Here is a 144,179-nt window from a genome sequence, read left to right on the forward strand (position 1 = left end):
GTTTCCATTCCAAACTAGAACCTCAAAATTTTGAATGGGCTTAATAGGGCTTCAAACTAAGTGAGGCCGTGAAAAATTATCAAAAATTTTACTTTCAAACAAAATTTGCATAGTGAGATCATTCATAACACCTTGGAATCTCATAATCCCCTCACTAAAGGAACCTTTCAAGGCATTAAGAGAAAAATGATCCTCAATGGTGGCATCAGTACAAACAAAACTATGTTGAATCAGGTGGTTCTACTTCAATTGGTGGATGATCAATGTAAAATCCTAGAAAATGGCATTTTAAAGGTGATAGTGCATTAAAAATAAGTGAAAATTGATTATTTTAATATAAATAGTTTTGTTATAAATAAGTTTTATTATTTTAAATTACATAATCTCTCTAAAAACCACTTTTCTAGAGTTATCTTACCACTTTTAGGAGTTCTCCTCCTATGTTTGCCTGATTGAAGATCTAAGCCATATTAGTGATCCTTGCGGCGAGCTCTTTAATTTGGACTAATCAGTTTCTTCACTGTGTAAGTTTTTTTCTACTCATTTTTTATGTGTCTTTCTGTAAGACCCAAAAAAAATATATTTTTAAGGGATAATTGAACGTGAGGAATATTAATTGAATTAATATGTAAGGTCACAAACAAAGGTGAAGAGTAGCTTATCATGGGTTATTGGTCATCGGTTTGATTCCTTATGTGTGCATTTGGAACAAATATTATTTTTTTATTGGGCATAACTTGTAATAGGTTAAAATTTTATTTGTCGTGTTTAGAATTTATTTGGTAGTTTTCCTGAATGCATTGAATGTGTAGGTACATTGAAATGTTGTTATGCGTGTGGATTGATAAGAAAAATGTGATGGTTAACATGGTTTGGAGTGTTGGTTGAGTATTGGTGGTTGTGTGTTCAAATCCTAGCTAGAGCAAAAAAAAAGTTGAAATTGTGTATATTTTTAAGTGAAATTAAGGAAAGTTAGTAAGATGGAAATATCTTAGGAGGGCCGAAACTGTGTGTATATTTGTGTATATATTTTTAACTAAAATTAAGGAGAGTTATTGGGATTGTGGGTGTGTGTATTTGTGTAAATATTTTTAATTGAAATTAAGGAGAGTTAGTGGGATTATGTGTATATTTTTAATTGAAATTAAGGAGAGTTAGTTAGATGGAAAAATTATAAGGTTGAGTGGGAGAGGAAAAGTTGTGAGTTGAAGAAAATTTGTGATGTCAAAGAAAAAAAATTTTATTATTTTTTATTTATTGCTTGTTAAGAGAAAATAGAGAGTGAGAGCATAATTCTTGGTCTGAACGTGAAGAGCAAGGAAAGGGTAGAACAAAGTTAAGGTGATCTCATTGCAGGAATTCCAAGTAAGGGATGTTAAGCCTTGTTCTCTTTGATTCTGGTGTGAACGTGTGTTTGGGGTTTAGGTTCTCTCCATGGAATTGTAAGGGAAGATACTATATTCTAATTTTTTCTGCATTGTTTTGTGATGGAGTATTGCGTAATGTTATATTTCATTCCCTTGAGAATGGTCAACCTTGATGAATTGAATGGAAATTTTAATATGACAAATTTTCACTACTATGCATATGTGTTCATGGTGTCAATGGGGTTATGCGTTTGTCGTCTTGTAGAATTGTGATATCGTGGTGGAGGTAATAGTTATGTTATATTTCTTTTCGTTTTATTGAATTAATTTTTGGTGGAGAAAAAGTCCATTAGATGGTAATTTGAACAAGTTCCCTTGTAGCTTGGTTGTGTTGAATTTGTGTACAAATGAGATGAAAAAAAAAATCACTACATGTGGCATGTTGATTTTCACGGTTGATGATAGTAAGTGGATGGCTATGAATTGGGCATATGGTAGTGGGGATAATTTTTAATTTCTGATATTCAGAATTAGAGGAATGATGCAAGAGAGAAATATAGGTTAAGTTTTTTTAAAATTGAATTAGAGTATAGAATTTGTTTGGAGTAAAAATTGGGCAAATCGGGTTAAAATTTTATGAAAATAAAATTAGATGGCTCATGGTGTGCAAATGTTAAATTAAATGTTTTGGTGCAGTAAAAATTCAGTAGATATTCATGATGTTATACCAATGAGTTATTGGGTTAGCAATTGGTTGAATTGATGTGTTGTAATGGTGAGTTAGGTTCATGAAGTGGAAGGTTTGGAAGCCAGGAATGGAATTATGTGAAGTTTAGTGTATGATGAATGATTTTTTATGTTCCTTGATGGTTGTGTGCCTTTAAAATGACCAAAGTGTAATTACGCGGTTTCCCATATTTTTTCGCACAGTAGGGACCACTAGGTGCTGGCTTCTTTCCACCCAGCCTTCAGTCTTGGGTTTGGGTTCCGTTGGGCGGTGGTTTCCTACCATTGAGCGTCAAGTCTTGGGTTTTGGATCCGCTGGGCGCCAAGTTCTGGGCACCGTGGGCTACTAATTTTTTTCTTGTCTATGTAATTTTCATAACATTACATTTTCCGGTTCGTTAACCTTCTGATTGAGCTTAAATTTTGACAGTTAGTTCATAACATGTTGTTCTTTAGTTTGAACAAGTTGATCTTAGTTTGGAGGTCTGTAGTTGGAGACATATGTTACACATGATTTCTGGTTTTTAATGGTTGTATTGTGTCGATATTTTGTTGTGATAATTTGTGATAGGCTTTGTTTGCAGTATATTGGATGTTGGGCCTGATGGTTGATGTACATTAAATACAATGATAAGGATTGTATGATGTCAATGTGTTGTGATACATGTGATGATGAGGCCTTGATGTGCATTTGTGTTATCTATCATAAATGCGTATAATCGTGTGTTTGTTAATTTATGTGTCATGATGACAATTATATGGTCATATGTATGGAAGGGTATAATGTGGCATGATGTGATGAGATGTTGCATGAATGAGTATATATATGTGGTGGGATAGTATGAATTTCTTATAGTTGTAAAGTCGGGATGGTTCTTTTCACCGAAGGGCTTTGTCGAGTCAAGGTAAGAGGGTTTCGTTCCTCTATAACTCTTTAGCATGAGCTTAACAAGAATGGTATCACTAAGGCTTTGTCAAACGGGTGGAGTTGTTGCTAGTAAGTCTTTGGAAACCAAGGAAGGGATTTTTCCAAGAGGCGTTAGTGCACAAGAAAGGTATAATGGTTGGCTATGAGAGAATATCATATTGTTTGGTATCACTTAGTCGTAATATGTTGATGGGTTCATGTTGTGATGTTGAGAACATGTAATGATGGATATTATGAATGAGTTTATGTTACATTATGATAATGCTAGGTGAGTGTATGTTGATATGCATGTTATGTGATGAGATACATGGTTAGCTAACCTTTGTATTTTATGGTTGTGGTTTCCACCTGCAATGATCGTATGACCTGTGTTATATGAGAGTAGATGTTGATGCAGATACTGTTGGAGAAGCTTAGCGGTGAGGAGCTCGCAAGGAAACTTTTGGTTGTTTTAAGACATTTGAAAATGTCCTTTTGAATAAAATGTAATAGTTTAGTGGTTTTTGTGTTACATTTGACTTGAAGGATTTTGTGGCATTTTCGGTTTGATGATATAAACAAGTTGGTTTGTGAAAGATGTTTTATTTTAATGAACAAAGTTGTTTCAGATAACTAATCTTACAAATGTCATTTTGAGAATAAAAAATTGTGAAGTTTTTATTTAATAAGATGGTACCAAAGGGTGTGTTTTAAGTTTTGGAAAAAAAAATACATGTGGCATCTTTAAGGGTGTTACACTTTCTATTTTGGCTTTCATGTGAGCCTTCTTTTGGTTGCATGTGAGGTTTCAATCATCAATATGAGTCTTTGTTGCTCATTGACCATAATGATAGGTATAGATCATTCTTGTGATGTTTCTATGTGTAAATAGATCATCATGTATGTTTGAATGTAGTTTGCAATTCTTAGAGTTGTTTGGGTATGTTGAGCCGCTTTGTCAAGTAAGGGAAGCTAGAATGTACGTTTTGAGTTGATTTTGATATCTTTGAATTTTTTTTACATGTCCCTGTTGTGTTCAAATTTGATGATATTGATTTTCTTTGATGAAAATTGGTTTAGTGTTAATTGTTGATATGATATGATATGGCTGAATTGAATGCTTGATTCCATGTTTGTTTTGTTGTTTGAATTTGGGTTGACTTGAGAAAATTTATGACCTGTGTATTTTTACCCATTGGTACGATCTCTAAAGTTTCAAAATTGTTTCTAAACCAATTCACTAAGGAGAAGTACCAATATGAGCAAATAAACAAGTCTAAGTTTCCCCAAAAATCTCAATTTTTTAGTGCTGTCATCTGAGCTAGCATTGAGCAATATCAAAGGGGCGTTGAGTGCCATTGTGTACTGCAAGTTTGGTAGCATTTTTACTTCAAGGCATTGAGCATCAGCTAAGTGATTACATAATGTCACTAAGTGAGAATTTTACCGAGACAAATGGTATTGAGCGTTAGATGCCTTGTTTTGCCTATTTCTACAATTCCACTATTTTTGAATGTTCTGTGATAGATGCAAAGCATATTATATGGCTTTGATTGTTACTAGTATTTGATGTGAAAATATTGTGATGGACTTATTGATGTTCATGACTATGAATTGTTATTAATTTAAGATGAAATTGTTGTGTGAGCATGTATAACGATAATGATGCTAAAGCAATTTCAAGGACAAATTCTTGGTGATGGTTGTAACTTTAGTGTATGCCTTGACATAGGAGATGTCAATAAAGAGGTATCTTGAACTCTAATAATCATTCATACTAGAATATAGTAGAATGAGTTATATGGTGAGACTCGCATGAGGTTATAGTCACTGCACTATTTTGGTCCTAGGCACGAAGGGGGTTTACCTTGTGTAGTTGGGTTACCCCTTGACCCTATGCTCTGCAAAGTCTAGGAACCATCACAGGTTCACACCTCCAATGAATTCTATGTCAACTACTTTTGTACATATATCCTTGTATATTTATTATACCTATGTTGTGTGCATTTGACATGATTTAATAGAGGTGTGAATTTGGCCCAGCCCAAAGGGCTTAACCTTAGCCCATGTGGGCTAGGGAGAAAAAAGCCCACATTAAAAAAAACCCATCAAAGAAGCCCAGAGGGCCAAAAACCCCGCAAAAGCCTTGTGAGTTAGGGCCAAACCATGGGCTTTCATCTTCAACATGAAAAATATATTATTTTTTAAAATATACTATTATTTGTGGGATGGGACGGACGATCCAGACGGGTCTAACTAGAGCTGTCAAAATGGGTTAGAACCTGCGAGCCAACCCGGCTCACCACGGGTTCGGGTCGGGTTGGGTTGAAATTTTTTTACAAATTTCAATACAGGTTGATTTTTGACTTGGCTTATTTAGAACCTGGGTCATCCGGGTTGAACCCATGGTGAGCGGAGTTGGCTCACCAACCCGCAGATAAAAGGGTCACACAAGTGTTTTTATTGATTTTTATTAAGTTGGGCTTTACATTTGGGTCATGTTAGGTTTTTTTTTATCCAACACATAAATAATTTGTATTTTTTTTATTTTGGTTTGTATTTTGATTGTATTAAAGTTTATTTAGATTTTAATTAGAATTACAATTTAGTTTTGACTGAAAAACATAAAAAAAAAATATTTTTTTAATTAAGTGAACCCATGAGCCAACTCGTTTAACCCGCTAACTCGTGGTGGATCGGGCCGGGTTTGAATTTTTTTGGCTCGCTAAAAAGTGAGCCGGGTTGGGTTGGCTCACTAAACCATTAACCTGTGGTGGGTCGAGCCGGGTCGGGCCAGGTTACCCGTTTTGACAACTCTAGGTCTAACGACCCGGACAAACACAACGACCAAAACATGCCTAATGACTCGGACCTGCTCGACAAGCACGACCACACGGACGAGCTCGACAACCCAGACGAGTCCAACAAAACGAATGGGTTAGACGATTCAGACGGGCTCAACTATCCGATCGGGTCCCACAATCTTGACAGGCCAAACGACCCAGACCAGCACGATTGTAAGGACAAGCTCGATGACCCAAACAGACCCGATGATTCGGACTGGCCCAACTATTCGAATAGACCCAACAACCAAGACAAGCGTGAAGACCCGAACGGGCCCGACGAGCTTGATGACCAAGATGAGTACAATGACCAAAACGGGCTCGACAATCTCAACAGGCCCATCAACTCAGACAGTCCTGACAACTCGAACGTGCCCTACGACCTTGACGAGCAATATAACCCGGACGTGTCCATCAAGGTTTTTGGGCCCGTCCGTGTCATTGGGCCCATTCGAATCGTCGAGCTCGTCCAGATCATTTGGCTCGTCTGGGTTATCGTGCTTGTCCAGGTCGTCAGGCCCATCTAGATTATCAAGCACATCTAGGTCTTCAGGCTTATCTAGTTTGCTTGGTCGGTTTGGGTCTTCGGGCCCGTCCGGGTTGTCGCGTCTGTTTGGGGTTTCGAACTTGTCGAGGTGATCAGGCCTGTTTGGGTCTTCGGACCCGTTCGAGTCACGGGGCTTGATCTTTGGCTCTGGCTAAATGTAATATTATTTGAGGGGGGATTAACCCATCTTAGCCTTATCCGTAACCCACTAAAGAGAAGACTTTGGGGGCTGGGACTTTTTTTTGGCCCCCTCATTTGGGGGCCCGCTAAAAGGGGGCTTAATGAAGAGTGGGCAAGGGTTGGCCCATGGGTTAGGGGCCAAATTGACACCTCTACGATTTAATTATTCTAGAATTTTCATTTTTATCACTAACCTACCCTTTTGTATGCTACGTGTTTTCTTATGTTGTTTGTACCTTTCTTTTGCGATGATCACTTATTCGGTGAGAGTATATGAAGTTGCAGGTTTAAAGACACCTCTGAAGGATAAGGAGTCATTAATTAGAGTAGTGGAAGGTCTCAAGGAGCTTTAGTAGTAGTTAGCTTTTGGTATAGAGGTTGTTGGTTTAGTTTGAGTGTATAAATGATATATTTTTATAGTCCTATCTTTTGTAAGAATATATTAATATACTTTATACACTAAAATACTTGTTTCCGGACGAAATTGGCTTGACCTGGTTTTTTGTTGCCTTTGCTCGACCTTGACAAACTTTGATTTTGGATTTTTAAAATCCAAAATGTGATCTAACTTAAATTCAATACAAATCAAATCCATTTTAAATCTAAATTCAATCCAAATCAATCAAGTTAAGTTGATTGAATTTAAAACCTTTATAGATTTATAATTTAGATAAAATAATTTAAATAGACTTAAAATAACATAAATTTGGATTATTTTGTGAATTCAATTTCATAATCTAGATTTTTTTCATAAGTTAGGATAATATCCACCTTTAGGGTTCTTGCCCCGGTCGGGGACCATGTAGTAAGTGTTGCCTGAATAGGCTTAAAAGTATCCAACCTAGAGATAGTGTCGAGGCCAAGTACTTTTTCTTCTTGATAAGTACATCGGCCCCCTAGTCTTTAATATAGGTTATTCTCAAGGATATGTTTAAGGTATAAAATTTTGTTGAGGTAGGGTACTATTCAGCCTTGATTAGTAAATCATCCCCCAAGTCTTCAGTATAGGTCATGCTGAAGGTTTGAGGAGGTTATGCAGCGTTGAAAGGGTAGATATCGATGTTCAAAGTAGGGTATTATTCGGCCTTAATGAACCGCTTAAGGTGGCGGGCTCGTATCAATGTTTCAATTTTGTCCTTGAGTGTCGCACACTTGTCTATGGTGCAGCCATTATTGCGGTGGTACTTGCAATACTTACTCATGGTGGTATGAGATCCGCTTGTAGGGCTTCTTCTAATAAGCGGGATTTGGGCATATTTAGAGGAGCGTATGTTAATAACCGAATTGGTCTGGATTCTTTTAGCCAATAGTTGTTTTTCTGAGTCCTGTCATGATTCTCTCCCTTCTTTTCTGCATGTAGGGCAAAGGCGCGGATTTTATTTTGTACTCTCTCATCTCTTCAACTCGTATGAACTTTGTGGCACGCTGCCTTAACTCATTTATGTTTATAGGGATGCATGCATAAGTCATCTACGAAGGGTCCTACCTTTAGTTCCATGATCATGTAGTGCAAGACAACTTTAGGGTTTAGGTCCTTGATCTTTAGCGCTACCTTCCCAAATCTGTCTATGAAGGATTTCAACGATTCTCCCTTTTCATGTGTGATGTTAAGAAGGGTCAGGGAGGTAAGGCAGTGATGTCGGCTAGTAGCAAACTGTGTGGAAAACAACAATGAGAGGGTGTCGAAGCAGTTTATAGAGTATTAAAGTAGGGTAGTGAATCATTCCAAAGTTGGTCCTTTTAGGGTTGTTAGAAAGACCTTACAGAACGAAATCTTCAATCGAGTACAAGCTTACTTGAGTGATGTAGATAGAGATGTGTTCCTCACGATATGTGTTGTTGTCATAACATTTTAGAGTGGAGGCTTCCCACTGCTTTGGGAGTAGAGTTTCGATGATTTTGTCAACGAAAGGTTGTCGGCTCTTTACTCTAGGTGGTGCGTAACAATTTGTCGTCCCCACTATCAATGAAAGGTTGTTGGCTCCTTAGTGTTAGGGAGTGTAATTGCATGCGACGAGGTTTTTATGTCATGTATGGATCATTAAGAATCTCCTTCTCTTTTCCTTTATCAACGACTCCTTCAGCTTTTACCTTCCGCTTAACTCTTAAGTTCTCCTGCCTTAGTGCATCCATCTCCTCAACACTCTTCTTCTTAAATTCAACAAACTCTTGCTACATTTTAAACTAATTTTCCAAGATGGCGGCTATATTTTCTAGGGATGGTCTTGCTTCTCTGGTTTCGACCATTTTGCTCCTTGTAGACACCATTCAACGATCTTCCTTTGCAATAGTACAAGTTGGCCCCACAATAGGCACCAATATTTCTTACGGAGCTGAAGTTGTATCCTACAAAGGCCTTCAAGTGTTTCTAATTATTTACTTCACTGGTACTCGCCCTTCTTCACGTACTTGTTTCCTTTCAACCAAACAAGGACTGTGCCTGCAAAAAACACTCCAACACTCAAGTGAGCTTCATAAAGGACTTTTGTTTGTCCATATCTCGAGAAAAAGTATTTCTTATTTTTTATTCCTATTGACATAAGAATGAATACTATATATATGTCAAAAAAATTTATCTCTTTATATATGTAGTTGTATTATTGTTATTACTATTATTATTATTATTATTAATATTTTTATCATTATGCGATATTATTATAGTGGTATTATTATTATTATTGTAGTTAGACAGATATTTTACTTTTATTTATTACGGGATCATATCTCAATCACTTGCATTTTTTATTTGTTTTGTTGTTCATTTTATCCTTATATATGTATAATTATTTAAATTAAAAAATAGTTATTAAAATTAGTAAAACAATAAAACTCGCAAATAATTATTTATTATGAAGAATTATTTAAATTTAACAAATAATAATTAAGAGGATAAAATTGTAAAAATAAAAGAGGACAAAAAAATTTGTATCTCTTTATATATATATATGTAGTTGTTGTATTATTATTATTATTATTATTATTATTATTATTATTATTATTATTAAAACTACGAGATATTATTATAATTGTATTATTATTATTATTATTATTATTATAATAGTGAAACACACATCTTAATTTTATTTACTACAAATCATATTTCAATTATTTTTCTTTTATTTATTTTGTTGTTTATCTTTATATATAATTATATATTATTATTGTTAACATTAGTCTTAATATTAGCATTGACATTAATATTTATGACATAAATATTATTACTATTATCATTAGTTTGTTATTATTGGTATCATTATTATTTTTATTATTATTATTATTCCTAATGGTGTTATTATTACAATTTTTTTAATTATAAAAAATGTTATTATACTAAATACTTTCACTAAATAGATTTTTAATCTTTTAAAAATTTATAATTTATATTATTATTATTATTAGTTTGTGTAAATATTAAATAAATATAATAACAATTATATTATTATTCAAAAAGTATTTGAAATAAAAACAAAAAAAAAATAATTGTGTATACAACAATATAACTTAATTTTCATGATATTTCTTTACATAATTACTTTATTATTTTAGTATATAAAATAATAAATAAATAAAACTCAGTCTACCGGTTTAGTTTTAAAATCAACCAAACTAATTCTATAACTAACATAACTATATTAAAGAAACAATTTTAAAACAGATTTTAATATTACGGTAATAATATTATTTTTTTAAAATTAAAAACGCAATTTAATAATATTAATTTACAGATTTTGAGAGCCAGTTGTAACAAAAAGATTCAGTTAAATTAATTCAATAACCAACATAAATTGTTTTTAACAATATTAATAAAACAGTTTTGAAAACTACTATATAAAAAATAATGGTAAACAATAAGTTTCCCTATAGCTTAAAAAAAAACTAAAACAGTCATATAACCGGTTGTTTAATATTACAGTGATAATATTAAAACAGTGTTTTAAAAAAGGACTTACAAAATAAAATTAATATATCGTATTATAGTATAACTTCATGTTTTAGGTCTATTTATTTATGATTTCTAGGATTATGCTTTAGACCAATTTGTTTGTGACTTCTAGGATCAGCTTTATGTGTATATATAACACATCCTCATATTTTGTATACAATCAGTAATATATTTCTTTTTTTCATATATTTTTTTGTTCTTTACGTCACAATCTAGAAAATAAAAATAAATATAAGGAGTTAGTGTATATGGTTGAAAATAAATATAAGAAGCATATGAGTAATATTGTGTCAGATTTTTTTTGTTAAAATTTTTCAATATTCAAATTAGGGAAGGTAAGATAAGGTAGTTTATTTTATGGAAGTAATATGGCAAGTTTCACATGCCAATTGATTTAAGATGAATACTATGGTGCAAGAGGGATTGTCTTGGTTTAACTTTATATCCATGTGAGTAGTTTTTTGAGTTTTTTAGGGGATACAAACTTCTATTTATGATGAATTTATATGATCATTTATGCATTGGAACATGTTTTTTAGGGAGGGTTTTCAAAGACTTTGGTTAGAGAGTGATTCTCTTTAGTGTGTTATGATTTTTTAAATCAACAAGTTGGTTTCTTGGAGTTTAGTCTTTGAAGAAGATGGCGTGAAGAAGATGGCGTCAGTGCTCGCATTTTTGTAAGCATATACAATTAAAAGTTTTTCATGTTTGTCCTAAAGGAAATCATTGTACAATAAGTTAGCTAATCTAGCCTTAATTCATATAAAAATAATATAAGTGGTTTAATATTTTATCCCATATATTTCTTTAGATTTTTTTTTTTTAATAATAGTTGTAGTTTGTCTATATTTCGTGGAGTGTAATTTTTATCATGATTTTAATATGGTCTTCAATGTTTTGTATTTGTTTTTTATTTAATCAATTCTTATATATTGACAAATGGTTAATGAGCTTTTGTAGTCTCGATTTAGGTAGATGTCAAAGTTCATAATAATATCTAACATGATTTTATTTGGAATCCAGAAAAAATACTTCCAAATAAGTTATAAATTCAATTAATTAAGTTAATTTTGAACATTAAATTAATTAAATAAAAAATAAAAAGTAAATACCATTAAAATATAATAAAATAAAAATTAATGAAAATCACAAAATAAAAATAAAAATATCGTTACTTCTTTAACTACTTTACTTTAAAAAAAACTGTAATCGATAAAACTGTAATCGTGACTTCTACGATGACTTTTACAAATATAAAATATAAAAAACTCAAGTTGCGCACTAAAAATTGAACCAGATTACGTGAAAACGAAAACAAAAGTAAACTAACATGTGGGATAAAATAATCTCTGATATCACCCCACCGGTGTTAATTTTAAGGTTAAATATAAAAAATTGAAATGAGATTTTAGTTTAATTTAATTTTTTAATTTTAAGTTGTGTAAATTTAACTTTTTTCAGTTTTGTTAAATTTATTTAATATTTTAAATAAATTTTTATAATAATATTTGAATTATTTATATGAACATATTTTTATTTTAATGTTAATTAAAAAATTATTATACATGTTTGAGACGTCAAACGAATAATTAAAATTTAGTTAAAAAAATAAATTAACACATGTTCTAAATAGTTTACAATTTATGCTTTTGTAGCATCGTATTTAGTTAATTTTTTTTTAAGAAAATAATAATAAATTTAACTTCTTCTTTTTTTGCTTAAATGGAGCTTGTTTGGATTTTTATAAATTGTTCAGTATAATCCTAACCCCATGGAGCTAATTAATATTAAAAAATTATAAAATAAGTTGGAAAATAAATAAATAACGGCCGCTTAAGTGCTGTATTTGCTTTTTTCTGTTGGGTAAATCCAGAGCTGAAGGTCAATTAATTCCTTAAAATGTTAAAATTTGTTAAAGAAACTGACTTTTTTTTACAATAAATACTTGTGTACACCCACTTAGACATTCTTTTAGTTTGTTCATCTAAGCATTTATTTCACTCTTAATTTAACAACAGTTTATTTAAAAAATATATTTTTTTTATAAAAGAAACTTATTTATACATTAGCCTCTTTCTTTCTTTTTTCTTTCGCCTTATAATTTTTAACTGTTCCTCCATAATTTTTAAAATAATCATTTTATTCTTTGTAAAAGTAACTTTCAAATTACATTTCTCAGAAATTTTCAGAACAAGTTTTCTGATTTTTCTTTTAAACTTTAGAATTTGATTTTCAACAAAATTTTAGGAATAAAATTTCCAGAATAAGATTTACAGTACAAAATCTCCAGAATAAACTTTTTATAAAGCATGAAATGCATTCTGAAATAAATTTTCCAGAATAAAATTTTCAAAACACATTTTCTAGAACATATATAATAAGTTTTGGAAAGAATATTTGAAATTGAACTTTCCCAAAACCAACTTTCTAAATCACGTTACATGTATTTTGATATAAACTTTCTGGAATGAGGTACGACTCTCTCTCTCTCTCCTTCCTCTGCAATAGAGAACAGAGGTGCAACACTAATGACACAGCAGTGACAATGACAATAACAATTGTGACACAGTGAAATGATAGATGATATTTTAGTCTTTTTCAGTTAGCAATTGCACTTAATAAAAAAAAGGGTGCAAGAGAAAAAGTGTATATATTAATGTACAATCCTCCCTACAAATATCTAAGAATCCCTAATGGAAAAAGATGGTCTATGCCACATTTATTTCCAAGTCTATTTGGCACTAGGCTTTATTAATAAAACATTATATTAACATAATAAAAGTAAAAATAAATAAAATATTATATTAACATAATAAAAATAAAATAGCATATTGACATAATGAAAATAAATATCAAAAAAATATTATAATAAAACAATAATTTTTAAAGTGTGACTTGGAAGTAAGAGAGAATTTGAAAGTGTCAAAGTATCACAGCCCGTAACTGAACAAGAGCTTTCAATTTTATTTAGATGTGTTCTTATACCCAAAAAGAAAAAAAAACACACATGTTTATAGAAAGTTCGAATTAGGTAAGAGTTTGCAATCGCACAACTGTTCAAAAGTGAGAAATTCAAGTAGAAGAATTCAATTCAGTTTTTTTTTTTTTTCTTTTCTAAGCTGCATTAAGTGGGAGAAGAGATTATTATGTGAGATTTTCAAGTGACCTATTTACATGGAAAGAGACTGAGAAATGTGTTGAATGATACTTCAATCACAAAACAAATCTTAACAGGATTAGTTCACCGATTTAATGTCGGTGTATCACTATCGCCCTCTTATGTGACAATCTCACCAAATATCAACTCCCACATAATGTAACAAATAAAAATTGAAATAAAACATCTACCAAAACTGATTCAAATCAATCAACCAATCAATGCTCAGGGAGTTTATGAAAACTAGAATATATCCATATTTCTGTGATATTGTAACTTATGTATACACACAAGAGCATTGAACTAGGATGAGATTTCTGAAAAGCCACTCATCCTGCTTGAACATCACTTGCCTTCACAAATCTCCCTCTCACCCTCTTTCTAGTATCAGCCCTGGCCTTTCTTGATTCATAGCGAATGTGTTTATCGTACCTGTGCAAAGTACGATGCAGCAACTTCAAACTAAAGATCAAACTAATACCATCTTTCACAAAATTAAATCAAGTGTGTATTGCTTGCATGTATATCTAGATAGGTTTCTGTACATTTGCATTCGCTACATGTGTAAAAATTTAAAGAGTTTAACTTTTATCCATTGTAACATCTTTTTACATTGTCAATCAAGAATGAATCATGGTGCGTATGACTTTTAAACTAATTATTAAAGTCAAGAAATGTATATCAATTTAGATAATAAAAATCATTGGACGACTAATACATACACTATTTCCTTCATATAAAAAGGAAATATACCTTCGAGATTTCTTCTTCTCCTTGTAGCGTAACATTGCATTACCTCTATTCTTAGCCAACTCTTCCAAGCTAACCCTGGCTTTTAAGGTGTTAACATTTGCATTCCCACCCACAAGATGCTCCATGACAACCACCTTGTTGGTGCCACTATACGGTATTGATTCTAGCAATTTGGACTCTGATGACAACCCACCTCTGGCTTTCTTGTTGCTTTCTTCTTTCTTCTTTGCGTGGCTTGATGATGACTGATCCGATTGGTTCTGCAATTTTTGAAACCATAAATAGTTTGTTATTTACTGGTTCCCCACAGATAAAGGTAAAACCAAGCATGAAATGGAAATATCTGACGAAATGAATGAGAAAGGCCAAATCATAATGGAACTTTACTGCAATCATTGCGTAACAGTTTATAACACAATAAATTGTAGAAAGCACCCATGTGAAACATGGAAATAGTGGTTATTACATACTATCATATACTCTACGCATCATCTGGCACTTGGGAATGAGAAGTATGATTCCCTCTGCGGATTTTAAATGATATGGACGCAGCTGTTAAAGTTTAATATACAGACAAATAAAGTTGGAAGACTCTGCATCTTTAGCAATTAAATCTTTCCGTCCTCAATTGTCCCTCCCCATGTGAACTCTGTACACTAAATCAAAGCTATGAAGGCCCACAGTTTTGTCAGTACGTTCAGAGTTTAAAACTACTAACCCACTTCTACTGCAAATTTCTTTTTCAACATTGATTTCGTTCAAAAAAGAAATCCACAGGTTTATTACTATTAAGGTGTGTCAGAACCTAACATATTTCTCAAAATGATTGGAAGACAAAGAACCCTATAGACCATTTGCATACTGCATCAACCTCCTTAGAGAGCCCGAATCAATTGCATCACCCATTCAAAACCATTTCATCACACTCCCACAAACAGTTGCAATCAAATGACTCTCATATTACAATAACAGTAGACTATAACTACTTCAACAAGCCGGTAATTTGTAAATTGCATGTAGTAAATCAGAAAGCTCCATTGACACACGCGAGCAAGTTTTATAATCTGGTGGCAAACTCCTTTAACTTGCAATACATCAAGCTCAAAAACACACAAGGCAAAAATTGAAAATCATTCAGCAGCACAAGTAATGGCTTACATTTCTTGATAGAATATCATCACCGGTGGTCGAGTAATTTATATTGTGCATATCTTGAAATGATGTTGGAACTTCTAGACCATCAAATGTCACCACTCTTGGTTCATCACAACCTCTTGATTTCTGTAATTCAAAATCCCACACCTGCATATAAGAATAAAAACAATAAGCACTAATTATGGCATAAGTTTCACGTCCAAGCCAACTCTTCCATAATAAAATTGAAACTGATTATAAAATCACGTGCCGGATTTTTATTGAACCAGTACACCATAATAAATTCAAACTGATACAGTGTTATATAAAACGGACAAAGATAAGAACTCAAACACGTTTTTAAGGTGTGCCTAATTCAACTTATTTACCAGAAAATTAACATTTTTGTTCAGTCTTTTGAAAACAAAAAAACAATTATTCATCAGAGAAAATAAATGCAAACCACCGGAATTATGTCAATGTGAAAAGGAAGCTGTTTGCGCCTACTTAGATTTCCTCAATCATGTGAAAAGAAAAGAAAAGTAAGATAGTTACCAAAATGACAATGCAAGATGGCATAAAATTAAAGCACAAACAATGCAATCTTCTACCTCGAACTAGAAACCAGCAATTATGCCACATTGCAATTGTGTAATCAATTTTGCAAAAACAAAAAAAAAAATCACAAAAATTAAGCTATTAATTGGATTAAATAAAGTAACCAAGTTTCCCATCCCAATATTCATTACAATTAAGATTGAAACTAAAAGACCATTAAATAATATGAAATAACTACGTCTCAAGTCACCCATAATTCATTGGTCCCATAAAAATGGCTTCAAATTCTGTTTCACGACGAAAATTAGTCACCAGCAAGCCGAAAAAATTAATTTATTTTTGTAAATATAAGCTAAATATAAGATTACCTTTTAAGAAGTTAAAAAAAAAAAAAAAAAAAAAAAAAAAAACCATTTTTTTCTTATCAAGATGAATCATGCTCCACCGTATCCCAGAGCTGAGATGAAGCATAACTATGCACTCATTCTAATAAAAATAATTCCCTTTTAAAATTCGTAGCAAATAGTGAATAACTATCACTTGAGTTATTGGAAACTCCATAGTGTTCAATGTACCCTGTTTATATAATGTGTTTGAATACACATTTTTTTTGTTTATTTCGTAGAATTTAGAAGGTAAATTAGAAACCTGAGGAGACTGATAGTTGGGATCAAAAGTCCAGAGAAGATCTCCAGCTTCGACTCCGTAACCGTTATCGTTAGTTTTGGCGGCGTCGAATTCGGATTGGGAATCAGGCATCCCGAGCAAGGACGTGAACGGCGTCTGCTGCAGCAACATCTCGTCGACAACGTCGTTTGCAGGCTCCAACCTGAATTCCTGAGTCTCGGCAGGCGCAAAGTCGTTCTCGTTCCTGGTGCGCGCGACTTCGAGGACCTGCTGGTAGACCTCGTCACGGCAGTTGGCGTGGCGCAGGCGGAGATCGAGGCCGAGGGCGGAGGCAATCTCAGGGAGGGAGGGGCAGCCAGAGAGGCCAAGGAGGCGGTGGCGGTGGTGGAGGGAGGCCGGGGCGTGGGCGTGAGCGTCGAGGTCGCAGGCGTGGCAGAGGATGAGATTGTGGGCGGAGCAGCGGACGGTGGCGGTGTCGGTGTTGCAGGTGTCGCAAATCTGGAAGCGCACGTGCTTGAGGGAGAGAGCGTTAGCGGCGTGCACGTGGTGGTCGCAGAGGAGACAGAGTTTGGCGGAGTCGGGTCGGCAGAAGAGTAAGGCGGGTTTGGTGTGACAGTAATCGCAGAGCAACATGGTTGGTTAGTGAGAGAGATAGGTTGTGTTGTGTTGTGTTAGCGATGGGAGAAGCACATGATAAGCATGGGGAAGGTGGAGACGCAATCTGAAGTGAGGGATGGTGGGGACAGGAAGGAGGTGGAATGGAAAGATATTTGGTCACTTTTTCGGCCTAGTCTGTGTTATGTGATGTGTGAGTGAGAGTGAGAGTGAGTGAGTGTGTTTCATGCATGTGCGTGCTCCACCTCTTTTTGCACCTCCTTTCCTCTGCAAACTTCCCCCCCTTTCCATGCGCTTTTCTTTCCGATAAACTTCCCTCGGACCGGCCGTTGCTCTTCTTCCGGACTGGGCCGGCCCAATCCACTTCATTTCCTTCGCTTCAAATATATATATATATATATATATATATATATATATATATATATATATATATTTTTCAAGTATATCGATATTTTAGTTTGTATGGTATTTTCTGTAAATTTATTAAATGTTTTATAACGAAAAGTTGTTAGACAAAGAGATTTGTTCATAACTATTTTATTTATACGTATTTATAAATAAACTACAATTTTTAAGGGTGATTAAAACATCTATATTTTCAAATCCAATTTATAACTACCCAAATTTATATCATTTTGAGTCCATTTAAATAGATTATTCTCCAATACAAACCCTTATTACTGGATTTTAAGTTAAATTTCTTTCCTTGGATTTAGATCAGACCCATGGATACTTTTACATTTTGAGAATCCATAATAAAATATGTTCAAGTCAATTTAAGCCTACATCCAATGGCGGAGCAATGCAGGAGCGGCCGGGAACCACCGCCCCCAACTTTTTCAGCTTTTTTAAAATTAGATGTATTTAAAAAATTTGAAATTATGTTTAGTTTTAATTTTTTTTAAATTATTTGTACCGATTTAAATTAGATAGTTGTATATTAATAAAATTAAATTAACTATTTTTTTATTTCTTTTATAATAAATAGTACAATATAAAATTAAATTTATAAAAAAAAAATTGTTAAAATAATTTTTTTTTATTGTATTTTTAGTTTTTCAGGTATTGTACTCATCTTTCATCTTTACCTTATCTCTTTTGTTCCTGAAAATTAAAATTAAACAGAAACTTATTATTTTTGTTCTCATTTTTTTCATTTTTTCATATCTTCTCTTATGCTTTTAAAAGAAGAAAAAAGTAATGTTCTCTTGTCTCATTTGGTAATGAAATACTTATTTAATATTTAACCATGTTTTTTTTATCGCATTACCTTTTTATATATTATTTTTTTATGAATATAGTAGAGCAAGTAATGTATTATGTGATCTTTTATAGAGGGTTTTTAATTGTGACTTGATTATCATAATTTTTTTTAGTAATTATATCTCTCAATTTTTCATTAAATTATGATAAATTATTTTTTAGTCTTAAACTTGTTTGGTAGATAAGTATATTGATAAAAAAACAAAACAATAAATTCATTTTTTGAAATTGATGAAAAAGAAGGAAAGATGAAAACAAGACGATAAGGTTGCCCATCGCATAAACATAACGATGATGAAGTGAAAGCTTGTGATAACTTTGGAATCAATATGTACACATTAGTAAAATAGAAAATGAATATTTTGGTTATTTACATTGAAAAAAAAATATCTGAAAAATTTAATTATGATTCAATTATTTGATAAGTTTAAGAATATGAAAAAATGAATGACAATCATTTATATATGTGTAATTTATTGTATAGTTATAGTTATACTAAATTATGTATCAATTTTCATTGAATTAGTGACAAAAATGTTAAGTGTATTATTTTGGATTCCCCAAAAATTTTGGTCAAGATCTGCCACTCCGACATTGACCCAAGTATATCAAAGTTAGAGAGAAAGTTGAGTTGGATCGATTCAAGTTGAACTAAGTCAGTTCAAGTCTATGTTGAAACAAGTTGAACTAGATTAATCTGAGTCGAGCAAGACCAAGGTTGAATTGGGTCTACTCAAGTTGAAAGTGCAGCTTAATCGAGCTTGGGTCGAATGTCCACATAAATCAACTTTGGTTTAAGTTCAACTAAGTTAATTCGAGCCTTTGTCCAATAAATCTACTAGCCAATTCTATTAGGTCTATCTCACTATAACTGATTTAATTGACAAAGTAGATTTAATTCAATTTAATTGGATAGAACAAATCCAAATCTAATTGATCTAATTAAAAGAAATTTGGAATATAAATCCTATCTATTTTATTATGTTTAGATTGAATTTTGACTAGATGTTAAAAAATCTAATGCATAATCACTCTTAGTAATCTTATAACTAAAACTATAGTATGAATTTGTTATCATAATTATATATATATATATATATATATATATATAAATATATATATATATATATATATATATATATATATATATATATATATATATATTATACATCAACAGTAAAATAATGTTTAAAAGAATAACATATATGTATATTTATGAATTACTTATTTGTTAACTTACTTTAAACATTTGTATTTAAGTATAAATACAATAACAAACTTACTTCATGTGATACAATTACATGTGCATGAGTATTGTTCACGTCGATGGAAAGTAAGGTGTAGAACATGTTTGGTTCAACTGATTTGCATGGAATTGAAGTGTTGATTTGCAAGTGAATTCCAAATTTTAACACTCTTTCAACTAAAAAGATATGCAAGGAAAGTCACCTCATCACATCAAATTTATGTGATTCTCCATGTTATTTAATCTATTAAAATATATTATAATAATTAAATATATATAATTAATATTTATTTTTTAATAATAATAAAATTATTATTATAATTATTATTATTATTATATAATCATAGTATTATTATTATAATAATTATTATATTATTATTAATGAGAAAAAAATTCAAATAAATGTGGTTTTTTCATCTATTATATATAGTTTTTTTAAAATTAATTAATTATATAAAATGAAATAAATTTAAATAAAATTAGAGATTTTTTTTGTTAAACTAAATAATGTATATTTTAAATTATTTCGGGTTATAAATGATATTATCAATAAATTATATTTTTTAATTTTAAATAACAATTTTAATGTCATTTTTCCAATTTACAATGAAGGGTAAAATGGTAATCATACAATTTAATTTATTAAAAATAAAAATTTATTAAATTTTACCATTCACATCATACACAAACTTTTCACTCATGTCTATTCAAATCATATTATCTTTCCCTTAATCTAAATAACCTCATCTTTACCTACAAATCAACTTAAATCAACGCAAATTCACTTCTCCAAATCCACACCTCAATCCAAACACAGTTTAAAAGTATTAGTTTATATCAAATATGAATAATATTTAATTATGCAAACTGCACCTGTTTCACAAAACCTATGATACGAGTTAGCCTGACGAATTGTAATTTATTTTCTCGGGTCTTAATTTCCAACATTTTAAGCATCTCAACCAAGTTCAATAAAGCAACAACCTGATGAATTGGATCTCAAGCTACCCACATCCCATTTGAACTATACTTACCTAGATGAAGCATAGAAGCTACTAATAATAATCTCTAGTGATATTCTATCGTATAAAAAAAATGTTGTTGTAGGTGTTGAAAAAGCGTAAGAAGGCACTTGGTTGGTCTTTGGATGACATCACTAGGATCAGCCCAACAGTATGTATGCATCGGATATTGTTGGAGGATAATTTTTTACCTCTGAGACAACCACAACGAAGGATGAATCCTACCATCCTAGATGTGGATAAAAAGGAGGTGACAAAGCTACTGAAGGTTAGCATCATATATCCCATCTCATACAACACTTAGGTATCTCTTGTCAAGGTGTTCCCAATAAGAGTGGGGCAACTATTGTGCGAAATGAAGATAAAGAGTTGATTGCTACTCGACTGCCATATAAATTGAGAGTTCGTACGGATTATCGGAGCCTTAACCAGGTTACTCAAAATAGGATCACTTTCTCCTCCATTCATTGATCAAATAGTTCAGAGATTGGCAGGCAATCACACTATTGTTTCTTAGATGGCTAATTGAGATATATGCAAATCTACATTGCACTTAAGGATCAACACAAGACCATTTTCACTTTCTCCTTCGGTACTTTTGCTTATAGGAGGATGTCATTGTTAACTTTTTGGCAAGTGTACCAAATCGTTGCAAGTAGTAAAATGGTAGTCCAAGTGTCGTTTTCCCAAGGGATTTGTGTTTGTTAATCTACTCGTGATTGTTTACTAGTTTTAGCAATTATGAAAAACATTTTTAATTCAATGTAAAATAAAGCATGCAAAATTTATAAAAATGAAGATGTGAATCGGTAAAGAGCATCATTAGGATTGGATTTCATGAATCAACTTAATGTAACGCTACACAATATATACATCCCTTCGTACTCACATTCATGTTAAAAGCATACTTACTCTAATCCCTTAGAAGCAAGTTCTAAATCATATGTTAAAACTCTAATTCCTTAGCCATTTTAGCATACAATTTGCATTAAGATCACAATTCTAGAATGACCAAGAGTTAATGTCTATTCCTAGATCATAACTCTTGAGATGTTCTATCCATGTCTAGTTCCAAATTCATTTTCCAATGATTGAGTAACAACAAATAACATGATATTCCTATCATACACATTAAATATCAAGATAGAACAATTGAATACGAAGGAAATTATATTGCATAGGAAAAGTCACATAGTGTCTGAATTCATTACATCCAATCCTAATGAAAATAGAGACTAGCTACTCCTAATCATCTATAACATACGGATTTGATGAATTCGCACAAGTAGATGGAAGAATTCGCTGTAATTTCGTCCACAAGATGCCCTTGACCGAAGCTTTCGAGTTTTTCTGCGTTTCCACCACAAAAAGAACTGACTTCTTTCCTTTGATTCTCGAAACTTAACCAACCAAAACGGTCTGCTTGTTGGGCGAGCCCTATCTCTCGCTGGGCGAGAGATCACTAAACTGCCATAGAACTGCTGTGTCTCGCTAGGCGAGACACTTCTCGCTGGGCGAGACACTTCTCGCTGGACGAGTGGGGGGGCTCTGGCTGGGCGAGATGGTCCTGGCAGACAGCTTAGTAGTCTTCCATTTTCCTATACATTTACCTATACAATAATCTAAGAAAATAAAAATACTTCTAACTAAACAAAACACAAAATACTAATAAACTAACTAAGAAATAAACACCAAACACATGAAATAAAGACAAATAAGAGAGGTTAATAAGCTTAAATACCAAGTATTTATCAAGCTTATCAACTATTCAGACTGTGTAATACACCAACCACTTTACCTTTTATTTAACAATTGCATCCATAATTTTATTTTATTATATTTACTCCCAATTTCTCCAATTCACTCAGATACACATCACTTGGTTTTTTTTTATTAAGTTCTAATCAATTTTCAATTTAATTGACGATTATATTTATTTCAACATTTCAATTTAATTAATAGTGGATTTACATTTTATTTTTTTATTAGATTGTGGTTTAAATTCAATTGAACATTTTAAAACTTAGTTTTTTCATTCATTTTGGTTACTTCATTCAATTTCTAGATATTGTTCTAATTTGATGTCTTCTTGTTTTGCATTAAGTTTTATTAATTTGTTAAATTTTGATCAATATTTTGTGCAACCAAAATGTTGTCATCAGTTTATAATCTTCTTAATTAAATAATTATTCACTAAATTTCCTATCTTCATAAAAAACCCCAAAACTCATGTTTTCTATTTTTCAAATCCTCGCTCTTGCCTAATTAGACTCCTGCTAGCCCGCGAGTGCTCTTTACAACTCCCTCTCCCAATGAGACTTTATTTTAGCCCATCGAGTGCTTTCTACAACATTTTTTCCTAGCAAATCTACATTGTATCATTGCATTGGATTTTCAAAACCTTTTTTTTTTCTCAACAAGAGTTACACTTGCCCAACAAATAGGAATGCAAAGTCACTCAAAAGCATTATTTGCACCCAACAAAAGAAAAAAATAGTTACACTCATTGAGATTCAAACTCGACACCTCTCACTTACCAAACGAGTGCTCTATTTGAATGAACTACAACTTCATTTGTTCATTTTACTAATTGTTATAATTTACCCTAGTCGAAGGATGAGTCGAGTCCATCTGAGTTGAAGATTGAGTTGTGTCCTCTTAGGTTAGAGGTTGAGCTGAGTCATTTCGGAGTTAGAGGTTCAGCTAAGTCAGCACAAGGATAGCAGTTAGGATGAATCAACTTGGGTTAGAGGTTGAGATGAGTCGACCTGACAAGAGGTGTGTTAGCTCGGGTTAAAAGTCGAGACAAGTCGGGTCAAGATGATATTTGAGACAAGTCGGCCCAAGTTGAAGTGTTGAGTTGTGTCATATTGGGCCTAGGGTCGAACTGATTCATTTTGAGCCCAAGTCAAGTTGAGTCGCACAAGCAAAGCTTGAATCAAGTCAGTTTGGGTCTAGGTTGACTCAAGTTAGTTCTGACCGATGTTGAGGTGAGACGATCCAAACACAAGTCGAGTTAAGTGAACTAGAACCAAGTTGAATCAATTTGGTAATGTCCATATCTAATAGATATAATAGTTAGGTATGTTAAATCAATCTCATTGGATTTAATCCAATTGACAAAGTGGATTCATTCTAGATTTAATCTATTTAACTTGGATTCAAAAGTTCTAAATTTTATTTATTAATTAAAATGGATGTAAGCTGTATGTCGCAACCGGAATCGCGACGGGAAGGCGAATCGAAAAAGAAAACGGGTTTTTTTAAAAAGATTGGGAGTCGCCACCACAATTATTTTTGGAAAACTATGGAAAACCATAAAAATAAAGCACGTCTGCGAAAAACCAGATTTTTGGATCCGGGAGTCGGTTACGCGTAGGGAAGGTGTTAGCACCCTACAGCGCTCGCCTGAAGGTGGTACCTTTAATTAAAAGTGCAAAGTTGATGTGGTTTTCGAAATATTGATTTTCCCCAAAAATAATGAGACAACTAATATTGAAAAGAAACAAATTTTTTTTTTTATTTTTGGGCCGACAAGGATTAACTTTGGTCCTACGTATTTTCATTAAAAATGAGAAATCAGGGTTACGTAATTCTTTAAAAGATATTTGAAAAAAAAACAATTGAAAAAAAAAGATTTGATTTTTTTGGAAGTGAACCTGACAAAGACTGACCTTGCTCCTACGTATCTCATGGTGGAGAATCAAGGATCACGTAGTTCTATTCAAGGACTCTTTGTTTGAAAATGGTGATGTTCTTTTTTATATTTTGAAAATTTTATATTTTTTTGTATTTTTTGAATTACTTGAAAATATGTGTCACACGACGCGGGCGGTCGGACAAACACTAAAAGGGAAAGAAAACTATTTTTGGTATTTTTAAAAAATGAGTGTCACACGGTGCAAGCGATCGGACAGACACAATAAAGTGAAAGAGAATATTTTTCATTTTTTAGATTTTTTTCTATATTTTTTTTTTTGTAATTTTTAATAAATATTTGGTTTTCTAGGAATAAAAAATAAATAAAATAAAATAAACGAAAATAAATAAATAATAAATAAACAAAATAAAAATAAATAAATAAAAAGAAACAATTTAATTAAGAAGGGTGAAAGTGGAAAACAAAAATATGGGAGTACATGAATAGTTAGTGGGAGTGCACAAAATAGATACAACGGGCCCAAAGACAATAGACAAAGATATGGGGTGCAGGATTATCACGTATGGGAGGTGTACGAAGTAACAGGTGGGGTGCGTGCAGTAAACAAAGAGGTGTACTAAGGAAACACAAAATGGAGGTGCAGGAATTAAAAAATGGGGGTGTACACGAAGAAAAGAAAGGAGGGTGTGGTTGAGGTAAAAGAGGGAGTGCGTGTGGTAATTCAAAGCCTGCAACCCCTCTTTTTCTTTTTTTAGAAAACCCTAACAAAGCTAAGGCTTCCAGCCTCTTCTTCTCGACACCACCACAACTCCAACCTCTAGGACCGCGCCTGCACCGCCTGACTCACCGGTGACAACGCCGACCACCGTCGCAAGCCCCGCCGGCGACGACGTCGTTATTCGATTCGCCTCGCGTGAGGCACCCCTGCACCAACGGCACCTCTAGAGCTCGCCGCCGCCCACCTCCAGACGGCCGGTTTTGTCGCCGCTGCCATGCTCTTGACCGAGATCGCCACCGGCGCAGACAGAAACCCCGCAAATTCTTTTCTTCATTTTCTTTTTGCGCGAGACAGATGCTCAAGCTTTGCTTTCTCTTCTCAGGCGTGGCTCCAACGACTTCCGCTTCGTTCCTAGACCACCGCGGCCAAGGCCGCCATCGTAGCGTCGCCGTCGTGAACTGGAACACCATTGGAGATTCTAGTTCAGCTCTCTCCTTCCTCACATTAACGTGGTTGAACCCTAGCACTAGTTCGCGCACTACTCGTATTAAAGCGACGAAACTCCGACTCGCCGGTGGCAACGCCGCCGGCGATGATTTTATCTCACTCACTGTTCTCTGTTTCCGATTGGATGCGTGTGATTGAGAAAGAGACTTGAGTATGGCATTGTTCGATATTTAACAAAAAATGAAGAATGGTGGTGAAGTGCGTCTGCTGGATTTTTATTGCAGGTTGAAGGTGATGGAAGAATGAAGGAGAAAATATTGGTCCAGAATTTGTGATTAAAGATGAAGGCCGAGATGGGTTTTGGCTTACTCATGTGCGGGTTGCGTGTTGATGGAAGTGAATATGGTGAAAGGGTAAACGGGGATAGATTTTTGATGGGGATGGATAATAGAAGTATTCATGAAGAAGCTGGGAATGAGGGCGAAAAAGAAGATGGTTACGGTGGTTATGAGTGTATGAAACGCGAAGGAACTGGGGTCTCATATATGATGAAAACGTGAATGGGTCTTCTTTTTGTTTTGTTGGTTGCAGGCGAGGATGAATTTGGGGTTAGGTGATGGGTTGTGGTAGGAGATGAAGATGAAGGTACCAGCAAAGATGTGATTTTGTAAAGCATAACTGTTTATGTTGTTCTGTGTGTTTGGGTTCTGGTTTGGTTTGGCAGCTTCTTGCAGGTAGAAGGTGATGAGGGAAAGATGATGATGGTGGCGAGAGAGATTGAGATTGAGGGTGAGGTTATTTTCCAGCACTTACTCGGACATCTGTAACATCCAAACAAGAACATATCTTAACAATGGCAGATAAAAAAAATAAATATTGGGCTCTGTTTTTTACTGTACCCAAGTGCGATGAGAATAAACAAAATGAATAACAGATGTAACTATGCTCAACTCAAACCATCTTTCATCCATACATTCATGAACATCAATATCAAATCACGGTAACATCTCTCCCTCACTGATTTCTAGTGCCCAAATCCCTCTCTCCAGTAATTCCAAAAAAAATCTCTCCTTCTAATACCTTCCAATTTCAAAATTAGCCATCATGACCATGCTACAGGCCCTTCCCAATACAAAACCATGATAGCATAACATGCATGGGTCTAACAGCAAGAGACCTTACGTTACCTCTTTCTTTCCCCTTTTTCCTTTTCTTTTTTCTTTTTTTTTACTCTTTTTTTGTTTTTTTGTTTTGGTTTTGTTGTTTTGTTGTTTTTTTTTATTAAACTATAATGAGAGACGTAAAACAAAAAATGGAGCTGTAATAATATAAAGGAAAATAATGTAATAATCAAAATAATAAGCCCAAATAAACAAATAAATAATAAAAAAATAAAATAAATAAATAATTAGTTTTCTTCAAACTAAAACATATTTTTTTCTTTTCTTTTCTTAATTATTTACTTATTTATTTTTCTCAATTGAACTTTAATTATTTAATTAATTTTTTATTTTTTCATTACTCGGACGAAATTGTGTGTTGACATTATAGATCCAATTTTTTTATTGGACCTAGATTAAATTTAAAGTGGATTTTAAAAAATCAATCTATGATCATGCGTTAACTGTTCAAACAAAGCCAACTTATTTTTAAGAAAAAGAAAAACCATTGTAACTCCAAGGTTTTGAATTCTCTTAGCTATATAAATACCGATAATTTATGAGATAGACGGAAGGAACATCTCTCTTATGATTGAGCTCAACAAAATGCCATAAGAAAAAAATAAAAACTTAAAAGGATTTAAAGGAAAAGTTAAGAAATTTTCAAAGTTAAGGCAAAAACAAGACATTTTAAAACATATCTTCATAACTTGATACACCGATAGGATTAGCATTGTTGTTAAATATATCATACGTGGCTTCAGATCTTAAAATTTGTGTGGATTTTGTTTTCTGTTTACTCATTATTGACTATTATATCTCAACAGTGTTATGAGATTCCAAATAAGAATGATTAGTAACTTAGATATTTCATTGTGCCTAAATAACTTAAAGTAGATGTATAAGACAAAACAATTATCTAGTACTTTAGTTCTCTTTCAAATTTTGTGTATGTAGTAAGTATTAATAATAGACATGTTAATATAAACATCTCTTGTATCACAAATAACGATATATATATATATATATATATATATATATATATATATATATATATATATATATTACTTATTATACATCAATTACAAAATAACGTTTAAAAGAATAACATTTATGTATATCTATGAATTTCTTAGTTGTTAACTTATTCTAAACATTTGTATTTAAGTATAAATAGAATAACAACAAACTTACTTCATTTAATGCAATTACATGTGCATGAGTATTGTTCACGCGGATAGAAAATAAGGTGCAAAACATGTTTGGTTCAAATGATTTGCATGGAATTGAATTGTTGATTTGCATGTGAGTTCCAAATTTTGGCACTCTCTCAACTAAAGAGATATGCAAGGAAAGTCACCTCGTCACCTCAAATTTACGTGATTCTCCATGTTATTTAATCTATTAATATATATTATAATAATTATATATATGTAATTAATATTTATTTTTTAATAATAATAAAATTATTATTATTATAATAATAATAATTATTATTATTATTATTATTATTATATAATCATAGTATTATTTTTATTGTAATAATTATATTATTATTATTATTATTAGTGAGAAAAAAAATTCAAATAAATGTGATTTTGTAATATGTTATATACATTTTTTTTAAATCAATTAATTACATAAAATGAAATAAATTTAAATACAATTAGAGATTTTTTTTTTGTTTGTGAAATTAAATAGTGTATATTTTATATTATTTCAGGTTATTGTTGAGAATATTAATAAATTATTTCAGGTTATTAATGATATTATCTATAAATTATATATATTTTTTAATTTTAAATAACAATTTTAATGTCATTTTTCCAATTTACAATGAAGGATAAAATGGTAATCATACAATTTAATTTATTAAAAATAAAAATTTATTAAATTTTACCAATCACATCATACACAAACTTTTTACTCATATATACTCAAATTATATTATCTTTTCCTTAATCCAAACAACCCCATCTTCACCTACAAATCAACTTAAATCAACGCAAATTCATTCCTCCAAATCCACACTCCAATCCAAACATAGTATAAAAGTAATAGCTTATATCAAATAAGAATAATATTTTATTATGCAAACTACACTTGTTTCACAAAACCCATGATACGGGTTGGCGTGACGAATTGTAATTTATTTTCTCTATTAAAACATAATTATTAAATGCATTTGAAGTGTCCAAAGAATTGAGTTTAAGTTTAAACAACATTCAAATAAGAAATAGGAAAGTTTAAATTAACCAAGATGTAAATTCAACATTTGATTACATTATAAAATTCAAAATAACATTAGTTATTTTCATTAATTATTCTTATGAGACCGAAAACACTTTTTAAAGATCTTCAACTTCACACACGTTCCATGTTATAGCTTTACACCTCCATGCTGAGACGTTTTGAGTACTTGCCCCTTCAGAACTAAAAGCGAAATGTGTGACATTTCAACTCTAAGTTAGTCAAGTACGTTAGATAGCAATAAATGCAGTAAATGACTAACGTATTAATTATCTTGTAAACAGTACTATTTATAAACATTCTAGGTTTATAGGTCCTTACCTAATTTGGCTTGATTTATAAAGATAATTGTCAAGATCAATTCTTTTAATAATATTAGTAAAATGATTTAACTCTTAACCTTGTTTATACAAGAAATAACAAGATTGATATGATCTTGGGTACCACTAGTCCAACATAGTGTAGTCTATTAGTGAGGCCAAAATGATGTCGCCCCTTGCATGATATAACAGGTAAGAACATATATTTGTTAGACATGTTAAGACCAGTATGATCTTGGTGAATTTGTCTAAGGTGACATTGAAGCACTTAGCTGTCATGGTTTCAACATACTAGTATGGGGACCGAGATGATCTCGGATATACCATTATACATGAAGGTTGAGATGGTCTAGGATATACGTATTCATGAAGGTCGAGATGGTCTCGGGTGTACATAGTACATTAATGATGTTTTATTTCAAGATTAAGAAAAAGGTTCTTTAAAATTTTCACTATTCAAATATTTATTCACTTTATTACAATACAACATATAATACACGGTAAAAAATTAGAAATTTTAAGTACATAATATATTTTCTTTAAATTTTAAAATTATATTTTTTGTATAACTAATTGGAGTTGTAGATGTGTCAGTTCACGAAATAACATGTTAGTTTTAAAAGGAAGTTTGAATAGAATTTTTAAAAACTTTTTGTAATAAGATCAAGATTAGCATTGTTTTCACTTCTGAAGATTTATTGTTCAAATGGATTAGGAAAGCATGATTTGAGGGTAACAATCGTATTCATTTGGTGGTATCTGAGAGCGAGAGAAGGAGAGGAATTGCTGGATTGAATTATTTTCCCATCTCTTCTCAATTGTGAGGATTTGAGGGTGATTCATTGTAAAAAACACTTATAGCCTCGATTCATTTATACTTTTAAAATTACGCTTACAACAATAATTAATATCCCAAATTTCTAAAACATTTACCAAAAAAATTTCAATATATAAGTATATTTTATTATTATTATTATTTTATTAAAATAATTATATTTTTCCAATTAATTCATTTAAATATTTTTTATAAAATAAATCTAATTCATCTAAATATAATTTTAGATTACTTTCAACATCAACGACAATTTGGTAATCTTGTTTTTTTCAATTAAAATTATTTTTTAATCTATCACATCAATCAAATCATTCACTCACTTTCATAAACTTTACTTCTAAATCTACTTATTTTTACCTCCAAATTCCTTAAAAAAAACAACACAAACTTCACCTTCTAATCCACTCAAATCTATCATCCCCTCTCCCCCAAATCAATCTTTGCAAGTGAACACACCCTAGATGTTTTGAGGGTCGTGTAATGGTTAAATAACATTTCAAACAAAGATGTTCATAATACACTCGTTTAAAACAACTAAGGTTTGGTACGAGATTAATATACGTCATAATGTAATCCTTAATTTTCATATTGGTCCATTTTAATTTGAAATACATCTGATTCTTCTTTACAACATCTAAAGTATTCTACTAATTAACAATGATAAGAAGTATTATATGCTATCATTTTTTGTTTATACCAAGTACACAAAATCACTCACAGTTATCCTTTTATCACTCATTAGGATAAAACGAAAGTACTTTTTTACACTAAGCCACTTATAACTTTCCCAAGTATTCTTTATTTGTCACTCTTAAATTCCAACAAAATTTGTCTATAAAAATATTACAATGAAGACTCTCAATAAAGATGATTTATAAATGTTATTTGCTAAAGAGAAAAATAACTTCAAAAGAAATGTTCCCTTTATTATGTTGTCAAGTAGATGGTAATTGGTCTTGCATTAATGACCTTTACAAACTCTTTTTCATTCATAATAAATTCAAATAAAATATCTTAGACTAACTAGTCATTTATGTAGGGAACTAGTCATTTATGTAGGGAAAGTCTTCTATATGTAAACATCTTATAAAAGATCATTGGAGTTTGATGACATATATTTTGTACACACATTTATAACTTTCTTATTATGTGGTTCCACTTTCCATTTGTCTTATTTTAGTTTTAAGTTCATATTTTGTCATGTAATAAATTGGGTTCATTAGTAATAAATGCTTTTAGTTTTGCATTTTTAGCTCATTAGACCTTTGCTTCCTATTTCAACCACAACTTTCTATGTAGATATCATTTTTGGTTGATTTTCCCAATAAATTCATTTTAGTTATCATTACGATAACATGAAGATTTTATTAAAAATATAGAAAAATAGAAAGAAAACGTGAGGGGACAACAAAAAACCAACCATGATAAAAATATGTTGAAATAGGCAAAAAGAAAACTATGATGAAAAAATTAAGTAAATACATAGATGGAGAAAGTAACCTGATGCAACACCAGTAGAAAACTAAAGTTCAATAATCAAATTCCTCGACATATTAAACAATCTCACAATCCATGAAAAGCCTTTAAAACTTATTATGGCTTTTTAGAAACCCTTTCTTTAGAAGATTTAGTATTAACTTTTGTATTGTCCAAGAGTTGATGTCGGAATTCGACCAAGGGTTGTCTTAAGGCATATCTTTGACTAGGTCGAACAAGTTTGCTACATTGAAGGTCGGGTCGTAAGCCACTCCTAACCAAACTCGCGCATAACAGGTCCAACCCATTAAAGTGTTAAGCTCAAGTATGACCCATTGGAGACGTGTTAGTTGGGAGATTCCTAGATGTATTCTGAGATATTTAAAGGTCATTAGGCAAGTAAGAACATGAAAGAAGGAAGGTTGGTTACTCAAACATGATAGGATAGTGGGAGAACAACAAAGCCTTATATAAGGGAATGACCTACTAGGATAAAGGCAGACTTCTTTTGGGACAAGATTAAGAGAGGAAGAGGAATACAATCTACAACCCGAGTAGAGGAAGAGTATTGTTCCTGGTTTTGTTTCCTAAGAACAAGATCAGAACAACTTTCTTTGGCCTACCCCAACCAAACTTCCTTGTAGTTTGGACTGACTCATCATCCTCCTTAGAATTAGAATTTTCCCTCTCATCAAGCACATTAGCTCATTTATAGGCTATTTTTCATTCCTCCACAAAACAAGCTTCTTTAAATGTCAAAAAATGAGGAATTGCCTCAAAATTACAATGAAGTGAATATAAATGTTGTAAACCTTGCAAACTATCAACAATGGGAGTATCATCCTCCAAAGAAGGCATATCAGTCAAGGAATTAGAATCCACTAGCACACCACCACCTGTCAACACCCAATTTCGTCTGGGTAAATAAATTTGTTCTAAAAAAATAAAAAATAAATATTTTAATTAATGATGGAAAAAAGAAAAAGAGAAAAAAAAAGTGTAATAATTTTTCTTTGGACTTTCTAGCATTAAAAGAAAAAAAGAAGGAAGAGCCCAATTTGTTTTTATTTCTCACACCCTTTACATGAGCCCAAATGTTTTATACATATCTTCACCCCTATATTTGCTATTTACACACCTCACATGACATGTCAAAAAAGGATATTTTAAAATCTATGTCTTTTAGAGAAGGGTACGATTTTAATAATTAGAAGTAAATATTCTCGATAATAATGTTTTGTTAGAGAAGGGTACAATTTTAACAATTAGAAGCAAATATTCCTGATAATAATGTTTTCAAAGAAAGATACGATTTTAATAATCAACAGCAAATATTCCTAGTAATAATTAGAATCAATTATATGAATATTATGTTATGATTTGATCAGGATCTCCATGTACTGAAAAATATATGATTCTAATAATTACATGCAATATTTCTTGATGATAATTATAATCAATACCCTGGATATTATGCAACGATTTAATTTCCATAATATATTTCACCAGAACTAATTCATTCCTTATATATTTCATTATAATTAAAGACTAGGATTTCAGTGGTATCCCAAGGTGTCTATATAAGTACAAAATCTCTCCAATGCAACATAGAAAAAATTTGACACTTCTCTTCTTTTTTTTATTACTAGAGCACACACGCAAAGGGGGTCACCTCATTATCCTCTTAATCTGGATATGCTTTGTTCGTTGCCTTGAAAGGTAAGTTATTTTTTGCTCCTAATGTTGTTCATGTATTGGTGAGAATAATAAAATTAATGCGTTGTGAATCTTGACTCTATTGCTCTCTTATAATTTCAAGTGTATGATTGATTGACCCGTTATATGGCTAAATGTGTTTGGGGTTCGGATGTTATTGATTGTGGCAACAACTCTAATTGTGAATGAACGTCTCTATTTAAGTGATTAATTCACGTGAAACTTAATTTATATGCGCGACCTTTCTCTTTTCTTCTTTTTGGGATGTCATTATTTTTATCTTGGTAATTATAAATATCTTTCATAGGCTTTTAATTTTCTTATTTTAAAAAAAGTAAAAAATTATAAATTATATTATTTCTTTTATATAATTATTGAATATCATGTTAAAGTCTTGGATTTGCTTGATAGCTAAAACAGTCCTTTGTAAGCTTTTAATTCTCTTATTTTAAGAAATAAAAATAAAATAAAATATAAAATATAAATTATAAATTATATTTATTTATTGAATATCATGTCAAGTCTTGGATTTGCTTGATAATTAAAATACTCGTTCGTAGACTTTTAATTATCTTATTTAAAAAAAATAAAAAAAATAAATTATAAATGATTTCTTTTATATAATTATTGAATATCATGTCAAGTCTCAGATTTGCTTGATAATTAAGTCTTTTATCATGTTGAATTTCAAATTCTCTTGATAATAAAAAATATTAGAATCTAAAATAAAATAAAATTATAAATTATAAATTATACTTTTTTTCATCATTTTTATATCATGTCAAGTCTTGGATTTTCTTGATAATTTAATCATGTTGAATCTCAGATTATCTTCATAATAAAAATATTAAAATCTAAAATAAAAAATATCAAACAACAAATATTTTTACAAAAAACTACGTTATCTCTAATTTTCCAAATGGAAATACATAGGAGCGAGGTATGATCCTCGTCGGGCCAAAAAAAATAATTTTTTTATCTTTATTTTTTTGTATCTATATTTATTTTGTTTGATTTTTGGGAAACAACAAATATTTTAAAAATCTGCTTTTATCTTGCATAATTAATTAAAGGAAACCGTCTTAGGACGGACGTTGTGGGGGTGATAATATCTTTCCCACACGTAACTGACTCCTGAACCCAAATTTGGTTTCAAAGACTATTTTTTTTAAGGTTTTTCTATAGTTTTTCATAATAAACTATGGTGGCGACTCCTCTGTATTTTTTTGAATTATTTTTGTCGTCCCGTCGCGATTTCGATTGCGACACCACCATTAGAAACATCTATATTCTTAACATGAGAAGATCCATGAACAACACAAGCATTATCATGATTTGGCTCAGGCTGTGATTGAGCAATAATATCCAACATAGGCTCCCCCACAGGATCCACAATTAGTTCCACCAAAAGATCCACCATAGGCTCTACCACAAGCTCCATCGTAGACTCCACCACAAGCTCCAAAACAGGCTCCATAATAGGCTCCAAAATAGGCTCTACAAAACCTCCACAGGCTTTAAAACTAAGCCTATAGATCCTTTATTCCCACCATGGGCACCAACCATCTTAGGACGATAAAGTTATTGTATTTTTGCACCAATGATTTTCTCCCAACCATTGGCATCTTGTTGTAACTATCGACAATTAGATAGATCATGACCAATCATTTTATAATTTGAACAAATAAGAGGCAATTTCTCACACTCCATATCATCAATAAATGCAAATCTTGATCTTTCCACCAAAATTTGATTAGGCAAAACAAATAATAAATCAACATCAACCAAGACACGTGCAAGGAAACCTCGAGACTTATTCTTGGTATGATCATCTAAAGATAAGGGTGTGCCAATACCACACACAATTGAGAAAATAGCCTTTGACTGCCAATATTCCAAAGAAAGGCCATGTATGTGCACCCAACATTGGGTTTTCCTAAGCTTCATAAAAGCCTGCCTTTGACAAAAACTTGGGGAGGAGCTATCGTGTTTGGTTTGTAGATGTATTGTGTCAGTGGTTTTTTTTCGTTCACCAAAGAAAACTCTTGGTCTTATTTTCCCTATTTTTCTTTCTAGTAGCATAGTAGTTTGAAAGATTATGGTTTTCAGCAAAGAGCATAGAATTTTTTGGTCATTCGTTGGTGATTTGAGTTTGGGGGAATTATAAATTTTTCCAAAAGCAAAGGTTTTTACTCAAAATTTTCGGTGTTTATGTGTTCTTTTCCATTTTTATGGTGGGTAGACCTACTATGATTGTAGTTATTCGTGTAGTTATAAAATTTAGAAAGGTGGAAAATTTGGGTGTTACATCTTGTACTTAAATAGCGTAGCATAAGAGAAAATTAATAACAAAGCTACATTCTTAAAATACAATAATACTTTGAATTTTTATGATGAACTTCAATATCAAGGATTGTGGAAGTGGTGCGGGAAGAAAACTAAAGCATATTACGTACATATAAATCTGTAGGTAATTACATATGGATAAATTTGTAGGTACTTACCTACATATTAATCCATATGTAATTATCTACTGATTTATTCGTATTTGTAGGTAATTACCTACGGATTTATCTAGAAGTAACGTTAGCTACGACTGATTTACTTACAAATTTTTTTCCATAGGTAAACCATAGGTAAAATTGCATCACCTATGGATTTTATTGATTAACTACAAATTTTTGCAGTAGGTAATAATTTTTTTGTCTTTTAATGCTCCCTCATGCACATTTTCAAATCCATCATTGCTAGAGGATTTCTCTTTTCCTTTTTCACGTGCATCTTTAGATTCTCTAATTTCTGGGTATTCCACATTTTCTGATCCACCAACTTCAATGTTGGTGTCTTGCACATTTTTTGATCCACCAACTTTAGTGTTAGTGTCTTACGTGATTGTGATTATTGTTGTTGTTATGATTATTGCACTTGCCCCCCCCAGAGGCGAACCAACGAAGGGACAGGGGGGAGCCGTGGCCCCCCCAACGTTTTTTATTTTTTTTTATTTATGTTATATGAATTTTTTTTTGTTTTTAATTTTTTAAATTATGTATAAGAAATTTAATGTTTTGGAATTTTTTAAATAATAAAAGTATATATTGGGAATTGATAAGAATTAAAATAGGTATTTTTTTTGTATTTTATAAAATATAACATTTAATGCTAATAAATAATAAAGCATAAAATTAAATGTAATAAAAAGTAAATAAATTTATTAAGATATTTTTTATTTTCTCTCTCACTGTTTTTTGAGTTTCTCACATATTGTATCCACTTTAGATTTTACTTGTTTTGTTTTCTTTTGTTTATGAAGAAAAAAAGAAAGTTGAACACAAATTCATTATTTTGTCCTCTCATTTTTGTATGCTTTCTTCTATTATTGAAGAGAAAAGTAATTCTTTTTTTCTCAATTGATAGTGAAATATTAGTTTAATAATTAATATTATTTTTTATCTCACGAACATTTGGTATATTCATTTTTATAAATATCGAAGAAAAAACAATGCACTAAGTGTTTTTTAATAACTGATTTTTAATTGTGACTTGATTATCATATATTTTTCTTTTATTAATTACGTATCACAATTTTTATTTAGATTATGATAAATTATCTTTTAGTATTTTTTTTAAAACATAAGTATATTGATGAAGAAATAAAAGAATAAGTTAATTATTTAAAAGTGATAAATGGAAGCTACTGTGATGAAGAAAATAGAAAAAATCAATCTTTGACAAAAATAGAAAGTCAATTATATCTACTTGATTGATTTTTTAATCTGTCTCGTCTTATTTTAACTCTTCTTGTTTCTACAACTATATCATAAATGAAAATTATCAAAATAAGATTGCAAAATAAAACGGAAGATGAATTTTTTTGCTGACGATACGATTATTTACATTAAAAACAAAATATAACTAAAAATTTTAGTATTGATTCAATTATTATTAAGTTAAATAATCTTACGGATCCATAATTAAATATATAAATTAAATATATAAATTTTAAGTATATTTTGGCACCCCCATAAAAATCGAGCAAGTTCCGCCTCTGTTTATGAACTTATATTCTCACGTCCATTTCCACCAAGAAGATCTCACAAAGCCTAAGTCCATATCAAATATCTCTTTAAAATTGTGCTATAGTTGTCCACATCAACACACATTCTAAAGAGTAATATTACAATTTTGGAATGACTATTTGCCTTGTATGGTCCAACACTCTTTCCTCGGTTTGTTGTTATAATTTCTATTGTTCAATAATGGAGAATTAAATCTCTGAGGATTGATTCTCAGAATCAAGATCAAACAACACAAATTGAGTTTTGTTTCAATTGTTCTTTGCTTTAAGTTTGTTCTTTTCTTCTCTAATTTTGATTTTTCTCTTTAATATCAATTTGTGTTTCTAAACTAAAATTCAAATTAGGAATTGATTGAATCTTAATTTGATAATTAAATTCAAATTAGGTTGAATGATATTGAGAATTAATTCACATAATTAGTTTAGTTGATTGATTGGATCAACTAAATATTCAAACTAGGATTAGATCTTTAGAGAACTATGATTTTTTTATTGTTTGAACATAAACCGTTCCATTTTTCTCCTCTTGATTTTGTTTTCTTACCTCTAATCTTGTTTTACAATTTTCATTTTGTGTTTTTGAATCCCTAAACTCCAAAATTAATTGTACATGAATAATACTAAAGATTGAATGCACAAAATTAGAAAAAAGAAGAACAGATTTGGAGTAAAGAACGATTAATACAAAAAATAAATTGTATTGTTTGATCTCTATTCCGTGAAGGAAAAACAAAAATAAAAAGAAAAATAAAAAAAGAAAAACTAAAATTATGAAAACTTTGCAAATGATCTAATTTTTCCTAAATATAGCATAATTAAGTCTTATATAATTTTGAAAATCAAAACAACTTATGGTCTATCATGGCTCAACTTATATTTAAAAATCTAATTATCTATAACAATATATAAAAAAAGATATATCTTTTTTAACAAATTTCATTATTTCAATTTTACCCTTAATTATTTTAAAAATTAATTATTTTATAAATAATTTATTTTTAACTATTACTTTAAAAATCTTTTTATCTTTAACTATTATTTTAAAAACTTTTTGGTCTGTGTGCATATTTTATTTTTCTAATTTTATATTTAACAACTATTTTAAAAATTAAAAAATATATTTTTAATTAATTTTAATTCAAATTTTTATAAAAAATAGAAAATGCGAACTCACTAGTAAAAGATAAAGAAAATATAGGAGTGCTTGTTTATAAATTTGCATATGTATTATTATCTATCATATTTGTTTATCCCAAAAATGTCTCAATCAAATAAATTAAAAGATATATTAAAAATAATTTAATAGAAATAAAGATAAGATATAAATAAATGTTTTTTCAAGAAATTAAATCAAAATTTTTTAATTTATTAAATATTCTTGAAAACTAATTTATTAGATCTAAAAACAAAAATGGAGGATATATTGGTCGTTAACACTTATTTAAGTGATTAGAATATCCATTATAATGATCTGATTTATATTTTTAAAAATAATTATTTATTATAAAATTTAATTTTAATTTGATAAAGATAAAAGATACTTGATGAAATATTAAAATATTAAAAAAAGTAACAATAAATCCAAACCAACCCTAGTATTCCAAAGCCCATCTGCCTTGCCCCAGATCACAAAACACAACCAAACCACATAAAATAAGATTCCCACGTTGTCTTCGGTTTCTCGCTCTGTGTCTCTCTCTTCATTCCGCATTGACTCTATCCCCCTCTCTAATCTACTGTGCTAATGGCGGATCCAATCTCGAAGACTCTGATAGCGTTTGCGCTGTTAGCTTCTTTGTTGCTGTGTTCACACGCTTCCTCTGACGTTCCCTTCATCGTCGCTCACAAGAAGGCCTCCCTCAACAGACTCAAGTCTGGTGCCGAAAGGGTCTCTGTTTCCATCGACATCTACAACCAAGGAACCTCGTACGCTCCGATCTACCACCAATTTTCCTTTTTTCCAATTTTTTAATTTTCGTTGTGTGAGATCCCAATTCCCCTTTTCATGCATGTCCTCGTTCATGACTGAATTAAAGTTTAGGGAATTTTAATTTTGTGAATATTTGTTCGATCGTGTCTGTGCTACTTGGCTGCTGACGAATGTTTGTAAAAATTAAATATTTGAGCTGGATCTTGGGGTTGCGGTATGGGAAATTAAGAAGAAGGGTTGTGTTTGATCAGCTTAGATGAAGTTTTCTGCGATTTAAGTTGGAGACTTTTTATTTATAAGCAATTTTTAAGTATATGGGGCACTCCACTTTTGCTTGTATGAGTTGGTAAGTGAAAGGAATAGTGATTTTGCTCTTAAGGTTTTGATCTGGTTGTTGACGAAATGGGGAGTTCCTGTACACTTTGATGATGCTTAATTTGATGTAAAAAACTGGTATTTGGTGGTTTGATTAGGGTTTGGAGGGTTTTCGGTGGTGCTGTCTGTAATTTTATGAGTTTGTGTTTCAAAATGAGTTGAAGTGCATGCTGTATTGCTTAGCGTGCGATGGATACGCACAGCACCTTTCAATTTGAGGTCAAACAATGAGAATGAACACTGAAATAGTGGTGAGAATGAACGCTAAAATGTGAAATCAAACTCATCGTTAACGTGAAATTTCTTGTATTTTATAGGATTGGGTTTAGTGTCTGTCGTGGACTATGGTAGGTTAGTAGAAAGTGGTGTCAATCCATGAGATTGCAATTCCTTCCTTGTCAACTGGTTGAGTTGTTGAATTTAGGATTCTCTTAATAAAAAATGAACAACATATTTGATGATGGTATCTATTTGTAACCTATGTTTGTTGCTGAATTTTACTAATCTGTTTCATTCTCCTGTTTCAAAGGACGGCATATGATGTGAGTTTAACGGACGATAGCTGGCCAAGTGATACTTTTGAAGTAGTTACTGGCACCACTTCAAAGTCATGGGAAAGACTTGATGCGTGAGTTTCCTATGTTTTTTCTGTACCTTCTTTTATTACTTCCTCTTGATTTTGCTCTGCTGCTTCTTTTTCCATATTCTCTTACAATTGAAATACACACTCTTCAGTGGTGGCATCCTTTCTCACACATTTGAGTTGGAGGCAAAATCCAAGGAATTATTCGCTGGTGAACCAGCTGTCATAAAGTTTCGTGTTCCCACGAAGGCTGCTTTGCAGGTTAATACCTGTTGTAATTGTTGTCTATTTTTATTTTTTGTTGTGAGAAACTTTTTTCTTATCTTTTTGCTATTAGGAGGCCTATTCAACTCCCATATTGCCTTTGGATCTTCTTGCTGATAGACCACCCGAGAAGAAGTTTGAATGGGTATGTTTCTTTCTTGTATGTTTGTGTATGCTTGAACTGCACAGTTACATGAATCAATATCAATTGCTTCTATTGACTGATATGTTTACCTTTTGTTTTCGGGTACTCTGACGTGGTTGGACCGCCGGTATCTCAGGCTAAGGTATGGACAATTATCTTAATCTCTCTATAATTGCAGTTCAAAACTATGCAAAGGACATTAGTTAACATGAGAGTTACCTATTTTGGTAGTTCATTTTGCATGTTACTGGTCAGGCATGATGACTGATTTGATCAGTTGTATCCAAGTACAACACAGAGCATAAAGTTTATCTGTTTTTTGGCTTGTTGCTTTGTTTTGCATTTGTCTCCCTACATAGATGTCTGATTCCTCAAGAAAATTATGCAGTTTTTATCATATTCTCAATGAAATTTACCTCAACCCCTTTCTTGAATGATAAATGTGTGATTCATCTAGAAAACAATGCAATCTTTGAGTTATTAGTTAATGTGAAACTGTTATTGTCCACAGAGGTTGCTGGCTAAGTATGGATCTCTAATCTCAGTGGTGTCCATCGTGGTGCTGTTTGTATACTTGGTAGCTTCTCCATCAAAATCTAGCACAAAAGGAAGCAAGAAGAAGCGTTGATGATTGGCAAATTAGTGCATTTGCAATCAGACACATGGGAGGATAGATCATGATATTCTGACTGCGGTCAGTTTTTACCTGGTTGTTAGACTTTTTTGAATGAATGGTTAAATGAGTTAGTGAGAGAAGAACAACTTAATTTCTTGACGGCATAGCCTAAACAGATGTTTTTTGTTCTCACTGGACGGAATGTACTTTTAGCTAGCAAAAGTGTTTAAATTACCTGATCTCCCACCTATTTTGCTTTTAACTTTATATTCTCATGACCTTTTTAAGTTCAATTTTCATGGTAAATCACTTGCTCCTTTCATGGTAGCTGAGTTTTGAAACACTATAATCACAAAATTAAAATGATGTATGGGTATGACACAGACCTTATGACTTTATTTACCCTCTTGTTACGTTTTTGTTTGAACTATGAAGTTTGGTTTTTCCTATGCTTACAACCTTCTTAAAATATTGATGTAAGAAAACTTGAAATAATCATTGTGTTGCATATTATTTCATGAAAAGCATCCTTTTTTCTTATAGACTGATACTCCCTGAAGCTTTTTGATTGTGGAATACAAGTTTTTGATTGAGTACTTTTTGGCCAACTATGCATTTCACGAAGTATGGCTAAAACTTAGATTCAATTGAAAGAGTATACTGTTAATTGGTGGAAAAATGTAAGTTAAATCGTTTATTACACGTTTACAATGAGAAGCTATTTTGGTATTGAACAGTTATATTTCATCATCTTTTCGCCAATTAGAATAAATCATAATGCCATAAAAGCTTAGAGTTACCCTTACGGTGGGTTTTGATAGGATGGAAGAGCGAAAAGATTGAAATCGAAGGATGGATCAATCCCATAAATAGTATATGGAACTATTTTTTTAGTTTTAAAATTATAAAAATAAAGATTTTTTTAAATATATTAATTATTAATGAAACAATATTTTATTTATTTATGCTTAATTTAAAATTTTCCCTTTTTTACTCATTTTCATTTTTTCCTTTTATATTTTCGTAACTCCTTTCTTGCCTTTTTTTATAGCAAAGTGAGAGATCCGGTTTTAATTTTTATTTAAAAGATAATAAGAGTTAAAGTTTTATTTTATGTTGAATATATCAATTAGAAGTCGAACTATTTAGTTATTCATTTTTAAAACTTTACTATTTCTATACATTAATTTTTCTAAACCTTTTCTGAATTTTTTCAAAGATTTTAGAGTTGATTTTCATCATTTTATTGGATAGCACTACTGAGAAAAATGAGTAATCAAAAACTTTTTTCAACAAATAATTTTTTTTTATAGATTAAGTTCATTTTTTCTCTACAATATATTTTCAAGCCTTTATGTGTTTAGGTTGAAGTTTGGACTCACAAAGTATCGTGAGATGAGGAGATAATGTTTCATTAAAATCATCATTTTATTTTGTTTTTTAATTGTTTCCTAAATGTTGGAAGTTCTTAGAAGTAATTTAATTTATCAACTACAGTCAACCTTAAAATTTGTAGATTGGAAGGGAAGTGTTTTACAAGTAGGGGGAGTTATTAAACTTAATTTAATTCATTTGATTTCGAAATAAAAAGGGATTGAGATTTTTAGTTAAAATTGAATATTTTAAAGTAAATTGATGTTGTACCAAATTGAGTTAGTTTTTGGAATTTGTTGAGTAGTTCATCGGTGAAAAAATAATATTGGTCTTAATTCGTACAAATTGGTTAGTTTTATGGACTAAAGATATGAAAATTTGTGATTTTTCTAATTTTGGTTAGATATGGTATGGGTGATCATTGACTTGAATTGTATATAATTGGAGGATTCTGGGTTATGATTGATTCAATGTTATGTTTGGGTTTGAAGTAGTAATTTTGAACTAGTAAGTGATATACAAATTTTTAATTGTTTTCGGAGTGTTAAATAAGGTTTCAAACTTGCTCATATTGTTGGAATTAATAAAACAGGTTTTTTTGTTGATTTGTGGTATGTTGTTATTGTTGTTACATTTCTTTATCTTTATGTGTATGTTGTGTGGTAGATTAAGAGCATTAGATGAAAATCTTTCCTATGTTTTTTTCAATCTAAGTTTTAATCCAAACTCTCTTATTTGTTAAGATATGTGTCTTAAATCTCCAACTCCACCTTCAATGATTTGCCCAAGATAGCTAGAGTGATTGAGATGATAGTTGAAACTTTACAACATCAAAGTGCCACTACAATACAATAATACCAAACCATTTTGTATCCCTTTGAAAATGTTAGTGTGATAAGAGAGTCAAAGATGTGGAAAGAACTTTTGAAGTTTTACGTTAAAAATAAAAGGTTACCTTAGATGAAGTATGATAATGTTTTATTTACTTTTAACACTTTAAGCAAAATTATAAGATATTGGACTTTTGCACTATTAAATTTAAACTAAAATTTTCTTGAATTAATTAAAGAAAGAAAACACCTTTATTCATATCTTTGAAAATATTCAATATTCTTTATATTTGAGAGAAACAAATGAGATAAACAACAATAATAGAAAAATAGTGATAAGATAAATAAGAAATCAAATACAGAATTATACTTTTGTCTAATACTCGTTCAAAATAAACTACCTTTTATTAGACAAATAAAAAATGTCATTGTTTTCTATTATCAGATTTTAAATGTCAATCGCAGATTAAGACTTGTATCTAATAAGAGTTTAAATCACTTTTCTTCTCAATATAAAAAATTGACACTAATAACGAATCTTATTTTAAGGTACCAATTTTTAATTTAAATGTATTTCAAGATTAATTAGAAGTTGATGTACTCATTTAAAGATAAAAAATGCTATTTAACTATATTTTGTTATAAAAATTAGGTTAAAATATTAATTTAATATCTATTTTCATTCGATTTTATCAATTTAGTCTTATTTCTTATTAATTTTGTTAAATTTAATCATTTTTATTAAATTATTTAAATAATTAACGGATGGTAAACGTGTATGTTACGTCTCAGTTCATAATTTTTTTTAATTTTTTTAATTTTTTAATTTAAAAAATAATGTCTACGAGATAATATTACGTCACTCAGCTATATATATAAAATTAAATAAAATAAAATAAATATTTTTAATTAACAAGTTCAGGATAAAATTTAAGTTTTATTTATCATCACTGTAACACCATGATTTTCATTTTTGTATCGGAAAATTTTCTAAACGCTGAACTAACCATATCCATGAATGAAAGTAATGATAATACGAAAGTAAAAATGTAAAATAAAAACGGATGAGGTCGCAATTAATTAATAAATTAAAGTGAAATTAAATGAATTATTATAAAATTTATGGAATGGGAAAAGGAAACTTCCATCAATTTTAATGCTTTGGATGATTGATTAAATCACCCACGAATCAGTCTTTTCATTTCTTTTCGGAAAGGTTGTAAAAAGTAAGAATAGTACTGATACTTTTAAAAATTCATTGGATATATTATTAGTGGGTGAGTTTTATATAAATTATGGTTTACAGTTAATTTTAAACATATAACGAATATTAAAATTATTGTAAAATAAATCATTTATAACTGCCATAATATAAAAACCAAAGATGATAAATGGTGATAAAGTACATAAAAGCAAAGCAAAATGACGACAGTAAAAAAAAAAGAAAAGCAGAGATGCAGAGAGAAAAAAATAAAAAAAAGGATAGCAGAAGTAAATAGAAAAGTGTAAAATGAAAAATAGGGTGCAGTCTGAGAGCAGAGTAATGATAAGGCTAAGAGGGCAGCTACGTTAGCAGTGTTTAGAGTGAAATTGTCTTACCTTATACTTGTGTTTCAAACATGCATTAAAAAATATCTTCCACTGCCCAAACAACTAAATCTTTTTACACCTTCTTCTTCTTTATTTCCTGTGGATCATGTTACACTTCATACTCTACTTTCCTTCCACCTACACCCTGTTACAGACCCACTCTAGTTTCCTTTCACTTACTTTCCGTTAGAGTCCCACACCGTATAGTTTCACTGAATGTTTAGTGTTTATAAAGATGCAGTCTGCAACTTTGCTCGTCCCTTCGGGGACATCCGATAAAATTGGAACGATACAGAGAAGATTAGCATGGCCCCTGCGCAAGGATGACACGCACAAATCGAGAAATGGTCCAAATTTTTTTTTCTTTCTTCCGAGTTCCTTTTATGAAGTTTCAGTTCAGGTTTGTTTTTATTTTCTTCATTTTACAGGGAATTCCTGTCTCTATTCTATGGTATGTTTGAACAAATAATGGATGTAGTTTCAACATCACGTCTGGCGCCAGATGCAACAAATAAATCCATCTCCTTTCCAACATATTTCCTTTCCACTTTTCACAATCAAAATAAATAACCTCATCCAAAGCATCTTCAGATTGCAAGTCCCAACAGGTACTATAGTCCCATATCGAAAGAGTTTTGGAAAGTGAATATGTTTATAAAGCCGGACTTCATACATCCAGTCACGACCTTACTTGAACAGGATCTGTTCTATAGGCTCGTACCTCTGTATCCTTAAGTTCTAAGGAGATAGGAACTGAAGTCTGGTGGATGAAACATGACCCTGTGACCAGAGCGTGATTAACTAGGATGGTCTTTGTTTCCGGACTGGACTCACCTTCCTCCGTAGAGGATCGTTCTCAGTTCTTCATGACCTGGGATGGTTGCAGGGTTGTCTGACAGACTCCCCCTTCTCACAATTTTTTTTTTCTTTTTTTCTCTTCTCTAATTGAAAACTGTTGTTTCAAAGATTAGAAACTTGTTATGCATAAAACTCTGTCCCTATGAAAATTGTGAAGAAATTATTGATAAAGAAAGGTGAAGAGGAACGAGAATACTCCTTTCAGACTATGTAAAATGATACAAACAACTCCTTCCCTTTGTATGGAGTGTGGAATGTGTTTGTTTTAACTCTTATACTTTCATATTTGCATTTAGTATTTTAAAATTCATTAATTAAATTGAAAATCAAGTATAATAATTTATTTACTACATCCATATTTAATTGTTATCTAAAGTAAAATATTTAAATTTATCACATGTTATAATTTGTATCCCTTAAAATTAAAATTAAGAGAGGGCGTTAAAACGAAAAATCACTGCAGGTGAAATAGTGTGGTAAAGACAAATTATGTTTGTGAGAAGTTATGCTATATAATTCATTAAATCTACCCTAAATTTAAATTTAAGGGTTGTGCTATTAAATTTTACACTTTTGTTTAATTTTTGGTACCCGACTTCTTTCATTTCATAATGCCAATCTTTCTCCATCTTTTTACTGCTTTTTTTTTCTCAATCAATATTATTTGAAAGGGAATGTTAAAACTAAACTTTAGCACCTCAGTAATGAAATTGGTGTTGCCTCCCTTTTAGTTTGTTTTCCTTTTAAATTCACGATACTTTTAATTAAAAAGGACATACAAACTTCATTAACGTATATTTCATAAGATTCGGGAAGTTAATGTTTTTAGACATTTTATCTGTTTCACATTCATGCGTTAGAGAATAATTGTACATAATTATTTGCTACAAAATATAAATTAATTAAAGAAACAAAAGTAAGGAGTGGTATAAAAAGTAGAATAAATAATAAAGCTAACTAAAGTAAGCAACTAATGTTCTAAGAGAAACATAAGAGTCGTCCAAAGTAAATGGTTGACTATAAAAAATAATAGAAAATTTGTTAAATAATTTACTTACTCCACATACATAACTATATCTTATCACTTAACGATCATTGTATAGTATTTTTAATTTCGTACAGAACTTATGTTCTATAAGTAATTAATTATAAGGTTTAAATAATCATTTGCTTCTAATTTTGGTCGACTTTATTCACTTTGGTTCTATTTTTGAAATTGTTTTCAATTCAATCCTACTTTTCGTTATATTTTTTCAATCAATTTCTTTTCGTTAATTCCGTCTAAATCGTTAACGGATATGAACAGTAACCGCCACGTGTCATTTTGTGATTTTTGTGATTTTTTTTAATTTTTTTTAATTTTTTTTAATTTTTTTTATTTAAAAGAAAATGTATACATGTCAAGCCCATATCATGTCACGTGTCATTTTTGTGATTTTTTATTTTTTTTTAAATTTGTTTTAGATTTTTTTAAATTTAATTTTTTTAATTTAAAAAAAAATCACGTGTCAAGCTAATATCATGCCACGTGTCAGAGTCAGTTTTTTATATTCAATTTGGTCCCAATATTTGTTAATTGTTTTCAATTTGGTCCTTTTTTTTTGAATTTAACATTTTTGTTCCTCTCCAAATTGAGACAAAATTTAATTTGTATATATTAAAATGCATATTTTTGTTAAATATTTTAATTTAGAATTAGAGTTAGTTTAAAATTAAAACGAAAAAAAAGAAATAACACCATTAATTTAAAATTTTAAGAGGTTAAAAATATTTAATTTTAAACCAACTCTAATTTTAAATTAAAAATATTTAATAAAAATACGTATTTTAATAAGAATATTCATATAACATTTATATACAAATTATATTTTAAATTATATTTTGTCTTTGGAGAGGAACAAAAATACTAAATTAAAAAAAAATAGGACCAAATTGAAAACAAATAACGAATACTAGGACCAAATCTACTATATATCTAAGAAATCTTTAGTATAGGTAAATTACTGGATTGGACATCTTATCTAACTGACACGTGTCTGAAATGGAGGGCATTTTCGTCTTTTGGATTAATTTTTTTTTTCAACTGAAGCATTAATTGTTGATTGATGGTTGCTACAGACGGAAGCTTCTGCATGAAGGCATTGCATTTGGCGGTGGTATTTGAATTTTTCTTCTTGCGTTAGGTTTGTTCAGAAACATATTGTGCTACTTTTTTCTTCTTCTTCAACACTTCATTGGATCTTCTTTCTTCTTCTTCATAGCAACGTAAGTTTCATTTTTTTTTTTGGTTGTTTATTTTCGTTGGTTGATGTTTGTTTGTTCTTCTTCTTCTTCTTCTTCTTCTTCTTTTGGTTTCTTCTGCTTTCTTCTTCTTCTCCAGTTTATTTATATATGTTTGTGATTATTGTTGTTCAAGGTTTGCAGAACCTGTTTTGTTGTTCATACTGACGTAAGTTATAATTTTTTTTTTGCCTTTTTTTTTGTTGGTTGATGGTTGCTTCTTCTTCTTTTTCTTCTTATGCTTTCTTCTGCTTTCTTCTTCTGTTGCTTTCTTCTGCTTTCTTCTTCTTCTGCTGTTTATTTGATTTTTTTTTTGTTGTTGAAGGTTTGCAGAAGCATTTTAGTTCTTCATACCAACGTAAGCTTTCTTCTTCCTTTTTTTTTATTTTTTTTTCTTACGTTGGCTTTGTTCTAACACATTTTTGCTTTATTTTTTCTTCTTCTTCGAGTTCGTTGCATGTTCTTTGTTCTTCTTCATCTTTCTTCTTCTTCGTACCAAGAGTTATTTAAGTTCAAAATTTTTTTGTACGTCTTTTTATTTTCGTTGTATTTATTTTTTTATCGTTTTTTTTTGTTGTTCTTCGTTTTTTTTTGTTGTTCTTCGAACAACTTTGATTTTATGTTCTTCTTCTTTTTGGTTCATGTGTTTTTGTTATTTTTAAGTTGTATTGTTTTTTTTTCCTATACAGCAGTTGACCTGTTATTTTTATGTATTAGATGGCAAGGAAATTTGATATGATCAAGGATATTGATGGAAAAAGGGAGACTTTGAAACTTGCTGTCCGAATTGTGGATCTGTGGTTTGTTGAGTCATGGGATTCAAAACGAAATATGGAGATGATTCTGACAGATCAAAAGGTAATGTATGTTTGTATTGTCATTGTATCAGTGTATTTTGTATGTGTATGTATTTGATGGTTATGGATGATTATGGTGGTCAGGGTGATGTTATCCCTGCTATGATTAAGAAGGAAGACATTGCTACGTGGGAAGACAAGGTAAAGGAAAGAGAAAGTTATATAATGCATAACTTCAAAATTCTCAACAACAGAGCTCAATATAGAGTTTGCGACCACCCTTATAAGCTATTGTTTATTGGAGCAACATCTGTACGACGACAACCAATTGCCAGTATTCCTGCAAAAGTTTGGAAGTTCAAGAGTATAAAGGATATCATTGATGGAAACTATTCTGCAGATTTGTTGGTTGGTAAGTTTTTCTGCTTGATTTATATTTGTTTTCTATTTTTTTGTTGTCTTTACTTACTATTTTGTTTTTCCATTTTAGATGTCATTGGTGTGGTGGATAATGTGGAGGAGAAACCAAGTTCCAAAAATGTTGTGTTTGACCTAAAGGACTTGAGGTTCAATTGTTTGTTTTGAATTGTAATGGTGTTTTGAATGTCACAGATTAAGTTGATTATTTCATTTTAATGGTGACTTGAATTTGTTTTTTTTTTGTATATTGTAGTGGTGCGTCAATCTGTTGTACTCTTTGGGATTCATATTGTTTGCGTTTGGTTAGTTATTGGAGGGAAAGTCGTGACACAGCTTATCCAGCTATTATTCTTACTCAGGCAAAGATAAAGGCTGCCTCAGGTTTCATCGTATTTGGAGATGTTTGTTATATTGATTAGTCTACGTTAAATGGAAATTTATTTCAATTATTTTGTATATAGGTCCATGGCCGGTGTCATTGTCTAATTGTTGGAATGGATCGAAGTTGTTTATGGGAGATGATATATCAGAACTGATTGAATTTAGGAAGGAATTTTCAAAGTAATAGTTTTATATAACGACTATGTTATTCTATAACTCTTTGTATTTCATAAGTACTAACTAATGTTTATTGTGTAGAACTACTGCTCATGAAATTTTCGAGGAGGGAAGCCAATATAGTGGATCTTCCCAGATTAGTCATGTTGATAGGTTTATGTATAAAACTGTTGTTAAGAGTGTTTCACAGATCCTGACTGTGATAGAGGTATTTTCGATTTTGTATACTTTTATAATCGATTTTTGTTATTATTAACCCTTCTTTTATTGTTGTAGGAGATTTCATGTGTTACTGTTGCACATACACTTAAATTTAATTTAGGAAATCATGGATGGAGTTACTTGGTTTGTAACTTATGCGCAAAAAGAACATATGAAGTTGGTTCTTTTAAGTGTTTGAATTGTGATGGTTATAATGAGTATCCAAAAATGAGGTTAGTAATAGTTGTATTGTGAAATTATGTTATTCGTCATTGAATATATGTTTTCGGATACAAGCATCTTATTTATGATTAAATATATGTTTTCAGGTACAAGCTTGAAATTCAAGTGACTGATGGAAAAAAGGTTGCTAACTTCATGCTTTGGGACCAAGACTGCATCAATTTAATTAGTCTTTCTGCTGGTGACTTGCGAAAGAAAATGATCAAGGTTGTATATTTTTTCTTTTCCATTAGTAATATAATAATGGCATAATAATACTCATTTGATTTCATCTTTGTTTTTTAAAATATATTAGGATGGTGAGGAGGATCCTAAGTGTTTTCCACAGGATCTAGACGTTCTTTTGGGTTGTACTTTGGCTTTCAAGGTCAAGCCACAAGGAAATAACCGACCTGCTTCAGTAATGAGAGTTTCAACTGATCGTGAAATCATAGGACACATTAGTAGTCTTCTTGGACAAACTGAGGTCGTTATTTTAATCTTTGTGTACTGATTATGTGATGTATTTTGAGATTGAACTAAAGAAATCAAATTTTGCAGGTAATGGAAATTGTTGAAGCTAAGGAAAACTGTTCTGATCAATCAGAGCTTCGTAAGGGCAAGTCCATAGTAAGTACTTATTAAATTGGTTGGTTTTGTTAATTCCCATTTTCATGTATTGTATGTTTTAATGTATATTGAGTTATGCAGGCAATTGAGGTTGGGAAACGTAGGAGTGCCAGTGAATCTGATGTCCATACTCATACTGGGAGTTCTTTAGTAAGTATTTTAATGTAGGTACGATTTGTGGTGTAATCAAGATTTATAATTTTAAATGTTAAATTTTCCAGGCATTGGAACTTGCTGAATGTGGTGATAATGCAGCATGCGACTTATCTGCTGATACTGATAGTTCATTAGTAAGTATATTATTAGATAGATTTAGTGTCTTAATTTTACTGGACAGTTTAAAGATGTAATTTGACTAAACATATGATTCATTGCAGATGTGCCTTTCTAGGACTGCTGATCTTGATCCGGATGTTGTTTTATGTGTGACGCCCAGAAAAAATCTTTCCACTACCAGTGACAATGAAGACATGCAGTATATTCCAGAAAATTTCATGGATTTTGATCTTTTGGAGGACCTCCCATTAGCCCAATTGTCAGCTACGAAGACAATGAAGATTATCAAGAAGGAGAAATGATATTTAATTTATGAAAGTTATGGAAATTATTGTAATTAATGTTGCTTAAGACTGTATGTTAGTTTCCTTAGAAATGTTTTGGCTCCTTCAAGGGATGCATTCGTCTTTCCTGTTTTGATAAATTGTACTGGGGAAACCTTCTTTGGTATTTTAAGGAGTTTTGGTTGTGCTTACGTTGAACAAAGTTTGAACACTTTTTGTATATTAATATTAAACACTAAGGTCGATTATAAAAAAAATTGTAACCGTCCAGAGGTTTATGTATTTATAGTCAGAATTCAACCTTTTATGCATTGTTTTAAGTATACTACCATAATGAGAATTAAGGAAGACTACCATCACAACGTGTTATTAATATTTCTTTAAGTATACTACCATGATACGCGTTGATATATCTTCATTTTGTTACATTCGAACCTATGCATTCAGTTTAACATTTTCATATATTTTTTATAACATATTATCTGGATTGATTAGACATGCATTTAATAAAGATACGTTGAAGTTTATAGAGCAGTAGGATATCATAATTCATTCAAGCAATCATCAAACCCGCATTTATTAAAGCCAAAAACGTGCAATAGTTAATGTTGATGGTACGATATTGTATTCTATTAAAGCAGTACATTTGATAATTGTTTCCTGCGCTACAAGCAATGTGTAAGAGCAATGTGCATGTACAATATTATATATAATATAATGAAATGTAATTGTATAAAGCTGGCAGATTAGACACATTAGGATGAAAAGACTTGCATTTAAGAACCCCAAATCATGCTTCGCATTGACATGACTTTATAGTGGTGCTCATTTTGGCGGTAAAAATTTTACGAGTCATGTATTCAGCATCATACAACTACGAAAATCTTTAGATTACATTATGTTAAGACAACCTTTAATTGTTAAATAGATGAGAATTGATAAATCAAGTCTGTTCTAAATGGTTAAAGCAGAGCTTACTATTATTATTCATTAATTGGAATTGTTTCATTTATCTGTTCACAAACCAATATTATGAACTATATCTGTAATGTTTTCAAAATTTTGTGTAGAAGTTTTTCTATGATCTTCAAGTATAACCTTTATATATTATGCAAATGTTGTTATTTCCCAAATATTTATCATTCTGTGTTGTGTTTAATGTAGAATGATGGCCGATGAAAATAGTATCTGCAGTTCAAGAGCAAGAATAAAAAGAAAACTCATAATGCAGGAGAAGAGGATGAAAGCTACATACAAAAATCAGAAGCGCGTTGAAAACAAAATGCCAGATTGTACCCCATTAGCAGATGTAACAACTTATTATGTTAATCAAGATACGTTTCATATGGAATCACAAGTTGGATCTTCTGATATTAGATTCAGGAATGTTCAAAGAAATGTTACAGGCTCACGAAAGAAGCCTCAAAGTTTGCTTCACAAGTTTGAAGGCACTGTGAATAATGTGACTAACATAAATCAAGGGAATATACCAAGTCAATCATTTGTATTGGAAGATGTTCATGAAGTAGAATCATATTCAGATGAGTCTGAATCGCTTGGTCAAACAGTAGAAGGTAATTTTATTTTGAAATGAAATTAACAGTTCATCATTATTACTGATATGTTGATCATAATTAATTACGCAGTCATTGATGAAGTAGATGATAGGAACCATCAAAGCATGGAGACTAATGCAAGATAAGTAATCTACGAAGTTTTTTATCAACATAGTTGTTATGATATATGAGAACTTCAACTAATAATTATATTAATTTCCAAATTGTATGCAGATATAGGAGATCCGATATATGTTTGTCAGCATTGCAATGCATATATGTGGTATCAAGAACGCATTGGCAAATCTCATCATATGATTAATCCGAACTTTCAGCTATGTTGCTCAAATGGAAAAGTTGAATTGCCAATGTTGAAAAAACCCCCGGATGAGCTAAGTGAACTTTTATTTCAATCAGATTCAAAACAGAGCAGAACTTATCAGAAGAATATTAGAACATACAACATGATGTTTGCATTTACATCACCTGGAGCAAAAATTGACAATAAATACAACAATGGAGGTGGTCCACCAAATTTGAGAATCCAAGGACAATCATGCCACAGAATTGGTAGTCTTCTTCCACCAATTGGACAACAGCCAAAGTTTGCTCAATTATATATTTATGATACTGAAAACGAGATACACAACAGAATTCAATCTCTAAGGTACAATTCATTCGTCTAAACAATTGTTATTATATTATGTAGCATGTTTGTATTGATCTGCTCATTCAATTGCCATATATGAATGTAGGAACAACAATGATATTGATGCTGAAATTGTTAGAACATTAACAAACATGCTAGATAAGTACAATGTCCATGCTAAATCTTTTCGTATGGCAAGGGACAAATATGCGGAGCAGCCATGTCATGATCTTAAATTGAAACTTATTGCTGATAGGCATAACGATGGACGTATATACAACATCCCCACCGTTTCAGAGGTTGCTGCATTAATAGTAGGAGATGTTGACACTGCATCTCCTAGGGATATTATTATGGAAAGCAGAACAGGAAAATTACAAAGAATAAACGAGTTGCACACAAGCTACTTGGGATATCAGTATCCGCTGCTGTTTCCCTATGGTGAAGATGGATATAGGCATGATATTAGTCATCGTGATTCTTTGGCACTCAAACGTAACCGCTTAACAATTAGGGAATGGTTTTGTTTCAGAATTCAAACCCGACAATGTGAGCCAATGACCATTCTTAGATCGAGAAATTGTTCCAACAATTTGTTGTAGATGGATATACAATGATTGAGTCTGAAAGACTATCATTCATCAGAAACAATCAGTCCAAGCTGAGGGTTGACAAATATAGTAACCTCTGCCAACCAACCAATGAGAGCTACACAGAAGCTTCACAAAAAGGAAAACGTTTTGTGCTTCCATCTAGCTTTGTCGGTGGTAGGAGATTTATGGATCAATTATATTTTGATGGGATGGCAATATGTGGTCATGTAGGATTCCCAGATCTTTTTGTAACTTTTACTTGCAATCCAAAATGGCCAGAGATTTGCAGAATATTGAACCCTTTAAAATTAAGTCCTTCAGATAGGCCAGATATCATTGCAAGAGTTTTCAGAATCAAATTTGACCAACTATTGTCAGATTTAACAAAGAAGAACATATTGGGAAGGGTCATAGCATGTCTGTATACTTCATATACTTACTATTTATTTGTTTCATTTAATTGATTATTCTAATCATGTAACTGATGTATGATTGCAGACATGTATAGTATTGAATTCCAGAAACGTGGTTTGCCACATGCTCATTTGTTGTTATTTTTGCATCCATCAAGCAAGTACCCGACAACCATGGATATTGACAAAGTAATCTCAGCTGAAATACCATGTGCCAAAGAAGATACAGAATTGTATAACTGCGTAAAAGAACATATGATTCACGGCCCATGTGGAATGTCTAAGATATCATCTCCATGCATGAAAAATGGATCATGTTCTCGATTTTATCCAAAGAAATTTGAAGATACTACAACAATTTCAGAAGATGGTTTTCCTCATTATCGCAGAACAAACAATGGTGTTAGCATTGTGAAGAATGATATTGCACTAGACAATCGATTTGTGGTTCCTTACAATCCTACAATATTAGTCAAATATCAGGCTCATGTCAATGTAGAATGGTGCAACCGTTCTAATTCAATCAAGTACTTATTTAAGTACATCAATAAGGGTTATGATAGAATTACTGCTGCCATTGTTTCTAATGAGAACCAAGGTTTTTCAACTGATATTCCAAGGGATGAAATCAAACAATATATTGATTGTAGATATATTTCTCCATGCGAAGCATGTTGGAGAATATTTTCATTTCCAATTCATGGAAGAAATCCAGCTGTTGAACGATTGTTTTTTCATCTACCAGGCGAGCAATCTGTGTACTTCAAGGATGATGATGACATTGATGATATCATGGCAAAACCGACAGTTAGGGAGTCCATGTTCACCAGTTGGATGGAGTGCAACAAGAAATATTCAGATGCAAGGAAACTAACATATCCACAATTTGTTACTAAGTATGTGTATAATAAGAATCAAAGGTGTTGGAAACCAAGGAAAAAAGGAAATACCATTGGAAGACTTATTTGGGTTCCCCCTGCAACTGGTGAACTTTTCTACCTAAGAAGGATGCTAACAATTGTTAAAGGTCCAATATCCTACATAGATTTGCGAACTGTTGAAAGCATAACTTATCCTACATTTAGAGAAGCATGTGAAGCTTCTGGATTTTTGGCAGATGATAGAGAATACATCAAAGCTATCAAGGAAGCCAATGAATGGGGATCTGGAAACTTCTTGAGGAGATTATTCGTAACTATGCTCATGTCAAATAGTATCAACAAACCTGACGAAGTTTGGAAGAAAACATGGGAAATGCTTTCTGATGGAATTCTATATAATGAAAGAATTATTGCACGAAATCCAGGTGAAATAGTTTTTAACAATATTAATGTCAATTTTGGATATGAAACTATGTTAACTCATGTTATTTGTTGCAGCCCTCAACCTGAATTTTGAACTACTGAAAAATTTAACTTTGATTGAAATTGAGAAGCTTTTACAGAACAATAGGAGATCATTAAAGGAATTTCCCTCCATGCCTTATCTTAATGATTTTGCAGTAAATTACTGTGGGAACCGATTAGTGTATGCTGAACTTGATTATAACAAAGATGATGAACTACGTATCTTTGAAACAAATTTTAGTAGTATGACAGGTAAGTTTTTATTCCTAATATTTTTGCAACACAAGTCATTGCTATTTATCTAAATTATAATTGATATGCAGATGAACAAAGACATATTTTCCAAAAGATTATAAATGCTGTGCATGATGAAAAAGGGGGCATGTTCTTTTTATATGGATATGGAGGAACTGGAAAAACATTTATGTGGAATACATTATCTTCTGCTCTTCGTTCTGAAGGAAAAATAGTTCTAACAGTTGCATCAAGTGGTATAGCGTCTTTGTTATTGCCTGGAGGTAGAACAGCTCATTCAAAATTTAAAATTCCAGTTCCAACACTTGAACACTCTGTCTGCAACATTACAAAAGGTAGTGAACTATCAGATTTGATGAAATTGGCAAACCTCATAATTTGGGATGAAGCACCAATGGCACACAAGTTTTGTTTTGAGGCACTAGATCGAACTTTAAAAGATATCATGAAAGAACACAACAAATCAGATTTCGTTTTTGGTGGCAAAGTAATAGTATTTGGAGGGGATTTTAGACAAATTCTTCCTGTTATCCCTCGAGGAAGCAGGTCTGATATTGTTCATGCAACAATCAACTCATCCTATCTTTGGGAGCATTGCCAGATTCTAAACTTGACCAAAAACATGCGACTGTTACAGCAGGGATTGCACAGCTCTACTGTTGCTGAAATTGAAGAGTTTTCTTCGTGGATAATAAAAATTGGTGATGGTTCACTGAATGAACCTAATGATGGCTTAGTAGATATAGAAATCCCTCCAGAATTTCTAATCAAAAACTTCAAAGACCCTATCCAAGCTATAATCAATAGCACTTATCCACAACTACACCAAAAATTCAATGATGAGATGTTTTTGATATCATGAGCTATTCTAGCCAGTCGAATTGAGACAGTGGATGAAATCAATAAATCTGTTCTGGATTCTATTCCAGGTGATGCTTAACTCATACTTATCATTTTTTCATACATGTGTCATATTATATAAGTCTAACAACTGTTATTGATCAAATTTAGGTGAAGTTAAAGAGTACCTCAGCGCAGACTGTATTGATACATCAGATACCATGGACGTTGATGTATATGACGGTATTACACCAGAATTTTTAAATTCATTGAGAACATCGGGATTACCAAATCATAGTATAAAACTCAAAGTTGGCACACCAATAATGCTTTTGAGAAATTTAGATCAATCTGAAGGTCTCTGTAATGGAAGTAGATTAGTAGTTACCAGACTAGCAAAGCATGTAATTAGTGCAAAAATTATAACTGGGAAAAACAAAGGAACAGAAGTTTACATCCCGCGTATGTCTATGTCTCCATCTCAGTCACCATGGCCATTCAAGATGATTAGAAGACAATTCCCAATCATGCTATCTTATGCTATGACCATAAACAAATCTCAAGGTCAGTCTTTAGATTGTGTTGGATTGTATCTGCCTACACCAGTTTTCAGTCATGGTCAGTTATATGTTGCAGCTTCCAGAGTTAAAAGCAAGTCTGGATTAAAGATTTTAATCCATGACACCGACAATAAGCCTTTGACTGCTACCACAAATGTAGTTTTTAAAGAAGTTTTCAACAATGTGTAATGAACGATTACATACCTGATCTTTTTTTGGCTAGCCATGCATATGTGGAGTAGTTACAGAGTAAGAATGCTTAACTGATATTCTTAAATATGATGTGTTGGCGTAATGTATAAGTTTTTTGCCATAATGACTTGCAGTAATAAATGAATATGTGGTACTTTGATGTTATCCCTTGCATTTATCATGTCTGAACTAACAATTACATTATGGTAAATTCGTATTGGCCATAGTGCATTAAATATGCAAACTGCCATTGACCAACAAGAAAACAAGAATTAATTATATGCGCAGATAATACTGTTAAATAACTGCTAGGTTCATATAGCAATTCCTTATAATATTGTCTTGCACCCATATAATTAGCCCAATTCATATTGAATCTCTTACTTGACACACCACCTTAAATATGTAGTTAACCTCCCACAATTGTCAGTTTAATCATGTTTTGAACCCCAACAAGACCTTGCAACGTTATACGAGCAGCCCAAGTAATACTGAATATTTAACTAAACACACTACCTTAATTATCAAACACACCTCCCAGATGTCTGACATTATTAATCAAATATGCTGATGCAAATGAAGATCCGTTTTCTTTTATTAACAACTATCCATACTATATCAAATACATCAAATTATGGACATTAAATTTATTTATAAAATTGACTTTTTTAACATAAATAAGTAATATTATATAGAAACAAATATAGACATTATTTTGTTTTTTTATTAACGTAATATTAGAGTAAGAGTTATATTGTTATTTATGTTATTTATGAGTAGCAGTTATAAAAGTAAATAATGTTATTTATAAAATGATATTACCAATAAGAATACTAAGGTTTAAATATACTTTTATTAATTAACAAATAATTTCATATTTGGTAATAACACTTTACATTTACTCAAAGTTTTCGCTAATTTCAATTTATATTAATTTAAATTTTAAACTTAATCAAAATATGAAGATAACGAAAGCTGAAACTTGGTATAATAATGGTAAGAGACGTGTACATATTTATCATTAAGTAGATATAGTCAGTATAATAGTCAATATAAACAAGCAGTTTTATATCAACATTCCAAAATACATTAATGTTTATATACTAAATATGTAACATAAACTTAAACTATATATTCCAAAATTCATAAAAACGAAACTTAAACTAAGTGTTTGTAGGATGTACGTAATACTTTGACAGACAAAATATTCAAAGCATTACAGTAACCTAATTCTTCAATATGTGGATTACGCCCTTTTCTTCATCCTCCACAACAAATCTTATCCGATCACCAGCAGCCAATCCGTTTTCTTTGCAAAACTTCTTCCAACCACAGGTTAAGTAACACTCATACGAACTTCTGGCCGTCCAACGTATCTTACAGTCCCAGAATTGAGCTTGGTCATTCGTCAATCTGTAGCTCTTGCGACCCTTGATCAAGCATTCTTTTGCAAATTTGGAATCCAGATACTACATTCGAAAAAACATGTTAATGCATCATAGATAGGAATTCATGTATGAAAGCAGGATTATATATATCTGTCTTACCAAAGAAGATGCTTTAACATCATAATTGCTTAATTCTTTCTCAAAATTAGGAGCAGCAACTGGAACTTGGGTGTTTGCAGCACTGCCCGAATTTATGTTATAATCCATTTCTACTCCTTCAGCCGAGAATATCCTATGAAGAAATACATTGTTTCCTACATAGTTTAAATGTAAGTAACACGGACCAGTCAACCCATAATATGGAATGTACCTACTAAAACCAAACAGGACCATCCTCAAATTCTCATCTGTATCGACATATATTTCAAACATCTTTGACAGGGGATCATACAACTTGATCGCGTAATGAAACGCAAGTTTATCCCGACAGAATATTTGAAAGTAATCTGGGACAGTAATCAACATCTAAGACAACAATCAAGACATGAACTATATTAGAATCAATGCCATACAAATGCAACTGTAAATGTAATAACAATGGATTAATATAGCATACCGTCGCTGGGATAAACTGCACCCTAAACGCTTGGAAAAACCTTATTGAAGACAAAGGGTTACATCCAAGAGAAGTCCTTGCTGTACCAGGGTAGTCAAACTCATTCCAGTCCAGATCAAAAAGCCTTATACGAAAAAATCGGTCTCCACAGTAAACAGTACACACATAATAAACATCGTTGACGTTATAAAAAGACCGAATGCTCTGGACACCACGAAACTGTCTCTGACCCAAAAGACCCTCCTTAAACTCTATATTTATGGTATTTCCTTTCGGATCGCTAAAGAAGTTGGTCCCCAGCAGTAGCATTTTACCCCATTGGTCATAAAAACCAACTTCGAAGTCCAGACATTCCTAACATACACGAAAGCAGTAGCATTCATAAAAATGAAAACTTTCAACACAAATTTCTACAAATACTTCAACCACAACACCATCGTACAAAAAAAGATTAACTTTACGCCAGAACCTAGGTTTTCATATCCAAAAAATGAAACTTTAAATAAACGAACAAAATAATGCACCAACCTCTGCGGGCTCCATGACAGTCACTGAGTTTTGGTAAAAGTTTGTGAAGCTGATGGCCTTTGATGAAGACATTTTAACGTTTGGATACTGCTGCAACTGCGACAGGGATAATGGATTCTTTCTTCTTTTCTGACCAAACACAGGGATGATGGCTTCTTTCTTCTTTCTGACCAAACACACGCACACTGATCCAACTTACCATTTAAAGCCACTAAACGTTACGACTGAACGAAATAAAACCCCCTGACCAAACCAATCAACGTGCAAAAAAAATATCCCCACGACAAGACATGTAATAAGTTGGTTTTCCCGCCATCTTTTAGTATTCTGAGAGATATATTAAATTAGTAGTAAAAACGTTTACCATACCACTTTAATAATCTACTGCTAGGTTTAAACAAGAAACGAAAACACAAAAAAATAAAACAATTCACCAACATTGATCTTAAATTCAAATCAATTGTCAAATAAATAATTGAATAAGAGAATAATATTACAAATATAACAACACTAATATATAACTATAATTAATTGTAGAAAATTATTTCAAAATTATATTTATTTAAAGAATATAATTATTACATATTTTTTATAACCATGTAAATATAAATATTAATTTCTTTTTAAAAAATAACTTTTAAATCTAACAAGAAAATCCAAAACAAATAAATTAACACCTGATTTTTTAATTTTTAGTCCCATCTCTCTCCTTCTCATTTCTTCTAATAATGTCATTTATTTTAAATATCGTATAATTTTTTTCTGAAAAGTCACACTTTCTGTCGTGAGTTCTATAACTTTTTTTATTGTTCCTCTGATTAACATTGTATAAAATTATATTGGTATTAGATATTATCACTCCTATGTATCTATTTCGGAATAAAAAAATCAAGATAATAATATTTGATTAGAAAAAAATTGTTTTTGTGGTGGTGGATAATTAAGTATAACTTATCATTTCATATCAGTAATACATACTTGTCAGAGAAATGGATCATACATTTAAATTGCATATGTGTCCATATTCTATTGGTGATGGAGATATTGTATTTTTATATCAATTTTTTTTTTACAACTTTCAACCAACAATGTATCCATATTGATGTACTTTATAATCTTGCTTGTAGGCTTTCTTTAAAATAGAATGCATCACTTTTATGGAAGATTGATGTACTTTATAGTCAACCATCACACAATAAGATTTACTATACGCTCATTCATTCAATATATGATTAAATAAATTCATTTCTCATTTATTTATATCACAAGAAGTAATACATACACTCATATTGATTGGAATCACCAATTCAATCCCAAAATCAACATCTGTACTTGTTAACATGAATGAAGCAAATCAACAATAAAATTATATAATTAAAAATCAACCAACACAAAAAAAAAAAAAAAGTGGTGGAATACCACCACAACAAAGTTTGGAAGAGTTAAAATAAGCTTAAAACTAACTTAAAAAATGTAAAATCTAGCTCTAATTATCAAATGATAGAAAACTAACCTTGTGTAGGATTAGTTATGATGTTTTTCACTGAATGATTGACAAAATAAAAAAAATGCAATTGCAACAATCAAGAAAAAATAATAGAAGAGGAGGATTTGCCATCACCTCACCAAAACCACACCTTTTCCAATACCATCAATGTCAGGTCTGACATCAAACACAGGGAAAAACATGAATAGAGAATTCAAAAGGATAATTGCGATAGATTAAAACAAGACTAAGATAATAACCATGCTCTGATACCAAATGTTGTCACTCTCAGGAGAATCTTTAATGTGTGTGTGTGTGTTTTTTTTTTGTTTCAAACTCTACCCCCTCCCTTAAACGTTGTTAGTGTACTATAGAAGAGAGTGTGTACTTGATGACCAAAAGCAATATTAGAGATGACAAATAAATCTGCCCCCGTGAGTATTGTTTAAACCCGTCCCAATTTTGACGGAGAATCCTCGCATTGACTGGGTATGGGTATGGGTATGGAAAATCCCCAACTTTTTCAATTGGGTATGGGAATGTGTATGAGGATATACATATCCCCGCCATAATACCCGTTCCCGTTTAAATTATTAAAATATTCACAATTAATTAAGTAACCATATATATATATATAATATTTTTTATTTCTTCTAATTATTTGGTTTATCATGAAACTCATTCGCATCTCAATTATATTTTTCATCTTATTATAATCTTTATGTAATTACGTTAAAAAGATGTATGTCAATTAAAAAAATTTTATGTCTCACATTTGAATATTTCTATTATTTTTTAATATTTTTATTTATTGTATATTTTTCTTTCCCATGAGAATATTTAATACTCTCAATTTAAGTATTTAATAGCACAAACATTTCGTTTACTAGGTAATATAATTTTTTTTTTACTTATTATTATTAGTTTTTGCTTCATTTGAAGAACTTTTTTGTTTCCCTAAAACAATTTTTGTTATTTCTCAACCATTGAGTATATATATTGATATTTGAACAGTTTTCTTAGATCTCTAAGATACTTTTCAACTTATTATACCCTTAATTATACTTTTGTTTTCCTTTTTACGATTTCTTTCAATAGTCTCTCAAATTATTTTTAAAGATTTGTTAATTTTTTAATATTTTTATTTGTTGTTTATTTTCATTATGTAGAATACTATTTCGATATATTTTTATCTAATTATTTTTTATTTTCTAACTCATTATCAATCATACTGTAATTTTTTCACTATAATTGTATAAATAACTTTTATTTACTACAATATAAAAATTTAATGTAATTGTCATGAATATTTTGTTATCACCATCCAACATAATTGAAGTTCAAAAGATACAAGATCTATGTTAAAATTTTATTATTATGATTATTATTTGTTCTCATTTTGATCAAGTGATGTATTATAACTTTTATTAGTGTATAAAAAAGAGATTCATTAGAATTTAAAAGATTGAAGTAAACAAACATTTAAAATATATTTTAATTTGAATTTTTTTTTATATCTTTTAAAAAATATTTTTAAATTTTATCAACTATGTTTCATTAGTATTTAAAAATTTAATAATGTTTTAGTTCCTATGAAATTTTATTTGGTATTATAATCTAAAATGTAAACAGTTATAATTTATTTTAAAATTTTGATATCGAAAAAACAATCATCCTTCTAATATTGAAAACTAATCTTGTATAGGATTATTTATGATGTTTTTCATTGAACAGTTGACAAAATAAAAAAAAATTGCAATTGCAACAATCAAGAAAAATTAATAGAAGAGGAGGATTTGTCATTTTGAACAAGAGACTTAAAGATAAGGAACACAAGTTCTAATAAAGAACTAAGAGAATTCTCACTTCAACAAAAGAATATACACTAAACCTTATATACCATGGATCTTGTACTCATGGTCGCAGGCGTGTTTAATGAACTTCTTAAAAAACTACATAAAGTCTCTAATTGCAAGAAAATAGAATCTTGTTCAATGTTCAATATAAACAAATAGAAAAAATACAATTACGAGGCCCGATAAATGCCTAACACTAAAAATTACACACAAAAGAAATACAAAAAATGTTATTCTTGTTCCATTTCTATTATGTGATTCTGTTAAGAAGGTCTCATCCATTATGTCATCATTTTTTAAATGCAATCAATATGAAATGTCTTACCCTTGAATCACACCAAGATGAAACCAACCAATATAACTTTTCAGTAGGGAGGACATGGATATTTCTCTATTTTGAACCAAAATAGACAATATTTCTCTATTTAAAAAAAATTGGGACTAAATTAAATCAAAAAAAATATATGTGGGTACTAAATTGAAACAAATAGGCATATGTAGAAACTAAATTGAAATAAATAGACATATGTGGGCACTAAATTGAAATCAAGACAATGACGAGTTCAGATTCTCTACTGGTTTTTTTGGTGTTGTCCTCTACTGAGCATTAAAAATACACTGTATTGGTATTTTAAATATCTTTTTAATATATTTTAAAACGTCAAAATTAGTGGTAATCAGTGTATTATGACGACACAATAGAGGAACAACACAAAAAAACCCAACAGAGAATCCAAATTCGACGATGACCCTTGGTAGTGACACTGACACGTGGTAGTATCTTGTCACGTGGCACTAATAGTGCCACGTGTCATACTAGGGACCTGACATGTGGCAAAAAAAAATTCAAAAAACAAAATTTAAAAAAATAAAAATAAATAAAAATCAGAGACTGACACGTGGCACATTGTTAATGACTTTAATAATCTTTTTCTGAAAGAGACCTTATTGAGACAGTTTTTCAAAAGTTGTGACACAATTGACAGTTTTTAAAAAGCGGATACCAAACTAAAACATCCGAACAAAAGTAGGTATCATACGACTAATTAAGCCTATAATATTTCATCATAATTAATCATATAGATGCAAGAGTTTTTTGGTAAAATTCATCGTATCACATATAATTAATTGTGTATTATACGGTTATACATATTAAGGAGTTATATGGTTGGCTTAATGGTAAAGTTTGAATGGAGGGTGGATGAGGTTATGGATTCAACCCATAACAATTGGGAGATTAAGGTTGGTTTGGTGGGTTGGCTACTCTCTAATTTATTAAAATTATATCACTGTGGGGAGAATCTTTAATGTGTTTTTTTTTTTGTTTCAAACTCTGCCCCTCCCTTAAACGTTGTTAGTGTACTATAGAAGAGAGCGTGGTTTTGACAGGGAATCCCCGCATTGACTAGGTATGAGTATGATGAATCCTCGAATTTTTTAATTGGGTATGAAGATGTACATATCCCCGCCATAATACCACTTCCCGTTTAAATTATTAAAATATTCAAAATTAATTAAGTAACCATATATATATATATACTATATTTTATTTCTTCTAATTATTTGGTTTGTCATGAAACTCATTCGCATCTCAATTATATTTTTCATCTTATTATAACCTTTATGTAATTATGTTAAAAAGATGTATGTCAATTAAAATTTTTTTATGTCTCACATTTGAATATTTCTATTATTTTTTAATATTTTTATTTATTGTATATTTTCCTTTCACACAAGAATATTTAATACTCTCAATTTAAGTATTTAATAGCACAAACCTTTCGTTTACTAAGTAATATATTATTATTATTATTATTATTATTATTATTAGTTTTTGTTTCATTTGAAGAACTCTTTTGTTTTCCTAAAACAATTTTTTTTATTTCTCAACCATTGAGTATATATGTTGATATTTGAAAAGTTTTCTTAGATCTCTAAGATATTTTTCAACTTATCATACCCTTAATTATACATTTGTTTTCCTTTGTGCAATTTCTTTCAATAGTCTCTCAAATTGTTTCTAAAATTTGTTAATTTGTTAATATTTTTATTTGTTGTTTATTTTCATTATGTAGAATACTATTTCGATATATTTTATCTAATTATTTTTTTTATTTTTTAACTCATTATCAATCATACTGTAATTTTTTTCACTGTAATTGTATAAATAACTTTTATTTAGTATAATATAAAAATTTAATTTAATTGTCATGAATATTTTGTTATCACCATCCAACATAATTGAAGTTTAAAAGATACAAAATTTATGTTAAAATTTTATTATTATGATTATTATTTGTTCTTTATATCATGTTAATCAAGTGATGTATTATAACTTTTATTAGTGTATAAGAACGAGATTCATTAGAATTTAAAAGATTGAAGTAAACAAACATTTAAAATATATTTTAATTTGAATATTTGTTTTCCTTTTATATTTAAAAAAAATATTTTTAAATTTTATCAACTATGTTTCATTAATATTTGCAAATTTAAGAAATATTTTGGTTCTCATGAAATTTGATTTGATATTATAATATAAAATGTAAACAATTATAATATATTTTAAAGTATTTGATATGGAAGAAATAATCATCCTTCTAATACTGAATATTTGATAATATTATGTTTCCTTTACCATAATTTTTTATTATTTTATAAAAATTAATTAAAATTAATATTGAAGTATATAGTAAGAAAACATGTATGGGTATGTGTACGAAATGATACCCGTTACCCAATGAGGATGGAGTAAAAGTTGGATACCTGTTGGGTTTGAGTATGAGGATGAATTTTTTATACAGAGATGGATAGAGAATGACGATACTCGTGCCTGTCCCGTCCCATTGCCATCCCTAAACACAATGCATATTAGAAATTTATAGAGCTCTCCCATCATAAACTAATTGCTATAGTAAATGGTTGCAAAATTTGTTGGATTAGGGTACCAAAATCGGTGCAACGACTCTAAAAATTGATAGAAGAAATGAATCATATTTCTGGAAAAAATTTATTCAACATGAATATCTTGTGAACAATACATATACTTTAAATAATGTATCTTTAAATTTATCATATTTAAATAGTTTCTGAATAAAATATAAATAACTATATTTTTCAATTTATTTATTAAAATGATTTAAATAATAAAATACAAAATAACATATACTCTCTTCATTATATAAAGATAATATATACAACACAAATATATTAAAAGAATTTGTCAACAATTTTAATTAGAAATAAACTTAAATAATGATGCATATTATCACTTTTATATTTAATGTAGTGTTACAGCCGTGTAAATCACACATTTATATTAAAAGCTTGTGAAAAAAATAAAAAACATTCTTAATAAAGAAAAAGAAGAAAAAAACTTTACCATTTGTCAATTAAACTTAAAGTAAAGCATTGAAATAAAAGCAATTGACTTGTAAATAGAAAGAATTTTATGTCAAGGGATCCCACACTAAATGCTAACTAAACCAATAGAACCAATAGGAAGGTAACAATAGTTAAGTGGGAGTTGGAACAATAATTTGTAGGGATGGAAATTAGGATGGAGAAGGGGTTTGTTTGAATGAGAACTCCCCCAAATAGAATCTAACACAAGTAATTGAAGAAAAATACCCACATAGGGCAAGAAAGTGTGTATGGATAATGGAAGGCTAAAGAAACAAAAACATATAATGTTAAGTCAACTTATAAAATACTGCAACATGAGTTACAAGCCAGGTTTGGGTTTTGTGTGACAAATGGGTAGGAATGAGCAATGTGCATCATAACAATGCAAAACAACACTTCCAACACTTCATAGATCCATAATTGAATAACAAACAAAGTTTAGCTTGGAAATGTACGTGTTTGGCTATGGTTTAGTTTATATGGAACCATATAAATGAAATTATCTTCAAATATGCTAAGGTAGATGCAATGGAAGTGTGTACTTTAGGTCAAGTAAAAGTGTAGAGTTGGATAACTAACAAATATTCAAAGGCGAATTTTTCATATCCTAAATGGTGTATTCATCCCATATCATGCCTTAAGTTAATATGATGTAGAGTTTGAGGGTCATGAGTGGAGCCCTTCTAAAATTGCTTCATACACATTGAATTACTCATTTGAATACTGAATATACTTAATTATATGTTTAACATATGATGTTGAGTGTAAGCAGAGAAATGGAAACTAGGAATGGGGATACAAAAGTATACGAAATTAGAATAAGACACTAAGCAGTGCATTTAAAAATCTAAAGATCGGAGGTGTACTTATGTCTGAAAGAGGTGGAAAGGAAAATGGACTTGGAAACATTAAAAAACTGCTTTGAAATGTGAGAAGCTGCTCATTCCCACTTCAGAATCTATACTAATTAATACATTTTGATTAGTTTGCATTATTATATTTTATAGAGCATTGAAGTTTCCCAAATATGGGCGTATTTTTAACTAAAAATGTAATAACACATCAGAGGGAAAAAAAGATGCAGAACAGAAGTCATATTTCAACTGTGTATTATGAAATATATAGCAGCATACACTCATACAAAAATTTACAATAAAGTATTGGTCCAATGCACTACACAAATCTCAAAGTCAAAATTTTAAACAAAATTATACACCAAAATAATCCAATACAAGAAATCACTGAAAGTTCTTTCCATTTTCTCCAGAAGCAGTGGCTGGCACAGCCACTCCTGGCACTACAAACTGTGAAATACCTTCTGAGAGGTTCTTCACTGCTTTGTCAAAATTGACAAAACCCATAAACCAAAAATCATGTCCATCCACAGTCACAATCTGAATGTACTTTTCTGATGGGTTCTCCCTCATGATCACTGGGTTGACTGTTCCAACCTTCGCCAAAGGCACCATTACCTGTGTCACAGTAACAATTTCATGTCATTTCATCAATTTTCTTTTTGATCAAATCTTAAGAGAGAAGATTTGATGAAGTATTTTGACTAAACTATGTACCTTGTAGTAGGTCCAAGTTTCCTGGCCAGAAGGTGCGGTGAAACTCAATGGGCGATCACTGCAAAAGGCTACATGAATATTGGACAGGTAAAGGGTTCCTGCAACAGGACCGGTTGAAGTTGAAAGATAACAAGCAAAGCTCTTTTTCAGCTTCTCATTCGGATAGGTTGAGAATGTTTGCTTGTAAAGGGACTCAAATCCACCCTCTGATATTGCTTTCACAGTCAGATTCATCTTCCCCAGTGCAGCCGAAGACACTGATGGACCTGTTTTAACTGCAAATAACAGTAACAGAGTAACAATCACATCATGTAAAAAAAATAAAAATAGAACAATCTAACTACCTTTTCTTAAGGCCTAGTCCTCTGAAACATTAATTTTTCAGTTTGTTTGTTCGTAAGTATATACAATACAAGTTTGGATTCTTGAGACAAAATCTAAAATAGATTTTTCACTAACAAAAAGATAAAAACACTAGCAAAAACAAAAGATTTGCTATGTTTGAATTAACTAATCTGCATAAAATCGAATAAAAACTCACGGTTGTGCCAGACGTTGTGGGCGGTGGCTTCAGCCTTTTTGCTCCACGTATCGAACATGTGAAGGATGGACTCCATGGGACTGTTGCTGGGTTTCTCGACAGGGCTGTGTTGGACGTAGGGATGTTGTTGGTAGTATTGAACAGGCTGAGGTTGTCCGCCGCCACCGCCGCTCTGTAAAGCTGCTTTTTTGTTATCTGGGTGGCTGCTGGGAACGGCGGGGGTGCCCATGATGTGAGTTCCCCAATTCTCAGTGCTAACGTTCGTCGGAGAAGACGATGAAGACGATGCCACACCTTGTGCTTCTGGAACCGTCTGGTTCTTCTGGTTGGTGTTGTCGGTGTTGGTGCTCATGTTGTTTGTATGTGCAAGAGAAAGATCAATGGAATTGAGTATTTGGGAAATGAGGTGCTTGGGGAGGTATCATATAAGTAGTTGAGTTTGGAAGGAAAAGATGGACGCGCTTACGTTTACGAGAAAGATAATAGTCCCACACCGCCATCCAAACCGTGTACTGGGAAAAAGAAAGCTTAGTAATTAAGATGTTTGTAGGGTCTACTTGGACATAATTTATGTTGGGTGTTGTTCTATTTTTTCCTAAGGATTACTGTTCTTTCAAGCACTCTTTTTCTTCTACCTTCTTTAAGCTTCTACGTGGCAATTTTAATAGTTTGAAAAATTATTATTTTACGACTACTTTCTACATCCATTTCAAATTGTCCTTTCATAATCAAATATTATATTAGTATATAAAAATAAAAATTTACGAAAACTGTACTTTAAGTGTAAAAGAAAAATTCTCTGTCAAAGGATCAGCTATCTTATATCTATTTTAGATTGTTAAAAAAATTAAATTATCTAGAAACGTTGTAATTAGACAACCATTATATCTAAAAAGCGATGGAACGAGCTTATAATATGTCATTTAGCATAAGAAATCAATATAAACTCATATATATTTATTATATTGTTAGTGATATTTTCTAAACTTGTTTTTAAATTCACATAATAAAACAATAATAAATCTTTTGGGATTATGGATTTTTAGCATTTATAATCATATAAAATAAGCTTAATATTTATATATGTTAGAAGTAGTATTTGTGATTACGAATTTTTAACGTGAGTGATTAGTAATAAAGTCTGATAATATTACAATTTTAGGGAAAATATATTAAAAGGTTCATAATATAAGCAATAATAAATAAAGCATTTAATATATTTTATTAATATTTGGTATCACCAAAATTTTATCTATTATAAGAGAATATAGTGATTTTAGATAACAGGAGACCAGTTAGTCTTAATAATAATATCTTTCTTTTTCTATCATGATAAATACTAATACAAAATTATATTAAACTAGCATAAAAATATATCATATACAATAAGTTTTTAACAAATGTTAGAGAATATATGTAAAAGAAACTTTGAAAATTGATATATTTAAAAATATTTAATTAATAATTTGGCCATCATGTTTGTCTATATAACTTTTTACTTAATTCAGTCACAATATTTGTGATTATTGTCACGGGTGAGTAGTGAGTAGTAAGATTGTATTATTGGATAAGAATGGAGTTGAAGAAAGAGAAGAATGTTTGGACTAATACATAATCATCTTCTAATGTTTTTAATATTGTTAATACCGATCTAACATATGGGACTATCACAATAACAAAAAATTCTATTTAACTAGAGAAATTAGTGAAAGAAAATATTTGTAAATAATCCTTCACTAATTTGCGAAAAAATAGCAAAAGAATAAAATTGTAACGATTTTGTAGTAAAATAACTACATATTTGTCATGACATATATTTGAATCCCTCTCACTAATTTGCGGGAAAATGACAAAAGAAATAATTTGTAGCTTATTCTTAGCAAAGTAGCTACAAATTTAAGAGGACATATATTTGTAGCTATTCTCTCACTAATTTGCGACGAAATAGTGGAAGAATAAAATTATAGCTAATTCGTAGCAAAATTGTTACAGGTTTACTAGAAAATATATTTTGTAGCTAATCCTTCCCGATTAAAATGTACTATAATTATTTTTAATTTTTGTAAAGATATATATATTTTAAATTAAATGTTTTAAAATTAATTTTAGTTCAAATATTTTAAAATTATTTTTAATTTAAATATTTTAAAATTATTTTTAATTTAAATATTTTAAAATTATTTTTAACTTAAATATTTTAAAATTATTTTTAATTCGAATATTTAAATTAATTTAAATTTAAATATTTTAAATTACTTTTAATTTAAATATTTTAAATTACTTTTAATTTAAATGTTTTAAAATTATTTTTAATTTAAATATTTTAAAATTATTTTTTTAAATATAATTGTATATATTTAAATATAAATTATAAATATAAATCTTAATAAATAAATTAAAATATATAATAAAATAAAATAGGATATAATATATATAAATTTTAATTGTAATAAAAGAATTAAAATTTTAAGATAAATATAAAATAAAGAAAGCGATAGCTTGATATTATATTTTTATTTACTAAGACAGTTTTAAAAAACGAAATTTGTTTTTTATTTTTTTATTTAAAAAATATCTTTATTTCTTTTTAATCAATAAAGTGAAATATCATTAGTTACCCTTATAACTATTTTTTATAAATTTGAAAGAAATAACAGTTAAGTGATATTAAAAAGTTAAAGTTAAAATTAATTTAAATGTATATAAAATAATTAATTGTAAGCTTTACAATTATTTTAGTTTATTAAATCAAAAGAAATATGAATATTGACATAAATTTTTTTACATAATAACATTAAGATAGATTTAATTTTAATTTTAGTAAAAGAATTATAAGTTAAAAAAATATAAATTAAAACAAGAAAAAATATACTTGATACTTTAACTAAAAAATTATCACACCTCTTTAGTAAGATAGTTTTACAACATTATTAAAAAAATTTCTCTGTTTTATTTAGATTGGTTATTCATATATTTTTTTTATTTGTTCACTAAAATATTAATTTTTATTAGCGATTATTTTTTAGGGTTATATGCAACCGTTGGAATAAAAACAATTGTGTAGGATTTTTTAACCGTAATAACATTTCTTTTATTTTAATATTTTTAATTTTTAATCTTTTACACTTCTTTCTTCGTGGTTATCTTTTTCAAATTTTTTTTATAGTATACATTTTAGTGATTTCTGAGGACGAGAGAGAAACACATTCGGAGTGTGCGTGAAGATCAAACCATGGCCGATGAATTACTCAAGTTGTAGAGACAATTCGAGTTCACGGAACAAGCCAAGTCGAGCATTCGATTCTTAGAGCGAAACGTCGTTGAATTGATCCAAAAACTGCGATAACTCCAACACATTGATTTGAACTTCTTCACACTATCTTTAGCAAAAAGTGCATCACCTTCGTATGCTCTCTATGCTTCTTCTTTTTGTGATTAGGTTTCATCCCTTGCAATTTTCATTTTCAATGGATTCAGTAACCGATAATCGATTATATTCCCTATTTCTTTTACTTTTTCTGTTCTCTTGTTTCTTCGATAATCGATTATATTCCCTATTTCTTTTACTTTTTCTGTTCTCTTGTTTCTTTTCCTTTCTCTGTTTCATTATTTCCTTGGTAATGTCCATTTGTGATTTGATTTATTTTTCTTGTACTTATGCTTCAGTCAGTATTTCTCTACTTTAGTTTAGCTTGGTAATCATAGGTAGTATTCTAGTACTTTTAAATTCTTGCAATAAATTTCACTTAACAATTGTTATTGTTACTTTTAGCATGTAGGAATAGTTAAATAGGATTTTAATTCACTGTTTTCAGTTAAAACTTTAAATTTGATTTGTTATATTAAGTTGTCATAGGGTTAAATAGTAGAAATTTTAGTTAGGTGTTGTTTTGTGAATTTGACCTTTTCCTTAGCTTTCTTTAATTGATTTAAACTTTCTTAGATATAAATATTGCATTTTATACATCATAGATTAGAGTTAAATGTAGAAGTAGTTTTAACAATTTTTGTTATTTGTCCTGTTACTGATTTTTAGTATAGATTGATTTTCATATGATTTTTTTCCTTTCTTTGTTGTTTTCAGTCTTTAGCTCAGAATTTAATTCTCTTTTGGTGCTTTAAACTTGTATGAGTAGTGTCAATTAGGATATCTTTTATTTTTCTTTAAAAGATAATTTTTATATTAGCAACAACATATATCACTGAGATGTTGAACTGGTTTAATACAGAAGATGGTAATCCTATCCACACTTTAATAGAGGATAATTTTCTTTCTTATCTCTAGTAGTTTATGGTATGTCATAAAAGTAATATGTGTATTAAAGCTATATAAATGAACTAAAGCATCGTGTAATCAGTGTTGTTTAATATCAGCCATGGCGTGATATGGCGGAAATCAGTAGCTGTTTTCTGGCCAGCCACCATAACAAGGCGAGGACGAATCAGAATTTTTATGGTGGCTCATGGCGACCGTTTTGCACGTGGCGGGTGGCAGAGCCCTCGTGGCGAAGATCTCGCACAACAACAAGAGAAGAGAAGAAAGAAAGTAGAAGAGAAGAAAGAAAGAGAAGAAAGAAGGAGAAGAAAGAAGGAGAAGAGAAGAAAGAGAGTTGTGCGACATGTTGGTTGGAGGAAGAAGGAGAAGATAACAAAACCTAAACCTAATTGGTCGGATACATTTAAAATTGGGCCTGGCCCACTTCCCCCAACATCCAAATTTCTTCATTTCACCCTCATTTCAACCTTTTAATATTTACCACTTAACATTGCAGAAATTTTTTCTCTTATTATTTTACTTTTCTACCCTAATATCGAAACCTCTTCTTTTATTATTTTACTTTTCTACCCTAATTTCAGTTCCTCTTCTCCTATTATTTTACTTTTCTACCCTAATTTCAGTTACCATTTTTATTCTTTAAAACCTAAGCCTGGTCCATTGAACACATATTTAACCTAGCCTATTTGCAAAACTTTCTTCATTCTCTATTATTTTATTCTATTCAAAACCAAAAGCTTCTAAAGCTTCCCTACTGGCCACTACCACCCGCTGCCACAAGCTTCCATCGTCGCCGGCCACCACCGTCACCAACCAACACTGTCGCCGATCGCCACCGCCAAGTTTGTTTATTTTTTCAAATTTTTTTATTTATTTTTTCTATTTGTCTAATTTCACTATAATTATTTTGTAAAAAATATACCTATTTTTCAACAATAACAATGGCCAATGATAATGATCCTTCAAGAACATCCCATAAGAGTGACTCAAGATGGAAACATTGTCATCCGATGGATAAATCAAATTTAAACACAACTATTTGTAATTATTGTGGGAAAGTTATGAAAGGAGGAGTTACTAGAGCAAAAGAACATCTCATGGCAAAGAAGGGCAATGTTGCTGCTTGCACCAAGACTCTGAAAAATTTGAGAGAAGAACTTTGAAAATTATACAAAGAAAAAGTAGACAACTCCTTCGTCAATCCTAGATATATTGCAACCAATGATAACCATGAGAGTGAAGATGAGGTTGAAATTTCCACGGCTACTAATGATAAAGGAAGAAATAGCGGTGGAAGAAAAGGACCAATGGATATGTTTTGTAGAAATCCAACTACTGCAATAGAGAAGAGAAAAAAGGAAAAATTAAGGCAAGCTAACATCAAAGAGGCATGTGACAAGTAGGCTTGTCATTAAACCTTGTGAAGTTGAAAAGTTTTCAAGATATGATTGATGTCATAGGTGCTTATGGACCTAATTTACCCGCTCATAGTTATCATGAAATCAGAGTTCCACTTCTCATGAATTGCAATTGGGTGGAGATGGGTTTAAACTTTGGCTTAGATAAAAATAAACTTTCTTTTTTGCAAATTTTAGTTTTGGCATGAATGTGAAAGGGTAAGGGAAACCCTAGCAGAAAGAGCAGCCAAGGGGAGCTGAAAACAGTCCATTATGGTTCATTGAATGGCAATTACCCTTCACAATTAACCATTTTCGTTTTGGCCAAATTAACTCTAGTTTAAGTGCAATTAAAGAGCCAAATTAGAAGTGAGAGGAGGGTGAAGTGAGAGCTAGAGTCAATCTGCAGTCAGAGAGGAGAGACAAAACAAAAGTGGAGAGGGTGAGGAAAACTAGAGGTTGAATAGGGAGGGAGCTTGAAGAAGGCATTAGCGAGCAAGTGGTGGAACACTCTATTGTCAAAGTTTTAAGTAAGGATTCCAGGTTAGGGGAGTTCCTATTGGTTGCTTTAATTTTTATTGCATAAATCGTGATGTATGAGGGGCTGGGATTGTATTTTACATGTATATCAAAACTGAAATCGGGTTTCTAGAATTTTTCCAGAAACTGCCTGGCGGTTATGCGCGACCCGCCAGGCGACACAAGCACCAGACCCATTTTCTGGGTTTTCACCATGAACCGCCTGGCGGCAGAGGATGATCCCCCAGGCGACGCAAACGGGATTACGCAGTCTGATCGTTTTGGGAAATTTTAGGGTGCTTGCGATTTTGCCATGATGTTTATATGCTTAATTGTGAATTTTGATGAGTATGGCTAATTGTGCATGTATGTGTATGTTGGATGCTTGAATTCTTATCTGAAATTTTGAAGTCTAGGGTTCATGTTGGGGTTGAGAACAACTGAGCCTGGAATGTGGGTACGTATAGTCACTGTTTCATGTAGTTAATGTGTAATCGTAATAAAGGCTGGATACTATCATATGTATGCATGTGAAGTGTGAAGATGGGAATGTGGTTGAGGTGAGACGCTTGTGTCTCTGCCAGGCGATACCACAGTTCTGGTGTCTTTTAAGAGTGCTGTTAAAATTGTGTGTATTTGGGGTTGTGTGGGATAACTTGGTGGTATGCTGGAAATCAGTGAGGTAGTGAAGTGAAGGGAACCTAAGGCATTAGATATCAAAAGATGTAAGCATGAGTGTGTAATGATAGGAAGGTATGTTTTTAATTCATATGAAGGGGGGTATGTTTAGAGATGGCAAATAAACCCGTGCCCGTGGGTATCACCCGAACCCGTCCCCGTTTTGACGGGGAATCCCCGCTTTGACTGGGTATGGGTATGGGTATGGGTAATACCCGAAATTTTCAACTGGGGATGGGGATGGGGATGGGGATATATATATACCCGCCCAAATACCCGTCCCCGCTTAAATTACTAAACTATTTATAATTTATTAAATAATCTAAAAAATATATATAAATAAATAATATATTTACACATAAAATATAATATAATATAATATAATATAATATAGTATATATACATATAAATAAAATATACTTTTATATATATATATATATATATATATATATATATATTTACACATATACATGTAATATAATATAATATAATATAATATAATATACATATAATATATATACATAATAATATAATATAATATATATAATATATACGTATAAAACAAATTAATCATTTAACTAGTGAGATCTTTTATAAACAAATTTATAACATGACAAATTTATAAAAATTTAAAAGAAATATATATATATATATATATATATATATATATATGCATAAAATATCTACGCATATACATATAATATATATACATAATAATATAATATATATTATTATATTTATATTATTATATAATATAATATAATATATACTTAAAATAAATATATATCTATAAAAATATATATATATATATATATATATATATATATATATATATATATATATATATATATATATATATATATATATATATATATAAACATAAGATATCCACACATATATTATATATACATAGTAATAATAATATAATATATAATATAATATAATATATATAAATAATTATATATATATATATAAACATAAGATATCCACACATATAATATATATATATATATATACATAGTAATATAATATATAATATAATATAATATAATATAATATATATATATATAACATATTTCTCATTCTCTTTGTTTTTTGTTATACACTTTGTTTACTCTTTCAATTGTCTGGTTTGTTTTTCAAGATTTAATTTTGAAGGTAATTTTTCTTCTTCTTATTACATAATTTTTACTCTCTGTACATGGTTATGTTCAAATAGGTGTTCCTCAATTTCATTCTATGAAATAATTTTTAGGTTACACATTTGATTATCTTTATTTATTTATTTATTTTCATGAAAATGTTTGACTCTTATTTTGTAGCTCTTCTTTTTGTTACTTTGGTTATACACTTTTTTACTCTCTTTTAATTGTTTGGCTTGTTCTTTAAGGTTTAAGCAGATCTTCAAGGTACTTTTCCTTTTATCATAATCTTAATTATACATTTTTTTTCCGTTATGTTATGTTCAAATGGATATTCTCAAATTTGGGTCACACATTTAATTATCTTTACTCCTTTATGATAATTTTATTTATTATTTATTTTTTGTTTCATGATAATGTTTAATTCTCAATTTTAAGTGCTCAATTGCATAAATCCTTAATTTAATTCAAGATCAAAAGATGAAGAATCTATGTTTAAATTTGAATTATTATTAATTTAATTTTGTTATTTGTGCTATTTCGTTTAAGTGGTATAATATAAATTTTTAATAGTATAAAAAATATTTGAAATATTTTTAAACTTGATTATTGGTTTTCCTTTTATATTTTGTTAAAAAAGAAATTAACCTTTTTACTTTGTTTGATTTTTTTTTGTTACGTATGTTAGTTTCTAGAGAAAATGAGCACAGGAGATCAAGATTTGCAGGTACCAAGTCCACCACAGTGTTCACAACAACCAACTCCCTTTCAAAGTTCCAATAATGACAGTCAATCTCCATTGAATCCATCTACGCAAACACTTTCAGAAGTTCATGATGAAATACATTCAACAACACAAGTAGAGCCTGAGAAAGGGAAATTGAAAAGTGTTGTGTGGGAACACTTTGAAAAAATAAAAGTTGATGGAAAATACAAAGCTAAATGTAACTATTGCAAGAAACTGCTTGGTGGAGAAACAAAGAATGGAACAAAGCACTTGCACCATCATACAAACATATGTATTCAAAAGAAGGCTTTAGCAAAAGGAAAAGGGGGACAAAAAACACTTTTTTCTAAGATTTCAAGTGGCAAAAAGGAATTGGCTTGTGGAGCTTATAATGAAGAAAATGCCAAGATGGAACTTGCAACAATGATTATATTGCATGAATATCCATTGTCAATAGTGGACCATATTGGTTTTATTAGATTCGTGACAACAATTCAACCATTATTTCAACTTCCTTCACGAAATACGATAAAGAAAGAGATACTCGGCATCTATGAACATGAAAAACAAGTTGTTATGAAGTTGATAGATACAAATAAAGGAAAAATAGCAATTACATCGGATATGTGGACTGCAAGCAATCAAAAGAAAGGGTATATGTCTATCACAGCTCACTATATTGATGACAATTGGACATTGCAAAATATAATTTTGAGGTACACCTTTTTTAATTTATAAATTTTCCAGTAATTTTTTTTATGCACCTCTAGAAAGATTATATGTCTTACAAAATATTGCTTAATTTATAGGTTCATTTATGTTCCCGCACCTCACACAGCTGATCGACTTTGCAATGTATTAGTTGATTGTTTGTTCGATTGGAATATTGATACAAAATTGTCTACTATCACTTTAGACAACTGCAGCACAAATGATAGCATGATTGAAAAAATTAAGGATAAGTTGAAGTTGGACACACTCATTAAGAAAGGGTCTTTGCTTCATATGCGTTGTTCAACACATATCCTTAATTTGATTGTGAAAGAAGGGTTAGCCGTCCTAAAAGAAGGGGTGGAAAAAATTCGAGAAAGTGTAGCATATTGGACAGCAACTCCTAAAAGAATGGAAAAATTTGAGGAAACAGCTAGACAATTGCGAATTTCTTTCACTAAAAAGTTAAGTTTGGATTGCCCAACTAGATGGAATTCTACTTACAAGATGCTTGATATTGCCATATGTTATAAGGATGTGTTTTTTAGGTTAAAGCAACGTGAAGCTCAATACACTTCTTTGCCAACTGATATGCAGTGGGAATTTGCAAAGGATGTTTGTCGAAGGCTAAAATTATTTAATGACATCACATAAATCATTTCTGGCTCCAAATACCCAACTGCCAACATCTTTTTCCCAAAGATTTGTGAGATCAAGATTGCAATAAATGATTGGGTTAAATCTCCTGAGATAACCATTCAAAATATGGCAATACAAATGTTAAAGAAATTTGAAAGTTACTGGAGTGTTATTCATGATATATTGGCAATTGCTTCAGTTTTAGATCCAAGGTACAAGATGGACATGTTAGAATATTATTTTTATAAATTGTATGGTAATGATTTTGATCTGAAACTTAGTAGGATTCGTCAAATGTGCTATGATTTGGTTTTGGAATATCAATCAAAAAAGAATGAAACTTCTTCTTATAGAGCTACATCATTGGAGTTGGGAAAGGATGTTGATAATGATGCGAATGAATTTTTAGAGTTTATGGCAAAAAAGAAAAAATCTAGAACTACAGTTATGAAAACAGAGTTGGATTATTACTTGGAAGAAGATAATTTGCCGGTTACACAAGAATTTGATATCCTATCATGGTGGAAAACAAATGGGTTAAAGTTTCCAACCCTTCAAGCAATTGCAAGGGATGTTTTAGCTATTCCAATAACAACTGTAGCTTCTGAATCTGCTTTTAGTATTGGTGGTCAGATATTAACTTCTCACCGTAGTCGACTTCATCATATTACTATAGAGGCTTTGATGTGTACAAGAAGTTGGATATGGAACTCAAACCATCTAGGTAAGTTACTCAAATTTATTAATATTTTTTGTTAGTATTTTTTGTGAATTCTCATCTAATATTCTACATTTGGTGTTTGTAGGTGTTAAAAAATTAAAAGGAAAAGATGTTCTCATGAGTGAAAATGAATCTGATGAAGAAGGTACATTATATTCTAGTAATTAAAATTTTCAATTTCAATTATTATATCATATCTAATTTTTCATTTTTTTTCTATGTGTAGGTGGATCGAATGCAAATGAAACCACTGATCATTTGTAAAATTAATAAATATTTTGGTTATTATAAAATTTTAGTAATGTGTAATTTTTTAGCTTTTATATAATTATTTGAATTTTATTTAGTTGTTATTTGATACTTTAATTTGAGATTTATACTATTATAATATTTTTCTTAATATTTGACATCATGAAAATCAAAAAGAGTATGTTATTTTAATATTGAATATTTTGATAGTATCATGATTCCGTTGGTGTGATTTTTAATTTTTTTTATAAAAAATATTTAATTGATATATGGAACAATAAAAAAATGGGTATGGGTATGGGTATAAGAAAATACCCGTTACCCGGTGGGGATGGGGATGGGTCAAAAGTTGTATACCCGTTGGGTTTGGGGATGGGGATGGGGATGAATTTTTATTATGGGGATGGGGATGGGATCATGATACCCGTACCCGCCCCGCCCCGTTGCCATCCCTAGGTATGTTGAACCTGATAGTAATTGTAATAAATTGGAGGATGTGAGGAAACAATGTGGATGATTAATTGGTAATGAGTTCGTTTATTGGTAATGGGTTGAATGTCAAGTGTAAGGTATGATGGAGTTTAAAGAATAACTTGTTATTAAATGAGAAGTATGATATAATGAATGTATGTGAAAGTGTGATTCTGTGGTTTGCATATGTTTAGACAAGGAAGAGGTATGTCCCTGTAATAGCGTAAAATGTAATACTCTTTATTGGTGTTGTGTTAAAATGGCATGTGTAATATGGATTCATTAGCATAATTAAACCTGTGCATAAAGATCAAGTTATGGAACTACGACTGGACTATTATACTGGTACCATAATCTGTGCTTGAATTGTTTGGGGTTCATTAGAACCCGTTTGATGTGCCAAAAACTAGTAGCATTGCGCTACTGGTATGGCACCTGGCGGCGCGAGGCCAGCCGCCAAGCGATAGACAGACAACTTAGTGGCAGTGGCCACTAGACGAGATGGCGCTTGGCGGCAGGGTGGGTTCCGCCAGGCGGAAGTGGAGCAATAGCAGTACTGGACACTACGAGGCGCTTGGCGGCAGTGTTGGTTCCGCCAAGCGGGAGAAGTGTTGTAGAGGCTCTGGAAGGTGATTAGCGCTTGGCGGCAGGCTTGGGGTCCGCCGGGCGGTGACGTGGCAGCAACACTCTTGTTTTGGCGCTTGGTGCCTGGCAGTGTGTGATGCCCGCCAGGCGGTCTGGATTCGGATTCCGCCTAGCGACGTGAGATGCGCGCCAGGCGGATTTGGTCCAGTGATGGTGCGCGAGAAAAGTTTTCTACACTGCTTTAAGGGATGTTCATGATACGATGCTTTGGCTGGGGGCCCAATTACGAGTGTATCTTGTATTGGGGTAACACGTGACCACTTTAGGTTGTAGCCTGGTGGTTTAGGAAGTTCAGTGGAGTGTGCGGGTTGTGGCTCGTACGACGAGGTTTCGGATGATTGCCCTCTTCAGTGTATTCTGATGGAGTTTTGGTAGTCTGGAAACAACTACAAACTTATGTTTGTTTTGGGGAACTCCACTTGGTGTCACAGTGAGATGCTGTGGCAAAGTTATTCCCACGTGTGGACTATCAGGTGGTGGCCTGTAGTCGGAGGGGCGAATAGACACTCGTGCAGCAAAGATCGATCATTAATCTCACTTAAAGGGTATACAAATGATAAATGTCTAAATGCAAGTACTGGAAATGGAGAAGGAAGGGTAGAATTGAGAAATATACTAACCTGGGTTTTAAATGCTTAGAGGTTGTATTTAATGTTAATTTTGTTTGGTTTATTTAAATGAGCTCACCCTATCTGTGTGTGTGGCGATGATCATGTAACTTGTTACATAGGAGCAGATGTTGATGCAGGTGGGCAGGTTGATGCATAGAGACAGAGTGGGGACCTCTCAGGAGTTTTACCGATTTTTATTTTTGTCAGAATATGGATTTAATGTAATAATTTTATAGACAAATATATCGCATTACGGTTTTGGCGCGCTTTATGTTATTTGATTTGGCGCGTTGGACTTAAAGTTTAAAATTCTTCTCGCATTTTGGGAATTTATTTATAATAAATGAGGTTATTCATTTAAAATTTTATTTTGTTTTATTTTAGTAAGTAATTTCCGGCTAGGACGTTACATATAGATTTTATGCTTGAAGACATTGGAAAGCTTCCTTTGATAAAGAAGACAATTCAAAGAGGATTTAGTCTTGTTGGCTTTATCTATAGTCATTCTAGTATCTTGAGTTTGTTGAGACAATTTACAAATAAGAGGGAATTAGTAAGATATGTCATTACAAGTGTCGCAACCGAAATCGCGACGGGACGACGAACCAAGATAATTATTTGTAAAAAAAGAGTTTGGAGTCACCACCATAGTTATTATAGGAAACTATGGAAAACCAAAAACAAAAAAGCAAGGTCTGCGAAAAATCAGAATTTGGGTCCGGGAGTCGGTTACGCGTGGGGAAGGTATTAACACCCCACAATGCCCGTCCTAAGACGGTACCTTTAATTAAATGTGCAAAAGTTTTGTGGTTTCTCAAAATATTTAAGTTTTCCCAATATTAGTAATAAAAGAATGTACAAAAAACAAAACTATTTTTTTGATTTTTTGGGCCCGACGAGGATTAATCCTCGCTCCTACGTATCTTCATGTGAATGGAGAATCAGGGTTACGTAGTTCTTTTTGAAAAATCTATTTGGAAAATTATTTGAAAATGATTTAATTTGTTTTATAATTTTCAAAATCTTTTTATCTAAATTTTAGTATTATTTTAAAATTGGTGTCATGCGACGCGAGCGGTCAGATAGACACTTCAAGTAAACTCTTTTTTTAATCTTTTATTTTTTACTTTTTTAATCATTTATAAATTTTTAATATTTTTTTGAAGTTATTTTAGAGTAGTTGTGGATGTCATTGCGAAGTGAGTAACCAAATAGATATAAAAGAGGAAACAAAAAAAGTTATATTTTATTTTTAGATCATCTGTATATATTTTTAGAAGAAGCAAAAGTCTAAATTAGATGTCATGCGACGCGAGCGGCCAGACAGGCAATAAAGAAAGGGGAAACATATATTTTTATGATTAAAAACAAGAATGAAAATTGAAAAAAAAACTAAATCAAAAGATGAAAGAATTGAGAGTGACGTTCCTTAAAACAATTTCAATATCTCCTCACCTTTTTTCTTTTTTTTTTTTTTGCTTCCTCTTCTAATATTTTTTTGTTTGTTTTTCCAATGGAGATAAAGATGAGAGGTGTCTATGTGGGTGGTAATGAGAGAAAGAGAGAGCATAGAGAATGTTTTCTTCTCTTTTTTTTATTCTACCTCCTTCAATTTTTTTAAAAGAGAGATAAAAGAGAAGGTGTGTGTGGGAGTGGTGATGGGAAAGAATTAGAGAAATGTAGAGAATCAATTTTTTCTTTTTTTTCGGTCCCGATAGAGTGTGTATTTATACTCACACCTTGCAATATCAATGCAATCTCAGCCTTAATTGTAATGAACAATATAAGGAAGGAATTAGTCATGATAGCAGCACATTTTGGAGATAAAATCAGAGCACAAAATCAAACAAGATCAGTAATATTGATTCTAACCGTTAACAAAAATCAATCTAATTAGTAATATTGATTCTAATTATATGAAGAGATATTGCTTTTAATTATTAGAATCATATCATTAATTTCCCTATTAGGAAAAATGGTAGAAAGCAGGTTGAGTTGTTGGGCTCATGAGAAGGAGTGCGATAATTAATAACAAATTGGGCTCTTCCCTCTTTATTCTTTTTTTTCATCTTTTTTTTTTCTAAAATTAAAGTTTGAAAATATTTGAAGAAAATAATGTTTCACATTTTTTTTATTTTTTTAATCTTTTTTAAAATAAATTTATTTATCCAGACGAAATTGGGTGTTGACAGCTGCCCCTCTTTACTTAGATTATACTAGATAATATGAAAATTTGATTTTTTTTCATATTATCGTAATAAAAGATAAGTAAAGATAAAAACACTAATTTCGTTCGGGTTTCAAAAGAAGACAAATTTGAAGATCGACTTCACCATTCAAAAGGAGATGGTCTACATCTGAAAGGAACTAGGTGACCATTACCAAGTAGAGGGTCCTAATTCGACACACCTTTTTTTTACTTTTTGAAATTTAAAAAGACCAATCCCGAGGAGAGTGGCTATATCTAAAGGATTCAACGACCATTACCATGTAGAGGGTCCAATCCGAAAAACCAAATTCTTTTTGTATTTTGACTTTTTGAAAAAAAGATTAGACCGAACCTGAGGAGAGGGTCTATATCTAAAGGATTCAACGACCATTACCATGTAGAGGGTCCCAATCCGAAAAACCAAATTCTTTTTGTATTTTGACTTTTTGAAAAAAAAAAGATTAGACCAATACTGAGGAGAGGGTCTATATCTAAAATAACGATGACCATTACCATGTAGAGGGTCATCATCTGACAAAAGAAATCAATGACCATTGCCTCGCAGAGGGTCTTGATGTAAGGAGATCAATGACCATTGCCTCGCAGAGGGCCTCGATATGACATATGAAATCAATGACCATTGCCTCGCAGAGGGTCTTGATGTAAAGAGATCGATGACCATTGCCTCACAGAGGGCCTCGATGTGACAAAAGAAATCAATGACCATTGCCTCACAGAGGGTCTTGATATAAAGAGATCGATGACCATTGCCTCGCAGAGGGCCTCGATGTGACAAAGGAATCAATGACCATTGCCTTGTAGAGGGTCTTGATGTATAAAAGGAGAATCTAAATTTTGCTTTTGAATTGTCGACAAACACCAAGTGAATGCCTAACGTTTTTTAGACTTAAACAAAAAATATCATTGCTGACTTTTTCTTTTTTTTTATATGATTTTCAATGATTTTGTGGAGTATGATGGATGATTTGATGATGCATGACATGTTATGATTTTCTTTATGAACCTATATGATGATGCATACATGGATGTGTGGATGCATGGGTGGAATTTACCTTTTTCATTTTCCTTTATTTTAATTTGAGAGCAAAGAAAACTAGGCTTACAGGCTAGAAAAAAACTTTGAGGCCAGACAAAATTGGATTTAGGGGCCAATGTGGAAATTGGGCTTGGGAGCCAGTGTGGAAACTGGGCTTGAGGTTAGTGTGAAATCTGGGCTTAGAAACTAGTGTGGGAATTGGACTTGGGGGCCAGTGGAAATTGGGCTTGGGGGGCCAGTGTGGAAACTAGGCTTGAGGTTAGTGTGAAATCTGGGCTTAGGAACTAGTGTGGGAATTGGACTTAGGGGCCAATGGAAATTGGGCTTAGGGTATATTGGTCATTCATATAAATGAAAAGGACCAAAATTTGAGAAACATCATAGAAACCAAATTGTGTATGTTTTTTAATTTTCTTCCTTCTAAAACGCAAGGATTCAATAACCATTCATATGAGTGAAGAGGGTTTTGATTGGAAAGATGTAAACTATTTTATTCAAAAAGATCAATGACTCATGTATGCATGGCTTGGTATGATGTATGAATTGCCTTATGTATGAATTTTCTTTTGCATTTTTTTAAAAAACATTCGAATTGTTCCCCATTTCATTGTTATTTTCTAATTCATGGAGTCATTCTACTTTGATATTTTTTTTACTTTTTCAAATCATTTCCTTGGTCTAATCAATTTACTAACAAACACTTTTTTAATCATTTCTTTGAAACACTATTTGAATGACATGCATGAAATTGCCAAGGGCTTGAAAAGGTTTGGACGAGGTGATGAAGATTAACTAGTTAGTTGTCCCAATTTGAATTTGTCTCGGGACAAAATGTGTTTGGGCTTTTCCAGTTATTGATGGTATGAATAAAATGATGGGGATTTCAAAAAAAATGACAACCAAATGAGGAGATTAAAAAATGACGGGGTCTTTACAGGTTGCCCTTAATGTGATCACGGACTTCAATGTAAATAAATGCCCCAATTCAAAATGAATGATCAGAATATATGAATCACAAACAAAGTGACTGCCCCAGTTTGGGTTTGGGATTGATAAATATGGACTATGCTAAGGTTGGTCAAGGTTTAGGCTTAGAGCGGAGTTATTATTGGAGCAAAGATGAAGTTTCATGAAGAATGAATTGAAAGGGGACAACCGAAGTTTAGCTTAATTGCCTGATTGTCCATGCTAATTTTGAAGTTTTGAAAACATGTCAACCAAACATAAACTGCCCCAGTGTTTAAAAGAAAATCTCTGAACACACTTTTTCAATCCTTTTTTTATAATTTTTTTTAGAACAAACCTGTTAGCAAATCAAAATTTTCCTCTAAATAAAACCTTCAAAAGATAATAATCAATCTTTGATCTATGTGGACTTTATTAGGCTTGTATTGTGGCCAAGGCTAGGGGTATTGAAATGAATGATAGTAAAGGCTCAAACAAGTGATGTGATGGTTGTTTCAAACAAGGATCTTTGAATAATATTCCATTCAATATTTATTTTACTTCATTTCGTTCACTTTTATTTTTTTCTTTCTATATTTTGACATTTTATTCTCATTCTTTAAACTTTTGCTTTTTTCTATATAACAATGTCATTTCTTTCTTTCTTTTCTTTTTTTTTTGATATTTTTGTATTGGTGAACTACAAGTCGGATGAAACAAATGCAAACATTATGTTAACCCTTAGTGGGAGGGTGATCCTTGTTTAGGGTAATTTGAAAGAAATTGGTTTTGGAAGGCTCAAATTGGGTAGCAAAGGATAATTACTTTTGTTTTTTTGGATAAAGAAACATGGCCACACATCATTTCAAAACATGATTGTTTTTTCTAAAAAAAAAAAAATTAATTCACAGGAAAATAATTGATTTCAACTTACAGGATGCCCCTTGTTTGGTTCTCTTTTTTCACTTTTTTGTTTTATTTTTTGCCTAGACTGTCCTTCAAAGTTGTTAGTCTAGCGAACTTTTCTTCCCTTTGTATTTTTTTTTGTTCAGAGAGTTTCTTGAAATCATTTTAAGGTATGTGTCCCCTTTATGATGATCCTCCATGGAAATGAAAACAAGGTTTATGGTGGAAGAGAGATGGATAGGGAAATAAATTTGAGCAATTTCATGTATGCAAGACTATATGATGCTTCAAAAGACGTGATAACAAACAAAATTTTATTTCTTTATTCAATCCACTGATTTGACCAAAGAATGTTTTATTATTTTTTCCATTTTTCATAAGAAAGATTCCAAGAATTTGGTGATAAGAAAAGTGAGAAACAATTTGAACTTATTGTAGTGCAAATTTTTTTGTTTTTTTTTAATTTATGTTGATGCATGCTATATGTTTCAATCTTTGGATAACGTATCATGAATGACCACAAAATGGAATGCAATGCATGTTTGTTGTGCATCACAGTGGTACTTATTCACATGATATGCTAATGAAATGTATGTCTATGGCTAATAATGGTGTGATTGTGATGCATTTATTATTATATACAAGGAAAGGTGAGAGTAAAGGACACAAATAGTCTCCCTTTAGTGTCTCTATTTAACATGGGTTTAATGCTTAAAGTTATAAGCGGAAGTATATGTACTCACAAAGATAGTTCCCTAATACCTAAATATCAAGGTCACTAGAGCTATGGCCCACTTCATGGCATTTCCCACGACAGTTGGTAAACAACAAGAAGTGGGAGTACCAATGAAGCAAACAACTCTAGCTGGGGTTCTCACAATGACCACTTGGGAAGTACATCCACTGTGACACTGCTACACAATCCCCTCTAATTCTAAGGAACTCAGACCCGGGTATAGGGCCCCACTCATGTAATGAATAAAATGTGTGTGTGAAGGGGAACACAATGCATACCTAAACCCACACCTGGCAATTATTCCAAATACAAAAATAAAGAAGATTGAATATACACATACAATTATTTTAAATATAAAAAAAGATAAAAAATGCATACCCAAAAAAAAATATTGAGAAAAGAAAAAATAGGAAGAAAAACCACATCAATCTTGCACATCCAAATAAATGGTCTGATTCTCTAGCGTCCCCAGTGGAGTCGCCATTTGTCGCAACCGAAATCGCGACGGGACGACGAACCGAGATAATTATTTGTAAAAACAGAGTTTGGAGTCGCCACCATAGTTATTATAGGAAACTATGGAAAACCATAAACAAAAAAGCAAGGTCTGCCAAAAACCAGAATTTGGGTCTAAGAGTCGGTTACGCGTGGGGAAGGTATTAGCACCCCACAACGCCCGTCCTAAGACTGTACCTTTAATTAAATGTGCAAAAGTTTTGTGGTTTTTCAAAATATTTTTCCAAAAATTAGTAATAAAAGAATGTACAAAAAACAAAACTATTTTTTTGATTTTTTGGGCCCGACGAGGATTAATCCTCGCTCCTACGTATCTCCATGTGAATGGAGAATCATGGTAGCGTAGTTCTTTTTGAAAAATCTATTTGGAAAATTATTTGAAAATGATTTAATTTGTTTTATAATTTTCAAAATCTTTTTATCTAAATTTTAGTATTATTTTAAAATTGGTGTCATGTGACGCGAGCGGTCGGATAGATACTTCAAGTAAACTATTTTTTTTTAATCTTTTATTTTTTATTTTTTTAATCATTTATAAATTTTTAATATTTTTTTAAAGTTGTTTTAGAGTAGTTGTGGATGTCATTGCGACCTGAGTAACCAAATAGATATAAAAGAGTAAACAAAGAAAGTTATATTTTATTTTTAGATCATCTGTATATATTTTTAGGAAAAGCAAAAGTCTAAATTAGATGTCATGCGACGCAAGCGGCCAGACAGACAATAATGAAAGGGGAAACATATATTTTTATGATTAAAAAAAGAATGAAAATTGAAAAAAAAAACTAAATCAAAAGATGAAAGAATTGAGAGTGACGTACCTTAAAACAATTTCAATATCTCCTCACCTTTTTTCTTTTCTTTTTTTTTTGCTTCCTCTTCTAATATTTTTTTTTGTTTGTTTTTCCAATGGAGATAAAGATGAGAGGTGTCTATGTGGGTGGTAATGAGAGAAAGAGAGAGCGTAGAGAATGTTTTCTTCTCTTTTTTTTATTCTACCTCCTTCAATATTTTTTTTAAAAGAGAGATAAAAGAGAAGGTGTGTGTGGGAGTGGTGATGGGAAAGAATTAGAGAAATGTAGAGAATCAATTTTTTCTTTTTTTTCGGTCCCGATAGAGTGCGTATTTATACTGACACCTTGCAATATCAATGCAATCTCAGCCTTAATTGTAATGAACAATATAAGGAAGGAATTAGTCATGATAGTAGCACATTATGGAGATCAAATCAGAGCACAAAATCAAACAAGATCAGTAATATTGATTCTAATCGTTAACAAAAATCAATCCTAATTAATAATATTGATTCTAATTATATGAAGAGATATTGCTTTTAATTATTAGAATCATATCATTAATTTCTCTATCAGGAAAAATGGTAGAAAGCAGGTTGAGTTGTTGGGCTCATGAGAAGGAGTGCGATAATTAATAACAAATTAGGCTCTTCCCTCTTTATTCTTTTTTTTCATCTCGCTTTTTTTTTTCTAAAATTAAAGTTTGAAAATCTTTGAAGAAAATAATGTTTCACATTTTTTTTTATTTTTTTAATCTTTTTTAAAATAAATTTATTTACCCGGACGAAATTGGGTGTTGACAACAAGGTTTGCTACCTTATATTTATCATTACAAAGGTTGCACCAAGAGAAGGGAAATTTGAGAAAAATGTTCACCTCTGATGTATGGAGCAATAACAAGCTATCCAGGGTAGCTAAGGGGAGGGAGGCTACCAAAATTGTTCTTATGCCTTCATTTTGGAATCAAGTAGTATTTACTCTCAAAGTCATGGCTCCTCTTGTTCATGTGCTTCGTCTAGTGGATGGGGAAAGAAAAGCAACTATGGGTTATATATATGAAGCAATGGAGAAAGCCAAGGAAAAAATAGTGAAGTCATTCAACAAAGATGAAAGTAAATAGAATGATGTATTTACAATCATTGATAACAAATGGACATGTCAACTTCATCGCCCTTTGCATGTTGCTAGTCACTTTTTGAACCCAGAGTTCTTTTATTCCAACCCGGACATGGAATATGATTTGGAAGTTATAAATGGATTATATGATTGCATCAGGAGGTTGGTGCCAAGTAAAGATGTGCAACAAAAATTTTTAACTGATTTGCCTCTTTATAAGAGTGAAAATGGACTCTTTGGTGATGATTTTGCCAAAGAATCAAGGAAAACCACAGCCCCAGGTAAGACACTTAAACACTTTTTAAATTGTGCTAAGATATAATGGTTACATTCTAAGCCACTTTCATTGCTTGTGTAGCTCAATGGTGGAAGAATTATGGGCATGCAGCTCCTAACTTACAAAAGCTAGCAATCAAGATTTTAAGCTTGACAAGTAGTTCATCGGGATGTGAGTGCAATTGGAGTGTTTTTTAGCAAGTAATAAGACATGACTCATTTCATTATTATATTAGTTTGTAAGTTGTAGAAAGAAATTAATTTACATATTACTTATTCACATTGCAGATTCATTCAAAGAAAAGGAATAGATTGGACCACAAAAGGTTACATGATTTGGTTTACATAAAGTATAATTAACAACTTGCTCAAAGATACAATATTAAGGATGAAATAGACCCTATTCTATTGAATGACATTGATGAATGTAATGAGTGGTTAATGAGGAAGTTGATGATGATAACGATAATGAAGAGGGAGGTAATGATTTGGTTTTTCATGATGATCCCACTCTTATTTGGGCAATTATTTATGAAGCTTCAGGTATTGGAGAACTAGTAGTTTATACAAGGAGACAAGCAACTAATAAAAGAAAGCAACCATCAAGTGATGGTATTGTTATTGGATCTTCCCATGCTTCTAAGAAAGGTCTAGGTGCAACTCCAACTCCAACTCCAACACAACCTAAGAAGGGTAAAGAGAGGACTCAAATTCAAGTTCAAAATGAATTGCATGATAGCTCTGATTCTGAGTTTGATAGATTACTTAACTTTGACAAGATTCTCTCAGAAGGGGAAGAGGAGGAGGGATATGCCCCATTGGATGATGACATTGAAGACAATTATGTTGGAGTTGAAGAAGGATATGATGATTAGAAAGAAACTTAGTACATACATTTAATGATTTGTTGCTATTTTATGTTTTAAACTTTAAATTTGTAGTGTTTTGATATGATGTTATTATTAATTGGATTTTTATACATAATATCATTACTTTTTCATTAAAATTATATGTGGTGGTATTATATTTTTTTTACCGTAATACTTGCGCTATAACCCGTTATGATTTTCGTTATAACTTTATAAAGGTTTTTGGGGTTGCTGATATTTTTCGTTATCCAATATCAAGAACACTGTGTGTAATCACCCTACTAATTGGATTGAACTCTCGAGCATACACTTTTTTTTGAAGTCTACACATGTTAATTGACTACATATTTGTATTCATTTACTTGAACTTATACACACACTTACACTCACGACCTCTATGTGACAATTTTAGATTAAAATTGATTAAAATTGGTTATTGCAGCCCTAATACCTCACATGTTGGACATGGATAGGCTTGTAGTTTTTTCATATGAAGAGATTTTTGCCTCAATGAATGTTTTCTCTGTTTACTATGGTCTCCTACGTGACCAGGTTTATGGCCATATACTTTTAGTTGTGTAACTTCATATGGATATCTCGCTCCAGAGTATGTCTACTTGTACTGAAACACTCCTCTTATATGGAAAGAGAGAAAGAATGATTTTTTCCTATTTATAATATTTTGCAGATACTTTAGCAATTGCCTTGCAATGACTAAAAGTGATGTGTATGCATTTGGTGTTGTTCTTTTTGAGGTTATGTCAGGGAAGGGGGCCATCATTCAAACACAAGGTCTTGAAAAATGATCATTGACATCTATTGTAAGTTCCCTTATGAGACATTATACATTATAGTGCAAAAACTATCACTGGCATCTATTGAAATATAATTAACTAATCATAGCCGTCAAGTCACTAATATATCTGGTAATGATGGTACATAGGATAGGTTGTGCCTAGTTTGAGGATACTAAATTTACGTATGACAAGTAAACCTTAAATCAAATGCAATGAAAACTAGAAAACTTCTTTGCTTTGACTTCTGATGCATTACATTTCTTTTATTCTAAACTTGGCAGCAACAACATCTGTGTTTTCTCGCAACATGTTAAAATGACGAATTTCGAATTTATTATGCACGTCTAAATTTTCTCCTTGTTTCATTTATCATGTAAGTTCTCGAGGTTTATAGTTGCAAATTGTAACTATTTTCTGAGGCAAAACCTTAATATTTGTTAAATTGTAAATGTTGGCAATTCTTAGGAATTCACCTGATTCCGTTAGCATGGCAATCACAAGTAACCTCGTTGATCCTACTCTGATGGATCAGTATCCTCATGATTGTGTACATAAGGTAAGATGACTTCTCCATTTTCTACTGTTATATTCACGGTTTGGGGTATTTGGTTTCTCACCCAAGAAGCTTGAAGATCGTCCAACTCACAACCTAATTAAGAAAATGTTAATTTGTTTCATAGTTTCTCTTGGACTAATGAAAATTAAAAACAAAACAAAACTACATCAACTTTAAAGTCCATATCAAGGGATGACATTTTGCATAAGGTTTTATTCTACTGGCTCATTGATCTCGATATTTTTATTAAAGTATAATGCAAATTCTAGAACAATCTAGAAAAATCTAAGATAGAGTTATTGAAATGTAATGAAACTTCTAGAGTATTGGAGAAAAGCTTAGTATTGGAGAAAAGCTTAGAATAGGAAGAAAAATCAAGATCATTTTACTATCTAGAAAAATCTAGAACTATTTGCTCAAGTTCTTGCTAGAAGTTTCTAGAATAATCTATGGGTCTATAAATACCCCATGTATCCTACCATTTGCAACAAGAAGAACAACTAACACAACATCCAATACAACTACTCTCAACTACAAGATACACTTCTCCAACTACTACTTTCACACTCTACTATCTACACATTTTCTCTATCCCTTCAACTATCCCCTTCACTACCTCAAAATACTAACAGTGGTACTAGAGCTACGTCCGGTCATCTACTGGGCGTAGATAAACTTTTCAACTACTTCAAAAAAAAATTAGAACTCCATTCTATACTACTTCCAAAATATTTTCTCAACCTATGGCCACTACTAATCAAACATCATCAATTCCAGTACCTATTTTCACAGGAGAAAATTATGATTTTTGGAGTGTCAAAATGAAGACATTCTTTCGCTCCCAAGACTTATGGGACACTATAGAAGAGGGATTAACTATTCCAGAAGACACTTCCACTCTTACTGCAGCTCAGAAGAAGGAGTTGAAGGAAAACAAACAGAAGGATTCAAGGGCTTTATTTGCTCTTCAACAAGCAGTTGATGACACAATCTTTCCGAGAATAATAGGTGCCACAAGTGCAAAGCAAGCTTGGAACACAATACAAGAAGAGTTTCAAGGAAGTGATGAGGTACGTAATGTTAAACTTCATTCTCTAAGACGAGAGTTTGAATTAATAAGAATGAAAGAATCTGAGACCATTAAAGACTACTATTGTAGAATAAAGGAAATAGTTAGTCAGATGAGAGCCTATGGGGAAACTATTCTGGACAAAAAAATCGTTGAGAAAATTTTAATTTCTATTCCCCAAAAATATGATGCAATCGCAACCGCGATTGAACAAACAAAAGATTTGGCCACATTGTCAGTAACACAACTAATGGGCTCTCTTGAAGCTTATGAACAAAGATTGAAAAGGCATGAAGAAGACTCAGTCGAAAATGCCTTTCAATCAAAACTAAAATTACGGTCTCAGAATAAAGAATATGAAAGAAATAAAAGTAGAGGAGAAATTTCTAGAAATAAAGAAAATTCTAGAAGCTTCCTTATGACTCGTCAAGGAAAATATCCCCCATGTGGCATATGTAAAAAGACAAGTCACATGGAAAAAGATTGTTGGCATCATGGAAAACCTCAGAGTGTGTTTGGATAGAGTATTTTAATGAAATAATTCATTTTTTTGAAGAATTTAGATTGCTTTGTAATGAAATGCTTTGTTTGGATACAAAAATTAAAAAGCATTTCAAATGCAAGCATTTTTTTGAGGAATTTAAATTGGTTAAATTAGTAGAAATTCAAATACCCTCAAAATAGGTGAAATTTGAAATTCTTCCCACTCATCCTCACATTCTAGACTCTTTGGTAGGCCCGATGACACAAATGGGCTGACAATTCAGACGGGTTCGACGACCCGAATGGGCTCAACAATCCAGACAGGTTCGACGACCCAGACGGGTCCGACGACCCAGACAGGTCCAACGACCCGAATGGGCTCAACGATCCAGACGGGCCCGACGACCTGAATGGGCTCGACGATCTAGACGGGCCTGTCCGTCGACCCAGACGGGCCCGTCGACCCGGACGGACCCGATGACCCAAACGAGCCGTACGACCAAAACGGGCCCAACAACCCAGAATGGCCCGACGACTCAAACGGGGGCAGACTATCTGGACAAGATCAATGATCTAACGGGCCCGACAATTCAGACGGGTCCGACGACCCGAACGGGCCCGACAATCCAGATGGGCCCGACGACCCGGATGAGCCTGACGACCCATATGGGCCTTACTACACAGACTGCCCAACGACCTGAACGGGCCCTTCCAAACCTTTGGGCCCGACGACCCAAACAAGCACGACAACCTAGATGGGTCCAACGACCTGGACGGGCCCGACAACCTGGATGGACCCTTCCAAACTGTCAAGACGATCCAGACGGACCCAACGACATGGACGGTCCCAATGACATAGATGGACCCGACGACTCGGACGGGTCAAACTATCCAGACGAACCCGACGAGCCCGACGAACCCAAAGGTTTGGAAGGCCCGTCCGAGTCGTCGGACCCGTCTAGGTCGTCGGCTCTTCTAGGTCGTCGGGCGCGTCCGGGTTGTCAGACCTTTCCGTGTTGTCGGGCCCTTCTTGATCGTCAGGTTTCCAAATTTATCATAAATTCAAAACATAATTAAGCCTAAAATAAATATCGTTAAAATTAAATTTTATCTCACAATAAATTCAATTTTTTTTTCCAAACAAGAAATTGAAATGTAAGGTATTTTAATTTCCTTATCCAAACAAATTATTTAAAAAATGAATGGAATTTGATTTCAAACAATTCAAATGCAAAGCATTTCATTTTCTAAGCATTGTTGAAATGCTCCATCCAAACACAAGGTCAATGTCAGTAATGCAAGAAATTTGGCCACATAGAGAAGTATTGTCGTAATAAAAATAAGCATCACGCAAACTTTGCTGAAGAACATAATCAGGAGCAATGCTTATTTTATGCCAACCAAGAATCTCCTAACGGAGGAGAAAGTCGGTACTTAGATAGTGGATGCAACAATCACATGGCCAAAGATCAAAGCATTTTCAAAGACATTGATAAATCTGTCAATGTCAAAGTTCGACTAGGAAACAATGCCACAGTGGAGTCTCAAGGCAAAGGAACTGTCATGGTGGAGACAAAGAAAGGTACGAAATTCATCAAGGATGTTTTACTGGTTCCCAATCTTAAAGAGAATCTTTTAAGTATTGGCCAAATGATGGAGAATGGATATTCTCTCCACTTTGAGAAAGATACATGCAAAATTTATGACAGTAGAAAGATAGAAATTGGCCAAGTAAAAATGGAGAAGAGAAATAGAAGCTTTCCCATAAGCTTCAAACCTGGAACTAATATTGCCATGAAGGCAAAAGTTGATGACTCGTGGCTTTGGCATAGGAGATTTGGCCACTTCAACACATATGCCTTAAAGCTTCTATATAAGAAAAACATGATGAGAGATCTTCAATGCTTAAAGGAGAATAATGAATCATGCGAAGGATGTCTCCTTGGTAAACAACATCGATTACCATTCTCGACCGACAAAGCATGGAGAGCAAAAGACTTACTAGAGTTGATCCATACTGATGTTTGTGGACCAATGAAGACGCCTTCACATCATAACAATAGGTATTTCATCCTCTTCATTGATGACTTCTCTAGAATGACATGGGTCTATTTCTTAAAGGCAAAGTCAGAAGTCTTTGGAATATTCAAGAAATTCAAGGCCCTTGTTGAGAAGCAAAGTGGAAAACAGATAAAAGTAGTTAGAAGTGATCCTGGAAAGGAGTATACATCTCGCGAGTTTGACAAATTTTGCGAAGATGAAGGCATAGAAAGACAACTCACAGTCGCATATACTCCACAACAAAACGGTGTATCAGAAAGGAAAAATATGGAGATGGCAAGATCAATGCTAAAAGAGAAAGGTATGCCTAACACTTTTGGGGCTGAAGCAGTCTACACTGCAGTTTACATTTTAAACAGATGTCAAACTAAGGCAGTCAAAGACAAGACTCCTATTGAAGCTTGGAGTGGAAGAAAGCCATCAACCAAACACCTATGAGTATTTGGATCTATCTGCTACATACATGTTCCTGATCAAAGGAGGCACAAGCTTGAAGACAAGACTATACGAGGAATATTCTTGGGATATAGCACACAATCAAAAGGCTATCGAGTTTACAACCTACAAACAAAAAAGCTCGTCATTAGTCGAGATGTTGAAATTGATGAAAATGCTTCTTGGAATTAGGAAGAAGAAAAAGTTGTTAAAAGCAACACTTTAGTCCCAGTGCAACAATATCAAGAAGAAGAAGCTTCATGTACGCCTTCTCCACCTCCATTAGAAGATTCTTCACTAGAGTCCACTCCAAGACGAGTAAGATCTTTGGTAGACATATACGAAACCTGCAATATGGCCATGATTGAGCCTAACTGCTATGAGGAAGCATCAAAGCAAGAAGTATGGGTCAAGTCTATGGAAGAAGAGGTTAAAATGATTGAGAAGAATAACATTTGGAAGCTCGTAAACTGTCCTCATGGAAAATACATCATTGGAGTGAAATGGGTATATAAAACAAAGCTCAATCCTGATGGAACTATACAAAAGCACAAGGCCAGATTGGTTGCAAAAGGATACTCACAACAACTAGGAATCGACTACAATGAGACATTTGCTCCAGTTGCACGACTAGATACAATAAGAGCTCTAATAGCCATAGCAGCACAAAAAGGATGGAACATCTATCAACTAGATGTCAAATCAGCCTTCCTAAATGGAGTGCTCGAAGAAGAGATTTATGTTGAACAACCTCAAGGCTTCATTAATAAAGGCAATGAAGGCAAAGTACTAAGACTAAAAAAAGCCTTACACGGCTTGAAGCAAGCTCCTCGAGCATGGTATAGCAAGATTGATCAATACTTCATCGATCAAGGATTCAAGAGGAGCAAAAGTGAGCCAACACTATATATTAAAGCACAAGGTCAGTATCACCTCATTGTCTCCTTATATGTCGATGATCTTATCTATACAGGAAACAATTTGTAGATGATAAAAGAATTTAAAGAAGACATGATGAAGGCATTTGAGATGACCGACCTTGGGTTGATGAACTATTTCCTCGGTATAGAGGTGAAACAACAAGAAGACGACATATTTATCTCTCAAAAGAAATATATTGAAGCCCTATTGAAGAAGTTCAAGATGTATGACTGTAAACCTGTCGCTACTCCATTGATGGTAAATGAGAAACTACAAAAAGATGATAGAGCACAAGAAACAGATGCATCACGCTACAAAAGTTTGATTGGAAGTCTCTTATATCTCACAATCACAAGACCAGACATTATGTATGCCACAAGTCTTCTATCAACATTCATGCAAAAGCCAAGTCAGATTCATTATGGAGTAGGGAAAAGAATTTTAAGATATTTACAAGGCACAAAGGAGTTTGGAATATGGTACAAAACCATTACTAACTCAAGGATCATTGGCTACACCGATAGTGATTGGGCAGGATCAATAGATGACATGAAGAGCACCTCAGGCTATGCTTTCTCGCTTGGATCGGGAATATTCTCTTGGGTGTCAAAGAAGCAAGCCACAGTTGCACAATCAACCGTTGAAGCAGAATATGTGGCAGCAGCTGAAGCAACAAGTCAAGCTATATGGCTTCGAAGAATACTCAAAGATATGGGAGAAAAACAACGTGGCCCTACTACAATTTATTGCGACAATAAGTCAACTATTGCAATGACAAAGAACCCAGTGCATCACAGTCGAACAAAACATATAGCAATTAAGTACCACTTCATCAGAGAAGCGGAAACAAATATGAAGATACGACTTGAGTACTGCCTTACCAAGACCAAGGTTTGAACTACTATGCGCTATGCTTGGAGTTACCGAATTTGCATCAAGGAGGAGTATTAAAGTATAATGCAAATTCTAGAACAATCTAGAAAAATCTAAGATAGAGTTATTGAAATGTAATGAAACTTCTAGAGTATTGGAGAAAAGCTTAGTATTGGAGAAAAGCTTAGAATAGGAAGAAAAATCAAGAACATTCTACTATGTAGAAAAATCTAGAACTATTTGCTCAAGTTCTAGCTAGAAGTTTCTAGAATAATCTATGGGTCTATAAATACCCCATGTATCCTACCATTTGCAACAAGAAGAACAACTAACACAACATCCAATACAACTACTCTCAACTACAAGATACATTTCTCCAACTACTACTTTCACACTCTACTATCTACACATTTTCTCTATCCCTTCAACTATCCCCTTCACAACCTCAAAATACTAACAATTTTGTTCCGTTGTGTCTGTACATAGATTGCCATGCTGACAAAGCTGTGTGGAAGAGGATCCTGTATTACCTCCTGACATGAAGCAAGTTGTGATTTCCCTCTCACAAATCCTGTTGTCTTCTACTGAGTGGGGAGCCACTCTTGCTGGAAATAGCCAGGTATTCAGTGCTCTTGTCCAAGGAAGATAATTTACACACCAATGTCATCATTTCCTCCCACTACTTTATTATCTTCCCCTCTCCCTTTACCATAGAAATATAATAAAATATGAGCTAAGACTTCACATGGAACAGATGGGTCAATTGTATTTTACAAGATAGTTTTGAAAATTAAAATATGTTGTGATGGAGTTGAGAAATGATTTCTTTGCACTCTGATTGTAATTTCATTAATATACATATGTGTACTCATTGATTACTTGCATTTTTTATACCCTTCACAATGGCCAGATAAGGCAAGGCGTGATGCAATTCCCACATTTTATGGTTGTAATGTAAGATTTGTCCAAAAATGTTGCTTCATGTTGAATCCCCGCTAGAACAAGGAGTCTTTTCATGCTCCCAAATACATGTTATTTTCTCTCGAGATAATAATAATATTTCAAGGTTTTGAAGTAGTTATTGTTTTTAATATGGTAATGGTATACATGTGGATGTTTCTATATGAAATTACAATACAGACAAAATCAAAGGTAGTAGAACCAGTGTTTGTAGCTAGCTCAACATATAAAACACTTGATTCCATTTATTTAATTTAAGTACTAATTTTCATAATTTAATTTTTAGGTATTAATATTAGTAAAATTAAAAAAAATATTTATAAATTATTTTATAATTTAAAAATAATTTAAAACAAAATTATATATTTTTAAAATTTTATTATAAATTTTATTTGTGAAATTTCTTGTAATTGCAATTAACAAAACAATATTTGTGAGGGATTAGCTATAGGTTAGGGACACTAGAGTTGCAACAAACTAGCTACGAATTAGTGTCAATAAAATTCCGATAAATTAGCTACAGAAACGATAACAAAATTGTGACAACAAATTTGCGATAAATTAGCTACGAATTAGCAACAACAAATTTGCGATAAATTAGCTACAAATTTATGAGAGCAAAGTTGGGAGAAGATAACTATGAATTAGCAAGAACAAATTTGCGACAAATTAACTATGGATTAGCGAGAAAAAAAAATGCGACAAATTGGCTACGAATTAGTGAGAGAAAAATTGCGCCAAATTGGCTACGAATTAGCGAGAGAAAAATTGCGACAAATTAACTACGAATTAGTGAGAGAAAAGTTGCGATAAATTAGTTACGAATTACCAAGATAAATGTTGCGACAAATTAGCTACGAATTAGCTAGAAATTCTAAAACTTTACCACTTCATTTTAACGAGGAACTAGCGAGGGATTAGGGACGAATTAGCTACGAAATAGCGAGAGATTATATCCTTCTCTAGTTAGCTACCTGGATTTAACTACGAAACATTTCCTAGCAATTTCATAATTATTCTGTAGCAAAAGTTGTTAGCGAAGAATTAGCTGCGGATTAGGTAAGAATTTTGTCGTAGCTAATATGCAATTTTTTTGTAGTATATTAACTCTATTTAAAAATAAAATAGAAACTTAGTTGAGTAAAACATATATAAGAACAAAAATGAATCATAGAACTAAATATAGAGTAAATTATTAATTAAACCTTTAAAAAACATGGAATGCAATACAATGCATCTAATATGCTTGACATAGCAAAATATATATTTCTCCCATTTTTATCATAATCAGCAAAGGGTACAATTTAGTCCATCATTTTACAACAATGAAGGTGATGGTATAGGTGGTGTTTTCAATATAGAAGGTGATGTTGTGGGTAGGGATAGAGTAGAAGGTTACACCGTAAATGCTCTAAGTAGTTCTGTTATTAACTCTTGAAGTTATGACAAAAATATTGCTACAAAATTAATCATTATATTTTGCTTTGTTCCATCTCAAGTAACTAATTAAGATAAAGCCTTTTGTGTTGTTCTTTGATGGTTTCTTGGATTGCCAATTGAATCAAGTCTAATATGTTTGTAGATGTTACACGAACTAGAATCATTGGTATGAGTGTTGAGCCTTGTGATTTAGAGGAAGGAGCATCAAATAACTGCAAGTCTTGCACATGATTTGTAACAACAATATCTTCCACTTGAGCTAGAGTGTATGTTTCATCTTTGGTTTTAGCTTCTCCAATAGTGTTTACATCAACTTTAGCTTTTGAATCAACTTTCATTTTCACTTCATCTTTGACCTTCTGAATAGTTAGCTTCTGATACTCCTTCAGTATTTTCCTATCATGCTTATTAGCTAGATGTTTGACATTTAAAGAAGCTTTTTTCATATCTTTTTTTACAAGAGCTTATAATCTAAGGAGATACCAAATAATAACCTTGGACAACTACACCTTAGGGTTCTTATGAAGCTCCTACCATAGATAGAAACTAAATTCCTAGAGGAAAAAGGTGGTAGCTTTGTTGTGCAAGTATGTCTCAACTAGTAGAAAAATACATAGATTTATCAATGCAACCATGTAGTTCTTAATATGAGAAGACGTTTAAGACGATGTATTCTTCAAATAATTAGTCAGTAATGTATGAAACATGTGCAATTGTTTAATGTGTTGGTTGAGGCATAATAATCTCAAACCCTTCTTCTTCCACTTATTTGAGCTTTTTCAAATTCATTAGTGGAAGGTGAAGGTACATGGAATTATGACAAGTCTTTGCACCGAATAATTTTGACCATTTTCCTTAGCTTATTTTGTTCTCCATGAATCGACTTTGACTTTACAATTTAAAATAACCACTAAAAATAAAACGTAAGTTTTGAAAGAATAATATATAACCAAATGTTAAATAATTTGGTACTATTAACACAATTGTAGATCTTCTACTCTAACGAGTTTAACTTGGAATTGGCAATAATGCAAAACTAACTTTTTATGACAAATTATTATGCCAACCATAATCCATCTGACATAATAAGTGACATGGTAGCAAAATTATAAATATAACAAGACTTTCTGTGTCAGTCATGACTACAATCGACATAAAAATAAGGGGGGTGGTAATTTTGTAATAAAGTAGAAGAATTTCTATGTCGATTAATAACATGTTTAATTTCCTTCTTCACCCAGCATTCTTGTGTTGCACTCAGACTTTCCTCTTCTAGCTCTCGCAACTCTTTCGTTTGGTAAGTGCGTGTTTTCCTCTCATTTAGGTTTTCTTCATTCATATTGAGATCAATGTAGGTGTAATAATGTTCTTATTATGTTTGTTGTGTTTGCTATGTCGGTGCCTAAGTCCCAAACCTCCTTGGCAAAGAAGTAGGCGACGAGAGTGGTATTGGAGGCAAAGAAAGGGGTGGTGAGAATGCAGACCTTGTAGATGAAAACGAAGAGGCAGAGAAAGTGAAATAGGGAGTGAATGATAACGACGGTGAGCATGGGGATGGGGTAAAGCATGTTGCCTATGAAGAGGCGCGTGATGAAGGCAAGGACGTAGATGAGGATGGGTGTGGCGTTATGGGTGAGGAGTTCCTGCTGCTTGGTCTTGAGCTTTAAGGTTTTGGGAGCAAGCCGAAGTTGATGGAAGGTTTGAGAGAGAAAGTGGGACTTTCTATGTCGGTTGTGCAATAACCAACATAGAAAGTGGAAAAATTTATATGCCAATTGTATCTATGTTAGTTCTAGAACCGACATAAAAATCCATTTTTAACTAGAGCATAGGAAGTCTTCGTTGCGCTAGTGTGGCATTAGAAAAGACACATTCTTAAGAAAAATAAGATACTAAAAACACATGTTTAATAGGTTTTATCCATGAGTGATAATAAATAAATGGAAGGGTCCTTATTAGGAGTATTATTTATGACATAACCCATTTGTGGTCCATGTTCATTATTTATGACAAAACTTGTGTCCTTATTAGGAGTATTATATAGGATAAACGAAAGCATGTGAAGGATTGTTGATTTATAAACGAGTGTTTATGATTAATCGTACTAAACCAAAGGGTATTTGAAGAACATTCTAGGTGTAGAAAAAGAAAGGAGCAAATTGAATACAAAGAACCTACGGAGAGAATTATTACATTTGCAATTCATTTATTGTTTAATCGACTCTATAAATTTGTAATAAAGGGGTGAGTTGAGAGTCTATATGTTTTTGGTTGTACTCTTCTAAAACACATAAGCACACATTAAATGTTGTTTGTCTAATTTGAAAATTGTTCATTCTTAGGAATGGTAAGTAGCAACCAAAGACGTTATTGCATTTCTAATTACTACAAGTTTAAACATGACTAAATGGATTTAGTACTTAAAGGTGGTCATGGATTGGTCTATTCAAAATTCAGTTTAGATTTAATTTAAATCCAAAAAATAGATTGGATCTATAATCTAGATACATTTTAATTAGATTAATTAAATTTATACTTTTTTAATCCAATTTAAAATTTGATTAAATCTAGATTAAAACCACTATTTTAATTAGATTAAATATAGTGAGATCAATTCAATATACCCGACTATTAGGTCTATTAGACATGGGTTGCGCCAACTCGCTTTTACCTAGACCCAACGTATCTCGTGTTAACCTAGGTCAAGTTCACTCGGCTTGACTTGGCTCCATCCAAGTCTGGGCTGACTTGAATTAACTCGGATTAACTTGTGATTGTGTTGACTCAACTCGACTTGGGACCATGCTGACTTGACTCAAACTTGGTCTAGAATGACTAAACTAGACCATACACCTAGGAATACTTGGTTCAACCCTTCGTTCAAGCTAACTATTCTCGAACTTTGGCTTGAGTTGACTCGTCTTAACCTTTGATATGCATTTACTCTTTTTGACCTCTGATCGGTAAAGACTCGCCACGAGATGTAACATAGAATAACTCATCTTAACCTCCGGTCTGAGATGACTTGGCTCAACCTTTGACCTTGGATGACTTGACTCAACCTTTATCCAAGGTCGACTACGCTCGACCCTTGTTTCGTGCTGACTTGGCTCTACCATTAACTTAAGCCAATTCAGCTCGACCTTCAACCTAGATCGACTCAGAATCTTTTGTCCAAGCTGACTTAGCTTGACCTTTGGCCTGACTTGACCTTCAATTGGAGTCGACTTTGCTCAACTTTCGCGTAAGGTCAACTCTACTTAGCCTTCGACTCTAGCAGATTCCTCTCGACCTTCAATCTAGGCCAACTCTTCTTCACCTTCATGATGTGGCAACTTGGCTCAACTTTAACCTTTGTTGAGTATTCTCTAGCCTAGGCTGAATCGACTTGATTCTTTAGCCTGAGATGACTCATCTCAATTCTTTGACTAGGGTCAACACATTTCAACCATCATATTGGGCTAAATCAACTCAAAGCTTGACCTGACTCGACTCGATCTTTGGACCCAAGTCAACTTGACTGGACATTAGGCATGGGCAGACACGTCTTGACCTATGGCCAATGTCAACTCGTTATATTTTTTAACGTAGACAATTGATTTCAATTTTTTTTGCTTGGACTGACTTGGTTTGACCTTTCGGTATGAGCTGACTTAGCTTGACCTTTCGGTCTAGGCTGACTAGACTCGATCTCCATCCTGCATAAACTCATCTTGACCTTCGATCCAGGAAAACTTTGCTCAAATTAGGCCAATTTGACTTTACTTGAGCCAATTTTCCTCGACCTTACTTGCATCAGCAAGGGTAAATTTTATAAATTAATGCATATGTATGTAAAATTTAATTGTTATTAATATTATGTTAACTTGTAAAGAGCCTTTGGTAGCTAATAGTAAGGAGTCAATGCTATTTTGTAAGGAGCCGCAGACACTGGACCTATTCTAGGGATTAGATCAATAGAAAATCTATGTCCCTACTTGGTGGTAGTTCAGGAATTTCATCTAGAAACATGTTAGTGTACTCATCTACCACTGGTATACTTCTAATATGCATCTTTTATGCTTTTCTTTTTAGTCTGAGTGACTATCACGAAGCAAGTGGCTCCTCCTTTCATCTCTCTCATGGCCTATTGTTTCGATATCAGGCCTACTCCTTCCATTTTAGGGAACACTACTCTGCGCCGTCCACAATCAATCACAACATGGTTGATAGAAATCCAATCCATTCCCAATATTACATTTAGACCCTCTAGAAGCAAGCATACAAGATTCAACTTGAATTTTTGGCCCTCTACTTCCACTGTGCATCCAATACAGGCAGAACTTGTTGAAACTTGTCCAGACGTTGGGGTTAAGAATATTAACTTGCACCCTAAATCACGAGTCAACAATATCAGTTTCTTCACGCAGTCGTGAGATATGAAGGAGTGTGTAACTCCTGAATCAAACAATACCAACACACCGTTACCCAACTATAAACAATAGTCCAGTGTGAGGTTACCTGACCAGATGGCTTCAGTGCTAGTCATGGCAAATACTCAGCTCGCAGCTCTAGGTCTCTCTATGGAATGTAGCTGAGGTCGTGGTCCAGAAGTCGTCTTCTTATTAGAACATTTGTTAGTAAAATGTCCTGGCTGATCAAGAGCATAGCACTTGCGGGTGCTAGCACTTCCTCCTACGCTGCCTGCTATTTTAAGGCAATCCCTTCACAATTTTAACACTGGAACTTCTGTGAGGACGTCTAGGGTCGACTGTAGGGCTTCTTCTGTTGTCTATCCTCTACATTGTTCTTCTGGGGTCGACTAACCCGACTAGGTCCCATCTTCAATTGCTTGACACTCTTGGCTTGTTCCACCAAGACAAGAAACTCACGAACTCTCAACAATATAATGAATTGACGCAGCTCATGTTTCAAGCTACCTTCAAACTTCCTACAATGCCATTCTTCTATGACTGCCTACTAGTAATACCTCGCTAGATACTTGAATCGGTCCACATATGCCTGCACCGACATGTTCCCCTACTGCAAGGAAAGGAACTCAGCTTCTCGCTCATGTTTAGCATTGTCGGGAAAGTACTTCTTCATGAACCTTTTCCGAAAATTTGCCCTGGTCACCTCCTCAGTCCAGGTCTACATCTGCTGTTGTATCCCCAGAAACCAATATTCAGTGTCAGTCACCAACAAGAAGATGACAAAAGTGAGTTTCTGTGTAAGACCTGGGAAAATTAAATAAATAAATAAGTATTTATTTAATTAATGCGACAACGGGAATTCCTAAGTTATTTACTGTGGAGAGAAAAGACAAGGAACAATGGTAGCTTAAGTGGTAGAGCATGTTGACGGTGTGGGGAGGACTTGGGTTTTAGTCTTGTGAATGCCATTTGTGGGTTATTTTTATTATTTAATTATTTTGCATACAAGCATGGTGATGGGATAAGAGGTTATAAGACATGGTACGCATGAAATGTCAAGAAACATGAATTAATTGAATGGTTATGCATCGACTTGACAATGGCATGGTTGTGTGTCCGAACCTTGGTAGACATGAATGAAGTTTACTTTTTGCTAAAATTATTTTTGGCATGGATGAGAAGGGTCAGAAACCCTAGCTGTCAGAGAAGGTAGAGAGGTTGAGAAACCACCAAGTAATGGAGAGTTGATGTACATTAACTCCTCCTTAATGGATTTTTCGTTTTGGCTAATGAGGCCAATGATGGAGGAAAGGGGTGAGAGTAGGGTCCTGGTTAAGGCATTTTCGTGTGGCTAGCAAAAGGGAGTTGGAGAACCTTAAAACAACACCGAGGATAGTGTCAGAAGGTTGAAATGAGTGCTCAAGGACGAAGATCAAAGGGTAGATCAATTGTCAAACATGGAAGGACTCTAAAAGCACTTTTGGAGCGGGAAATTCAGGTTAAGGGAGCTGCATCTCGTGTTTTCAATTTTGATGAATGATTCTGTGCAGTATGTATGTCTGTGGTTCAATTTCTGCGTATATTGTTCGTGTTTCTAGAATTTTCCAAAAACCGCCTAGCAGTCATGTGAGACCCGTCAGGCGACGCATGCTCCAGACCCAGTCTTCTAGGTTTTTTGTTAAGAACCGCCTAGCGGTGAAGAGCTGTCGCTAGACGATGCGCGTGGTGTTCTATTCACAAAAAATGCTATTTTTCGTAATTTTCACGGAGCAGGTATCGTCGGACGCTGCTTTTGTACAGCCAGATGCCAGGTTCCTGATTTTTGTGTGCTAGGTGCCACCGTTTTTCTAGTTTGTGCAGTTTTCGTAAAACTATATTTCTCGATTCATTAACCGTCTTATTTAGGTGAAATTAGAGGGTTGTTGCTTTATATTTGATTTGAGCATGTGTTATTCATAGGTTGAAAATGTCTACCAGTAATGTCTTCGCTATAATTCTATGAATCTTTTATGAATGTGAAATTAAGGTTCATTTTGGGATTGGGGGATGAATGAACATGATCGGAGATATGATAATTTATGTGTTATTTTCATGATATTAATGGTACTGGAACCAACATGAACTCTCCTAATGGCATGTAATTATATAAATGTGTTAATAATCTATAAAAATGGGAAGAATTGCATGGTTAGGGTTCGCGCAGGTGCAGAAATCTGGGCAAGAACCCAGATTATGTATGCACCGCTTGGCGGCGCATGAACTACCGCCAGGCGACACATCAGGGTAGTGGGTGTTCTAAGCTGATTCTGTGAATTGGTGTGATTTAGGGTCATCAGGTGATGATATGCGTAAGCTAGGAAAATGACAAATCCAGTATAAAGAGACTGTGTATAAGTAAGACCTCTAATTATATATGCGTAGGTGTGATGATTGGTATCAATTGCATGAAAAAGTAAAGGTTTATTTGATTGGGATGTGGTGAGGTTGTAAGACTCGAGAAATTTAAATAATTAATTAAATAATTATTTAATCAATGCGGGTAGTAGGAGTCTTTAAGGCAATTAATGCGGGGTGTTATGATGTGGAAAGATACTAGCTTAAGTGGTTGAGAGTACTTTGATTGTTTGAGAGGACTTGGGTTTGAGTCCTATGTATGCCAATTGTGTGTTATTTTAATTTGTGCATTATTTTATTGATATATTTGAATGTGAGTAGTGATAATGTAATCCTAAAATTATAGAAATTATCATGAAACCTGATTGGTTGAATTGGTTGTGCACTTGCTTTTTCATTGAACGGTTATGGGTTCAAACCTTGCTAAGAACGAATTTACTCTCTTTTTGCCTAATTTTCGTTTGTTATGGATATGAAAGGTTTTAGGAACCCTAGCAGCCAAGAGAGGCAGCTTGGGGGGCTGGAAATCATTCTGTTAATGAATATTGAATACCCATTAAACTAAATTATAATCAAATTTCGCTTTAATGGGTTAAATGGGTAATTAAGAGAACATTAACATTGAGAGAGAGAGAGAGAAATTAGAGAGAGTGAGGCCTGGAATTTTCATGTGAACCATTGGGTAAAGGAGTTATAGCAGACTGGTGCTGGCTGTAGAGAGAATTGGGAGTGAAAGCCATTTTTGAAGGAGTAAAGGTTAGGAGAGTTTTGGGTTGAAGGACATCCCTCCAAATTTGAATTTGAGCAAGGATTCCAAGTAAGGGGAGCTGTTTAAGTTGGTTTTATTTGAATATAATATATCGTGCCATGTATGATCGAAACTGCATGAAATTCCTTGTCATTTACCCTGATTTTTGTAGGTTTCTGGGTTTTACCCAGAAATCGCCTGGTGGCTCACCCCCTACCGCTAGGCGACGTGTTATTTCTGCGTAGTTTTCTGGGTTCGTTCTTGAACTGCTTGGCGGTGAAACTGAACCGCCAAGCGATACATGGTGGGGGTCACTATTTTATTGCATTTTTAGCAAATTGGGATGTATCGATCTCCAAGGTACTCCTATGTATGTATGATTGTGAAATTCTATGTTGTTGCTAGTATTGTGATGTTTGCGAATTATAATGTGTGGGTGTAAACAACTAAATTACGTTCAAATCAAGGAACTCCATAAAATTCTGGTTTTAGGGTATGAGGATATAAGTGAAGGGTTCATGATGCGTAAAGTTCAATAGGAATCGGGATTTGAGTTGATAAAAATTTTGATGGGTCGTTGTGTATTATTGAAATTGAATTGGGATCGAATTATGGAAAAATTCGGGGTAGTCGTAAGTGCAGAAAAGGGAGTTTCTAAACCAGAACCTGATACGCCGCCTGGCGGTAAGTCACGCGCTGCCAAGCGATGACGAGAGTAGAGGTAAAGTTTGTGGTTAGAGTGGACGAGTCGCGTGGGAGACTCTTGTGAAAGGATGGAAACAAAATTTAGAAAAAAAATATATGAAACTGGAAGAGAATAGGGTACTAGAATCTCTTGTGATTGAGACAATAAGAGAATTAGATAGTGTGGATTATTGGAGGTAAATTGGTGAGGAATATCAATTTTGCGTTAGTGGTCTAACAGTGGATATGAGTTGTCATAGAGGTGGAATATCATTAAGGAAATGTTTGAGAAATTAAATGCCTTAAGGTGGGAATTGGTGGGTGTATTCCATGATGGGAAGGATGGATAGGAAGGCCAATTAGATAAGATATGTACATGCTGTTGAAATGCAGGAAATGGTCAATGGGGTTGGTGATCAGAGTTGGTGACTTGGGCTAGTATATGAGAGTGCTTTGTGATGTTATTCTAGTCAGTTTGGGTATAAATTGATAAATATGGTTGTATGATAAGATGAAATTGTAAAAGAGGTGTCCATGTGCCAGGGGTTAACCAATAATTAAGGATATGTGACAAGGTTTTGGGATGAATTGGATTAAGTATAATACGTTTTGGGGTGTTAAAACCAGAACTAGTGTGCTACTGGTATAGCGCCAGGCGGCATAAGTGTGGCCGCCAGGCGATAGGAGCTACAGGGAGGGTTCTGCAACGAACGGTGTCTGGCAGCAAGGTGGGTTATGCCAGGTGATAGACGCACAACAGTGGGTCTGTGAGAGACTGACGCTTGGCGACAAGTGGTGACCCGCCAAGTGATAACGGAGAAGCAAGTGTTTTGTTCGTGGACTTGGCGCCTCACGACGAGGCTTGTACCGCCAGGGGGTCTACACTAAATTTTAGCCTGGTTGCGCCAGGCGATAACGTTGTAGTTGTGACTTGTGTAAGTTTCTTTTAAACGGTGATGTTATACTTGGATTAGGGGATGTTGTGCCATGAGCGGGTAGGTTCATGAATGGTGGTGAACATTTGATAATATGAGCGGGGAGGTTCATATCCGGTTACTCTCGTGTGGGGATATGAGCGAGGTAGGTTCGTATGTACTGTGCTCACACTTGAGAGATGTTGCGTGCGGGGAGGTACGTAGCTGGTGAATCACATGTGTTGGACTATGGATGGGCAGGTCCGTAGAGCAGCACTACAAGCGGGGAGGTTCATAGAAGCAGGACCACGAGCGGGCAGGTTCGTGTGAGCATCATAAATCCTGAGTCCAAGGCTAACTACTTGTGTGTTATGAAGGCTGACTACTTGTGTGTTATGAAGGCTGAAAAGCTTTGGGGATTAAGGTCTTGGCCAAGAACTAATTAGGATGAATAAGATGGGTGTCTTGCTTATATTCTGTTATTATATATATTGGTTCTAATTTTATAACCTCACCCTTTCTGTTTGTGATTGGCCATGATCGTGTGATTCGTTACACGGGAGCAGATGATGATACATGTGATGTTGTGGATGCACAAACGACGGATTGAGGGCTAGCTTGGGATTAGAGCTAGGGACTTTATTATGTTTTCATGGTTTTTGTTGGATTTTGGAAATTGTAATACTTTTATTACTACTATTTTGTAATTTTTGGCGCGTTGTTTAACATTTTAAATTTTCCCGCGTTTGGGAATAATAATATTGTGACAAATAAATTTCATTTTCTACATTTATTTTTTTAATTAAGTAAGATTATTTAGGGACGTTACAGAGGTGACTATTTTAGTTACTATGGTTATTTGTATTAGTGATGCATGTAGAAATAAAATGGTAGTAACTTACATGTTGGAAAAGATTAAGTGTATGGTAAAAATGCATATGTTAAGTATGAAATGCTGGTATAACTACAAGAAAATGACTTATTAGTAACCAATTTTAGTGACCAAAAGTTGTTAGTCACTATAGTGACCAATTTAGATACCAATTTACAAAATTAAAATTTATTGGTTAATAAAATAGTCACTAATATAAATAAAAAATTATAATTGGTCACTAAATTTGTCACTAATTACTTAGAGAGTAATTTAGTATCTAAGTTATTTTGGTAGCCAAAACTTAGGTAGCTAATTTTTAGTGACCAGTTTTCTTTGGTAGCCAAAACTATGGTAGCTAGTTTTAAAAACCAATTTAGTGACCAATTATAATTTTTTATTCATAATAGTAACTATTTTAGTAACCAAAGATTTTTTTACTTTGTAAACTTGTATCTAAATTAGTAATTATAGTAACTAATAATTTTTGATAACTGAAATTGGTTACTAATGAAGCATTTTCTTGTAGAAATGAATGTGTGCATTGTTATTCATTTATAAGGACTATGATTGGATGAGTGATATGATTGTTGAATAAGTGAAGTGTTATGTTGGCTGAAATTATAGTTGTGCAAGTATAGGTAATTTATATACAGTTAAATTTATAAGTTGTATTCATGCTTGAACTGTTGGGGGATGTTGAGACCTTGTGGTGGAGTGTTAAACCAGTAGTTGGCACGTTACTAGTATAGCGCTTGGCGGCACACATATGGTCGCCATGCGATAGGAGTACTAGGGAAGTCCTTGGAACGCGTGGCGATAGCCCTTTTGTCAAAGACTTTACTTGTGTTTGGCGCCTGGTGGCAAGAAGGTTCCGCCAGGCGGTCTGCGTTGGAACGTCGCCTGACGGCGCTTAAGCAACGCTAGGCGAGAGCGCAGAGTTTAATGTATTCGTCTGACTTGCGTTTTGTGTGTTGTATTGTGGGACTTGGACAGGGAGATGCTTGTGTCATGAGCGGGGAGGTTCATGGCTGGTGGTGAACACATGATGATATGAGCGGGGAGGTTCATATCCTGATACTCTTGTGTAGGGATACGAGCGAGCATGTTTGTATGTTTCGTACTCACACTTGAGAGATGCTGCGAGCGGGGAGGTTCGTAGCTGGTGGATGACGTGTGTTGGACTACAGGCGGGAAGGTCCGTAGAGTTGTACTACGAACAGGGAGGTTCATAGAGGCAAGACCACGAGTGGGCAGGTTCGTGGGAGCATCGTATACCCTGGGTCCATGGTTAAATTAATTGCTTGTGTGGTGTGGATGTGCGTGGTCTACAATGCTTCAATGATACCTTATAGGTCGTGTCAACACCTAATTTCGTCCGGGTAAATGTATTTGTTTGGTTAAAAAATAATAATAATAATAGTAATATATAATATAATAATAATAATAATAAATAATAAAATAAAATAAAAAATATGTTTTGATTGATGGTAGGTTTTTAAACTTTAATTCTACCGTGGGAAGAAAGAAAAAAGAAGAAAAAAAAAGAAAAAAAACCAAGAAAAGGAGAATCTAATTTATTGTTAATTATCACACTCTTTTCATGAGCCCAAATGTTTTACATATTTTTACCCCCACTGTTTGTTATTTACACTCTTTGCATGACATGTCAAAAAAGGACGGACGTTTCATAATTTATATTTTTAGAGAAGCGTATAATATTAAGAGAAATATTTTTTTTATAATAATTTGAATAAATATCGTGCATTTACACTTATGTGTCTCTTTGCGTTGTCAGTCTGGGAAGATATTATTTTAATTAGAAGCAAATATTCCCGATAATAATGCTTCTAGAGAATGGTACGATTTTAATATTTAGAAGAAAGTATTTCTGGTAATAATTAGAATCAATTATATGAATAATATGTTATGATTTGATCACGATCTTTATGTGACAGAGAATATGATTCTAGTAATTACAGACAATATTTCGTTAATAATTATAATCAATACCGTGGATATTATGCAATGATTTAATAAGACCAATTCCTTCCCCATATATTTTATTATAATTAAATACTAGGATCTCAAGGATACCCCCAAGAGGCCTATATGAGCACAAAATTTCTCTAATGCAAGACACGGAGAAAAAAATCAAAAAAACCCCTCTCCTTTTTATCACAGAGCACACACACAAGATGGGGTCATCTTAAGAGGTAAATTTTCTTTGCTCTTAAGGCTTTTCATGATTCTCCTATAACATCAAATATATGATTGTTTGAATTGTTGTATGATTAAATGTGTTCGGGGTTCTCATGTTAAATGATTTTGGGTTTGTCGTTGATGTGCTCAATCTTTCTCTTTTCCCTTATTTTTATCTTGATAAATAAAAAAGGTTTCTTTCGTAGGCTCAAATTCTCTCTAAACCAAAAAATAATAAAATTATAAAATTATATTATTTCTTTGATATAAATATTGCATACCATGTCAAGTCTCGGACTTGCTTGGTAATCAAAACACTTCTTCGTAGGCTTTTCTTGTTCTTAAAAGGAAATTAATAACAATAAAAAAAATAAAATTATAAAATTATTTTTAATATCATGTCAAATCTCAGATTTGCTTGGTAACTAAATCTTTTATCATGTAGAATCTCGGGTTCTCTTGATATTAATAAAATATACATACATATAAAAATTTAGAAAATTAAAAAAACAAAATAATAATATCAAACAACAAATATTTGTACAAAGAACTACGTTATCCCTGATTTTCTAAACAGAAATTCGTAGGAGCGAAATACAATCCTCGTCGAGCCAAAAAAGTAAAAAAATAATTTTGTTTTAATCTTTAATATTTTTGTATGTGTTTTTTTATTTTTTTTATTTTTTTGGGGAATAACAAATATTCTAAACATCAAAATTCTACTTTTCACACTTAATTAAAGAGGGAACCGTCTGAAGACGGGCGTTGTGGGGTGCTAATACCTTCCCCACACGTAACCGACTCCCGAACCCAAATTTGGTTTCGAAGACCCTTCTTTTAAGGTTTTTTCTATAGTTTTTCATAATAAACTATGGTGGCGACTCCTCTGTACTTTTTTAAATTATTTTCGCCGTCCCGCCGCGATCTCGGTTGCAACAGATGGCGACTCCACTGGGGACATTTTTTAGAGTCGATCCTATTAGTTGAGTGTGCAAAATATATGTTGTTTTTATATATTTGTTTGCCCCTTGTCTTTTGTTTTATTTCATGTATATTTATCTATCTTTATTTGTCTTGATGACATGTTTACTCTTTAATGTCCTCATATGATTATATTGTTAAAATTATTGAACCCTAGGGTAGAAGACAATTGCTATATCTCTTTGGGAATTTTCTGGTTATTTTGCATGTGTGGGTTTGGGTAGCCTTAGGTTGCTCCCTTCACACACTACACATGGTAGGCTAGTGCATTCATTTTAATATTGGAGTCCAATACCCGGACCTGAGTTAGTTATAAGGAATGGAGGTCCAACGATTGTTATGCTAGATCTCGGATCTACTTGACTATTGGGAAGACTTTATCTAGAGTTTGCTTCCTCTTGACATGCCACATCTATTAGGTCGCCTATCGTTGTGGATTATGTCTTGAGGTTGACTTCAGCTCTAGAGACCTGTGAGATAATTTAGAGTTATCCTTAGAAAATCATATAAAAGCCCATAGACCAGAAAATAGATTTTTTATACACCTTCTAGAACACAAAGGGAGCGTGCATTATTTCTTTTTTGTTAATATTCTCTTTTTTTATAAAATTAAGTAGTTAATTTTTAACTATGTCATATTTGCATCAACGTATAAATAAAGGCCTCTTAAAGTGTAAACACACATCTCATGGTATAAGTTAGTTGCATATTCTGCATAAATACATCACATTTTAATCAACATGTCAGGTGAATAAGTGCCATTTGGGGCACAAATATGCATTACATTCATGTTATGTCTTCATTGGTGGAACCATGTTCACAAGTCAAATTCATAGGATGCATTCACATTTTGTCCATATTTGCATATACTTAATTAGTTTTCAAAGGAATCCTACTTTGCATTCACATATCATCTTGCTAGCATATAACATTTACGGATGTGTTGTCATCATTTGCAAACTCATATTATTTGCATTTGACAGTTGGTGGTTAAAAAAATAATGTCTTGATAAAGAAAAAAACACACTTATTTCTGACACCCTTACAGGACTCACGCAATAGTAAAGGAAATGGAGAATCTAGAACAATCTCATGAGACTCTAAAGACTGGTGTGTATTCTATGAAAGAGCAAATGGCTGAAATGATGGAAGCTCTCAACCTAATAAAAAGTAAATTGGAAAGTTCAAATTCCTTCACTGAAGGAGGGGTTTCTTCCTATCTACGGGTTCCTCACCAAGATGAAGTGCAAGCCCAAAATGTCAATACACAGGAAAACACGGGGGCTCAAGTCTTTCCACAATATGGCCTTCCCACAGGCTATGTTCCCCCAACGGCAGAATAATCAGAGGGAGTTCAAGTAATGCCTAGTATTGGGCACATGAACAATGTTGCGCTACGCACAAATATTAAAGAAGATTATGGAAAGGTGGTAGGGTCTTGGGGAACTATTCCATCAAAGGTAAATCGAGTAAAACCTGGAGATGGAAGTCATATCGTGGACTCAGAAGCAATAATGGAAGATGTTAAAGCAAGGGATAAGCTAGATATCCTAGAAGAAAGACTAAGGGTTATTGAAGGAGTGGGGAATTATTGCTTAAGCAATGCTGCAGGATTATGCCTAGTACCAGATGTCGTAATACCAGCAAAATTCCAAGTGCCAGAGTTTGAGAAGTATAGAGGGGCTACCTGCCTCAAAAGTCATTTAACCATGTATTGTAGGAAGATGGCGGCTCATGCTCATGATGATAAAATGTTAATCCACTTCTTTCAAGATAGTTTGGCTGGAATGGCTTGTAACTGGTACATGCACCTTGAGCCTGCTCGTATTCGCTCTTGGAAGAATATGACGGATGCGTTCATAAAGCAATATCAGTATAATCTTGATATGGCTCCTGACAGATTGCAATTACAAGGCATGGAAAAGAAAGAGGTTGAAAGTTTCAAAGAGTATGCTCAACGATGGAGAGAAGTTGCAGCCCAAGTGGAGCCTCCTCTTAGTGATAAGGAAATGGTAACCATGTTTTTAAGCACCTTACAACATCCATTCTATGAACATATGGTAGGAATTGTTTCATATAAATTTTTGATATTGTCATAATCGGAGAAAGAGTTGAGGCTGGGATAAGGAGTGGGAGAATATGCTCATCTATGATAGCCAATATTAATGAATTTGGGTCTCAATCTGGGGAAAAGAAGGAAAGAAAAGCTTACTTTGTTACACAACCCCCATGCAACCTTAATGCTAATCATAATCAGAGTCAAAACCTTAATCAGGCCAATAATCAAAAGCCTTTTACTCCTATTCATGTATCCTATACTGAGTTGTTACCTTGGTTGCTCGAGAAAAAATTAGTGGCTATTTGTCCCATGAAACTGGTACGACCCCCATATCCAAAGAGTTATGATCCAAATGCAAAATGTGGTTACCATGGAGGGGCTATCGGACATTCCACTAAGAGATGTCTAGGTCTTAAACATAAGGTGCAATTTTTAATTGACTCGGGACAGTTGACCTTTGAAGAAGAATCATCCAGCATCAAAGAAAATACTTGAAGATTGATGATATTGTATTTTGAATTATTTTCATGTTACCAATATGGTGATTTTACTCAATTGTATTAGGTTTTCATTTATGAATTTCAAGCACTCAAGGTCTCTGATCTTTTACATGAAGCAAGTCTTATTAAAAGGGTGTCGTGAAAAAAAAACAGAGAGAAAAATAAATGAAGACAAAACGCTAAATTTTGAGTCATTTGTTTTATTGCAAATCATCAAATTCATGTTTTGTTTTTCAAAAATAAAATAATAATAGTAAATGAATAGAAAAGAAAGGAATAATAAAAGATGTCACGCTATAATGTTTTTTAAAAAATATATATATAATTGGTGGATATTTTCTTTTGAAACAAATTGTGCATGCATTGCTTGATAACCTTTGCCTTCCGTCATTCCTAAAATAAAAGGGATATGTCTTAATGACATTGTCTTAGCATAAACATGAGTTTTACATTGTGGTAGATTTGTTGAGTTTTTCTCGCTTGTGTTGGATGGTTATCCCCGAATCCATCAAGGTAAATAAAAATAATAATAATAAAAGAAGAAAGGAGAGGTCCGCTAAACTGAAAACCCAAAAGGGTGGTTTAGGCAAAAATGGATGAAGTGTGATTCGTTTTGATGTCATTGATTTCATTGTAAGATTAAACTTTGTAAAAATAAAGCAGTCAAGATTCAAAATGACGGGTGGCCATATTTCTTCTCCAACAAAATAAGATATCCATTGTACCTTCTTTAGGCCAAAAGCAATACTTTCTTTCAAATTATCCTTTTACAAGGGTTAAGAGCATGATGAGATCACCCAAAGATAGAATTATCAAAATGCACAAAAAGATCAATCAAAAGGTGAAAGAGTGTTAAAATTGAATAAATATTAAAAAAAATGAAATATGAAAAAAGAGTTATAAAGCGGTGGCAATATGAAGGAAAATATACAAAAAAAAAGTTGAAAAATGAGAAAAATGATCAAAGATAACATCATGCTGATAATCCTTGTGTAAAAAATGAAATCCAACAAATATTTTATTTGGGCCTTGGTACCCTTTCTTTCTAAACCCTTTTAACCCCTAACCACATTACAAGCCTAATAAAGTCCACTCTTATTGAAAAATGATTGTTTTGATTTTCATAAAGGTTAATCTGGTGATGAGATAACGTGACTAACGATACAGTAGAAAAAAGATAAAAAGGAAAGTTGAAGGGAAAAATGAAAAAAAAAATGAAGAAAAAAATACCTTGAGTGAAGGGGAGCACCATTTTTAACCAACCAAAAGCAAGCAAAAGAAAAACAAATCACTGGGCAATCCTCTCCATATTCATTACATCTTCTGGACAAAAGTCATACTGCGCTCAAATACTCCTCCTTAGACCAACACTAGGGCAATTTTTTTTTCTTCAAATGAATTCCTCGTCCTTAATTTTCATAGATTCATATCCCTATATACCAAACTAGGACAACGTTGAGTGTCTCACAAGTTTCTCACTCTAACATTCATAAAACTTACCTCTAGAGAGGAGAGTTTGTAAGAAACAACATACTTGCATGGTTGTTCGTCCTCTAAAATCTTCCAAATCTGTCCTTGATACTTTTCACCAACCTGAGTAATCAAGCACGTGTGCACTAGTGTTACAAAGGAAAATGGTCAAGCATTTAAGCATTATTATGAACATTAAACTTTAGAACTTGTGGCATCTCTGTTTTTGGAAAAAGAAAAGAAGAAATTTAAAACACATGGATATGATGATTTCAAAGAAAACAATTTGACTTTGTCAAAAAGAGAGAGAGAGAGAGAGAGAGAGAGAGAGAGAGAAAAGGAAAATGAAGGAAAAAAAACATGCATCATGCATTCATGCTTTCATGCATATGAGGGTTCCTACACCCCGGCCTCAACATTACTTTGAGCACGAATCATAAACATGCCTCAACATATCACAAAAAAAAAATCCATATTAGAAATATCATAACATTTGTCATCATTGTCTTGTGTCATGCATTTTGAATATTTCAAAGAGTATCATTTGTGTTTTATGAATCGAAACCGTCTTCATTCATATGAGTGGTTGTCGAATCTTTCTTTTTTAAAAAAAAATATGAAAAAATAGTAATATACCTAATGTTAATCATCATGGTTCTCTTGTGTGAGTCAAGGTTTCCACACCTTGCCAAGGTTCCCACACCTTGTTTACATGTGAGTCAAGGTTTCCACACCTTGCCAAGTTTCCTACACCTTGTTTCTATATGAATCAAGGTTCCCACACCTTGCCAAGGTTCCCACACCTTGTTTCCGTGTGAGTCAAGGTTTCCACACCTTGTTTCTATGTGAGTCAAGGTTTCCACACCTTGCCAAGGTTTCTACACCTTGGTTCTATGTGAGTCAAGGTTTTCAAACCTTGCCAAGGTTCCTACACCTTGTTTCTAGGTGAGTCAAGGTTTCCACACCTTGCCAAGGTTTCCACACCTTGTTTTTATGTGAGTCAAGGTTTCCATACCTTGCCAAGGTTCCCACACTTTGTTTCTATATGAGCCAAGGTTTCCACACCTTGCCAAGGTTTCCACACCTTGTTTCTATGTGAGTCAAGGTTTCCACACCTTGCCAAGGTTTCTACACCTTGTTTCTATGTGAGTCAAGGTTCACACACCTTGCCAAGGTTCCCACACCTTGTTTTTATGTGAGTCAAGGTTCTCACACCTTGCTAAGGTTCCTACACCTTGTTTCTATGTGAGTCAAGGTTTCCACACCTTGCCAAGGTTTCTACACCTTGTTTCTATGTGGGCCAAGGTTTCCACACCTTGTTTTCATGTGAGCCAAGGTTCCCACACTTTGTTTCTATGTCAATCAAGGTTTCCACACCTTGTCAAGGTTCCCACACCTTGTTTCTTTGTGAGTCATTCCACACCTTGCCAAGGTTTCCACACCTTGCCAAGGTTTCCACACCTTGCCAAGGTTTCCACACCTTGCCAAGGTTCTCACACCTTGTAGCTACGTCAAGGTTTCTACACCTTGTTTCTAAGTCACTCAAGGTTTCCACACCTTGCCAATGTTTCTACACATTGTTTCTATGCTAGTCAAAGCTTTCACACATTGTCATTTTTTATACACTTTTTTTTTTACGTTAAACAAGGTTCCCAAACCAATTCATCTGAGTCATCTATTTTGCTTCATGTATATAACCTAGGGCAACTTTTTTGATTTCATATCATTTGTCCATCTAAAGATTCAAGTATACACTTATCACATGACTTGCCAAGAACAAATATGAGTCTCTTTAATTCATGCATTCACAAAATTCAATTTTACTTTCACATGTAAAGTCTATATTAGAACCCTCTTCAAAAAATGGTTACAAACTTTCATTTCAATATCGGCCCTCTGCGAGGCAATGGTCAAGCCTAGTGTTTCTTTTGGTATCTCGACCCTTTGCGTGGCAATGGTCGAGCCCAGGTTTTCTTTTGGTATCTCAGCCCTCTACGAGGCAATGGTCGAGCCCAGGTTTTCTTTTGGTATCTCAGCCCTCTGCGAGGCAATGGTCGAGCCTAGGTTTTCTTTTGGTATCTCGGCCCTCTGCGAGGCAATGGTCGAGCCCAGGTTTTCTTTTGGGATCTCGGCCCTCTACGAGGCAATGGTCGAGCCCAGGTTTTCTTTTAGTATCTCGGCCCTCTGTGAGGCAATGGTCGAGCCCAGATTTTCTTTTGGTATCTCGGCCCTCTGCGAGGCAATGGTCGAGCCTAAGTTTTCTTTTTGTAGCTCGACCCTTTGTGAGGCAATGGTCGAGCCCAGGTTTTCTTTTGGTATCTTACTACTGTTCAATTACATTGCATCAATTATGTTATATTATATGTATTTTAATTTGTAGTGCTCATGTTAATCGAGAAACTATGAGTGTGAATATTATGTGATGAGGCATATGTATACAATTGTATCCTTAAACATTATTGAGTCATGGACAGAGGCAATATACAATTAACTTAAATATATTAAATATCTAAATGTTAATTTCATCTAAACATTTGATTGCGTAGATTTTTATTGTCGTGTCTCCAACTAAGGATGAAGTTTTACAAGATGTTCAGGAGCGATTGACATCATTTCTTTTAAGTTTTCATTGTAAATGATCATGTTAAGACTATTAACATTTTGAAGTTAAGATTTTGTATGTAGTAGAGTATATTAAATGATAATGCATTAAGATTTTATTTGAAAATGTGTATTTGGGAACTGTAATTATTATGTTGATTATTTCTTAAAAGGGAAATGAATATATCATGAAATTATAAAAGGGAAATGAATATATCATGAAATTAAAAAAATAAAATCATACACATACATTTTATGATGGTTAAAACTCTAACCATCATAAAAGGTTCACTTTCAATGACAGATGTACTTAATCATTATTAATCATTATAGAAAGTAACACATTATATAATTGTTAAAACTCTAACTATCAGAGAAAACATGACGTGAAAAATATGAATATGACAAATTTGTAAGTTTCTTCTATAATGAGTCATTTAACTTTGACATAAAAAATGGATTTTTATGACTATAATCATCATAAAAATGTAAATTTTCTATCTCGCATATAATTATGATGCTTCAAAAACTAATATACAAAATTTATTTTAACCGTAAAAAAAGTCTTTGCTCGATCGATGAATACAAAAAGTTTAAACAAAAGAAAATAGAGATAATTTATAAGTATGGAAAACTTAATTAAAAATTTCAAATTATTAAGAAAGATCATAATGATAATAAGTAATTACATTTAGTGGCCAAATTTGAAAATGACATTAATTACAATTATATTTGTGAGAACCTAGAAAATCATAATTTAAGAGTGATAATATTTAAAATAATGAGATCCTAGTATTATTTTAATAATAAATTGTTTATATATATATAAATAGAAATTTTATAAAAAGATTTTATTATTTAGAAAACACTTCATCTCTCTAAAATATGGCCTTTAAACTCTCTCTCCCTTCTCTCTAAAACCTCTCACTATACGTTCATTTTTTGAAGATCAAAGACCGCCAGAGTGATCACTACGGCGAGATATTCAAATCTGTCTACTTAGAATTTTCAATTGAGTAAGTTGTATTTCTTCTCTTTTCTTAGTCAATTCTCTTAAAATCCTGTATGTGATCCTTTCTGCATCGCATGTGAGTTTTGAGTCTCTTATGAGAATCTCTACTGATTAGTGGTTCTAATGATGTTCCCTGATCATGTTTCTATTATTTTTAGGTTGAATTGTGAGCATCGACAGTAGAAAGGACTTTTAAGTTACTTTGTAATCGTTTGAGTCAATCACAGGTAAGGGAAGCTAATTTCGCTATTTAGTGATCGTGTGATTATTTAATTTTATAGATTTCATGATTTAAATTGAGTTCTTGATTGTGAAACTGATGTTTATAAGTATGAGAGTTGGGAATAAATTGAATTGAGTATTGTGTTGTAGTTTGTTTGCATTTGATATGTATGCTAGTACAAAATTACATTGATAATAATGTGGCATTGATCTTTTGTATGTTGTCTGATGTCTGTGAGGATTCTTTGAGGAAGTGTACTAATAAGGGCTACAAAATTATGTATAAACTATTGTTCTGCATAATTATGCAAACTCGTTAGGCGAGTAAATACTCGTTGGGCAAATTATTCATCAGGGGCAACTTTGATATGGAGGTCGCTAAGCGAGTAATTCTCGTTAGGCAACTTCCCAAAACAGAGATGCCTCTGATTCATGTTTCACTAGACTAGTGTTGCTCGTTGGGCGATTTATGGGGGATTTAATTCCCTGCACTCCTAGTGGAATACTCGTTGGGCAACCATTTGGTCGCTGGTCGAAACTGATGTTTCGCCCAGCGAGAGAATGGATTCGTTAGGCGAGTGTTCCAGGGTCAGGACAGATATTAGCCAACTCATGTTTCTGTTGTGAATGTTGTGTATTTAATTGATAATGATGAATGGAATGTGTTGTGTATATTGGAAGCATGGAATGAGATATGAATTGTAGAATTTCATGGAGAAATTCTAAGCGATAGTATTCTAGTAAATGCAATAACATAAGGACTCTTTATGGTGATATCTTTTGTCTAATAATTACGCACACTCAAATAGAGTAGAGTAAGTTATTCATGAAGAGATGCAGGAGGTCCTAGCCATTGGATTGGATCAAGTCCTAGGCACGAAGGGGACTTACCTTGTGAGTGGTTGGGTGATAACCCTTTAAGGCCAAACTCTGCAGAGTTTGGGAACCACCACAGGTGTACATCACCATGAGTTTAATGTTGGTTGCATAGATCCAGATCATTGAGTCTAGAGTCATTATTCATGATGCAATTGTTTGATCACATGTTGTCTTGCTGAATTTGATTGCTTTAATATGTGATACTTGATTTTATATACATTAGCTTACCCTTTTGTTGGTTCTATGTTGTGTTTTTGTTGTTTCTTTTGCAATGATCACTTTAATGTGTGAGCAGAGGAAAATGTAGGTGGGGATACGCCTTTAGTAAACTGTAGCAAGTCTATCCAGTAGGAGTGACTTTTTGGTTGTAGATAGTTTTGTTAAAAGTCTTATAGAACAAATCCTTATACATTGTATATATTTATATATCTAGTTTTGTTCCTGCTGTAGTATCATAGGATGACTGTATATGTGTTTATATGTATGTTTCCTTATACGTGTCTTATCTATCTATTTTACAATATCATTATATAATATTGTATTTAGTAGTTTATAACTATTAAATGAAATGTTACAATATCACGAGATAAAACTTTGAAACACATCTTTCTCTTAAAAATATTTGTGCAATTTTTATATTTTTAAAAATTATATTGATAGTAATTTATTAAAACAAAATTAGTTATTTATTTATTTTTCATTCTCAATACCCTCCTTCCAACAAGTTCTAGATAAGTTTGAATAGAATAATTCTGTATTCCAATCTTCATAAAGTTCTTTTCATTGTCAACTATAATAAATGTTGAAAAATATTTTATTTTCAAAATATCAATTGCATATTTTTATATATGAAAAATAGTAAGAAGAGTAGTTGGAAGAACTAAACTTAAGTTAGGAAGATGATTAAAAAAAGAAAATGATCACATCAATGATCTGTGAATCGGTTAACTTGTTACGTGGCAAGCCAGCATTGGAACAACGTGACGAACAACGCTGTTCCTCCAACAAAACACATACATTTGGTTTTTGTCCTCGTCTTTCAAATTCCCGCTCTCACCCACAGAAAAAAAGTGTCCTTCATTGCAATTTCCCAAATAATGACTAATTACCAAAGAGACCCCTATTATCCTCCTCCGGGTAAATTATTCAATTAAATTAAATTAAACTAAGCCCTTTCCTTTTGCCGAAATTTTTTGTTAATTCTCTTTCAATTTAATCAACACAGGCTACGCCCTTCCTTTTACGCCACCGAGTTACCCATCAGCGCCGGCGCCGGCGGGGTATGAGCCGTTCGCGCCACCGCCACCGCCTCCGCAGTACCAAGGTTACCAAAGCTATTTGAATCAAGACTACCCTCCACCACCTCCTTGGCATTACCATTGCCACCACGTGCAGTATCACGACGATGATACCCCCGGTTTTACTTCCTTCTTGGAAGGCTGGTACAATTTTTCTCTTTCTCTCGATTTTTAGTTTTAGTTTCCTTATTGTTTGTGGGTTTTTTTTTTCTCTTTAAAGAAAAATGTCAAGCTCAGGGGTGTTGCTTTCAAATTTAGATATGCATTTCTATAACCTTGTGTGTACAGAAATAAAGGGGTTATCAATTGGCATGATGTGTTTAACATTTTTATATTAATTTCTTTCTCCTATTTAAAATGTTAAACTAATGGATTAGGATCGTATAATTTTGTTTTGGGAAATTAGTGTAGAAATTGGATATTGGAATCTGAGTTCAATGAACAAAGGGATTTGACCTTGCTATCACATTAAAAAATAAGAGTTAAATTTTCATGCATGATTTAATGTTTTTATAATGTCAACTAATTGAATTGTTGATTAACAGGGCATTAATTTTATCAAAGTTTCTATCAAATCAACAAAGTTATCACAACATATAATTAGATGATAATGTGAAAAAGAGTACTCTGTTAGTACATTCTAATTGAATTGGAAAGGAAAATGTCTCTTAATTAACAATAAATGCAACATTGCTGAACCAAAAGGAAAACATCCTAAGAAACAGGATTTTTTACACAATGCAAACAGATAGATGGAACAGGTGCTCCTGTGTTTTACCACAATGAATAGAGACCCTTGTAAACTTTATAGAAGATTTACTATTGTTACAAGATCACCTTTCAAGTGACATCTTTGTTCCTTATATTTTTCCTTCATCTTTTCTTTCTGCACAATGAGTTTATGATGCAGAAGTAGAAATCAGTCATTGCTGTTTGATCAATGATAACCTTTTAGGCAGAGTATTCCTATAAGGTTTCGGTTTCATATACTTTCTGAAGAAAAGGGAATCTCAACATTATAACTATGCAGACAAGCTGCCAGATGTTTACACACTGGCGGTCTGTTTATAGAATCAACATAGATAAACATCATAATAAGATAACCCTATTCTATACTAGATAGAGTAATTTAATCTAGTTCAACATAGGATAAATTATCTAAATAAAAATAATCACAAGCAAAAAAACCCTGACTTCAAAATCAAATCCTAGACTAAAATTGTAAAACCACTCTCTTACTCTAAGCTGAATAATGACCAAACCCATTTTAAACATTTTTCCCGGAATACTGTTCCTAGAAATTTCATGCTCAGGAAAGTAATTTAGTTGGGAATGAAAGATGAATGATTCCTTTTTCCAAACACTATTTTAGGCTAATGTTTAGGTTAAAGGCAAATGGAACATAGTTACATTAAAACTTCTAGTCTTGCGATGCACACTAGCAGTCACTTCATAATTATTTCTATTCAATGCAAGCTATGTCTAACATTGGCATTCTAATCATAGATATGAGTAGTTAAGGACTTAGTAGAATGTGAAGGAACAACACTCAGCAGGGTAAGGCTATGGCTAAGGCTAATAAGAGTGTAAATAGAGAGAGTGTATGTTGGTTAGAGGTGTAAAGTTAATCACAGATAACCGAGTGCATTGCTCAGTTGTTGTAACTTGTAAGTGCATAAAGGTAAACCTGTGTAGGAAGCTTTTCTACTTCCTTTGTGTTCTGATATTCAATAACAGATGTCCTTTTTCGTTGTTCTCTCTTTTCCTGCATCCTAGTTACACTCTCTGCCTGAGTTTTTATTAAGTTCACGGTATATACCAATGGAATCTGCATCAGTAAGGAAACAGTTTCTAGTATGTTCTGATTTATTGATTTCCTTGTCTAAATATGGGAAATAAGACAACTCTATGTATAAATTGTTGGGAAGTCTTATATTTCCCTGTTTCCATTCTTGAGATGCAGCTTTTATGTTTGTTCCAATTGATTTTGTGATCTGACATAAATCATTGTAAAACTCATTAGTTGGAAACAATGACACATGTACTATATTATACTTGCCCATGGAATTCATAGTTTTTCATGTAAAATTCATTTCACATCACCATCAAATAACTTTTTAGAGGACTTGCATGTGACAAGTCTTTGCTGTGTAAATTTTATGACAGTTCTTTAAAACTGCTTATCACTTGAGACCAAAAGTATTCTGGAAATGTAAAACAAAATCCTTTGGACAACCATGCCCCCCTCTTTTGACTACACCTGTTGGTCAGAATGGTTAACCTGGAGTCAAATCTGTGGTTCAAGAATTATATCAAGTAAATATTGAATTTCTGGAAGAAAAATGACAACAAATAGAATGACTAGAGCCAGTTTCTCTTTTATCATTAAAGTCAACTCCCAGCTGTTGTATCACTTCATTAGTTTCACATTATACTATTAAAATTAGATTAAAATATGATCTAGGGTCAAAATTTTCTTAGAAGTTACATTATGTTGATGAGCTTAACCTCTTTTTTCTTTTGAATGCAAGTCTAAGACTTCTTTATATTCAATAAAGCTTTGTATTTGAGCATTTATCAAATTTATTAATCCGAAGCCAAGTTTTGAATTGGCAAGAGCCAAGTTTTTTTTTTTTTATTTTATAACCCAAAGTCAAGCTTTTGTTTAACAACCTTTCATCCAGCTCTAGGGACTAGGGACTGGAGAAAAATATTTGATATGACTAGAAACTTTCCATAATATGCAGAACAGAAATATCATGTGCTTTTCTAACATAGCCTTAAACAAATGGAAATTCTAAACATTTGTTATCTTTCAGCTTGGGAAATAAACTTTTTCAATTAAAAATCGTGTTGAATCCTTTCTACTTCCCCTGTTATGTCCTTTTTGAAAAGCCTTTTTGGTTCTACAGACTAAGATTCCTTTGTTCATTTACATGTGCAGCTTGACAGCGCTTTGCTGCTGTTGTTTGCTAGAGGATTGCTTTTTCTGATGATCATATCAAAAGTTGCATCTGCAGTTTGGTGTACTTGGCTTCTCTGGATAAATGTTGCTCTAATGTCTTACTTCATATCTGCGGGATCTTGCAAGTGTTATTCATCGTTGTAACTCTTGGGCCTTTACCTTCTTCCTCACTCGTTTCTGGGTTCTTCATAGATTTTCTGAGGTGATCATTGTGAATTTCGTTGTATGTCTGTCTGAGTGCTTAATGTATATTGGAAACTGTAAAGAACAATATTTTTACCTGGAATAACAAACTAATATACTATGGTTGTTCCTTGCTCCCAGTGTCAAACACCACTCATTCTTTCGTTTTTGGTACTTAAAATCGGGAGGAAAAAATTATTTACGTTCATTAGTTCATGTGTTTATTAAAGAGAAAATTAATGTTATTACGTAGTTAATTTTAAAGAAGTACCAAAGATCTTAAAGTTACGAAACAAAAAATATGGATAAAAGACCTTCTTTTAAGGCTAATAATGGCATATTAATATCAATTCATTTAATAAACACACAAAAAAATTACTAAATAATAAACACGTTTAATTATCTTAACTATTAATAACGTTCAAATCAAATTAATAAAACTAGATTTTTTTTTATTATCTTACTAAAACTGAATATATCAATAATTATTGTACTAAAGTGACTATTTATTAATATTTTATTAAAAAGGCCAAAAAAACCTTTTTTATTTATAATTTCCTGAAACTTAAAACACTGTAAGTAGAAATTAATCAACTACATTGACGTATTTTCAATGAAAATATCCTTAAAGATTATATATTATAATAATTCCAAGTTTGTTATTCATAAATTTATCTCTAATGGAGATACTTATAAAAGTTTATTAAAGTTAAAAATCATTGTTCAACAAATTTTATGATTGAAACTACTGTTTATACAAGAAAAAAAAATCATGAAAGAGAAAAATTAACCAAAAAATATTTTAAATTTTAATATTGAGTCAATTGTGAATCTAATGGAATTATACTAAATTTTACTTTAATAACCTTAACATTGTTGAAGTGAATTTCTGTATAGGGTGTTCAAATCTGTAACCATTGCTCACAAAATTAAGATAAGTAACTTATTTAAACAATTTTAAATGAAGTATATCTTAGAAAAGTATATGTAATGAACAAATGGTGAATTGAGACCATTTCAACATATAGGAAGCTGAATTTGAAAAGGCAAAATCTACTATTTTTCAACATTATGAACAGACAAGCCTGTTCAAAGATTCTGGAATTGGTTTTTGAATCAGTTTTGTATTTAAGTAGATCAAGGAAAAACATGGATTCACAGCTAAACCAGTCAATGCAGTTTGATTTTTACAACACTGCTTAGCACAACAAACGATGGAGCTTAAGATCTTTATTATCTTCTGCTTTAGGTCTTTATTATGATGTTTAGAAAAAGAGATACGTAGTGTAGCCAACAGATGCATCTACCCAATTATGAAAATATACTTTTGATCTTCTGAACAAGCTTGAGCAGTGGTTAAAATGTACAGCTTATGTCAGCTTAAATTTCACAGTAAAGTATAGTACAAATTATGTTTTAAGACAAATTAATAAGTCTCATCATTATTCGCAAACTTTTACTGAAAAATAAACTGTCCATTTATGATGATAGATGGTTATTAATTATACTTGCACTTAAGTAAAAGGGTTTGAAAAACCTGTGAATTTATACAACAGACAAATAAATACTAGTATTGAATAGATATTTGGAAGTGCTAGACAGACAAAATTATTTAACAAAAGTGAGTCAGAAGAGTTTATGATCACGTTGGAAAACTCAACATAGCAGCATTTCTTTGGGAAGGTGTTACTGAAAACTTTCACATGCTTGATAGCATATTAGTTTTTCAACAAAATGAAATCATGATTTGTGTCTTTCAAGGGAAAAACAAACATGGGGGAAGAAAAATGCTTGATCTGTGACAAGAACAAGTTCAGTCCACCAATACCATATAGAGGGAGAAGAAGAAGAATAAGATCAAGAGTAAGAACTAAGCACTCTTGCAGTGAACAAGTAGATGAGGAATAAAATACTGAACTCTACTGATAACATAAGAGATGAAAAAGTGGCATGATGGAATAATAATAACGAGGGAAAAAAGGCAAATCTAAGATATGTATAAAAGTAGGAAATGCAAGGAAGTGAGAAAACACTACACCCGACTAAAATTGCATTAATGAGTCAGCCTAGAAACAAGTACAAACATCTGAATAACAAGAAATGAAATGAGCTAAAATGCACCTAGAGAGTCCATACATATTCTGGTGCATCTTTCCTTTTCCCAGCCAATGTACGATACAAATACATCTTCTCTACCTTCTGCCCATCTTCCAAGATGCAATCTTCTTGCTCACTTTCATTGAAGATCTCCACATTCAACCTTGGCATCTTCTTGGCCAGCAACTTGCAGGCTCCCACAGTCACTTCACAGGATGACATCCAAAGGGATCGCATTGTTTCATACTTCCCTACGTCTGTCAGAAGTGCCATGTTACCAAAAGGGCAATCTCTTATCTCAAGCTTCCTCAGTTTCTTGCATCCATTCAGCACATACAGCATTCCCTTGTCACTGTCTCCAGCAAATGCAATAGACAGCATTTCAAGCTTCTCAGCATACATTCCGATGTAAAGGAAAACCTGGTCAGTCAACTTTCCTGAGAGTGATAACCGCCTCAGTCGCCGGCAAGACTGCACAATTGCACCGAAACCTTCGTCCAGCGGCTGATTTGTATCAGGGTCAGCTTTTGTTGCATCAAGGATGCATAACCTGAAGCGGATGAAATTGGGGCAGTTCTTGGCCACTGTAATCAGTGCAGCATTTGTCATCTGCTGGCAGAAGTAGAGCAATGAGTGAAGCTTAGGGCACCCCATTGATATTGCAACAAGTCCTACTTCTGTTACAGCCAATGCATTTCCAAAGGGAACAGATGGAAACACCCTCAGTTCTTGCAAATCTGTACATGTCTTGGCTACAACACCAAGTCCTTTGTCTCCAATGCAATCCATTATCTGAAAAAGTTGAGCAATTTGTTATTTGTTATATTCAACAATTGAAGAGTTAACAAAAATAAAATGAGAATGTTCTTAATCTGAATCTGATGTGTTTACCCATAAGCGCTGAAGTTTCACACAGTGGCGAATTAGTTTTATCAGATCATTGCCCTGAATGCCTGCGGCATAGCTCAAGTTTAAGGATGTCAAATTGGGGCAAATGGGATATATAGCAGCAACACAGTGAGGAGCAACTTCCAAAAGCCCTGACAAACTGGTTATGGACTTGCACTTCAGAATGGTGTTCTTGAGCTTTATGAATGCCTCTGATTCAGGATCTTGGACAAATGATCCAATTCCCAAATCCGCTAGTTGAGGTGCTCGTGTCATTATCCTTTGCAGGGCATCAAGGGGAACCGAACGATTCAGCTTCAAACTCTTGAGGTTAGGAGACCTTGCCACAAGTCTCTCTAGAGCTCCCAAACTAACCTCTCCTTTAAGGCAAGCAAAATTCAGAGAGACAAGAGATGTGCAGCTATCAGGAAAGCAACTTAGCCACTGCCCTTTGTGATCTTCAACTTCATTTTCTTGCAGATCCAGCTCCCTAAGATACCTACATTTCGAAACAAATAAAACACCAGCAACATTGGGAGTCAAGAACCCATTCCAAAATTCCTCACAACATTCTCAATCAGCAACAGTTTCACCAACTCCACTCACACCACATGCAAAATGGATATTATTTCAGAGAACCATGTTGTTCCAAGAAAAAAAAAACTCCTAATCATGTGCTATTCACAAACATGCAATAAACTTTTATTAAGAACAGATCAGTCAAGCTCCCAAGATCCTCTTGGGCACTACCTTTGCTGCATGGTTTGACATGTATCAAAACCAAGTTCAAAGCCATTCACTTAGCCACTCTTACTCAACTAATTAAACTCCTTTATCCCAAACTGATACCCACAAAGAATACAAGCCAGTGGTCACCTTAAAAATGTCGAAAACAACTAAAAACTATGACAGCACAAGATGACAGAGACCGAACTAATCAGAATATACCTTCAGCCAAATATCCTCCAAAACACAAAAAAGCAGTAGGAAGTCATCAAAAATGTTCCAAAAATAGTACAAAGGCAAACAAACCAACAAAACTTGTGCAACAAAAGCTTAAATCTAAACCAGAAGAGGACTCAAACACACAACTCTTTCTCACCTGCAATTAGCAGCTATGGCAGCAAGGCCATCGGTGGAGAACCCTTCACAGCTAACAAGAACCAAAGACTTGAAGTTTGTGAAAGAACGAGAAAGTAGCTCCAGGCTCTCATCCGAGACCACCATCCTCTTGAGCCTAAGCTCCTCCAACCCAACTCTGCTCTTGGCCAGAGCCTCAATCCATGGATACACAAAACCACCCCACCCGTAAGGAACCAAACTGAAGTCAGCAAAATGAGGCTTTCCCTTCAAAGTCAAAGACTTGAGACCAGGAAACCTTTGGATCAACCTCTCCGGAGAGATAGAGTAACAGTTCCCTATGAACACCCTCTGCCTAGTACACCTCTCTATCCTGTACCAACTTTTACACACCAAAGACAAAGCGTTCCGGTCACGGTGTGAAACCACATAATCAAATATGTGCTCTATTACCTCGTCGGGGAAATAATTCATCATTTTTTTTTTCTTGACGCTTCTCTTTCTCTTACTCAGTGATCCAAACGCCCCAACTTTCCAGGAAAGCTTTCATACTCCATAAAAGGATAGGAAAAACAAAAACACCCCAGAAAGGTAAGGCTCCTAAATTTGAAGTTCTACCACATCATGGAGAAAACCAAGATCTAAAGCCAGAAAAAGTGGGAACAGATCTAGGCGGAAAAAAGAGAGTGAGAAAACAAAACTTCAAATCTAGAACATCAGGGGAGTCTAAAAAGAGGGTACTGATAAAAACTGAAAATTTTATACTCCCTAACCAGGATCTGCTTGGAGGGTAGCCAAAAAAACTCAATTTTTCCCAAGTAAAAGCCAACCAGAGAGAAAAAAATGAACAATGAGGTGGAAGAGAGGAAACCCAAAACAAAAAAATTATGATCTTGCAAATCAAAAGGTGATGATGACGATTTCGAAACAGGATAAAAGGATAAAAAGAGAAGTAGGATAGATCTGAGAAAATCCAAGTTTGGCAGAAATCTTAATTTACACTTTAGACCAAATCACACAAGAGGTGAATGAGCTTAGAGCTTAGAATGAGAGAGAGACTCAAAGCCTTGGTGTGACTCACTCACATGTTGTGTGTTAAAACAAAAAGAGTGAGGAGGTAAGAAGAAGAGGAGCAGAAGAGGAAGAAGGGGAAAGAGGAGAAGGTGGAGGTGGTGGTGATGAGAAAGAAAGGAAGTAAACCCAACTAGTTGAGTTGAGTGTAGATTTATTTAACCATGGTTACCTTATCGCAGGCTAACTCAACCAGGAAGGATGGTTGGTTGGGGGCTTTCGAATGAAATCAGAGAAAGCGCAGGCGTCGATTTTGATGATGGGATATTGAGAGAATCTTGACCGTTGAGTGCGTGAACATGCATCAGTCCTTGTCACTGCTTTCCAAGTGAGCCTCACCCTCTGCTAAAGTCTCACACCTCTCTGCTAAAAAAAAAAAGAGTTTCTGAGAAAGAGAAAGAAGAAAGAGAGAGAGAGAGAAAACGGCATGGACAAATGGAAAACGACTGTCGGATTAAAGACACCTGCTTTCGGGAAAAACTACGAAAATGCCACGCCTAGGTCTTAGATAACTATGTAGATAAGATCAAATGTAGACTTGACACGAACCTACTCCGCGCGTCTCACACAATCGCGCCTTTTCAACATGTTTCCCAATTGTAAGTAAAAAAGTGACTCTAATTAAGGCTCTCATTTATTTTATTTTGACAATTCACCTTCGTCATTAATTAAATCTATTATTTTAATAACTATTGATTTTAAATTTCAATTCACAGAATTTCTAGATCTCTCCTCCTGTTTAATTAAGGATCAAGATTTTGATAAAAATAAATTGAGTAGTGTTATTATTAATACAGTTTTACAACATTTATTGTTTTACATTAAAATATTTCTATTTTTCGTCTTTTTACAACGAATGATTAATGATGTTAATGAAGATATTTTTTTTTATTCATAATGACAATTAAAATAGAAATGAATTTTCTTTTGGAAAGAGGAAGCACAAAACACAATAAAATCTAGTATTGATTTTCAATGGCGAGGTTAAATTTTTCATGTTAAAAAAAGTATTTTTACTTAAATTTTTAGTTATTTTGCTACTTAATTTTGATACACATAAAGTAACTTGCTCTCTGACGGTAAATTAATATCAGGCAATTAAGAATAACTTAATTATTCAATTTGATAAACTCAATTGATGGTATTTGATTAATACGAAAATTCAAATTAAATTTTCTAAACAATAAAGGTCAAATTTAGCATATAAATAAACGGTAGGACTCTGTATTATTTGAAGATAATTGAAGGAAGAAATTCGTCAATTATTTGTCCTATTTTGGTAACGGGAAGACAACGACTTAGGGTTAAAAGATTTGTTGGTCCATTGTTTCAAAGGACAGAAGAAGACCATATATTTGTGGACTTTTTTTTGTCATATATTTTATACATAGTTTTAGTTATTTTATTTTATATGATACGGAATAAATAAAATATAAATATTAACATGGTTTCTTATATTTTAGTTGGATATAATGAATAGAGTGTTTCTGAATAACAAAAATAAGAATTTGGAAGGAGATTGATTGAGGAAAGTTGAAAGCAAATAACAAATAGAAAAAATATTTATTGAAATGATTCGGAAATTAAATTATGTAAAATAAAAAAAAAAAAAGGAAATGATAAAGACAATGGGAGAGAGAAAATGTGTGAGAGTTGCTTTTGGTTGGTTTTTGCATGAATGGAGAAAGAAGTAATAAATGACGATATTAATTGGAGTTAGGGATCCATAAAGATGTTAACACTGCCTACACATGATTTGTTCTTGTTTGTGTTTTTTGCCTTTTGGGTCCTTTGATGATTCGGTGCGTTACGGTGCACCGTACACCTCGCAACAGCTCCACGTAATTGGTTACATCACTGCGTTCATCACATCAGTCCAAGTCCATGATAGGGACCGTACAGACCACCGCAGTAGATAGAAAGAGAGAGGATTTGTGTTTTGATTGGATAAGGCATCAGAACCCAACGCCTTTGGAATAATACAGCAATCATAGCGGTGGAATTCAAGGATCAAACCCAAAAATGGGTTCTTTCAATTTTTAAAATTATATAATAATAATTAGATATGTGTTTTCAGTGCTAATGTTTTAATTTTAAATCCGTAAAAGTAATATGTTGAGTTAATTATTATATTTAAAGTATTATTCATGTTAAATTTTCTAACTTTAACCGTAATTTATTTTTAAAAAGTTGAAAAATATATATTTAAATTATTTTTATTTCGATTTTTGCTAATAATCTTTGAATTCTTTTTAAGAGTTTCAATTTTAAAAATTAGATGAGATGTATTTTCAAAATTGATTTCAGATACTTACCGAGTTATTTTAGTTTGGTATATGCAGGGATGACAACGGAACTGATCGGCTAGTATCTATCTGCTATCCATCTCGTTATTTACGCGGATTTCTGTTTAAAAAATATTTGTAGATATTCGTAAATATTAAAAAAATATATATTTTATAAATATTTAAAATTAAATTTAAATAAAATTATAAAAAAATGTAAAATAAAATATTAATTTAATTTAATCTAATAAAATATAAATTAAAGTTTAATTTTAATTAAATTTAACTTAATAAAACATAAATTTAATTTTAATTTAATTTTTTAAGAGAAATGGATATCCGCAGATATGGATAGTATGATACCACACCTGACCTGTTTATAAGCAGGTATTAAAATACCCGCTACTCGCTATCCGCGAATAATAAATATTCGCGGGTTCCAACTATCCATTACGACTTTTATTCACAGATACCTACATATACAAATATTTTTGTAATGTCTAGATATATGTTTATTTCTTTTATGAAATACATTTTATATAATAATTATTAACTACATTTTTTATTTGATAAATATTATTGATCTAACCGTACATCATAGTTATATATACTAATACTATTCATCTTTGTATATATTTTATCCCACCCTATGCATATTATACTAATAATGTGACATGTTAATCAGTTTTACCTCGAAGAGTTTTTTGTTCAAACATGGTTCACAAATTTTTCTTATATTAAATTGTACTAATCTATATTTTGAAATTCACACTAGTTACTGGTAATAGTTCAAACATACAAAATAGTATTAAAAATATAGCTTTATAATATCACAAATAAAAATAAAACGTTATTTTGTTGATTCTCAACATTTAAAAAAATTGTAAAAAAAATTAAATAAATATATAAATTATCATATTAAATTTTTTAATAATATACATCAATATTTGTTTAAAAAAAATATTAACCACAATATTATCTTATATTAATTGTTAAATTTTATATTTCTTAACATGTTTAAATAAATAAACAAAATGTTAAGAAATAAACTCAATACTTAATTCGATCCTAGACTTATAAGATAAAGTTTATATCTATTTATATATTATAAATTAATTCTATCACATGATTCAATTAACACAAAAATTAAACAAAAAAATTAATTAAAAATAATTATATTTACCATAAAATTTTGTGCAAGGGTTAAATATATTTAGTCCTTTAATTTTTAGTGAAAAATAGAATTATTCCTTCCTCAAAATTTTACTTCAATTTAGTTTCTCAATTTTAGAAATGTTTGAAATTAGTCATTTTAACTAAATTTTGTTACGTTTCGAACGCATCTCATGATAACATTTGAGTTGCTTACACGCTTGACATATTTTCGCTTCAATGTTAAATAAGTTGGTTATACCGTTGAATCTATTTCCGCTTAAATGTTAACTAAAAAACTATCAGAAACTCGTTTGAAACGTCGAATAAACTTAACAAAATTTTAGTTAAAATAACTAAATTCACGTATTTTAAAATTGAGAAATTAAATTAGGTAAAAGTTTAAAAGAGAAACTAATTTCAATTTTTACTGAAAATTAAGGGACAAAAATATATTTAATCTTTTATAAAATTATTTATTTTTAACTATTTTTAACGTTTTGTTTCAAATGAATTTATAGTGTATGAATTTGTTAAGATATAATAGAATGCATGGATGTAAATCCATGGTAAGTAGAGGGTGTTAGTTCGTGGAGAGAAAAAGAAAAGGTGTGATGGAATATGTTGACTCCATGATTTTGAATGAATGATGATTACTCGTTGGTTGGAGACACTAGGCGTAGCAAGGGTGTGTCATATAGGCATCAGGGACAAATTATTCTTATTACTCTTTCTCAACCACATGTGCAAATCAAAATCCAAATGTACAACAATTCTTCCTCGCTCCTTTACTTCTGTTAAATCAATTTCAACACAACGTTGCCTCTTCCAACATTTTCTAATACTTGTTGTGTAAAATGGTGCTTTCAACTAAAACAAATAACCTTTTCCATCGACAACTTTCTTTTTTTCTAATTCCATTACATTTTCTTCTAAAATATTCTAATTCAAGGATGAAAAGGTTTGTGTGTATCAAAAGGGCTACATAAACAATTCAAATCTTATCCCTAAAACATGTCATGTCTATTTTCTAAATGCATCAAAATTAATTTCAAATCATATCTTCAACAATGTGATTAGTCCACACAGTTGTCATTCTTTACTCAAATTGAATTTTTCTATTGAATTATCATATTATTTTTTGTTGGCACTTGAAGAGTTCAAAGAAAGAAACGTAAGAAATAACATTGAAATTAAATACAATATTAAATACGGGACTGTAAGAAGAAAAATAAGGCATCTTTCAATGATTCAAAAGACGATTTTTAGGCAAAAGGAGAAGGGGTGGTGGGATTTTAATTTAATAACTAAATAATATTAATATTGGTAGAATGGAGGAGTTGTTTTTTAATTAATATGTAAAATTTTATTGGTGTCATGACTTTTAATTATGAGATGCTTCTTGATTCATGTAAAACAAATAGTAGAAAATTGTTTCCTAACTTTTTCAGATGATGATGATAGATTCTCAATTTTTCATTTTAACAAACTCAAATAAATATTAAAATAAGTGATAATGATGTTAGTGGTTAAACTATCAATATGTAACATATCCCCCTTATTCGATTACTTTAACACTTTCGATGTTGGAAAAGAGTAACATTTTTCTATAAACTGTCTTACAAACTAGCACATGTAATATTAGTTTATGATATAAATATATTGATTTAATATTTAAGATTAAATCGCATACAATTTGACTTGATATTGATAAAATTACTTTAATAATTAACAAACATAAAACAATGTTGGACGTATAATATCGTATCATGGTACTTAAATTAAAATTTCAAATAATAGATATATATATATATATATATATATATATATATATATATATATATTAATAATAGTAAATTTAGATAGAGAAAAAATAATAAATATTTTAAGCTAATTTCTTAATTTTTAAATAAATAAATTATAACCTGACTTTTTTATTCTTTTACTAAAATAGTCTTATTTTGCAAATTCTAGATAAAATTGAAAAAATTAACCTCAATTGTCTTCTCTAATTCTCCATAAACTCTATCAAATTCAAACATCAATATGAGACACATAGTGAATGGATATTCTTGATGTTCAGCACATCAACTTTTTATAGCTTGGTTGGGACAAGACCTATGGTAGGGTAAGATGTTTGTGATCCTGATTTACCCAGTTTCACTGCTTTATTCTTTGGAATATACTTCACAAAATCAATTAACCTCCACCAATTATTCAAGAAAGCAATATATTGTTCATATGCTTACTTTTCTTAAGTCAAAAAAAGTCATTCTTTCCATCTAAGGGTGAAATATTTTTAAGGGGTTAGATATTCTCGACCGTCGTTAGATATATTATTTTAATTTATTTTCCAAAGAAATAGGTGAAAAGAAGAAAATTTCGTTCATATTATCATATAAGTAGTAAATAGTGAATTTTAATGATTTTATATTGAGATTAGTAATTAAAATTATATTTAATTTTATTGGAAATCTAAATGTGAATCTAATTATCAGATATGAGAAAGTTGAACATCATATAATAATAAAGATTCATGAACTTATTACTTTAAATAGGGGTGGCAAAACGGATCAAACTCCAACGAACTAGTCCTCCAGCCCAACATGAAATAGATGGGTCGAGTTAGGTGGTTGAACCTGTGAACCCGTTGCAGTCCGACCCGATAGAACTAGCAACTCAACGAGTTCATTGGACGGGTTTTCGCAGGCCAACTCGCAACCTGTTTGCCGCTTAATGTGCTCTACTTTACATTTTGTTTTGAAGGAAAAAATCACGACGCTCTCAAAGTCTCAACTCACACTTGCTATTCCTCTTCTCTACCTCAACGTTAAACGATAGAAAATCAACCACACGAGAGAGGTTCAACATTGTTCAACATCTCATGTTCACCGAAGTGAAGCTCATCTAATAGAGATGTTTGTTTGTCTTCTATTGACCCTAATTTCTTCAATTTTATTCGGGCTAGTTCTTGGATTCATCCTAATTTCTTCACTCATTTTGATTTGCCCTAACTTGTTGGATTGGCCCTAATTTCTTCAATTTATTTGCTCATTTGCAGTACAAAAAAAGCATCAATTTGATATTGTTTGTTTGAGGGTCTATTGATTTGTTGCGTATATATTATGAGGTTGAAGATATGCTTGATAACGAAAGTGAATAAGAAAGAGGATAAGTCAACAACATTTGACTCCTGGAAATTCTTTACTAAGATTGGGATTGGTGATGATGGAAAAGAAAGGGAAAATGTAATGATTGTAACAAAAATATATAATTGGTAGTAAAAAATATGGGACCTTTCATTTAAAGCATCATGTTGAAAGATGTAACAAAATCAAGTTTGTAGATGTGAGTCAAATGATGATGGATGTGTAGGGAAAGTTGAAATCCAAAAAAATATATTAAATGGTGTTCTTTGAGTTTTGTGTTAATCTAATTATCTAGCATGGTTTACCATTCAAATTTTTTGAGTATAAAGAACTTATAACTTTGATAAGTTATTTGAATCTCAATGCAACTCTGGTTTCTAGAAATACCATTAAGAGTGATGTTTTAAGAATATTTATGAGAAAAAACTTGTTGAAGGGAGAGTTGAAGACCATTTCAAATAGGATTTGTTTAACTTCTGATTTATGGATGTCTTGTACTACAAAGGATTATATATGTTTGACAACCCATTATGTCGATTTTAATTGGAAGTTGTGTAGCAAAATTCTCAACTTTTGTCATTTTGCCTACACCTCACACTGGATTTGAGTTGTCTAAGAAGATAAATGAATTTTTGCATGACTATGTAGTTGAAAAAAAATATTTTCTATCACTTTGGATAATGCTTCTAACAATGATGTTTTTGGTAAAAACTTTAAAGTCAACTTGTTCTGCAAAATTCCTTACTTTATGATGTTTGCAAGAAGAATTGAAGGTAATTGGTGACAATTTAAATCAAATTAGGGAAAGCATCAAGTATGTTAGGAGATCTGAGAGTAGGATGATGAAATTTAAGCAATGCCTTTAGCAAATAGGGGACATCGATGCATCAAATGTTTTGTATATATATGTTCCTACAAGGTGGAACATAACTTTTTTTGTGCTTCAACGTGTCCTGAAATATCAACTAGTATTTGCAAGTTTATAACTAGTTGATGAGAATTACAAGAGTTGTCCATCCTCAAAGAAATGGAAAAGAACAGAAAAAATTAGTGCTTTCTTGATACCATTTTATGATATCATAACTTTAATTTATGCCTCAAACTATCCTACGTTGAACTTGTGCTTTGTACAAGTTTGGAATATCCAAAATCTTTTATTGGAAAGTGCAAAAAGTGAAGATGAAGTTATAAGAGATATGGCTGAAAGGATGATGGTGAAATTTGACAAATTTAATATAGTGTGGTCCTTACATTTGGTGTTATTTTAAATCTAAGGATGAAGTTGAAAACATTGAGATTTTTCTATGAAAAGATTGATCCTCTTTGTTTGGAAGTAAAGTTAGAGAAGACCAAAGAAAAATTGTACAAGCTTTTCTCTCAATACTGTACTAAGACTTCAAGTTCAAATGATTTAAAGCATAAGCATAGTAATATCTCATCATCTTCTGCTTCTACCAAATCAAGCCTTTTTTATGTAAATTTTCTAAGCATATTACAAGCTTTCTAATGTAATTGTCATTTTTATATAAAATAAACTATATTTTGCTTTTTATGTTAGGAAATTAAAATAACACAAACTTTAAGCCACTACTAAAATGGGAAGGAATCAACTAGATATATATTTGGATGAGTCAACATTAGATCTTAACTTCACGCAACAAATGGATGCTCTTGGATGGTGGAGGAGTAATAGTGAACATTTTACAAATGTGTCATTGATGACAAGGGATTTGCTAAGTATCCTAATTACTGTAGTTGCATTTGAATCTTCATTCAACATTGGATCAAGAATTCTAAATAAGTATAGAAATTGACTTTTACCATAAAATGTGGAAGCAATTATTTGTACTTCAAGTTATAAACATGGTTTTTATAATGGTAATTTTTCTAATTGAAATCCCATTAATTTTTTTTATTTTTGGAACTCAAATTTTATCTTCTAACTTTTTCTTTCAATTTCATGTCATATTTTTAAAAGATGATGAAGTAGCCGACAAAGATGGAACATTATATGGAACATGATGAATGAACTAGTTGGTTGTTAATAGGATGAATTGGACTTGTAAATTTGAACCTTATTTTGCTTTGGACTTGTAAATGTACTTTTGTGCTTATGATGTGGGTAAATGGTTTGAATTATAGACATATCCATGTTAATTTTGTATGTAGATTCTAACTTACATATCCATGCTAATTCTGCTTGCAAGTTGTTTGAATTGTATCACTTGGTTTCTCCATGTGATTTGATCCCCTCAAGATGCATGCATGCCTCTTGTTTCTGATTCCATACTTACATGATGGTTCATCCTTGAAATACAAGATTGTCATTTTACTACATATTACTGCATTTTAGCATTTTACTCATAGGCCATTTTATCATTTTACCCAAAATTGTCCAAAAACCCCAAAAAAGGCAAGAGTGGCGAGTTGGGTTGTGTTACTCAACCTGCTCCATCTAAATGGGTTGGCCTGACCTGACCTATTTTTGGCAGCAAGAAGTAGGGCAGCCAAAAGCAACTAAATTTTCATAATCAGAATTATCTAAAACCACATTTTCAACACTAATCACATAAAGCAAAGGACTAGTTAGCTTCCCCCACACCTCAAGTTTTTGACAAAAGCACAACACATCCCTATCACACATTTATCAAGCAAAAACCTAAACTTCTTTTTTTACACTTCAATAGAAAACATGTTTTTAACATCATACAAACATAAAAAACAAAAGACATGCTAGTTTCCCTTACTTGAATATTCAAACGTTACAATTAAATCCTGCATCCATCACTCAACTCCCTCTACCATGCTTCTCTTCCAAAACGAAGCCACTCAGTTTTCACTCTCTTAAACCACTGAAAGCTTTAAATTTTGAGACCCCTACCCCTCACCCTAACTCATCTATTTATAGGATCCCTCAACCTATCAATTTACAAAATTTCTATGATATTTTAGGGCCAAAAATGCTTAATATAGATTCTAGGTTTTATGGGTCAAATTTTACTTATACACTCATTGTTATTCTTTAAATATTAAGGCGGTTAGTTTATGATGTATGTCATTTTACTCATTTATTTCTTGATCTAAGAGCATTTTCTAAGCTGATTATTGTCTTTATAAATCATGCATTTAGAATCTTTTAATAAAAACATAGCATAATTCAATTTTACTAAATTTGTTGCATTTTACATAATTTTAACATTGCATTTTTTTTTAGGAGAAAAGTAATCTGGGATTATTTAACATGAGCCAAATTGACGAAAATCAAGGTTCAATCTTGTGCATCACATTGGAGATGTGGATGGCCAACAAGTCAAGGAATCAACTGATAAAGATTGTGAATCAATCAAATTAATTATTAGAAGCCAATTTATCAAATTAAAGGTCAATAGAATTTCAAGAACTTAAATGCAATATATTCCATGGATCACTCAAATTAGGAAAAAACTTAATTGCTCCAATCAAATTTATTTTCAAAGATTTAATTTCAAAAATTAAATGCAATATATTCTGTGGATCATTCAAATTAAGGAAAAGTTGAATTTTTCTAATTGATTTTATTTCATTGTAATTACTTTCAATATGTGTTTTTGTAATAATGCTCTTGGTCCATCTCTATAAATAGAGTCTTGGACACAAAGCACAAGACACATTGGGTTAGAGACAAAACTCTCCTTTCTTTCTCCCATATTTTCTTAGAATTTTGAGTGAGTTGTATTATTGCTTTGTTGTTACTTTGAGTCAAACAACAAGGAGCCTCTAAAACTTTTTACTTCTCTTATTAATATATTTCACATTTTATATTTAATCTTCTAGTTTAATATGATCCAAGTTGTTTTATTTATCCATGTTCTCGCTCTAATATCTTTTAGCTGCCTGTTTAGACATTTTATTTAAACCCAATACTTGACTTTATTATTTTTCTTTTGAATTTTATTTTACCTTTTATTTCAAAATTGCACCCTTAATTTTATTTTATTATACTCACACCCAATTCTCCAAATTCACTGAGGTACACATCACTTGTTTTTTTATTAGGTTTTAATCAATTTTCAATTTAATTTAAGGTTATATCTATTTCAACATCTTAATTTAATTGATATCGGATTTATGTTTTTTTTTTTAAATTCAATTGAACATTTTCAAACTTAGCTTTTTCATTCTCTTTCGTTATTTCATTCAATTTCTAGAAAATTTTCCAATTTGATGTCTTTTTTTAAGTTGTTTAAAGCATTTTTTTTCTCTTTATCAAAAAAAAGTCTAGTTATTTAAATTTTTGTTATTTTGCTTCAAGTTATTTATCACTCTTTTTGTTTTATAATTAAAAAAATAAATAAATAATCTAATTATTATTTTTTCATTGTTTTGTTTCAATTTATTTTTATCACTTTTTTATTTTATAATTATTAATCCATTATCAAACAAATCCCTGATTCTTTACTCTTTTTTCTTTTAGAGAGAATGATGTTTAGTAATGGGTGCATTCCTACAATTGCATCCTTGTGAGATTCGACACAAGTTAGCTTTACTGCATTAAGTTTAATTAATTTTTTATCAATATTTTGTGCGAACAAAATGTTGTCATCAAATTGCGTTGTTGTTGGGGACACAATTATGTTGCATTATATTGTTTAACATCACTTTTAATTTTTTTTCCTTCTTTCTCTTTAATTTTTTTAAATAAAT

The 144,179-nt window shown here is 32.2% G+C and overlaps 7 protein-coding genes, 2 non-coding genes and 2 pseudogenes across 9 annotated transcripts; 7 read left to right on the top strand and 4 right to left on the bottom strand.

Annotated features, from left to right (window-relative positions):
* Window positions 1-13,903: 13,903 nt before the first annotated feature.
* LOC114175388 (zinc finger protein CONSTANS-LIKE 14-like) lies at window positions 13,904-17,566 on the bottom strand. Its single transcript, XM_028060160.2, has 4 exons — window positions 16,764-17,566; window positions 15,582-15,725; window positions 14,424-14,683; window positions 13,904-14,102 (listed from the first exon to the last, which is right to left on the bottom strand). Exons 1-4 carry the CDS (start codon window positions 17,373-17,375, stop codon window positions 14,000-14,002), a joined length of 1,119 nt encoding a protein of 372 aa, XP_027915961.1. The 5' UTR covers window positions 17,376-17,566; the 3' UTR covers window positions 13,904-13,999.
* A 21,587-nt stretch (window positions 17,567-39,153) lies between these two features.
* LOC114164597 (translocon-associated protein beta (TRAPB) family protein) lies at window positions 39,154-41,693 on the top strand. Its single transcript, XM_028049326.2, has 6 exons — window positions 39,154-39,472; window positions 40,381-40,479; window positions 40,587-40,695; window positions 40,772-40,843; window positions 40,980-40,985; window positions 41,355-41,693. The coding sequence occupies exons 1-6, from the start codon at window positions 39,291-39,293 to the stop codon at window positions 41,469-41,471; spliced, it is 585 nt and encodes a 194-aa protein (XP_027905127.1). The 5' UTR covers window positions 39,154-39,290; the 3' UTR covers window positions 41,472-41,693.
* Window positions 41,694-45,509: 3,816 nt separating this feature from the next.
* Window positions 45,510-45,612, top strand: LOC114165501 (U6 spliceosomal RNA). Its single transcript, XR_003599722.1, has one exon. It is a non-coding gene; the product is annotated as a U6 spliceosomal RNA (small nuclear RNA).
* A 322-nt stretch (window positions 45,613-45,934) lies between these two features.
* LOC114165457 (small nucleolar RNA U3) lies at window positions 45,935-46,155 on the top strand. Its single transcript, XR_003599712.1, has one exon. It is a non-coding gene; the product is annotated as a small nucleolar RNA U3 (small nucleolar RNA).
* Window positions 46,156-48,702: 2,547 nt separating this feature from the next.
* On the top strand, window positions 48,703-51,972 carry LOC114192828 (replication protein A 70 kDa DNA-binding subunit A-like). Its single transcript, XM_028082652.2, has 14 exons — window positions 48,703-48,749; window positions 49,109-49,249; window positions 49,333-49,600; window positions 49,679-49,754; window positions 49,862-49,989; window positions 50,070-50,169; window positions 50,248-50,374; window positions 50,443-50,600; window positions 50,697-50,817; window positions 50,906-51,076; window positions 51,151-51,219; window positions 51,301-51,369; window positions 51,441-51,509; window positions 51,597-51,972. Exons 2-14 carry the CDS (start codon window positions 49,109-49,111, stop codon window positions 51,795-51,797), a joined length of 1,698 nt encoding a protein of 565 aa, XP_027938453.2. The 5' UTR covers window positions 48,703-48,749; the 3' UTR covers window positions 51,798-51,972.
* Window positions 51,973-53,004: 1,032 nt separating this feature from the next.
* Window positions 53,005-58,326, top strand: LOC114189578 (uncharacterized; annotated as a pseudogene).
* Window positions 58,327-59,223: 897 nt separating this feature from the next.
* Window positions 59,224-61,150, bottom strand: LOC114180428 (uncharacterized). The gene is made up of 4 exons (XM_028066768.2): window positions 60,716-61,150; window positions 60,188-60,541; window positions 59,731-60,096; window positions 59,224-59,652 (listed from the first exon to the last, which is right to left on the bottom strand). Exons 1-4 carry the CDS (start codon window positions 60,785-60,787, stop codon window positions 59,410-59,412), a joined length of 1,035 nt encoding a protein of 344 aa, XP_027922569.2. The 5' UTR covers window positions 60,788-61,150; the 3' UTR covers window positions 59,224-59,409.
* A 7,391-nt stretch (window positions 61,151-68,541) lies between these two features.
* Window positions 68,542-69,993, bottom strand: LOC114180789 (GRAM domain family protein). Its single transcript, XM_028067107.2, has 3 exons — window positions 69,575-69,993; window positions 69,034-69,308; window positions 68,542-68,934 (listed from the first exon to the last, which is right to left on the bottom strand). The coding sequence occupies exons 1-3, from the start codon at window positions 69,924-69,926 to the stop codon at window positions 68,701-68,703; spliced, it is 861 nt and encodes a 286-aa protein (XP_027922908.1). The 5' UTR covers window positions 69,927-69,993; the 3' UTR covers window positions 68,542-68,700.
* A 12,785-nt stretch (window positions 69,994-82,778) lies between these two features.
* LOC114189588 (uncharacterized) lies at window positions 82,779-91,790 on the top strand (annotated as a pseudogene).
* Window positions 91,791-124,316: 32,526 nt separating this feature from the next.
* LOC114180867 (uncharacterized) lies at window positions 124,317-127,908 on the top strand. The gene is made up of 3 exons (XM_028067162.2): window positions 124,317-124,465; window positions 124,554-124,770; window positions 127,571-127,908. The coding sequence occupies exons 1-3, from the start codon at window positions 124,426-124,428 to the stop codon at window positions 127,617-127,619; spliced, it is 306 nt and encodes a 101-aa protein (XP_027922963.1). The 5' UTR covers window positions 124,317-124,425; the 3' UTR covers window positions 127,620-127,908.
* Window positions 127,909-129,796: 1,888 nt separating this feature from the next.
* Window positions 129,797-132,699, bottom strand: LOC114179464 (protein AUXIN SIGNALING F-BOX 2-like). Its single transcript, XM_028065816.2, has 3 exons — window positions 131,862-132,699; window positions 130,763-131,258; window positions 129,797-130,663 (listed from the first exon to the last, which is right to left on the bottom strand). Exons 1-3 carry the CDS (start codon window positions 132,314-132,316, stop codon window positions 129,896-129,898), a joined length of 1,719 nt encoding a protein of 572 aa, XP_027921617.1. The 5' UTR covers window positions 132,317-132,699; the 3' UTR covers window positions 129,797-129,895.
* Window positions 132,700-144,179: the final 11,480 nt, after the last annotated feature.

Source organism: Vigna unguiculata, chromosome 1 (genome assembly GCF_037176805.1).
Source record: "Vigna unguiculata cultivar grain cowpea cultivar isolate G323 ecotype 2 chromosome 1, ASM3717680v1, whole genome shotgun sequence".
Lineage (NCBI taxonomy): Eukaryota > Viridiplantae > Streptophyta > Magnoliopsida > Fabales > Fabaceae > Vigna > Vigna unguiculata.

Excerpts from the sequence above, each read along its gene's own strand:
- LOC114164597 (XM_028049326.2), top strand. The coding sequence starts at position 39,291 with ATGGCGGATCCAATCTCGAAGACTCTGATAGCGTTTGCGCTGTTAGCT. Across the intron at positions 39,473-40,380 it reads ATCTACAACCAAGGAACCTC|GACGGCATATGATGTGAGTT; the intron begins GTACGCTCCGAT and ends CCTGTTTCAAAG. Across the intron at positions 40,480-40,586 it reads TCATGGGAAAGACTTGATGC|TGGTGGCATCCTTTCTCACA; the intron begins GTGAGTTTCCTA and ends CACACTCTTCAG.
- LOC114180867 (XM_028067162.2), top strand. The coding sequence starts at position 124,426 with ATGACTAATTACCAAAGAGACCCCTATTATCCTCCTCCGG. Across the intron at positions 124,466-124,553 it reads CCCCTATTATCCTCCTCCGG|GCTACGCCCTTCCTTTTACG; the intron begins GTAAATTATTCA and ends TAATCAACACAG. Across the intron at positions 124,771-127,570 it reads ACTTCCTTCTTGGAAGGCTG|CTTGACAGCGCTTTGCTGCT; the intron begins GTACAATTTTTC and ends TTACATGTGCAG.
- LOC114179464 (XM_028065816.2), bottom strand. The coding sequence starts at position 132,316 with ATGATGAATTATTTCCCCGACGAGGTAATAGAGCACATATTTGATTAT. Across the intron at positions 131,259-131,861 it reads GCCATAGCTGCTAATTGCAG|GTATCTTAGGGAGCTGGATC; the intron begins GTGAGAAAGAGT and ends TTCGAAATGTAG. Across the intron at positions 130,664-130,762 it reads TGAAACTTCAGCGCTTATGG|ATAATGGATTGCATTGGAGA; the intron begins GTAAACACATCA and ends CAACTTTTTCAG.
- LOC114180789 (XM_028067107.2), bottom strand. The coding sequence starts at position 69,926 with ATGAGCACCAACACCGACAACACCAACCAGAAGAACCAGACGGTTCCA. Across the intron at positions 69,309-69,574 it reads CCACAACGTCTGGCACAACC|TTAAAACAGGTCCATCAGTG; the intron begins GTGAGTTTTTAT and ends TGTTATTTGCAG. Across the intron at positions 68,935-69,033 it reads AAACTTGGACCTACTACAAG|GTAATGGTGCCTTTGGCGAA; the intron begins GTACATAGTTTA and ends ACTGTGACACAG.
- LOC114180428 (XM_028066768.2), bottom strand. The coding sequence starts at position 60,787 with ATGTCTTCATCAAAGGCCATCAGCTTCACAAACTTTTACCAAAACTCA. Across the intron at positions 60,097-60,187 it reads TGCAGTTTATCCCAGCGACG|ATGTTGATTACTGTCCCAGA; the intron begins GTATGCTATATT and ends TTGTTGTCTTAG. Across the intron at positions 59,653-59,730 it reads ATGTTAAAGCATCTTCTTTG|TATCTGGATTCCAAATTTGC; the intron begins GTAAGACAGATA and ends TTTCGAATGTAG.
- LOC114175388 (XM_028060160.2), bottom strand. The coding sequence starts at position 17,375 with ATGTTGCTCTGCGATTACTGTCACACCAAACCCGCCTTACTCTTCTGC. Across the intron at positions 14,684-15,581 it reads ATGATATTCTATCAAGAAAT|AACCAATCGGATCAGTCATC; the intron begins GTAAGCCATTAC and ends CAAAAATTGCAG. Across the intron at positions 14,103-14,423 it reads GAGAAGAAGAAATCTCGAAG|GTACGATAAACACATTCGCT; the intron begins GTATATTTCCTT and ends TACTTTGCACAG.
- LOC114192828 (XM_028082652.2), top strand. The coding sequence starts at position 49,109 with ATGGCAAGGAAATTTGATATGATCAAGGATATTGATGGAAAAAGGGAG. Across the intron at positions 49,990-50,069 it reads AAAGATAAAGGCTGCCTCAG|GTCCATGGCCGGTGTCATTG; the intron begins GTTTCATCGTAT and ends TTTTGTATATAG. Across the intron at positions 51,077-51,150 it reads GTCTTCTTGGACAAACTGAG|GTAATGGAAATTGTTGAAGC; the intron begins GTCGTTATTTTA and ends CAAATTTTGCAG.